The 144,179-nt window shown below is 37.7% G+C and overlaps 2 protein-coding genes and 1 pseudogene across 3 annotated transcripts in view; all 3 read right to left on the bottom strand.

Annotated features, from left to right (window-relative positions):
• The window catches only part of ISOC1 (isochorismatase domain containing 1), a 17,756-nt gene extending 10,538 nt beyond the window's left edge, over window positions 1–7,218 (bottom strand). Inside the window, exon 1 of one of the 2 annotated variants that reach the window (XM_068535804.1) lies at window positions 6,886–7,218. In XM_068535804.1, the coding sequence (XP_068391905.1) occupies window positions 6,886–7,161 (276 nt within the window). In that variant the 5' untranslated portion in view covers window positions 7,162–7,218. Of the gene's footprint in view, window positions 1–6,858 lie in introns of both variants that reach the window. The other variant, XM_068535803.1, reaches the window with a different exon arrangement.
• A 50,907-nt stretch (window positions 7,219–58,125) lies between these two features.
• LOC137757912 (17S U2 SnRNP complex component HTATSF1 pseudogene) lies at window positions 58,126–60,429 on the bottom strand (annotated as a pseudogene).
• A 937-nt stretch (window positions 60,430–61,366) lies between these two features.
• Window positions 61,367–117,950, bottom strand: SLC27A6 (solute carrier family 27 member 6). The gene is made up of 10 exons (XM_068534393.1): window positions 117,242–117,950; window positions 106,993–107,196; window positions 98,798–98,956; window positions 97,375–97,499; window positions 78,729–78,923; window positions 70,871–70,961; window positions 67,594–67,792; window positions 66,438–66,535; window positions 65,138–65,268; window positions 61,367–61,749 (listed from the first exon to the last, which is right to left on the bottom strand). Exons 1-10 carry the CDS (start codon window positions 117,765–117,767, stop codon window positions 61,573–61,575), a joined length of 1,905 nt encoding a protein of 634 aa, XP_068390494.1. The 5' UTR covers window positions 117,768–117,950; the 3' UTR covers window positions 61,367–61,572.
• Window positions 117,951–144,179: the final 26,229 nt, after the last annotated feature.

Genomic DNA, 144,179 nt, shown 5'->3' with positions numbered 1-144,179 from the left:
AGGCATATTTTTATGCAGAGATGACTGGTTATAATTTCATGAAACAAAAATGCCTTAGATATTCTCCTCTCCAGGAGTTGACATCCTCTTGAATATGAGCTGCACTTAGTAATTTGCTTCTTCAGAGTATAGAGGGAGGGTAATGGTGAACAGGGCCTCAGCCAGGTGATCAAGATTGAGGTAATCCATGGTGACAGTATTCAGCTTTGATATGTGATGAGAATGACCTTCATGATCTTCCTCTCAAAATCTCACAACCCTGGTTGAAGCATGAGGAAAACATCAGATAAACCCAAAATGAGGTCATTCTACAAAAATATCTAATCAGTACTCCTTAAAACTGTCAAGGTCATTAAAAACAATGGAACTCTGAGAAACTGCCATAACCCAGAGGAGTCCAAGAAGACATGACAACTAAATGTAATTGGTATCCTGGATTGGATCCTGGGACAGAAAAAGGACATTAGGGAAAAGCTAGTGAAATCTGACTAAAGTGGTGCTCAGCTTATAGTAACGTACCAATGTTGATTCCTTAGCTGTGACAAATATGCCACAGTAATGTAAGATATTAGCAAGAAGGGAAACTAGGTCAGGTATACAGGAGCTCTCTGTACTATCCTTTGCAACTTTGTTGTAAATCAACACTATTCTAAAATTAAAAGTTTATGAAAGAAAAAAAAAAAAGGTCTCCCTATGCCATAGTAGTAGGGGGTAAAGATGCTACTTTATGAATAAACTCCATCTCTTACAAGACAGAAAAAGGAGGATTTGAGGCTACCAAAACAAAAAACAAACAAATAAAAAACTACTGAAAAACTCTAACCAAACCCCCTATCCACCCCAAATCCACATGAATTTCAGTAACTGTTGTTAAATTACACACTGACTCTATAATTCAGGGACTTCGTAACTTGACTCAGAAATTCCTCTTAAACCAAAACCTTGTACATAACTAAAAGTGCTGCTCATTGTCAAACATGTTGCAACTGCAAGATAGCAAATTAAAAGTGACCTTGACCAAGTGCCATCACGAGTAAAAGCGAAGCAATTACAGATCAACACATATTCAAGAGTAAGAAGAAATCACATATAAAAATAAATAATGTGTATATACATACACCTTCATATATTTATATACATAAATCCCTACACATATACATATACATAATAGATATATATTAAAATATACATATTTCAATACAAAAAGTTGATCACAACCAATGGCCTCCTCAAGCAACAGTTTAAGAGATAAATTTCAAGTATAAATTTTTTGTCCACTTTCTTAAGAACTGTCTTCGCTGGCATTCAACCTTAGATTTCATATTCAAAAGACTCCATCCCCAAGTCTCAATATTACCACGATCATAACAGTATTTACCCTCCTTCACTTCCACGTGTGCTCTGACCATTTTCTAACAATGGCTGCTACATCTGCAAGGAATCTGCTCCTCCCTTGCTCGGTTACTCAGGACAGGCACATACACAGTGGCTGGCCTTGCTTAGTGATACATGGTGCCCCACTTCTGTTCTCTCCATAAACGTAATGCACGGTGAGTTTTGTATGTTGAAGCGTGTGCTCCAAAATTCATATGTTGAATTCCTAACCACCAGTACTGTACCTCAGAAAGTGGCCTTATTTGGAAATAGTCACTGAAAACATAGTTAAGATGAAGTCATACTGGAGTAGAGTGGGTGCCTAATCTAACATGAGTGGCATCCTTATTAAAAGGGGAAATCTGGGCACAGAGAAGGCCATGTGAACATGAAGGGAGAGATCAAGGTGACGTGTCTACAAGCCACGCAATGCCAAAGACGCCCAACAAACCACCAAAAGCCAGGAGGGAGGCATGGAACGGCTTCTTCTTCACAGCCCTCAGAAGGAACCAAACCTGATCTAAAGCCTCCAGAATTATGAGAAAATAAATTTCTGTTGTATAAGCCACTCAGTCTGTAGTATTATACTTTGTTACAGCAGCAACCTAGCGAACGACTGCAGTGAGTAAACTGTATATCTTTAGGAATGATTAAAGTTTGGAATTGTAAATGTGATGTTTTCAAAATTTTGGTAGTCTATTACAGTCACAATATAGGCATGATGTGCTTGGGAGAGGGGTCTAGAAGGGGATGTGAGGTATTATTTCACTGAGAAGTGTTTCCAAGGAAACCTGATTACCACAGGTATAGTAAGGCTTTGTTCCAATACTGACTCAAAACAGAGGTCTGTGACATGACTCTCCCAGGTTACAAGAGTGCCTACATAGGACAGCCCAGGGGCATTAGAATCTGAGTCCAAATGTCAACTGCACTAATTTCAATTACATGAAATGCAGCAAATCATTAACATCTCCAAACAGCTGCTTCTTAATCTGTAACAAAGTAATAAAAATAGTATCTACCTCGTAGGGCTATTTCAAGGATTAAATCAGCTTCATGTAAATCAATCAATAAACGTATTAGGTTATTGTGTATCCCTCCTATAGGAAACATATGCTCTGAAGGTCAGCACATGTTAAAAATAGTTCTTCTGTAATGAGATTAAAATACCACCTACTACTAAAATCCCTTATGAAAAAATAAATACTGATATTGCCTAACTTATGTTAACATAGTCTACAGAATTAAGAAATGATTCATAAAGTGGATTTCTAAACGTCACCAAAAGACTGATAATTACATGATCTGCTCCTGGCAAAACGGTTTGGGGCTTTTTAATTCAGACTGCAAGAGAATACTTATTTCACTCTTATTTTACAACCTACTCACCTGCTGTAAACTCTAATGTCACTTACATTGAGGTTACAACTCCAGCGAGCTTTCTAACTGCCTAAGGGAAGCCAGACAACTACATCAATTTCAGTGTTAAGGACGATGGATTTCTTCAGATTGTACCTGAGGTTGGAGTGAAGGTGAGGCTGGCCAGATCCCAGGAACACAGTGATATCTGAATCTACTTTGGATTCCCCTTGGCAAACTAAATGAAAGAAAAAATTTCCAAACACAGTTTGGAAATTGTGTTTAGCTCCCACTCAAACACAGTTTATTTACAGGTAGCCTCTAATGTATCCACAAGAGGCAAAATGTGTACAGTGCTTTGGGCAGTAATCTGCAATGTTAAATTTTTAAAAACTGGGCAGGCAGACAATATCATACCCTCGGGATCCAGCTGTTTTCTCCAGTGCCCCTGACGCTGTGTGCCTCCCAAGATAGTTCCTGCCTGCTTCTCTAACTCAAGAGTTCCGAGCATTAGCTTGTCTACCTGCTCCTCCTACATGCTCCATAGTAAAGGTTCTGAAATCAAAAATCACCACCTTCCAACTAGCAAGCCCAAGGGAGACCCAAGTCCTTTCCCCTTTCTTTCCAAACCCTGCCTTCTCTCCCTTCCCACCATGTACTCTGGGGTCTCTTCTAGCTATAAAATGTCTACACCTCTGTTTAAAATAATCATAGTACTAATAAACTTCCAAGAAGTAAAACCTGGAGCAGAATCCCTTCCCAATTAACTACCTCAGGAAAAAGTCGAAATAACCTTGCCAGGGAACCCCTTATCTTCTGCCCACACAAAGCTGCCAGAGCCTTCCCTCCTACGTACCGTCTCGCTGGTGTCATTCTTACCATGTCCTTTTCTTCCTCTCTTCTACTTGGGCTCTGCCCTCCCCGGTGACAAGCTGGAAAAATACACTGGTAGTGGTAAGATATCAAATTTACATGAGTTTCCAGGGTTGAATTCTCCATTAGTTAAAACTTGGGATATACCTTGTGAAAAACTAACACTTATAAGTCATAAAAATGACCTGAATTCCCACTGTATAATCCTCTCATTTACATTTCTTCCCCTGCGTCTCAAAATTCCTTAGACTTCAAGCATTTTGACAAGGCTGAAGACATATAAACCGTGCTTGAAACATGAGCTGTCTTCAGCTACCTGAGCTGTCAGCAGACACTCGGTCACTTGGACAGAATATTTCAGAAAAGAAGACACTAAGAAGTTACCACAGCCTAACACTGGCAATGGGGGTCTTAAAGATCAATCCCCACAGAACCACTAACCAACCACCAGTGCAGACAGTGTGGCACAAGCAACCACTGTGTTTTACAAGGTCACTAGCAACGTCAGTCAGAACAAGCGTGAAAGCAAACTCGGACCCCTGTGTAAATTAAGAATACATTCTAGAATATATTGTGTTAGCCAGGGCCACAGAGGCTATAAGGCCTATTCTTGGAGAAATAATAAATGGCATTATTTAAGCTGTGGATTACATGTGGCCAAACATGCTCTTCATCTCTGCCTCTGGGAGAAGGGGCCTATCATCCCCAGAGCATGGCCTCACTGACAGGCCACCTTGAGTCTTGCTAAGTGACAGGCATCTGTTCCACAGAAACAATGAATAGCATCAAAACAAATGATGTTACAAGCTCAAGTCTGCGGCTTGTTTTCCATTCTGCTTGATACTTTCATTAAGCATGAAAAGAGAACATAAATGCTATGGCCAGCTGTAGGACCTTCACACACTTTGCCATGGAACCTCAGGCAATTTCCTACATGTTCTGCTCTTTGGTAAAATGGAGTTAGATTACTAGGTACGGAACAAGAATTGGGTCTTACCCATGTTTACATTCACTGGGCCAGGCACTTACAGCTGCCACTCAAATGTGGAGTGAACTCTAAGTTCTCGTCCAGCCATAAAATGTCCATGTCTCTAGGATTACACAGCCAGGTTCCAAAAAAATATAGTAAAATGGTCATGAAAAGAAGTATCTTCCCTTTTTATTCTGAGAATATCCATACACATACACACACACACACACATATATATCTCTCTTCATATAAATAGGTATCAGAATAAGTATATGGATATATATGGTATGTGTGTATATCCCTCCACATTATCTATTTTTAAGCTGGGGGAGGCACCTGGCTGAAGAAGTCAAGCTATTGTGATTACTAAAATGAAAGAATATAAAAATATTTTTAAATACTTTAAAATCTATAAAGTATCCTATAACAGATGCTTAAGAATTACTGGACTATTTAGTGGGAAAAAAAATAACATTTTTAAAAGCATGGGACAGAGTAATGCTATTATAATTATTATTTTAAACATCACCACAAAAAATTAACTATATTTTATCTCCAATACCAAGCAAAAGACTTCAAAAGCCACATGTGACCTGAATTATATAATGCCTTTTGAGAATGTACAAGACATTTCAGGTATATACATATATTTCATTAACTTCTAAACTGATAAGTTAAAAAGAGTTCTCAGATCCAGGCTTTAAATTTTTCAACATAAGAAATCCCATTGTTGGGGAAGGGGGAAGTCTTAAAGACTTGGGGAGGGTGCTAGTTTGGCATAACATCTTATTAGGTAACAGCCCACTCTCCCTCCCAACCACTACAGGAAATGCATCACAAAGAAGTCTGCATCCTCAGTAAAGCTCCAGATCTCTTCAGCTAGTATTTGGATTTTCCCCTTTATTAATGGATTTGTCAGAGGTGCATCCAGCTTCTTCCATATTTTGGCAGCAGTAATCTAAACAGACTGACAAGGAAGGCTGCAGAGAGGTGTCAGCCGTGAAAACTCTTGAAGGCATAAAAATGGGTGGTAGTAAACACCTACCAACCACAACTCTCCCAAGAGCAGGGCAAATTCTAGGGTATCAGACACCAACTGCCTCCCTTTTGGCTCTCCAAGGGTTGACCACAGAATCTCATAGCCTTTGCCCTCTGGTTAAAGTATCTGCTTTGGAAGCTTCTGGCCTTCCTTTGCTATCACTTGCTGGAGTAATAGCAAACAAGACCAATTCCACAGACAACTACAAGTGAAAAACAAACAAACAAACAAACAAACCACCAAAAACTACAGAATAGTCCTCAGAAAATTACACTTGAATATTAAAATGCCTTCTAATCCTGAATCCCACATTTCAGTTTGGTCTTCCAAAGAAATGGCTTACCGGTTTCTCAACCAAAAAAAATGGTGGTGGTGTAGTACCTAAAATACACCTTTTGTTCTTGCTTTTCAACAGGATAAATCTTCCGGTGAATCCTCTGAGCTGAGCATAAAAAGAACACAGGAGGCAGATCTGCGTAGTATTAGCGCACGGCTTTTTAAAAATATTAAAAAGGCATAAAATAATCCTCAGGTATGACAACTTTTTCAGCCAGCACGACCAGGAAAGAATGGTCTAGTTAAAGTTGGGTATTTAAGAAGGTGCTGCAGTGCTGAGTCAAACGACTTTTTCAAGGTAGGCAACGTATATATGTAATCAACAGATTCAGTTGACAGTTACTAGGAAGAGGCTAAACAAGGTTATTTCACTTAAGGTTAGGAAAGACTTAAGATCAAAGGAGCTGAAAACTGGGGAAGAGGATGGGTGAAAGGGTATGACTCCTGAAGTTTGTGTTTCCGCAAGTGGTAAACACAACTCCGGGAACAAACCCTAAGGCCAATACTCCGCACAATCTCTTTTCCCCGGTTCTGCATCACCCCAAATAAAAACACAGCTACTCTGCACAGCCCTTCGGTTACGCAGGAGGCTGGGACTCGCTCCCGGCACACAAAGCGGATGCCGGCGGCTGAGGACCACACACGTGGGGGCGTTCGCGCGCGCCGCCAATAGCCGGGAGGCCCACGCCCCGTCCTCGGCCGAGGACAGCCGCTGACCGTCACCTTCGGACAGGCGCCTTCGCTGGGCCATCCCGGAGGCTTCCGACAGCGGCACGGCCCTTCCCAGCGGGTGAGGCGCGCAGGGCCCGCCGCCGCGGGGCACCTGAGGAGCGCCGCGGGGACGGGGACGGGGACGCACGGGGACCGGGAGCTGCGGCTCGGCGCGCGGCCCTCCCGCGGGACCCACCTGGATCTGCAGCGGCACGAGGCGCACCTTGCAGCGCTCGCTCACCGCGAAGCCCTTGGGCAGGTCCACATACTGGCCCCACTCCTCCGCGAAGAGCTGCACCACGAATTTGCGGTGCATGTCGATCTGGTCGCCGTACAGACTGAGGAACTTCTGGATGAGCAGCTCGTAGCCCGCACCGTGCGGCACGGCTGCGGGCCGCGCGAAGACCGAGAAGCAGAAGAGCACGGGGACCGTGCCCGACGGCGCCCCCGCGCCACCGCCGCTGGGGAGCGCCGGGACCGCGGGCTCCGCCGCCGCCATGTTCCCCGAGCGTCTGCTAGCTCCGAAACCGCGAGGCGCAGACACCGCCGGCAACCGCGGCCCCGCCTCCCCGCGCCGCCTGTCGCCTGCTCTGGAAGGCGAGGGGGCGGGTCCTGGCGGCCGCGGCTCCCGCGCCCTCCTCCCTGCCCGGCGGAGGGCGGACCCTGCGGAGGGCCGACCCTGCGGAGGGCCGGGCTGTGGGGCCGGCGCTCCGGCGAGCGCCCCCTCCAACTTCCGGCGGCGCGCGGCCCCTCCGGCGGGCCGCGAGGGGCCGGTCGCCTCGCAGACCCTCGACCTGCCTAGGCTGCCCGGTGCTCTAGTCCTCAGAGGAGATCTGTGGCCCGCCTTCCACCCCGCTCCGCCCACCGTCGAGCGGTGTGCTCCGGAAGTTTGGGCCTGTGCTTGGGGACACGGGGCTGCCCGGCTAAAACTGCTGGGACGCGTTACCTGTCGGTCTTGTCCAGAGGCAAGCAGTCCTTGAGGACGGCGGCAGTAATCTTAAAACCAGTCGGGCAGGCTGGTCGATGCCCTAAGAAGAGCGGTGGGAGTCGATGCTTCCTTAGGAGGGCCATCCGAGACTCAGAATTCCATGTTTTTCCACCCCGTGAAACACAGTATCTCTCTAGTCGTGGATTTGAGGTCTTGCCCTCCCTTTATCTCAACCCAATTTCCAGGAGAACTTGGATTGGGAATTGCAAAAAATCTAAAGGGGTTTAAGAGTAAAAATCAGGACTTTATATTCAAACTGAGGATTCTGTTTTTGAGCGAGTAAAAGCAATCACCCTCAAATAACTTTTGACTTAATGAACACTGTAAGGCACTATAATTAGCTGGAATTAGAAAAGTATACATTATGAACAAAGTTTCCTTAAACAGAAGGTCCTGGGAAGATAGGCTTATGACTCTAAACATACAGTTAGATTTTAGATATGAGGGGTTTCTTCTTTTAAAAAGAAAGAAATGCCAGGGTTTCTCAATTGGCATTGCTGACATTTAGAATGGATACTATTTCATTCTAAATGAAGGGGGTGGCTATCTTGTGTACTTGTAGGATGTTTAGCAGTATCCCTGGCCTCTACCCACTAGATGCCAGTATCACCATGCACCTCCCTAATTTTGACAATCAAAAATATTTCCAGACATTGCCAAATATCCCCCAGGGGGCAAATTTGCCCCCAGTTGAGAACCACTGCTTTAAAATAATGCCAATACCATCCTTTGGCCTTTACTGCTCACTTGTACCCAACCTACTGAAAATAGTCTGTTTTCTGTCTTCTCATCAAACTTTGAGATTCCATTTAAAACTGTTGTCTGAACCCATCAAACCAAAATGATATTTTTGCAGATATCATTCCACTGAAAGTCTTCTGTATGCAGATGTGCAAATTTGTGCTAAGAGAAAGATACTTTCTCTAGACTAATTACAAAAAGGTGCCTATTCTAGGCGGACTAATTATAAAAGTGTTCCTTCTACTCACTAATGCCTTCTGGGACAGAGCAGATTGGAGATTGGAAATTGGTCTGGACCTCAGTCCCCCTCAACAAGCACCTCTGCATCTGCACGGTCTCTTCTGATGGCCCCGAGTCAACATACTTATTCCACTCTCAGATTTTTTAAATGGTTTCTTTACTGAAAGTCAGAAACCTAATTTCCATATCCATTGTACTACCTGAGATTGGCCTTTGGCCATTTAATAGTGCAGTCTCTGTGGTAATAACACATCAAATAACATTAATAAAACAGGTATTTGATGGACATATTCACATTTATTGAGTACCAACTGTGTCAAGCAGTGCATCACTATGCTAGAAAGGCACCATGAGTGCACCTTTCACTGATAATTTACTATTCTCAGGAATATAATTATTAGAGTATTAAGTTTTATAAATGTTATTGGTAAGAGTCAATGAATAAGAATCCATAAACAGATATTCTAATGACAAGAAGAAAATAACTATCCTAATTGACAAAATCATTACAGGTAAAATGCCCAAAATGATCTCATATAGGACTCTAAGGACATTTATTAGTTGAATTTAAGCACTTACTTTCAGAATTTAAATTCCAAGCAATTCAAGGAGTTAGTTTATACAGTATTGATTAATATGTTAATGCACTGCAGAAACAAACTTCAAAATCTCAGTGGTTTAATACAACAAAGGCTTATTTCTTACTCCCCCTAATTAGCAGTAACATTTGACAAGCTGATTACGCCTTCCATTTTGAATCATATTCTTTACTTCATCTCCTGGATACCATTCTCTTTTATTTCTCCTTCTACTTCATTTTTAAGTTTTTTCCCCAGGTTCTCCTCATTTCCCAGACCTCTAAACATCTGAGTACACCAGGGCTTAGTCCTCACACCCCTTCTTTAAGACCCATGGCTTTAAATACCACTCATAGACCTTTGACTGCCAAATTTATGTCATGCAAGACCTCATTCCTGAATGCCAGACTCATATACAAGTGCCTATTTGATATGCCCACTTGGATCTCTAACAGATTTCTCACATCTAATTTGGTTTTGCACCCTCTCCAAACATTCTCCTGCCTGTGTTAGCATGTAAGCAAATGTCAACCTCATTTTAGTCACTAAGTACAATAACCATGAGCTTATCCTTTATTCCTCTTTCTCTCTCCCTCTAATCTATCAACAAGACCTGATCATCAAAATCCAAAACTTCTCATCCATACCAGTGCTACCACCCAAGGCCAAACCACCATCATCCCTCATCTGACTAAAACACTATCCTCTTGAACTGTGCCTATTTGTTGATTTTTATACCCCAAAAGGCCACTTACCACATGGCAATCAGAGTAGTACTTTAAAATCGTGATTTCACAGTACATCACTCCTCTGTTCAAAATTCTCCAGTACTTGGAAACAGACCTCAAGAAAATCCAGATGTTGGAATTAAGAGAAAAGCTTTAAGGTAGTTATTATATAACTATATTTAAGAATGTAAAGGATGTTTATAAGAATGAACAGAGAATATCAGCAGATATTGCTGCATATCAGCAGAGAAATGAAAATGACAAAAAATAAACAAATGTACGTTTTAACACTGAAAAGTACAATATTTGGGAAAAAAATTCACTGGATAGTCTAAACATCGGATTATAAGTTACAGAAGAAATGATTAGTGAAATTGCAAAAAAGATTTATAGAATTTATCCAAGATGAAGAACACAAGGAGATTTTAAAAATATGAAGATAGCCTTAGAGATCTGTAGGACACTATCAAGTGGTCTAATATATGTGTAATTGGAGTCCAAGAAGGAGAATCAAGACATAGTGGGACAGAAAGAATATCTGATGAAATATTGGCCCCGAATAGCACTTCTTATTAAGTCCTCAGCATGCTAACATTTATCTCAGAGTTTGGTATCAAGGAAACCCACATGTGACATTTGGTGCGAGGAATGATCCAAGGAAGTCACTGTGAATGGGATTTGAAAGCTGTCAAGCTAGTAATGAATACCTTACCATTTCCAGAGAGTGGAACACAGATAGTTCTTGGCAACTGTTAAAACTTCACCAAGAGTGAACTTGGATCATATTCCAGTGGAAAGAAATGCCTTAGCTTTATCAACCATTTGAAAAATATGGGGGAAATAATAATTATAGAGATAAAGGAATAATAATTATAGAGATAAAGAAAACTTGTGACAATTACAAGTCTTTATTGATGCTCTAGAAAAAGATGATAGAAAGATAATTGCCAATTAAAAGATAAGTGTGAAATCCAGAATGCCTTTTTTGGTAGCATTGAAAGAGGCTCTCAGTTCCTACAGTGAGAAGATAGAGAATGCTGAGGACAAGGACTAGGACTTAATATCAAGAGTAGCAGAGCTCCAAAGAACATTAAACTCTTAAACAATACATATTTTCTATGCCAAGGTCAGGGCCCTGGTTGGGAAATGGAACCATGACACACGGGATGGGATGGATAACACCAAAAATCATGAGTTCTCAGATTCCTTAATGACTAGCATTCCCCAATATTTTGAAGACAGTGCAGAGGCTTTTCCTCAGCAAGACATGAACTCTCCCAGGATTTTCCCTCCACCTTCCCTCCTGGTACCTAGGCCCATATATAGGCTTAAGCAACAGCAAAACCAGGCCATAGATGCACCGGGCCTGATAAGGAAGGAAAGGAATGGTATCTCAAAGGAATTGCAGAATCTAACCAGCAGAAGCTGAGACCATGCATGGCCCTGGATTATGAGGGTGCATGATCAAGGAGGTGGAGCATAAGTTTATCAATCCAGAAACTTCCAGCATACAGAACTTAACACCCTCGTAAAGCTTTCGGGAGATAGACCAGACACAGTGCTTCTAGGGCAGCTCCTACGTGGACCACACATTTACATTTCTCAGTCCAAAACCATGGTAGCTGTCTTTCCCTCTGAAGAGATATAAAGTGGCTGGACATCCTGCAGAACATCACACTCATCCACTATATTGATAACATCACGCTCATTGGAGAAGATAAGGAAAAAGTAATTATTCGTGGAAGGGTTTGGTAAGACCAAAGAGCTCCAGAGGGGAGAGAGAAACTCTCAGAAGTTTCAAGGACCCATCACATTCATAAAATTTTAGGGTCCAGTATCTAGGGCATTCTAAGACACCCCCATCAAAGTACAGGACAAATTACTGCTCCTTGCACCTGCTATTCCCACCGTGAAGAAGGAAGCACACAGCCTAGGAGACCTCTTTAGTATATCATAGAGACAGCATATTCCATAACTGAGCAGAAGCCAAGACTCATGCTGCACAACATGAAATGCTGCCAGCTTTGAGTGGGGCCAAGAGTAGTAGAAATGCCTTTGCAGTAGGTCCCAGCAGTGGTGCAAGCAGCCCTGCCTCTCAGACCATACAACCTGACAAATCCTATGTTACTGGACGTACTAATGGTACAAAAGGATGCTGTTAGATTTATGGTAAACCCCAGTGCAAGAATCACAATGCAGACACCATAAGTTTTGGAACAAAGCCATGCCACCTGCAGCAGAAATTTATATTCTGATAGGACATAAAGTAACCATGCAGATGGAACCGCCCATCCTGAGCTGATTTCTGTCAGATCCATCAAAACCTAAGGTTAAGGAAGCCAAGAGGAAACCCATAGAAAGCTGGAAGTGATTTTTATGGGATCAATAATAAGCAAGAATGGACAGAACAACTGAACTACATGAGCAGCTAGTCTAGACACCCACGTCATCCACCACTGTTTCACCAGTGCCTGTCCCTCAGGTCAGATAGGGAATTCATTATCACTAGCTGATGGGGTATAAAAAGTTTGAGGTTGGTTCACAGATGGATTGGCTTAGTATGTTGGTATAAGCCTTGGAAGTCAGGAATGAGGGGAAGTCCTCCCAGTGGGCAAAACTTTGAGCAGCAAGCTGGTCATCTACTTTGCATGGAAAGAGAAGTTGCCTGAGCTGAGCTTAGAAGAAACAGAGAATCATGGGCAGTGCAAATGGCTTGGCAAGCTAGTCAGGAACCTGGAAGAAGAAAGACTGGAAAATCAGGAACAAAGAGCTCTGGGATAGACACATGAATGTGTTCATATGGGAATAAGCACCAAGTATGACAATTTTCATATTGTATGGTAATGCTCACTAAGAGGAGCCGCTAGAAGAGAGATACTATCCCACCAGGTAGACAACCAGAATATATACAGGATTCCTATTAATCAATGATAAAAAGACAGCCCAATTAAAATGGGAGAAAAAGACTGGAACAGAGGCTTCATAAAAGAAAGATAAATGTCCAAAAAGTACATGAAAAAGTGCTTAATGTCACAAGTTGTAAGGCAAGTAAACATTAAATCAACAACAACAAAAAATACTACTTCACCCCACTAAAATAGCTAAAATTAAAAAGACAATGACAACAATATAGAGCTAAAATTTTTATACACTGTAGTGGGTATGTAAATGGCACAGCCATTTTGGAAAAATTGATAAGGAAGCTTTTTACACAGGTAAATATGTACCTGGCCTTTAACCACAAAATCTCAATCCTCACTATTTATGCAAGAGACATGACAACATATATCCACAAAAGGGCTTATACACCAACATTCATGGAAGCTCCATGCACAATTTTCCCAAACTGGAAATAACCCAGATATCAATGAGATCTGAGAAACAGATGGTGATATATTTATACAATGGAATACTACATAGAAATAAAAAAGAATGAATATCTGATACCCTTAGAATGTGGTTGAATCTAAAAACAAAAACAAAAAACAAAACCAGGAAGCCAGACACCAAAAAGTGTGTATTGTGTGATTCCATTCAAATGAAGTTCAAAAAGAGATAAAATTAATCTCTGGTGATAGAAGTCAGAACAACGATTCCCTGTGGGAAGAAGTGGAATGATTGGAAGGGGTGACAGTATTTTCTGGGATAATGGAAATATTCTGTATTTTATCTGTGTACTTAAGATCTGTGCATTTTACTGTATAGGAATTTTTATCTTAAAATAATTAAAAATAAAAAGTACAATTCAATGTCTTATTTCTCTGATCCTAATTTCTGTCACTCACCCTCTTCTCCAGCCCCATTGACCCCCTGTCGGTCTCAATCTTTGTACTTGCTGCTCTTTCTGCCTGAAAACTATTCTCCCAGACAGCCACACTCGCTGAGCTTTATATGAGTCTATATGAGTTTTTGCTCCCTCATTTAATTTAGATCTGTGTTCAAATAAGGACCTCAAATCAAAGCCATCTACCCTTGCTATCTTATATAAAATAGATCACTTACTGTGATCACAATCTATACCCATTTCCTACTTCATTTTTTTCTTCTCTTTCTTAACACTTATCACCATTTGCATTTGTGAGAGCAGAGACTTGCTTGTGTTGTTCCATGCTGTATCACAACCCAGCACACAGTAGGCTCTCTACAAATATTTGGTGAAGGGTTGTTACACTGAATTTGCCTTCAAGCTTACCATACTTCAAATCCAAGGTATATTTAGTCAGAGGGGATTTGTTTCTAGGTGACTGCTCTGTCTGCATTGTAAATGAATCCTGAGACAACTATTATTGGATTACTGGATTTCTCAGCAGGCTCCAAACAAGATTATCTGACTCCATTTGTGTTTTCTGGAAAGTTTGTGGTAAGGAAAGCAAAGAAAGTAAAGTATCAAAACAGCTTTTATACTCTCCTCTCCGGAGAATTCTGACAATTTTTGCAAAGGAATGGGAAGCGTGTCAAGATGTCATTTTATACATAAATAGATTATGGTACAGTCAAATGATTTGAAGCGCTACCGGATAAATTTTATGACCAGAGGAGACCTTAGAGATCACTTAATAGAGACATCTAGCAGAACATTATTGCTAGGATTTATTATTATTATTTGATTACAACATCACCAAAGATCTTACAGTTAATTGCTGGTGCATCCAGCTGTGAGTGTCACTCATAATCTTATTCAAACTCACATTAATATAAAATTGAATTGTTTGAATTTTTCATCAATTCATCAATTTATTCAATCAGTGAATAAGATTGAAGGGAGTTCGGGCTTCTTGTAGGATCAGAGACAGTTGTTCTATTGAGAATGAAATTTGGTTAAACATACAAGCAGGTTAATAATTTTGGAATAAGAAAATGAGGGAGTTGCCTAATTATATTTTCTTTTGTATTATTTACAACAAGGTCTTAAATGTCTATTATCCTTATTTCTTGGTATAATTTAGATATATATTACTATATTAAAGGCAGTCATAATTTTGGCCTGGTAAGGTATTCCTAACTCTGTCTTTCCTTATTTTCTTTTCAAAGAACATACTTTCAGAGTCACATTTCTATTTTAAAACATTCACCTTACCATGATCATATTTTGAAGACAGAAAGGTGTTTATAATTTATTCTATTTTGTATTTTAGAATTTCCACATATCTCATCAGGAAGTTTCTGTGCATTGCTGAGTCTGGCTCATTTTTCAATAAAGGGGTTCCTAGAGTAGAAAGGAAAAAGCAGAATTATAAACTCTTTCCTAAATCCAGAACTCCTATTGTGTCCAAAATTTATCTTAAGATCTTGAAATCATCAACCTAAGACAGTTTAGCAATATCTCACTAATCCCAATTAATTTTAATCACAATTTGCATGGCTTTAATTTCCTCAAGTTCGGTTATGGCTGGTTTGGAATCCTTAATCACATTGTTGCTTGTCTTCACTGCTCTGCTGCAGATGGCCGTGTCATGCTTGGCAAATGGAATTTTGTGATTTGCCATTCTTTGACAAAAGTTAGTACAGTTGTCCCTTGGTATCCATGGGGGAATAGTTCCAAGACACCCCGCACCTCAGATACCAAAATCTGTGGATGCTGAAGTCCCTTATGTAAGACAGCATAGTAAGCAGAGCTTTTCAGGTCAGCACAGCGTTTACCATCCACATCTTCCCTCCTCACAAGCTGAAGGAAGCACCCTTGCTCCTACCAAGCGCTCCACTTGGGCTCTGGATCTTCCATCTCTCAGAGACTTCTGTTCTGCAATTATCCCCACTGCTGTTCTACATGAAAAATTTCTCCCTCTCTACTGATCTCTCTCATTAGACATGAAGTGAGGTGATAATGAATTAACTCTTTTCCTCTTCTCCTATAAATATGAACCCATTTCTCTGCTCTCCATAGAAAAACTTCTTGGAAGAGGTAATTCCGATTCTCTTTGCATTTACTCCTTAACTCACCCCACTATGGCTTCTGCCTTCCTCAGTCCCCTGCTCTTGTCAAGGTCACCAGCGATCTTTTTGCCAAATCCTGTGACCATGCCTATGGCTAAGGACCGTATCTGTGCCCTGAACTTACCAGACTTTTCAAATATATTCAACACATCTCAGATCACTCTCTGCTTTTTGAAACCTTTTTAGGTTGTAGCTGCCATTACTTTATATTCCCCTATTTTTCCTTCTTACTGACTGCTTTCACCAGCTTTTTTTTTTTTTAATGTTGTTCTTTCATTATCTGACTTTTAAATGTCAGCACACAGCAGGCCTCAGTCCTGGATCCTCTTTTCTTCTCTGCACACTTTCCTCAAATGATTATGATCTATTCCCATCATTTTCATGCCATCCAGATGTTACAAAAACCAAATTTATTTCTCCAGTGCTGACTCCTCCTTGACCTTCAGACTCATGTGTCAAACTGCTGGCTTGACCTCTCCACCCATGTCTCCAGGACTTCTCAAACATACCATGGTCAAAGCAGAACTTTTAATTTTCATTCTGTAAATAGTTTTTTTCAAAGTCTTCCCCATCTTAGAAAGTGGCACTATCTCAGAAAGTGAGACTGCCTCACAGTGATCAAGCTAGAAACATGTGAGTCCGTCTTGACTTATCCCCCTCCAGCAAGACAACATTCATTTCACGAGCAAAGTCCATTGCTTCTACCAACTATTGACTCTCAGGTTGCAACACTCCTAGTTGAAGCACATCAGCTCTTATTGGATTACTGCCAAGTGGTTTCCCTGATTCGACTCTTGCCCCCTAGCCCATGCTCCAGACAAAGTGAACTGTTGAAAACATAAATGAGAACATCTTACTTCTCTCCTTAAAAACCCTCATTAGCTTCCAATTTAAAGTGAGATGAAATCCACTTCCTCACCTTGGTCTGCTATGGCTCACGAAGTCTGACTTAGGCGCTGCCTCTCTGTGCTCACCTCATGTCTGTGCTTATATCACACTGCCCCAGCCACATTGAATTCTCTAGGAATTTTCCTGCTTCAAAGCTTTGCACTTACTCTGCTTGCAAGGTTGTTTCCCAAGATTTTCCCATGCTGGGCTCCTTCTCATCCTTCAATTCTATCTAGAGGAGATTCCGGCAGTGGAACCCCCTCGCTCATCATATTATTATCTTTGTTTTTCTTTTAAGCACTTGCCATCCAGTATTCATCTTTTCCATAAGTCTATTTATGAAGTGTACACACTACACAAAGGCAGATACTTTGTTCACCTCTTTCATCAAATTATTCTCAGTAGCACAGTACCAGTCAAATACAACTCAATAAATACTCGAACAAACCAATGAATAACTAAATTTAACTGATTAGTCTTTCTCCTTAACACTCTTTTCTATTCTCCTTAACATTCTTTTCTATTCTCTGGTTGAGTAATTCAAAGTCATTTCCCATTCTCTCCCCAAAGATGTTGTAACATAGTTACATCATAGTGTGCTCCAACGTCTCTGAACCTAAATTATTGACAATCTAAATTTATTTATATGTATTGTATCCATTAGAAATACTTTTACTTGCAAGAAATAGAATTCCTGGCAAAGAGTTTACATTTTGCATGTAACTAGAAGTCCAGAGGAGGCTTGTGGCTACAGTGATGTCTAGTTTAAGGTTGGCATCTAATTCTCTCACCTTTCCCCTCCTGGTCCCATGGTAGGCGCTGCAGTTCCAAGCATCACACAATTATATTCAGTGCCTGGAAGCAAGCGCAACTCAAGGGAGAGACAGTTTTCTGTCACTCCCTTGCCACTACTGAAAGAAAAAATCTTTTCCAGAAACCCCTGAGCAAACTTCTGCTGGCATGCCATTGGTCAGAAGTGGGGCACATACCCACCTGTAGAAATAAAAGTAGGTATTTTGGTACTAAGGAGGAAGGAGGGAATGGCTTCTGGCAGACAATAAAGAATAAGGGCTATAAACTATCACAACTTTAGCCAAATTTCAGCCTTCCCTTTTTGGCTTTGCTTAGCAAAGGCGGCAGATGGCAATTGCCCCAGGTTCCACTCCATTACTCTACTCGCAAACCTGCAATGTTTTCAACGCATGAGCACTGTGACTGAAGCAGACAGGGAGGCCTTGTGCTTTCTCCACTGTGGTAATACATGTGGGCTCTGTGGCCACTTTAAATTGTCGATTCTGTCATCTCCTTAAATTTTAAAATCAAGCTATGAAGAGTTAAAGTGATTTCTCATAACTTCCTTTCTGGAGCTAAAACTTAGCAAAAATAGAATTTCCATAATTAATATTGCTTTGAAGCCAGCATCTACTTTCATAGGCAGGATTTTCCCCAAATTTTTAAAAAAATTTATTTATTTATTTATTTATATTTTAGCTGCATTGTGTCTTCGTTGCTGCGCGTGGGTTTTCTCTAGTTGCTGCGGGCAGGGGCTACTCTTCGTTGTGGTGCGTGGGCTTCTCATTGTTGTGGCTTCTCTTGTTGCAGAGCATGGGCTCTAGGCACACCGGCTCAGTAGCTGTGGTGCACGGGCTTAGTTGCCCCATGGCACGTGGGCTCTTCTTCCCGGACCAGGGCTCCAACCTGTGTCCCCTGCATTGGCAGGTGGATTCTTAACCACTGCGCCACCAGGGAAGTCCCTTTCCCCCATTTTAAGCTTACTACAAGATTGGACTATCTCCTATTACTTTCCTTTTCAGGAACAACCTCTCCAATCCTATTCTGAAACCCCCAGATATTGTGCTACTGGATTTGTAACCTTTAGGAGTGAAGAAAACAATACATGGGGCTAGTGTGGAGGACAGGCTCTTGGTGCTCCAGCCAGGCATAATGGCTGTGCCACTGAGGTGGGAGAGCCAAGTTCAGGACACTGGTCCACAAGAGACCTCCCAGCTCCACATAATATCAAACAGCAAAAATCTCCCAGAGATCTCCATCTCAATGCCAAGACCCAGCTCCACTAAACGACCAGCAAGCTACAGTGCAGGGCACCCTATGCCAAACAACTAGCAAGACAGGAACACAACCCCACCCATTAGCACAGAGGCTGCCTAAAATCATAATAAGGCCACAGACACCCCAAAACACACCACCAGAAATGGACCTGCCCACAAGAAAGACAAGATCCAGCCTCATCAACCAGAACACAGGCACTAGCCCCCTCCACCAGGAAGCCTGCACAACTCACTGAACCAACCTTAGTCACTGGGGATAGACACCAAAAACAACGGAAACTATGAACCTGCAGCCTGTGAAAAGGAGACCCCAAACACAGTAAGTTAAGCAAAATGAGAAGACAGAGAAACACCCACAGATGAAGGAGCAAGGCGAAAACCCACCAGACCTAACAAATGAAGAGGAAATAGGCAGTCTACCTGAAAAAGATTTCAGAATAATGATAGGAAAGATGATCCAAAATTTTGGAAATAGAATGGAGAAAATACAAGAAACATTTAACAAGGACCTAGAAGAACTAAAGAGCAAACAAAGAGTAATGAACAACACAATAAATGAAATTAAAAATTCTCTAGAAGGGATCAATAGCAGAATAACTGAGGCAGAGGAACGGATAAGTGACCTGGAAGATAAAATAGTGGAAATAACTACTGCAGAGCAGAATAAAGAAAAAAGAATGAAAAGAATTGAGGACAGTCTCAGAGACCTCTGGGACAACATTAAATGCACCAACATTCAAATTATAGGGGTCCCAGAAGAAGAAGAGAAAAAGAAAGGGACTGAGAAAATATTTGAAGAGATTATAGTTGAAAACTTCCCTAATATGGGAAAGGAAATAGTTAATCAAGTCCAGGAAGCACAGAAAGTCCCATACAGGATAAATCCAAGGGGAAACATGCCAAGACACATATTAATCAAATTATCAAAAATTAAATACAAAGAACAAATATTAAAAGCAGCAAGGGAAAAACAACAAGTAACACATAAGGGAATCCCCATAAGGTTAACAGCTGAAACCTGCAATCCAGAAGGGAGTGGCAGGACATATTTAAAGTGATGAAAGAGAAAAACCTACAACCAAGATTACTCTACCAAGCAAGGATCTCATTCAGATTTGATGGAGAACTTAAAAGCTTTACAGACAAGCAAAAGCTAAAAGAATTCAGCACCTCCAAACCAGCTTTACAACAAATGCTAAAGGAACTTCTCTAGGCAGGAAACACAAGAGAAGGAAAAGACCTACAAAAAGAAACCCAAAACAATTAAGAAAATGGTAATAGGAACATACATATTGTTAATTACCTTAAATGTAAATGGATTAAATGCTCCAACCAAAAGACATAGACTGGCTGAATGGATACAAAAACAAGACCAGTATATATGCTGTCTACAAGAGACCCACTTCAGACCTAGGGACACATACAGACTGAAAGTGAGGGGATGGAAAAAGATATTCCATGCAAATAGAAATCAAAAGAAAGCTGGAGTAGCAATTCTCCTATCAGACAAAATAGACTTTAAAACAAAGACTATTACAAGAGACAAAGAAGGACACTAAATAATGATCAAGGGATCAATCCAAAAAGAAGATATAACAATTGTAAATATTTATGCACCCAACATAGGAGCACCTCAATACATAGGGCAAATACTAACAGCCATAAAAGGGGAAATCGACAGTAACACAATCATAGTAGGGGACTTTAACACCCCACTTTCACCAATGGACAGATCATCCAAAATGAAAATAAGTAAGGAAACACAAGCTGTAAATGATACATTAAACAAGATGCACTTAATTGATATTTATAGGACATTTCATCCAAAAACAACAAAATACACATTCTTCTCAAGTGCTCATGGAGCATTCTCCAGGATAGATCATATCTTGGGTCACAATCAAGCCTTGGTAAATGTAAGAAAATTGAAATAGTATCAAGTATCTTTTCCAACCGCAACGCTATAAGAATAGATATCAATTACAGGAAAAAATCTGTAAGAAATATAAACACATGGAGGCTAAACAACACACTACTTAATAACCAAGAGATAACTGAAGAAATCAAAGAGGAAATCAAAAATAGCTAGAAACAAATGACAATGAAAACACAATGACCCAAAACCTATGGGATGCAGCAAAATCAGTTCTAAGAGGGAAGTTTATAGCTATACAAGCCTACCTTAAGAAACAAGAAACATCTCAAATAAACAACCTAACCTTACACCTAAAGCAATTAGAGAAAGAAGAACCAAAAAAACCCAAAGTTAGCAGAAGGAAAGAAATCATAAAGATCAGATCATGAATAAAAGAAAAAGAAATGAAGGAAACGATAGCAAAGATCAATAAAACTAAAAGCTGGTTCTTTGAGAAGATAAACAAAATTGATAAACCATTAGCCAGACTTATCAAGAAAAAAAGGAAGAAGACTCAAATCAATAGAATTAGAAATGAAAAAGGAGAAGTAACCACTGACACGGCAGAAATACAAAGGATCATGAGAGATTACTACAAGCAACTCTATGCCAATAAAATGGACAACCTGGAAGAAATGGACAAATTCTTAGAAATGCACAACCTGCCGAGACTGAACCAGGAGGAAACAGAAAATATGAACAGACCAATCACAAGCACTGAAATTGAAACTGTGACTAAAAATCTTCCAAGAAACAAAAGCCCAGGACCAGATGGCTTCACAGGTGAATTCTATCAAACATTTAGAGAAGAGCTAACACCTATCCTTCTCAAACTCTTCCAAAATATAGCAGAGGGAGGAACACTCCCAAATTCATTCTACGAGGCCACCATCACTCTGATACCAAAACCAGACAAAGATGTCACAAAGAAAGAAAACTACAGGCCAATGTCACCGATGAATATAGATGCAAAAATTCTCAACAAAATACTAGCAAACAGAATCCAACAGCACATTAAAAGGATCATACATTATGATCAAGTGGGGTTTATCCCAGGAAGGCAAGGATTCATCAATATACGCAAATCAATCAACGTGATACACCATATTAACAAACTGAAGGAGAAAAACCATATGATCATCTCAATAGATGCAGAGAAAGCTTTTGACAAAATTCAGCACCCATTTTTGATAAAAAACCTCCAGGAAGTAAGCACTGAGGGAACTTTCCTCAACATAATAAAGGCCATATATGACAAACCCACAGCCAACATCGTCCTCAATGGTGAAAAACTGAAACCAGTTCCACTAAGATCAGGAACAAGACAAGGATGTCCACTCTTGCCACTATTATTCAACACAGTTTTAGAAGTCCTAGCCCTGGCAATCAGAGAAGAACAGAAATAAAAGGAATCCAAATTGGAAAAGAAGTAAAGCTGTCACTGTTTGCAGATGACATGATACTATACATAGAGGATCCTAAAGATGCTACCAGAAAACTACTAGAGCTAATCAATGAATTTGGTAAAGTAGCAGGATACAAAATTAATGCACAGAAATCTCTCGCATTCCTATACACTAATGATGAAAAATCTGAAAGTGAAATTAAGAAAACACTCCCATTTACCATTGCAACAAAAAGAATAAACTATCTAGGAATAAAGCTACCTAAGGAGACAAAAGACCTGTATGCAGAAAACTATAAGACACTGATGAAAGAAATTAAAGATGATACAAATAGATGTAAAAAAAAGATGATACAATCCATGTTCCTGGATTGGAAGAATCAACATTGTGAAAATGACTCTACTACCCAAAGCAATCTACAGATTCAATGCAATCCCTATCAAACTACCACTGGCATTTTTCACAGAACTAAAACAAAAAATTTCACAATTTGTATGGAAACACAAAAGACCCCGAATAGCCAAAGCAATCTTGAGAAAGAAAAATGGAGCTGGAGGAATCAGGCTCCCTGACTTCAGACTATACTACAAAGCTACAGTAATCAAGACAGTATGGTACTGGCACAAAAACAGAAACACAGATCAATGGAACAGGATAGAAAGCCCAGAGATAAACCCACGCACATATGGTCACCTTATCTTTGATAAGGGAGGCAAGAATATACAGTGGAGAAAAGACAGCCTCTTCAGTAATTGGTGCTGGGAAAACTGGACAGCTATATGTAAAAGAATGAAATTAGAACACTCCCTAACACCACACACAAAAATAAACTCAAAATGGATTAAAGACCTAAATGTAAGGCCAGACACTATCAAACTCTCGGAGGAAAACATAGGCAGAACACTCTATGACGTACATCACAGCAAGATTCTTTTTGACCCACCTCCTAGAGAAATGGAAATAAAAACAAAAATAAACAAATGGGACCTAATGAAACTTAAAAGCTTTTGCACAGCAAAGGAAACCATAAACAAGACAAAAAGACAACCCTCAGAATGGGAGAAAATATTTACAAATGAAGCAACTTACAAAGGATTAATCTCCAAAACATACAAGCAACTCATGCAGCTGAATATCAAAAAAACAAACAACCCAATCCAAAAATGGGCAGAAGACCTAAATAGACATTTCTCCAAAGAAGATATACAGATTGCCAACAAACACATGAAAGAATGTTCAACATCATTAATCATTAGAGAAATGCAAATCAAAACTCCAATGAGGTATCACCTCACACCGGTCAGAATGGCCATCATTAAAAAATCTACAAACAGTAAATGCTGGAGAGGGTGTGGAGAAAAGGGAACCCTCTTGCACTGTTGGTGGGAATGTAAATTGATACAACCACTATGGAGAACAGAATGGAGGTTCCTTAAAAAACTAAAAATAGAACTACCACATGACCCAGCAATCCCACTATTGGGCGTATACCCTGAGAAAACCATAATTCAAAAAGAGTCATGTACCACAATGTTCATTGCAGCTCTATTTACAATAGCCAGACATGGAAGTAACCTAAGTGTCCATCAACAGATGAATGGATAAAGAAGATGTGGCACATATATACAATGGAATATTACTCAGCCATAAAAGGGAACGAAACTGAGTTATTTGTAGTGAGGTGGATGGACCTAGAGTCTGTCATACAGAGTGAAAAAAGTCAGAAAGAGAAAAACAAATACCGTATGCTAATACATATATATGGAATCTAAAAAAAAAAAAGAAAATGGTCAGAAGAACCTAAGGGAAAGACAGGAATAAAGATGCAGACCTACTAGAGAATGGACTTGAGGATACGGGGAGGGGGAAGGGTAAGCTGGGACAAAGTGAGAGAGTGACATGGACATATATACACTACCAAACATGAAATAGATAGCTAGTGGGAAGCAGCTGCATAGCACAGGGAGATCAGCTCGGTGCTTTGTGACCACCTAGAGGGGTGGGATAGGGAGGGTGGGAGGGAGGGAAATGCAAGAGGGAAGAGATATGGGGACATATGTATATGTATAACTGATTCACTTTGTTATAAAGCAGAAACTGACACACCATTGTAAAGCAATTATACTCTGATAAACATGTTAAAAGGATAAAACAATATATGGGGCTAAAACAAATAAAGAAAAAACTATTGGGACTATTTGTGCACAGATTTTTTTACGATCCCTTAGCCTTATTGAACTTAGTTGTCTACTTAATCCTCCATGTTTCTGAATGAATTACTGCTTTGGCCTCACCTTTTCTGGAGACTGTTTATTGAATATTTACTGCTTACCAGTCCAAGACTAAGCACTTTGCATGCAGCATTTAATTTGATTCCTATAATAATCCAATGAGGCAATGTTGTCTTCCTCCCCCTTAGTTCCCCACCCCAACCCCAAGTTTACAGAGAAAATGGAGGTCCAGAGAGGAGAGCCAGCTGTATGGGGTCATGTAATTTGTAAGTACAGATTAGGGGTTCAGTAAGAGGTCAGTTTCACTCTAAAGGCTCTTAATCACTGCAGTAGACCACCTTCTCTTGAATGGGTTTCTCACTGTTATTTGGGAAGCAAATTTTAGCTCAAGGTACTATTCAGGGCCACTGTTTTCAAGGCTTTGAAAAATACTTCACATACCTCCCAGGTGAGTTTGCTGCCTGGAATACAAATGGGATATCTTCTTGGTTGAGCAGAAGGAGAGGGCATTGCAGTATGGAGACTGTCTCCCTCTCAGGCTCCACAGCTGCACCTGATTGAAAGGTCTTCTGGTGGAAGGAGCCACATGGAATGTTCTATTCACTTCCCACATCAGAATTTGCTTCTTTCTTGAATTCACTTCTGTACCCAAACAGACACAAATACAACTTACTTATTACAAATAAGTTCCTTGAAAATACTCAGTTAATGATCTTTGAGCTGTCCAGTTCTGTACTTCAGAGTGTGACCTTATGGCCATTTTCTTAGACTACTAATAGCATATACTTTTATAATGCTTAGTATGTTACAAGCATGGGTCTAAGCATTCATGTTAGTTTCCTGTGGCCTTTATCAAATTACCATAAACTAGGTGACTTAAAACAACAGAAATATATTGTGTCACAGTCCTAGAGGCCAGATGTCCAAACTCAGTATCATTGGGCTGAAATTAAAATGTCACCAAGGCCATGCTCTCTCTGGAGACTCTGGAGGAGGATCTACTTCTTTTCTCTTCCAGATTCTGGTGGGTACTGGCATCCCTTGGCTTGTGGTCACATCATTCCAATCTCCACCTCCATCTTCACATCACCTTCTTCTATGTCTGTCTGTGGTCAAATCTTCCTCCCTCTTATATATACCTGTGATCACTTCTAGTGTCCACCTGGATAATCTCGGCATCTCAAGATCCTTTACTTAATCACATCTACAAAGTCACTTTTTACCATATAAAGAGACATTTACAGGTTCCAGGGATTAGGACCAGATATCTTTGGCAGCCATGATTCAGACCGCTACAGCACATTACACATATAATTCACTTAATCACACAGCCATTGAGAGAAATATAGTTATTATCTCCATTTACTGGTGAGGAAATTGAGACAGAGAGAGATTATACAACTCATCCAAGATCAAATATTCATTAAATGGCAGTATCTGGATTTGAACCCAGGTTCCATCATTCCTATAGAAGAATTCTCCAGACTGATGTGCCAAGATAGAAATCAAATGAAAAAAAGTTTCTCCTTTAAAGGCAGTACTCCTAGGTTATGGAATTTCCCCACTTTCTCATCTTTGGCAGGACTCTTTGTTCTATTGTGTACTTTATCATCTTATACACACAAAATCACTTTAAGTGCAGGGTTTTTAGAATAATGTGAGAAAAGTATGCTATATAAACTGTATCCAGTTGAAGTATTTGCTGAATGAATGGACTTTCAACCAATCCATCAAAGGAACACCATTGTTGGCAATAAGCAGTAAACAAGCTAGATACTCCTTATCATTTTTAATTTTTAAGACAGACCCTTCTGGAAAAGCTTTCTAGACCCCTGTACTCCCAATATTTCAGCCCTAAATCTTATTCAGTAACCCACAGATCCCAGGAAAGGGTTAAGGCTAAACATCCCATGGCATCAAATCTGTCACTCTTCTAGTAGACAATCCTGTAACCTTTGGGCTATGGAGACCTATAGGCTTTGCCCTTTGAAGTCTTTGACCCACCTATCGCTGCTTTTCTTGCTCAGGTGAGGCTATTTTAACCAATCAGCTTTTCTCTTCCAGGAAGCTCTGTATTTATATCCTTTCCCAAGTCTACATTCTTTATAGCACCATTCAAACCAAATCATTTTCTATTTCTCTCCCCCATACACCCAGTTTCACCAAAGCAAATTTCATAGTTCTTCACATCACCACACTCTTAGGGTCAGGTCACTTGGCCCAAAGGCCACATCTTCCTTCCACAGAATCTCATTCTCCTTTGACCAAACTAGCACAAGAGCTCACATGCACTTCAGTGTATAGCCTTAAGCTGTCCCACCAGTTCTGAGACACCACAGGTATTGCTATTCTACAAAATACTGGAAAGATGTATTCAAAGAATAATACCACATCATATAAAAATATTTTTTAAAATATTATATGTTGGTAGGTGGAATAAGACAATCCTTCATATATTTCCGGTCAGCATGTAAATTAATATAATCCTTTAAAAAAACAACTTGACTTCATGTATCAAAAACCTTGAACATATTAATGATCTTTGATCTAAGAATTCTATTGTGTAAATTGCTGTAGGTTAAGGTGCTGTAACTGCTTCCAAACATGTAAACTGGTTTAAACACAAAAGAGGTTTATTTCTCACTCATGTGACAGCCCTGGTAGGGTGGCTTTCCTAGACATCCTGATTTAAAGATGAGGAGGCTTCTTGCTAAAGCATTGCCATCCGCTATTCATCATCTGCACCTGGAAAACAGAAGAGACAAGAGAGCACGGGGAAGCTATATTCACTTAAAGCCTTAATCCAGAAGTGACAGACATCACTTTCCCCCACCTTCCACTGGTAAAAGTGATGCATAGTCTATACAATACAATATGAAAACATATTTAAAATATAAAAATTTAAAAGCAAGAGACATTTGTAAAGAGTATAACTTTAATTAGGTTAAAATACTCTTATCTATAGAAAAATTTTTAATGCAACAAAATTTTAACTGATACTATCTATGATATTTCACTTTGTTTTGACTTTTTATATTTTAAATTTTTAGTGATTATTTTACTGCTTTTCCCTTGTTTTTTTTGTTTGCTTATCATAAAAGTTCCTTTAAGTAATAAAATATGACAGATGTAGTTGAAATCCCTTTACAATGTCTCCTGAGAACCCTCTCCTCACCCCAGAGAAAACCTTTTCTGGAGTTGGTGCATATTCTTCCTGATCAAGTATTTTACTCTGGGTATGAAAGTATGTTTGAATAAAAATCTACGATTACTGGAATTTTTAAAATTACTTGAATGGTATCCATTTTTTATTTATTTTCCATGTAACATTATCTATTCAATATGTATCCACATTTATTCTACGGCTCTAGTTCATTTATTGTAACACTTCCATAGTGTTTCATTGAATGAATATAATACAATCCCTTCATTCATTCACTATATATGGATATTTAGGGGTCTTCAGTTTTTTGCTATTCCAAAGAAATATTGCAGTGAATATTCTTTTATATGCTCCTTGTGAACTCGTGATAGATTCCCTAGAATATATTATCAGAAATGAAATTTGTCAGTCACAGGTTAGGATCATATGGAGGTTTATTAAATATGGCCAAATTGGTTTCTTACTGAGTTCATATTCTACTAAGAAAATATGAGGTTCAATTTTCCATACCTTTTGGCCAATTCTTTGACTCTTTCTCTATTTTTGCCAGTCTTACAGCATTTAACGATATTTCTGTGGTTTTAATTTTCCTTTCATTGATTAATTATAAGGTTAAACATTCTTATATTTTTGTTAGACATTTAGATTTCATCTAATAACTGCCTATTTTAATTCTTTGCCATTTGTGTTTATTTTTTACTAATTGATTTCCAGCATTCTATATGTATATATATATATATATATATATATATATATTCTCAAAACTCAACTCATTTTAAAATATAAGCATCCCAAATGTCATTGCTGATTTTGTGGTCTGATATATTGCTTGACAAATTAACCTAAAAGTCAAACTGATATTTACTAACTCTAGTGGGAAATTATAATTATTTTCAAGTTGTTTTTATTGTCATTAATACATGTAGTTCACTAAAGGGATTTCTTGGGACAAACATAGATTCCACACAGATCAAAGAAAGACAAGCACTGAACTTCTTATAGTTCACCTTCCCTGTAGCTAAACACAACAGAATCTAAACATGCTGCCAACTGTCGAGGATTTTTGTACTGCTCATCCAGGCTTAAATATCTGCTAATTGAGATAATGGCTACAGTCCATCAGTTAATAGTATTTACAACAAAAACATATGGCCAGTACTTGGAAGGCCAGACATTAGCTAATGTGAGTCATTTCCAGATGATAAAGAGATCATTTATATTGTCCCTATGAATTCCGCTTGAGTACTGTGGCATCTCCCAGGCTTGACCTTAAAAGTAGATATTGGTGGCTTCTTATGTGTTGACTATTGGGAGACTCTGAAAAAGCCTACTCGTTCATCACAGATTATGAGGTACAGACTGAAAGAAACTCTAGAGTTTGAGAGAGGTAGGGGAGAGATGAGAGAAAGAAGAGTCAGAAAAGATTAGAACAGAGATTGAGCAAATTGAAGTCTACTTTAGTCAGAATAGGTGGTAATTTATGCTCCAGTAACAGACAAACCCTAATATAATGACTTAACCCAATAAATAATTTTTCCTTAAGTACATTACATATTCAGCATGGGTTAGAGAAGGCTCTGACCAATGTAATTATCTGGAAGGTAAAAGCTTCTGTGATCATCAGAGCTTTCTCTCCAAATTGATATATATCGTTTCTGACCACACTTGGTTGTCCCTAGCAAATCTCATGGCCACCTGTAACTTCAACGGGAACTGATAGATTTTCCATGATATGCCTGGAAAGAAATTGGAAATAGTTGATAAACAGCATAGTGACTATATAAAACCATCATTCTGTTTATCAAATGTGGTTCAACTGGTTCACTCTCTGTCCCACAAAGAGAATACATCTACCCGTACTCCAAGAAAGACAGTCCAAAAATCCCACTCATGGGACTTCCCTGGCAGTCCAGTGGTTAAGACTGTGAGCTTTCACTGCAGGGGGCATGGGTTTGATCCCTGGTCAGGTACTAAAGATTCCCCATGCCACATGGCACAGCCAAAAAAAAAAAAAAAAAAAATCCCACTCTGTCATGGCATTAAGCTCAATACCTTGGCTCTCTGCATTACATTCATCAGTCTCTACCTCAAATTTGGATGTGGCTACTCTAGAAATGGAGACTGCCAACTAAAACAACAAGTTAAATTCCAACACACACACACACACACACACATACATTAGGGTATACATAGGCTAATGCTGGAAGCAATAGGAGGCCAGTTCAGGAAGTTAAAAACTGCTGAAAAATACTAGTTTAGTGATTTCTCTGTGACTTTTATCAATGAGCAGGATCAGGAAGCAGTCTGGCATTTTATTCATGCTAAACTAGGCCTAGGGTGATACCTGGAAAAGACAGACACAAGGAGCTTCCAATGCTTTGCCAAATTAATATGATGAAGTTAAAACACTATGTAGCCTGTATAAAGATAGACAGGCAGCAGGATATGACACAATTTACTTTTATCCCAGGGATGTCTGTCAGTTTCTAGGTCTGCAAAATTAAATTCCCTTGTGGGCTAACTAAATTTAAACTCCAGGACTCCTTTAGCAAATGCGTTTCTCATCTATTTCCACCTCATTTTCTTCCCGTCTGTCCTGCCTGTGCCGTCTACAGCCCCTGAGCTCATTTGGACTGAAGTCTCGTATCTGTGCTTCTGGCATCTAGTTTGTTTGGTCCCAACTGAGTTTTCCCCTACAGAATATAGATCTATAAAAAGAAAGGGAATATTTTTCACAAGGACAGGGAACTTTCACAGAGCAACTGTTTTCATTATCTGATGGCACAGTTGGCTGAAAAATAAATGATACATGAGAAAGTATGGGGTATCTTTTAATATGTAGATTATACTTCAAGAGGAGTAACACCAGGAAGTAAGGAAATAACCTTGTAACAAGTACAGAATGCCAAACACCAAGGGTAATAAACAATTGAAAAGAAAAAAACCTGGGGAACTTTTAAACAGAAGTCAGTGAAGGAGGCTCGCCCTTGCTGTCAAAGCATGACCTTTGCACTAGCAACATGGGGATCATCTGGGAATTTGTTAGAAATGCAGAATCTTGGGTCCTGAAACTTACAGAATCAGAGTTTTCATTTTAACCTCATCATCTGGTGATTCATGTGTGTGTCAATGTTGGCACTCATCTAGATTACAATTATTAAAAGTTATTAAAATGAAAAAATATAATTGTTCATATGTTCTTGCCTTCAGAAAGCAGCATCAAACACAATGCCTGACAACTAGTTGGTTATCAGTGACTATTTACTATTAAGATCAAACTATCCCTTTTGGACTAGAAGTATTTCTTTTCCTGTGTAGAATATAATTGCTGAGATAAAGTATATGTGGATGGCTAAGCAATAACATAAAATCTGAAAAACAATTTTAAGTAGAGGAATTTCTTACCATTTGTATATTTACATATTCCTGTAATGTACACATACATAAATCATGTATACAAATATGTAAAATTGTTATATAAATTTAAAAGTATATCCGGGGGGGTGGGGGTGGTGGTGTAATGAATCAGGCGATTGGGATTGACGTGTATACACTGATGTGTATAAAATGGATGACTAATAAGAACCTGCTGTATAAAAAAATAAATAAAATAAAATTCAAAAATTAAAAAAATAATAATAAAATAAAAGTATAACCTTTGTCACTAAGTATTTTTATATAATAAAGGATACTTGGGACTTCCCTGGTGGCACAGTGGTTAAGAATCCGCCTGCCAAAGCTGGGGACACGGGTTCGAGCCCTGGTCTGGGAAGATCTCACATGCCGCGGAGCAACTAAGCCCGTGCACCACAACTATTGAGCTTGTGCTCTAGATCCCGCGAGCCACAACTACTGAAGCCTGCGTGCCTAGAGCCCGCGCTCCGCAACAAAAGAAGCCACCGCAATGAGAAGCCCACGCACCGCAACGAAGAGTAGCCCCAGCTCACTGCAACTAGAGAAAACCCGTGCACAGCAACAAACACCCAACGCGGCCAAATAAATAAATAAATATTAAAAAACAATAAAGGATACTTGGACACAGAGATGGATAAGTGTATACATCACATATAAGTGGCAGAATATGGAATAGGATCTAGTTCCCCTGATCATAATCTTACATTATATCTAATAATTTTGAGGCTCGTTAATTACAGTAGTATTCCATGATGAATTTCAAACAAGAATCAAGTTACAGCTTGAATGGTTTGGTTTTATGGTCATGTTCTTCTGGAATTTTAAACTAATAAAAATTTCATCTTCAGTTTAAAAATATTTGTCATTATTTATAATCATATATTTCTAATATTTGTTATTTTATGACTATGGGCTACTCTTCTGCTTTCTAAATAAGATGGGTTAAATTTAATTTGAATGTTAAGGCTTTAGCTCAGGGAAATTTTAATTTTACTAAATGTTATCACAAAGTTTTAAATCTGAAAGCTTTCTTATACTTGATTTATTTTAATCTATTTAATTTTTATAATGAAAACCATAAAACATAAAGTGATAAAACTAATTTATTTAATATTTTCCATGTGTTATCTTATGCCATACTGTTTTTCATGAGTAAAGCTCCTTTGCTTTAAAACGTAAATATACATTAGCACCAGCTTTTATTATGCATAATACCTTATTATTTACATCTATGAAGGCTTTAAAAATAGGGAATATAGAAAATTAAAACATATTTATTCTAAAGTAATCCAAAATTTTATGTAGTCCATGATTACAATATAAGAATATTTGTGCACATAGATGGTAAAATGCAAAATGCAAAAATAAGTTTATTTTAATATAGGATTATAGATTTTTGCTATTCTAGCCATTTACCTAATGTTATATATTCTTTTCAATAAAAAGTGAGTTTTCTCTGTGTGTGTACATGTTCTCTCATAATCTGTGGCTGGAATTTTCATCTTCTTAATGATAGATTTAGAAAAACATAAAGTCTTAATTTCAATTGAATTAGAGATATTAACCTTCTTCATAGCTAGTGTTTTGGTTCTGTTTAAAATTTTTCACCTCCCGAGTTCATATTCTCTCATCATCTAAAATCTTTATTGTTTTTGCTTTCACATTGAGATTTGCAATCAATTTGTATTGATTTTTGCTTGTGGCATGATGCTGAAACAAGTTTCATTATTTTCCCACATGGATATCCAATTTTCACAGCGTAATATTTTGAAATCAATGTAATTTTCCCACCACTCTCTAGTGCTACATTTTTCGTAAGTCAACTGTCTATATGTACACAGGTATGTTAATGGTTTCTGTATTTTCTTTTTTCTTTTATTTTTCTGTTTGTGATGCTATGATAATATATTAAGTATTTTAACTGTATGATAGATCTTTAATTAAAGATTGAATTTACTTAATAGAATATTCAGATTTACTATCTTCTTTTGTATCAGTTTAAGTAAGTTGTATTTTTCTGAATGTCTAACATACTTTTAACTAAAGTTCCAGAAAGAAAAAAGAGAGAAAGAAAGAATGGGACAGAAGGAATATTTGAAGAGATAACAACTAAGAATTTCCTAAAACTAATGGAAGACTTCAATCGTTAGATTCAAGAAACTCAAATTCTAATCCAGATAAAATTTAAGTTAGTGACAGATAAATAGGAAGATGGTTAAAGAAGTCACAAAAGTAGAGAAAGGAAAAGCAAAGAGATAGACTATGTAGAAAGCAAGTAGCAAGATTGTAAATTTTAACTCAAATACTATTGATACCGGTTATAATTTCAAGTACTAGTTACGTTAAATGTAAATTACTAAGTGCTAGGATTGGGATTTTTCAGAACGTCTCAGATGCCTTAAAGCTGTTCTATAGTCTCTGCAAGAGCTGATTCGTTCCCAGTTTACGCTAACTCCTAGAATGCAATTTTTTGAGCCTTAATCTATGGCATTGGGCATTTATAAGGGTCCCCACAATTGGTGGGCTCTGGAGGATAACTTTTGTTCCCATATCCTCTAATTTCTTCAATAGTGTTGCTCAGCTTCTCTACCACCACTTCAGGGTTGACCAAAGACCTCTGGGCCAAAGCAGCCCCAAAGGGATGCTGTATTTCTCTGCATTTCTGTCTTCTCATCCACTAATTTTTTACTGTCTTGTTAGGATAGTGATCACTTCAAGTAAATGTTTTACAACAAATTTTATGCAAGTTGTCTAGTTCTCAGTGAGAAGAGTGGTTTTAATTACCTAGTTTGCTACTATCAGTAAAGATAATTCCCCTTTTGTTTTTTTACATGTCATTTCATCTCCTTCTACTCTAGTTAAAATGGTTTCTTCATTTCTTAAACTTATTAAAAATAAGAGTTTTAATAGAATAGCATAAGATCCATTGAAAGTCAGAATCTCAGAATTCAATCATTAATATTATATTTAATATTTATAAGCCAAGGGTTTAACAGATTCATGGTATGCAATGCCCCATACTCAATTCTATCAATATTAAAATGGGCATAAGTTTCATGCAAGCACATTTAACATCAATTTCCTTTACCTTAGCTAACTCTAAGGAAAAACATAGTGAACATAGATATAATATTAGGGATATGGGGAAAGTAGACTCCAAATATTTATAGCTTAGAAGACACACAAGAGATAGGAATACCATGAAGCTGAAAGAAAGGATAGAAGTAAAGTTAGATATGTGCAGAAGACAAATTCCACTTTCTCTCAGTTTTCCTAGGATCTACTATGGCTCTTTGAAGCTGTTCTAGAATAGCTGACAGTTCTCCTAGTATGCAAATAATGTTGAACTGGGGGCTCATGTGAATCCTTCTCCCATCTCAGTTTCACAGCTTTATGCTTGGTTATTCTGGATAATGAAAACAAGGCCAGATTGTATGACCAGTTAACAGGCTGGATGAGACAGCTACCAGAACTTAAATAAATAGAAGTTAGTCTTAAATAACTCAAAGGCTTTCAGTTGCTTTTCTTAGTGTGAATGAGCAATGTGCAGTCAGTTGGCAAGAGACGGACTTGGTTACTTTAATACTTCAAGTTTTGCTTAATGCAGATTTGTTCAGAAACTGCTTATGGAGTAGGGAAGATTTCCTGGTTAAGACAAAGTCTCTGATGACTGTTGAATAATGAGTATGAATTAGAAAGGTTGAAAAGGGCATGGGGGAAGGGCAATCGATGCGGGGAGACATTTAAGAGATATATTTTAAGATCTCATTATGTGAGAACCAAAGGAGCAATTTCTGACTCTAAAAAGACAGAAGTTTCTGACTTGAGTAATTGGGTGGGTGGATAATGGTGCCGTTTACTGTTATCATAAATGCAGTAGGTTGAAATCCTGAGATGCATCCATATTTAAGAACTGAGTTGAGAAAGAGGAGCAAAGCGCTTTGAGATAACATAGAAAACCCAGAGAAAGTAGTGTATTAGAAGCAAGAGATTCGAGAGTTTCAAGAAGAAATAAGTACTCAAAGATGTCAAATAAACCTTGTATATCTAAAGAAAAAATTTAACAATAAATTTTGTTTACTGTTATCCAATAAATAATAAATAAATATTGGACTTAACAATAAGTTGATGATTAAGTACTTTTATAGAGCAATTTTGGCATCAAAAATAAGATATCACTGAGTTAAGATGCAAAGGAAGTAAGTAACTGGAAATAACAAGGTCAGAGTAGATTTTCAAGACTTTATCTTACTTATAGTGAGATGGGATGGTAGCTGTAAAGAGGTGCAAGATTGACGAAGGGTTTGTTTGTTTTTTTTCTTCCAGAAGGAATAAATTTAGAGACTGAGAAAGACCCAAGGGAGTGATAGGATAAATATAAGAGAAAAAGTTCATAACTGATGGAGAAAATACCAAGTGAGAAAGAGGAGTCTTGACGGGAAGTAAGTAAGTGGTTGGCCATAAAAAGGAGAGGACATTTTTAACAACTGAGGATAGGCGAAACTGCTTAATGAAGATGAAGATGTGAACATGTTTGTAGAAGATTAGTTGTGTAGATGATGCATGATCAGACGCTAAACCAAGCAAGATACATTGATTAAGCTGCACTCTGAAAACTCAGTTGAAGCTGATTTTAATATAAATGTTATAATTATGAGGAATGACAATTTGTAATAGTCATCCACATAATGAACTCTCTAAATAAGATAAATTATACAGTGAACAAATCCAGTAATAGATTTTCATAAAAATCTTGCATGCAAGCCTGAAGTTGAACGACCATTATGGGGTATAAGGGAGTTGCTAATGTTCCACAAAGGTTATATTCTCATCAGTTAGGCTACCCTGAGACTTCAAGGACATCCAGTCCGTCAACTAAAGAAAATGCCAGTTGTCAGGATACAGCGAACATATGAGTCGGCAGAAATCAAGGAAGAGGACATGCCTAAAGATATGATACAACATAAGAGCTCAGAAAAGGGGTTTTGAAGCTTTCACTACAACTCACTGCACCTAGTCATCTTTTATTTATATTAGCCTTTGCTATTTAGATAGAGATCACACATCCTTGTTTGCCTGGTCTACAAGTGTCCCAGCCTCCTTTTCTATTCAGCATTTGTCATATGGAGAGCCTAGATTTAGGCACACCTAGTTGAATGTTAAAACTAAGAAAGGTCACGCTGGAGTTGAATGAATATGCCAAGTTAGGAGAGCCAAGAAATTTAAATCAGATAGCCATGGCTGTTGGAGTTTGTCCTAAGCCACTCCTAGCCAATGCAGTTTGCTTTAATCTAATTTGACCTTGTTATGCTTGGTATTATAAGTTTAGCTGCTCAGACTACAGGAAATTAGCTAAGGCTGAACTATTGACCTGATGATAAAAATCTAATCTCAGGAAAAATGCCTAAGAGGCTCATAAACCCCTGGAAGCTTTCTCAGGGTCTCCTAGGTTAAGAGCCAGTGCCCTAGAAAGAAGTAATTATTTGCCACCACAAGTGACCAGGAAAGGATTGTATTAACGTTTATTTGTTTCTTTTTTTAAGGAGAGAAAAGGGGGGAAAAAAGAAAAGAAAGATCAAATTAACTTCTCCTCTTCTCCTGTTAACTTGCATTGCCTTCCTTCTTTTCCTTCCCCATTTCCCTCCCCATCCTGGAAAACTAACTTATAATTTGAATATTGTTTCTTGAATACAAAAATCAATGCAAAATATTCAATAAGCAGGTAAGGGATTTTATGCTTTGGCTCAATGATTTGCCAACTTTCACACTGCAAACACCTAGAGGGTTGTTAAAACACATTGCTGGGCCTGCCTTCAGAGTTTGATTCAATAGGTTTGGAGAAGAGCCAGATAATTGCATTTCTAGAGTTCCCAGGTGCTGCTGTTGCTGCTGCCCCAGAACCACACCTGAGAACCACTGCCTAGCTCTAGGTAGCTGCACAAAATACCCTCTTCCTTGTGTGGTACTTGAGAAATCCCCATTCATTTTCCCCCTACCACATGGCTTCTTAGAGTCAATGAAAATTCAGGTGTGCATTGAAATCCCAGATCACTCCCGATTAGCCATGTGCTTCAGGAGACTCTTTGTGACCCTCGGGATGCTCTTGTAAGAATTAAATTAGAACATGTTAAGTTCAATGGCTACCAAGCTGCCTGATCACAAATCCAAAAGTCCATTGTTACCAACACAACGCCTGTAGGAGACAAAGAGCGTAAATGAGAGCATCCTGTGTTAAGCGTGCACAGCTCGGACATCTCAGCAGGCCAGAAAGAACCCGTGGGCAGTCACTGAAGCAACAGTTATTTCACATCCTCGTACGACTGCAATTTTAATGATAATTGGCGATTTTAAAGACTACTTAATAAAATTAAACAGTAAACAGCCGTTCTAATTTGGTGCTTCTTAAATTTTGGGGGGGGGTTCTAGACTGACTTTGAGAAACTGAGGAAAGCTATGGCCCCTTTTCCCAGGTCGGTGCATCCAATTCGTTGGTGAAACACTTAGAGATCTCCTGCAGGATCTATGTTTTCCAAATTCAGAACCTCTGGCTCTCAGTGCTTCAGGTTGATCCCTTCCTGATGAACGAGCAGTCTCACAATCCTATGGGCTACATCTGAGAAGATTTCAAAATCAGAAGCCAGGCGCCTACTGACCAGACAGTCTCTGTTTTTAACTCAATCCTCTTTTGTCCTAGAACTCAGCATCTATATTAGTTTCAACTGTTGGGACAAAATACCATGAACTTTGTGGCCTAAAACAACACAGATTTATCTTATACCTCTAGAAGTCCAAAGTCCTAAAATCAGAGTGTTGGCAGGGCTTCCTTCCTTCTGGAGGTTCTCAGAGAACCTGTTTTCTTGCCTTTTCCAGATTCTTGCTAGAGACCACTAGCATTCTTTGGTCTATGGCATGGGCCTCCATCCTCAAAGACAAGAGTTTAGCATCTTCAAATCTCTTTGCTTTCATCTTCCTGCTTCTGGCTTTGATTCTGATTCCTCTGCTTTCCTCTCTTCCTTTATAAGGCCTCCTGTGATTACCCTGGGCCCACCTGGATAAGCTAGGCTACACTTCTCATCTCAATATCTTTAACTCAATTGTATCTGTAAAGTCCCTTTTGTATTTAAGGTAGCATATTCACAGGTTCTGGAAATTAGGACATAGAAATCTTAGGGTGTATGTGGGGGAGACATTATTCTCTCTGCCACAGCATTCATTTCATTTACATCTTTCTAACATGCACTAGCTCTTGTTTGATTACCTTTACTTTCAAGACCAGTCAAATAAAATGAATAATAACTGTGGATTTCAGTTAATATCTTAAACTTACTTCTAACATTTGTTAGAAGTTAGAAGTTCTAACAGTATTTAGTATAAGTTATTACTTCTAACAACAGCCTCTCCAATGAATTGTGAAAAACTTCTAAAATTAGATGCTGGTAGCCACAAGTTAATAATTTTGCTTCCAATTCTCTAATGTAAAACCTGTACACTATGGAAACATGGTCTAATGATCCTATATTTTGAGATCAATTGAGAAAATATAGAAAAAGAACAAAGTAGGGGCTTCCCTGGTGGTGCAGTGGTTAAGAATCTGCCTGCCAATGCAGGAGACATGGGTTCTATCCCTGGTCCGGGAAGATACCACGTGCTGTGGAGCAACTAACCCTGTGCACCACAACTACTGAGCCTGTGCTCTAGAGCCCGTGAGACACAACTGCTGAGCCCATGTGCCACAACTACTGAAGCCCACACACCTAGAGCCTGTGCTCTGCAACAAGAGAAGCCACCACAATGAGAAGTCTGCACACCACAACGAAGAGTAGCCCCCGCTCACCGCAACCAGAGAAAAGCCCGCGTGCAGCAATGAAGACCCAATGCAGCCAAAAACAAAATAAAATAAAATAAATAAATTTATTAAAAAAAAAGAAAAAGAATAAAGTAGTAGGCAGCTTATCTTAAAAGTACAATGTAATCAATCAAAGCTCTTGCACTTAAAGCGTAAAAAACACCATGAACATGCAATGAGAAAGATATGACTTCACAGAAATATTGTCAAAAATAAACTGTTATAGGTTTTTTAGCTGACTCCATGATCAATACGAGTTTTTTAAGATAATGCAATTTTAAGCTGCATTAATAGTACTATATTTAGAAAAGGGGATAACATTCATTCATTCATAAAAGATCGTTTTGAAAGCACCTATGTGCCAAGTACTATGCTAGACAATGGAGATACTCTCCACTTTGTACTGCTACTCTGTCCTCATTAAAAAAAAAGAAAAAGTTAGGTTCATATAACCTGGATAAAAAAATGACATTACTGTTATAGGAAAACGCTTAAACTTTAAACTCAATAAAATCTTTGTGCAACAATTTTTTCTGAATTATTACATCCGATCATGCAGATTTATTAGCAAAAATGCACTTTAAAATGTTTATTATCATCTACATAATGCAATATTATGATTTTAAGCCATCTGTTATTCAAAATGTTCAAACATCATCAACAGTTTGAAAATTTTCTTTTTTGTTTTAATTTTGCTTATATTCCTCCTAAATATCTCTCACCATGAACTGTAATCATTTATAGAATTTTAATTCTATTATTTTAAACTAAACTTTTAATATATTGCCATTTTAAGCTGCAATAAGAGTAGTAAAGGAGATATTTTAAAATAAAAGATAATTTTTAAGCAAATGACTATGTAGGTGACACTCTAAATTGTCTCAACCTTTTCCACAGACTCAAATCCCTGTTTTATTATTATATTTCAGATATACACATATTCTTAAAATTCCAAATTGACATAAGTGAGCAGATGCTATTTGTGTTAAAAGTTTTATGACAAAGAAGTAATTAATTCCTCTCCTTCAGTAAAGCAAACACGGAAGAAGATGGGAAAACATGAGCAGTGACTGGTGAATGTATCAGGTCACAAACTCAGGTGCACAGGAAGTGAAACTAGTTCTGGTTAACTTTTGATCACTTCACTTCACTTCACCTGCTGAGTTGTCCATCATTCCATTAGCCCATCTGGTCTGCAGATCAGACCAGTGGCACATCAGTGGCAGCTGAGTCGTCCTTCTCCCCGACTTCACAGCTTTTTATTCCAATTCTTTCATTACTATTATGCCCCTCTTAAAAGCTTGGGAAAATACTTTGCTGTGCTCCCAAGCCATGCTGGCACAAGAAGAAATTCTCCCATGCTATCTCAGACCATTTTTGCCTAAACATGCAACAGGTAATTCCTACCCACACCACACCAGGTTGGATAAAGGGGATCTTGATGTCTTGCTGCCTCCCGTGGCTTTACTGGAACTGGGGTTCAGATCCCACACCGTTCTAATTAGGGTTTCTATTGTTCTTCACTTCCCTGGTACTTGGCCTCAGACATCAGCCAAGGCACAGAGCCCATTCTCTGGGAATCACACCAATATCCAACCCTTTTGTAACTGCCCATCCCCTTTCCAGTCTAGCAAACTCGAATATTATCTCCAGAGACAAGAAACAGTGGCTCTGACTGACTTTGCAGCTTGCAATTCTGAAGCGCAGAAGCTAAGTACTGACTTCTTTGTTCTGTGTTCTGCTATAATTAATAGGCCCACTTTGATGGAACAGGTGCCTCTTGCCCTAGCTCTTTAAGAGGGTGGTGAGGAGGGAAGGGAGAGGGGTGAAAGGGTGGTTCTTGGATAACGAGGAGGTGGATACACAGTGCAGTCTTAGTCTCAAACTCATATAGCCTAGGAAAAGGACAAACATGAGAGTGAATGTTTGGAGAGGAAGCTCTTAAATTACGTGGAATTACTGATAGTAGAAGAGTTGTGAAGTGTAAATGGCTCTACTTGAAAGGCAATGGGATTAGAGTTAAATCCAGGCTAGGAAAGAATTTTATCTATTCAGGGAAGACAGAGAAAAGTGCTAGTTAATTAGCTAGTTTTTAAATGTGTGTATAATTTTACTAATTGTAATTTTTCTTGAAATAAGTTAAAATTTAAGTTTTTTAAATGCTATGAGAAATGGAATGTGCTGGGGCAGAAAATTCACTAATTTTTATAGCTTGTTCTCTTCTGGTCACATGGTGATAACAAAATTTAACTCAGGAAAAATTGAAAACAAAAATACAGAGATCTCATCCTCAACATCCTTTCCCCTTCTTATTGAAGACGTTCAATCCTAAGTCTCAGATGCTACCAAATATTATGGGATGGAGTTCTCTTTCTCTCTCTTTTTCTTAAATGTATATTTTTGTATTGTTACTAAAATAATACTTGTGTTCTTGCTAGACGATTGTATTTTTCAAATGACAATGTAAATTTTATTTTACACAGTAACGGGAAAAGAATTCAGACACCAGTCCATAAAAGCGTTATAGTCTCCTGGTATAAGTACACAATCTGCTTAGCTCTATGGAGAATGTAAAGCTACAATTCCATAAAGGGAACAGTCTGAAACTGGCAACCTAGGCATGCTTGCCTGGGCCACACAGGCCAACCCCAGCCGTTACTGGGCACTCAGGAACTAGGGTGCCAGCTACTGATACCAGGGAGCAGCAAAGCAGTATATCTTTACTCAGGTAATCTATTTTGGCATTTGAAAGTTTATTTAATCCATCTTTGAAAGTACCATTTATGCAAGGTAGTATGTGGCAAAATATGTTCTTATAAGTGATTTTTGCACAATAATGGCCACTTCTAATTTCATTCTCCTTTTTTCCTTCTGGTTATGGTTTATTACTGCTGCTAATACTGTCAGACTTTGTGCTTGACTTACATGTGAACCTGACTTAGCTGCTCTCCTGAAAGTCCCTGATGTGTTTCCTAGTATTGATAGATAGTGAGCACCTCAGGATACTTTCTTTTTTTAACTTTTTATTTTATACTGGAGTATAGTTGATTAATAATGTGGTGTTAGTTTCAGGTGTACCACAAAGTGATTCAGTTATACATATACATGTATCTATTCTTTTTCAAATTCTTTTCCCCATTGGGTTGTTATAGACTATTGAGCGGAGTTCCCTGTGCTATACAGTAGGTCCTTGTTGGTTATCCATTTTAAACATAGCAGTGTGAACAAGTCAATCCCAAACTCCCTAACCATCCCTCCCCGCACCCCTCCCACCCTGGTAATCATAAGTTTGTTCTCTAAGTCTGTGAGTCTGTTTCTGTTTTGTAAATAAGTATATTTGTATCATGTTTTTAGATTCTGCATACAAGCGATATCATACTGCATACAAGCGATATCATACAATATTTCTGTTTCTCTGTCTGACTTACTTCACTCAGTATGACAATCTCTAGGTCCATCCATGTTGCTGCAAATGGTATTATTTCATTCTTTTTAACGGCTGAGGAATATTGCATTGTATATCTTCTTTATCATACCACATCTTCTTTATCCATTCTTCTGTTGATGGACATTTAGGTTGCTTCCATGTCTTAGCTATTGTAAACAGCCCTGCAATGAACATTGGGGTGCATGTATCCTTTCGGACCATGTTTTTCTCCAGGTACATGCCCAGGAGTGGGATTGCAGGATCATATGGTAGCTCTATTTTTACTTTCTTAAGGAACCTCCATACTGTTCTCCATAGTGGCTACACCAATTTACATTCCCACCAACAGTGTGGAAGGGTCCTCAGGATGCTTTTTTTTTTTTTTAATAAATTTATTTATTTATTTTTGGTTGCATTGGGTCTTCATTGCTGTGTGCAGGCTTTCTCATTGCGGTGGCTTCTCTTGGCGCGGAGCACGGGCTCTAGGCACATGGGCTCAGTAGTTGTGGCACGTAGGCTCTAGAGCACAGACTCAGTAGTTGTGGCGCACGGGCTTAGTTGCTCCGCGGCATGCGGGATCTTCCCAGACCAGGGCTCGAACCCATGTCCCCGGCATTAGCAGGCGGATTCTTAACCACTGCACCACGAGGGAAGCCCCTCTCAGGATATTTTCAATGACAGCTAACTAAAGGGACTTTATTGCCTCCCATAAATAAAACTCCAGATGAAGAACAAATTGTAGAGTGGTCCAATTAGGGCCTTCGCTCCATTTCTCTGCATTTGTCAACTCTGCGCTTCTGTATGTATGTGTCAGGTTTTTTCTTTTGTTTTTTTTGGTTGTTTTTTTTAGCTTGATTCCCCTTATCACTGTAGCAGAACTGCCATCAACAATTACGGCAACCTGCGTCCTCATTCACATCTGGCTGGAAAGTCTGGCTTTCCATTGCTGTCCATTAAAAGTAAGGAAGGACTTTCTCAGAAAACCTGCCCTGGTGTCTCATTAATTAGAATATGAGGCTCATTTCTATTCTTAACAAGTCACTGGTAAAGGCAATAGCAAGACCAACCACTTCTAGCCCATGAAATCATTACACAAATGTTATAAATGGAAGGAGAAAATCATCGTCATCATTATCATCACCATCACTATAATCAGCATTTCAGATAGGTTTAGGAAATTAAACATATTGGTCATTTATGGACTTATTTTTTCTACTAGAGACCCCCCACTCCTGCATCTTGACAGTTACACTCCAGGGACCTATTCCCTAAGCATGGAGCTTCAAGCAGGCTTTTTCTAAATTTCTTATCTCCAACTCTTTCCTTCTCATGCCCCTCCTGCAAGCCTTCCCCATCAAGCACATTCTCTCTCCTTGGGGGTCTGCTAAATAAAAGTAAATAAATATACTATATACTATTCATTCATTTAATTGCTATTTAATTAAACTCCTTGTTTTTACCGACCTTGATAGTTTTAAGGAATACAAGACAGATATTTTATAGAATGTTCTTAACTGGGATTTGTCTGATTTCTTTTTCATGATAAGACTGGGGTTGTCTATAGGTTATTGCCTACATATTGTCTTTTTTTAGTCCAGTGTCAGTAACTAACATCTAAGGAAAGCATATGAGAAATCTGTATTATTGCTTTGCTCTTCTCATATATAGAACTTTCCCACATGTCCTGTAAAAAATTGATTCATTTTACTACAAAACTCCATTTGATCTAAACGTCTTTCATGTTTTCATACAGCACAAAATTAGATCATAATAGCTTCAAATAACGTTCTCTTTTTGGATTTAAGTAGTTTATGAAGGTAATTAAATAGTAAAATCAGGTATTTTGATGCAGATAAAAGACAATTGACCATTCATAGACCTCCTCTTTAAGCTTAATAGTTTGGCTTGCTTACCAATCACCAAAATATTTGACTGACACAGGATTTACAGGCATAGGTTTGATCATTAGCTTTGTTATAAATCAATTAGTTCATATTTCTCCCTTACTGGTTTTCTTGGCACCATCAAAAAAGAATTGCCTTTTTGTTTACTTACCTCAGTCCGACAGAAATTTGTTCATTATGTTATTGCCTTTTTGGCATAAGCTTTCATGTATCATCTTCAATATTTTTAGCTTGTCTTCATGAGAATATAATATCTGGTCTCAATACTGCAGCTCTTAATATACGGAGAATTGCTTTAATTTTCCATTAAGTTATTGACAATTTATAAAACATATATCTATAGAAAATGGTATTTTTTTGTCTCAGATGTCCAGTTAGAGATAATAGTACATTCAAGAAATAGCACAAAGAGCCACAATAAAAAAAGATAGCAAATGCATTACCTATTTCCATTTCCACATTTGGCAGCTCGGGGTCAGCACAAGTTTATCTTTGACCCACCCATTACTGATAACGCATTCCTTGTTCTCATTCATCGTGCACAATGAAGCCATAGTAGTCGCTTGGCTGCTCTTCCTATTCCAGACGTAATTCACAAACAACTAGAAAGAAGTAAAATAGCTGTCAATTGTGAATCATCCTAGAAGACCCCAAGAAGCACAGTCAATGAACAGTCCTCTGGGTATATATCGGTAGAGAGGCTTCTTTGTAATTCTATGTCAAGAATTAAAAGTTAGGGAATTTAAGTTCAAGCCAGAATTAATCTAATTTCCATTTGAAAAGGCAAGATTGCAGCACTTAATTTCAGGCAATTTTGGCTTCTCTTCCATCTATCATTTCTCTTGACATTGGGTCTTAAGTTTTTGAGAGTGTGCTAAGGATACTTGGGGAGGAGGGGGCATTGGGACTGCTTAAATAAAGTATGATATAGGCATCAAAAACTACTATAAAAAGTGAGAAATCTCTTTGTATACTAATTTGGAAAGATCTCCCATATACATTATTAAATGGAAAACTTGAGGTACAGAATAGTATTTTATATGCTTGAAATGGGCACAGAAATAAGAATATGTATTTATACTTATTATATCTTCATAAAGACACACTGCAAGTTTTCACAAGAAATGAATAAAAATGGTTCTCTACTAAGGGCAGGAGACAAGTCAGGATGGAACCAAGACTTATCAATGTATCTTTTCATCTTGCTTTATGTATTGTTTTATTTAAAACCAGATGGTCTATTTAAAAGAAAATACAAATAAAATTTTTAAATTCTCTCTTGACTCCACATACCCTTCAAGCTCTTTATTTCTCTGTCCCCATTTAATGCAAAATTTCATAAAATTATCTCCACTTTCTCACCTACCATTCACTCTTCAACCTATTTGAACCTGTCTTATTGCCTTCCCACCAGTACTCTTGCTGAAGTCATTAATGATACGTATTTTGCCAAACCCATGTAACAGTTTCCTTTCTAGCCCTGTCTTTCTAGATCAATCTGTATCATTCTACACTATTGACTATTACCTTGTTAGGTCTGTGACACTGTAGTGCTCACTTACCTCTTACTTCTCTGATCACTCTGGTGTTTCCACTTCCACCTGAGCTCTAACTGTTGGTTCTCCTTATACGTTGGTCCTAGGCTCTCTGGGCTTGGTCTTGGGTCATCTTTCATTCTGCTACTAGAAGGTGTCCTTGAGTTCCTTAACTCGAAATACATTTATGTGGCAATTCCAAAATTTTATCTGTAACTCAGACCACCCACTGAGCTCTAGACTGGTGGGGACATGCACTCTTGGATTGTTCCCAGTACCGTGTTACTACAGACAATGCCCAAGTCAATGACCTTGTAAATATTTCTTTCTGCATACAGCCAGGTGCATCTGTTTGAATAAATTCCCAGAAATGAGATCACCAGAGCAAAGATACATGTTTTAAAATGTTAATAGATATTGCTAAACTGATTTCTATGGGGTTATATAATTTTACACTTGCATTAGCAATATATGAGGGCCTGTTTCCTTATTCCCTTGCCAACTGTTGTGAAACTTTTGAATTTTGCCAATGTGATAAGTGAAGAATAGAAGCAAAGTGTATTTCCAGTACATGTTTCCCTTATTATGAATAAGGTTGGACATTTTTTACACACTTAATTATTTTCTCTGAACTGCTTATGTTCATAACCTTTTTTGTTGTTGTTGTTTTTTGGGGTTTTTTTTACTGTTACTTATCTTTTCTAAGAGATCTTTATTTAAGAGAATATCTCTTATCTGTGATACAAGTTGCAGATATTCCCCCAGTTTTTCATTTGTCATTTGATTTTGTGGTGTTTTTTTCCCAAGCAGAAATTTCTCATTTTCTTTTCTTTTTTTTTCTTTCTTTCTCCTCCTCCTCCTTCTCCTCCTTCTCCTCTTTCTCCTCCTTCTCTTCTTCTCTCTCTTTCATGTTTCCTCCCCACTCTCTGCCACCCCTTTCAGTCTCCTCTCTTTCCTGTCCTTCCTTTTACATAGTCAAATATTTTTATCTTTCCATTTTGATTTGTAAATTTTGAGTTATATAGTTGGAAAGGCCTTTGCCTCTCCAGTGTTATAAAGGAATTGGTCCATATTTTCTTTCAGTGTTTCACATTTAAATATTTCAAGTGCTTAGAGGTTATCCTCATATACAGTGTGTGGTATGAATTTATCTTTTCCAGATGGCAATCTTGTTGTTTCAAGAAGATTTATTTAAAATTTTATCTTTGTCCTATTGCTGTCATACTGTGTACTAAATTCTTGTCTTTGCTTCAAACTTTTGATCATTTTCCATTGGCCTACCTGTCTATTCATGAACCAGGGACACACTGCTTTAATTGCTGAGAGTTTATAATATGTTTTATTTATTTATTTCTAAAATTATTTCTTTTTGGCTGCATTGGGTCTTTGTTGCTGCTCACGGGCTTCTCATTGTGGTGGCTTCTCTCATTGTGGAGCACGGGCTCTAGGTGTGTGGGCTTCAGTAGTTGTGGCTCACGGGCTCTAGAGCACAGGCTCAGTAATTGTGGCACATGGGCTTAGTTGCTCCACGGCATGTGGGATCTTCCCAGACAAGGGATTGAACCCATGTCCCCTGCATTGGCAGGCGGATTCTTAACCACTGCGCCACCAGGGAAGCCCTTATAATATGTTTTAATATGAGGTATGACTCATTAGCCCTCATGGCTCTTCTTTTTTCAAAATTATCTTAGATATTTTTCCACACATACTTTAAAATCACCTTGTCTAGTTCTAGAAAAGGGAAGTCTTTTTAAATATGGAAAATAACAGAACATACTTATATACTGAGGAAAATAATCAAATAGAGAGGAGAGGTTAAATTCAGAGGAGAAAGGGAGATAATCAGGAAGAATTCTTAAGTGGGGCAGAGAAGATGAGTTCCAGAACATATATAATAAGAATGGCTTTTGATAGTAAAAGGAACATTCATTTCATGGCAAGAAAAATGAAAGTAATTGGCATATAGACTTACATTTTTTGCATGCTATGAAAATGATGGTGTTCCCATATGGTGACATATATTCTCAATTAAGTGTGAGGGGAGCTATCAGCTGAATGGAGTGGGGTGGATGAGGAATGGAAGATTGGGAAAGCATGAGGAAGTATTTTATAGTGAAGAAAACATGAGAAACCAATTGGTTTAATGAAGATTGGGATTGACTGATGACATGAATTAGAGAGAGAAGAAGGCTGTGAGCCCTTTGATGAAGTTTTCAGAGGATGAGGTGGCAGTACCAAGACATGAGGATGTTATAGCAAGACTGCAGGGTCCTCACAGGACCAGGAATCATAATAGTCCAGAAGGGACCATGAGGTACAAAGAGCATAACCTCTGGACCACGATATTTGGGGTATATGAGTATTTACAACCTCCACTTTAGTGGACCAAAGGGAAAATGGTACCCTCCAGGGAGAGCCACATTTCCAATAAGGCAAATAGTTGGAAGGATGGGTTTGATAAGACATTGAGGGTTTATAGGGGATTTGGTATGTGCAGATCTGGGTTCCAAGAGGGCCTAGAGGAAACCCTGGGCAGCAGGGAGAGTTGGAGAATGAGAATAAAGAAATGGGACACAATACATAGCCAGAGCTCAGAATCTTAGGGGAGTTGTTAAAATGCAAGTTCCCAGGACCTATATCCAACAGAGTTTCTGATTCAGTAGAATTGGGTAGCACCTGAGAATCTGCATATTAAAAGATGCAAAAATGATTGTTACTCACTCTGGCCTTGAGAACCATGTCTCTTGTTGGAGGCTGGGGACTGTGGCAATAACGGCTTCCTGCAGTAGTTTGATGAAGAGGAGGAAGCATCACTCTTCACAAGGTCAGGTTGTGTTGACTGAGAAACGCAATCATACTTTCACTGTCTCACCTCACTGTTGAAATGTGACAGAGTACACAGATGGTAATCATACAGCTACGCCCCTGTCTCCAGAAGGAGGTGAGTCAAATAGTTTACATAGACTAAATGTCAGATTAAATCAAGAGACCAAAATTCTGACTAAGGAAAAGACAATGAAAGCACTGCAAGAGGTTAGTAAACTCCATAGACATTTTTAGTACTGCATTTTAACTTTGACTTTTAATTTGGTGAAGACATTGCCCAGAGCTTTCTGGTCCGAAAACCACAGTCTCAATAATAAATCCTTTCACTAGTAAAAAAGCAGATGTAACAAACAATGAAAGATCATCAAGAATGTGGTTCAAACTTGATTTTTGTTACACATTTAAAAATTTACTTACAAATTTACTGATATGTAGGCAGAATTAACAGCCAGAGTGTTCTTCCTCAAGAAGATAACACTCATGTATGAAGTTTATAAAAAATATCAGATGCTTTTTTCTCTTCTCTTGAACTGTCTTAATTCATCTTAAATATGTCAAGAAGTGGTAGAATCTACAGGGAAGTGAATTTTATTGAGTGAGAAAATGACAACCTAAAAATTATTTCTACTGAGAAAGGTTGAGTATCTTAAATTCCCCCCTGTAATAACAGTTAATTCAATTCTCTGCTATCTGTCTTACGCTTTCCTTAAAGATGCCAAGATACTTAACTTTAAAATTGTCTTAAAAGCATACATAAGCAGTGTATGGCAGTTTTTCAATTCAAATGACACAGAGGGTAAAGAGTAAAAAGTAAAAACCCACCCATTCCTCATCCAATTCTATACTTAATTAATTAGACTATCTGAAACTGTCCTTGTAAATATTTATACTTCTCAATGTATTTTTAACGAATGATAAATACCCTTTGTAACCTCCATTCTTACTGATATAACATGGAAATTATTCCATGTCAGCGCATGCTGACTTTTCAGTCACTCTTTGTAATCATTGCAGAGCAACACAAAATATGGATTCTACCAATATTTATTTTACTTTTCTATATTTTAGGTTGTCTTCAATTCTTCAATTAGTAATGTTGCCCTGAACTGAATATAATCTGACATAAATACTGGCTCACTATCAATAACTTTTTATTCCTAGAAGTAGAATTGTTGGGTCAAAGTTACATGCATTTTATATTGTGATAGGTACTATCCTCCAGAAAGCTGCACCCATTTATAGGCCCACCAACAATGCCTATAAGAGTTCTATTTTTAGTATGTTGCCAGCTCTAGACAGATCCAATCTTTTTAATTGTTCAAATCTCATTGGTAAAAAGTATCTCATCCTTATTTTAAGTTACAGTTTCCTAATTTGTAATGAATCTTAAGATTTCTTTCCCCAGTGCTTCATAGACATCTATAATTTTTCCATTGAATTTCACATTCTTTATGCTATAATTATTATTTGCATTACATCTACACAGAGTATAAGCGCCCAAAACAGTATTACAAATTATGCTTTAAACAAAGAAATAATATTTTTTAAACAAAGAAATAACATAATCTTTTATATTTACCCCCATATTAACCATTTTCAATATTCTTCATTCCTTCCTGAAGATAGGAGTTTCTACTTACTCTTATTTTTCCTTGGTCTATAGAAGCTACCGTAGTATTTCTTCTAATACACGATTCCTGGCTATAAATTTTTTTTATCTGAAACTTCTTTTATTTCATTTTCGTCCTTAAAGAATACTTTTCTGGCATATAGAATTCTGGCTTCAGTTATTTATTATTTTTAAAATATTATTCCATTTTCTTCTGTCTTTCATAGTTTCAATGAGAAGTCAGCCATAATTCAAACTGGTGGTTTATTCTATTATTATTATTATTATTATTTAAAATTTTTATTTCTTTATTTTTGGCTGTGTTGAGTCCTCGCTGTTGCACGCGGGCTTTCTCTAGTTGCAGAGAGCGGGAGCTACTCTTCGTTGTGGTGCACGAGCTTCTCATTGTGGTGACTGCTCACCGCAGTGGCTTCTCTTGTTGTGGAGCACGGGCTCTAGGTGCATGGGCTTCAGTAGTTTTGGCATGTGGGCTCAGTAGTTGTGGCATGTGGGCTCAGTAGTTGTGGCTCGCAGGCTCTAGAGTGCAGGCTCAGTAGCTGTGGCACATGGGGTTAGTTGCTCCATGGCATGTGGGATCTTCCCAGACCAGGGATCAAACCCATGTCCCCTGCATTGGCAGGCAAATTCTTAACCACTGTGCCACCAGGGAAGTCCTTTATTATTATTTTTAATGTAACATGCTGTTTTATTCTCTAACTGCTGTCAAGAATTTCTCTTTATCTGTAGTTTCCAGCAGTGTGATCATAATGTGCCTTGGTATGGTTTTCTTTGTATTTTTCCAGTTTGAGGTTTGCTGAGCTTCTGGTATACTGAAAAAATTTTATGTCTATTGCCAAGATTGCTTTCGAAAATAACCCTCAAACCCTCAAACCTGTGCTGTACAGTAGGTCCTTGTTTGTTATCTGTTTTAAACATAGCAGTGTGTACATGTTGTCAACCCAAAACGCCCAATCTCCCCTCCCATAACCATAAATTTGTTGTCTAAATTTGTGAGTCTGTTTCTGTTTTGTAAATAAGTTCAATTTGTATCATTTTTTTTAGATTCTGCATATAAATGATATCATATGGTATTTGTCTTTCTCTGTCTGATATACTTAACTTAGTATGATAATCTCCAGGTCCATCCATGTTGCTGCAAATGGCACTATTTCATTCTTCTTAATGGCTAATATTCTGTTGTATATAAGTACCGCATCTTCTTTACTGATTCATCTTTTGATGGATGTTTAGGTTGCTTCCATGTCTTGGCTATTGTAAACAACACTGCAATGAAAAATGGGGTGCATGTATACTTTTGAACAACGGTTTTCTCTGGATATATACCCAGGAGTGGGATTGCTGGATCATATGGTAGCTCTATTTTAGTTTCTTAAGGAACTCCCATACTGTTCTCCATAGTGGCTGTATCACTTTACATTCCCACCAACAGTGTAGGAGGGGGTCCCTTTCTCCACACCCTCTCCAGTATTTATTGTTTGCAGACTTTTTGATGATGGCCATTCTAACTGGTGTGAGGTGATATCTCATTGTCTTATTTTTTTTTTAACATCTTTATTGGAGTATCTCATTGTCATTTTGGCTTGCATTTCTCTAACAATTACTGATGTTGAGCATCTTTTCATGTGCCTTTTGGCCATCTGTATGTCATCTTTGGAGAAAAGTCTATTTAGATCTTCTGCAAATTTTTTGATTGGGTTGTTGTCTTTTTGTGATATTGAGCCACATGAGTTATTTGTAAATTCTGGAGATTAATTCCTTATCGGTTGGATTGTTTGCAAATATTTCCTCCCATTCTGTGGGTTGTCTTTTCGTTTTCTTTATGGCTTCCTTTGCTGTGCAAAAGCTTTTGAGTTTAATTAGGTACCATTTGTATATTTTTGTTTTTATTTCCATTACTCTAGGAGGTGGGTCAAAAAAGATCTTGCTGTGATTTATGTCAAAGAGTGTTCTTCCTATGTTTTCCTCTAAGAGGTTTATAGTGTTCAGTCTTACATTTAGGTCTTTAATCCATTTTGTGTTTATTTTTTGTGTATGGTGTTAAAGAATGTTCTAATTTTTTAATATGTAGCTGTCCAGTTCTTCCAGCACCATTTATTGAAGAGACTGTCTTTTCTCCATTTTATAGTTTTGCCTCCTTTGTTGTAGATTAATTGACCATAGGTGCGTGGGTTTATTACTGGGCCTTCTATCCTGTTCCATTGATCTATATTTCTGTTTTTGTGCCAGTACCATACTGTTTTGATGATGGTAGCTTTGTAGTATAGTCTGAAGTCAGGGAGCCTGATTCCTCCAGCTCTGTTTTTCTTTCTCAAGATTGCTTCGGCTATTTGGGGTCTTTTGTGTTGCCATACAGGTTTTAAGATTTTTTTGTTGTTGTTCTAGTTCTGTGAAAAATGCCATTGGTAATTTGATAGGGATTGCATTGAATCTGTAGAGTGCTTTGGGTAGTATACTCATTTTGACAATATTGATTCTTCCAATCCAAGAACATAGTATTTCTTTCCATCTGTTTGTGTCATATTCTCTTTCTTTCATCAGCATCTTACAGTTTTCAGAGTACAGGTCTTCTGCCTCCTTAGGTAGGTTTATTCCTAGGTATTTTATTCTTTTTCATTTGATAATAAATGGGATTGTTTCTTTAATTTCTCTTTCTGATCTTTCGTTGTTAGTGTATAGAAATGCAACAGATTTCTGTGTATTTATTTTGTATCCTGCAACTTTACTGAATTCATTGATGAGCTCTATTACTTTTCTGGTAGCATCTTTAGGATTTTCTATGTATAGTATCATGTCATCTGCAAACAGTGAGTTTTACTTCTTCTTTTCTGATTTGGATTCCTTTTATTTCTTTTTCTTCTCTGATTGCCGTGGCTAGGACTTCCAAAACTATGTTGAATAAGAGTGGCGAGAGTGGACATCCTTGTCTTCTTCCTGATCTTAGTGGAAATGCTTTCCAGTTTTTCACCATCGAGTATGATGTTTCCTGTGGGTTTGTCATATACGGCCTTTATTATGTTGCGGTAGGTCCCCTCTATGCCCACTTTCAGGAGAGTTTTTATCATAAATGGGTGTTGAATTTTGTCAAAAGCTTTTTCTGCATCTATTGAGATGATCATATGGTTTTTATTCTTCAGTTTGTTAATATGGTGAATCACATTGATTGATTTGCATATATTAAAGAATCCTTGCATTCCTGGGATACATCCCACTTGATCATGGTGTATGATCCTTTCAGTATGTTGTTGGATTCTGTATGCTAGTATTTTTTTCAGAGTTTTTGTATCTATGTTCATCAGTGATATTGGTCTATAATTTTCTTTTTTTGTGATATCTTTTTCCGGTTTTGGTATCAGGGTTATGGTGGCCTCATAGAACGAGTTTGAGAGTGCTCCTCCGCAATTTTTTGGAATAGTTTCAGAAGTCTATGTGTTAACTCTTCTCTGATTGTTTGATAGAATTTGCCTGTGAAGCCATCTGGTCCTGGACTTTTTTTTGTTGCAAGTTTTTAAATCTCAGTTTCAATTTCAGTACTTGTGATTGGTCTGTTCACATTTTCTATTTCTACATGGTTCAATCTTGGAAGATTGTACCTTTCTAAGAATTTGTCCATTTCTTCTAGGTTGTCCATTTTATTGGCATATAGTTGCTTGTAGTAGTCTCTTACAATCCTCTTGATGAGTCTGGCTAAATGTTTATCAATTTTGTTTATCTTTTCAAAGAACCAGTTTTTAGTTTCATTTATCTTTTCTATTGTTTTCTTCATCTTGATTTCATTTATTTCTGCTCTGAGCTTTATGATTTCTTTCCTTCTACTAACTATGGGTTTTGTTTGTTCTTCTTTCTCTATTTGCTTTAGGTGTAAGTTTAGGTTGTTTATTTGAGATTTTTTCTGGTCTCCTGAGGTAAGACTATATTGCTATAAACTTCCCTCTTAGAACTGATTTGCTGCATCCAACAGGCTTTGGATCATTGTGCTTTCATTTTCATCTGTCTCTAGGTATTTTTTGATTTCCTCTTTGATTTCTTCAGGGATCCATTGGTTGTTTAGTAGCATATTGTTTAGCCTCCACGTGTTTGTGTTTTTTACAGTTTTTTTTTTTTTTTCTTGTAGTTGATTTCTAATCTCAGTGTTATGGTAGGAAAAGATGCTTGACATGATTTCAATTTTCTTAAATTTACCAAGGCTTGCTTTGTGGCCCAGCATTTGATCAATCCTGGAGAATGTTTCATATGCACTTGAGCAGAATACGTATTCTGCTTTTGGATGGAATGCTCTTCAAATATCAATTAATTCCATTTGGTCTAAAGTGTCATTTAAGGCCTGTGTTTCCTTATTGATTTTCTGTCTGGATGAGATGTCCACTGATTTAACTGAGGTGTTAAAAATTCCCCCACTATTATTGTGTTACTGTCACTTTGTCCTTTTATGGCTGTTAGTATCTGCCTTATGTATTGAGGCACTCATGTTGGGTGCCTATATATTAACAATTGTTATATCTTCTTCTTGGATTGATCCCTTGATCATTATGTAATTTCCTTCTTTGTCTCTTGTAACAGTCTTTATTTTAAAATCCATTTTGTCTGATATAAGTATTGCTATTCCAGCTCTCTTTTGGTTTCCATTTGCATGGAAGACCTTTCTCCATCCCTTCACTTTCAGTTTGTATGTGTCCCTAGATCTAAAGTGGGTCTCTTGTAGACAGAGTACAAAATAAGACAGGTCTTATTTTTGTATCCATTCAGCCAGCCTACGTCTCTTGGTTGGAGCATTTAATATGTGTATATTTAAGGTAATTATCGATATGTATGTTCTTATTGCCATTTTGTTAATTGTTTTGGATGTGTTTTTGTAGGCCTTTTTTCTTCCCTTCCTCTTTTGTTCTCTTCTCTTGTGATTTGATGACTAACTTTAGTGTTGTGTTTGGATTCCCTTTTACTTTTTGTGTGTGCATCTATTATAGATTTTTGGTTTGCAGTTACCATGAGGTTTTGATATGGCCATCTATATATAAACAAGATTGTTTTCAGTTGCTGGTCTTTTAATTTCAAATGCATTTCCAATATCCTGCGTTGTGCTTTCCTCGTCTCACAATTGCTTGTTTTGATATCATATTTGTGTGTGAATGATTTCCTACCTTTACTGTATGGTTGGCTTTACCAGTGAGCTTGTCCATTCATAATTTTCTTGTTTCTAGTTGTGGCCTTTTCTTTTTCACCTAGAGAAGTTCCTTTAGTATTTGTTGCAAAACTGGTCTGGTGGTGCTGAATTCTGTTAGCTTTTGCTTGTCTGTAAAGCTTTTGATTTCTCCGTCAAATCTGAATGACAGCCTTGCTGGGTAGAGTAGTCTTGGTTGTAGATTCTACCCTTTCATCACTTTATATTGTGCCATTCCCTTCTGGCCTGCAGAGTTTCTGCTGAGAAATTAGCCAATAACCTTATGCGAGTTCCCTTGTATGTTATTTTTGCTTTTCCCTTGTTGCTTTTAATATTTTTTCTTTGTCTTTATTTTTTGTCAGTTCAATTACTATGTGTCTCAGTGTGTTCCTCCTTGGGTTTATCCTGCCTGGGACTCTCTCTGGACTTGGGTGACTGTTTCCTTTCCCATGTTAGGGAAGTTTTCAGCTATTATCTCTTCAAATATTTTCTCAGGTCCTTTCTCCCACTCTTCTCCTTCTGGGACCCCTATCATGCAATTGTTGGTGTGTTTAATTTTGTCCCAGATATCTCTTAGACTGTCTCCATTTCTTTTCATTCTTTTTGCTTTATTCTGTTCCATGGCAGTCAATTCCACCATTCTGTCTTCCAGCTTACTTATCCGTTCTTCTGCCTCAGTTACTCTGCTTTTGATTCCTTCTAGTGCATTTTTCATTTCAGTTATTGTATTGTTCATCTGTTTGTTTGTTCTTTAGTTGTTTTAGGTCTTTGTTAAACATTTCTTATATTTTCTCTATCTGTGCCTCCATCTTTTTATGAGATCTTGGATCATCTTCAGTATCATTACTTTGTATTCTTTTTCCAGTAGATTGCCTATCTCCATTGCACTTAGTTGTTCTTCTGGAGTTTTATCTTGTTCCTTCATCTGGGACATATTCCTCTGCTGTCTCATTTTGTCTGGCTTTCTGTGATTGTGGTTTCCGTTCTGCAGGCTGCAAGGTTGTAGTTTGTCTTACTTCTGCTGTCTGCCCCTGGTGGATGAGGCTGTCTAAGAGGCTTGTGCAGGCTTCCAGTTGGGAGGGACTGGTTCCTGCCCACTGGTAGGTGGAGTTGGGTCTTATCCCTCTGGTGGGCAGGGCCGAGTCATGGAGTGTGTTTATCAGGCAGCTGTGTGCTCAGGAACACTTTAAGCAGCCTGTCTGCTGATGGGTGGGGCTGTGTTCCTGCCCTGTTGGTTGTTTGGCCTGAGGTGCCCCAACACTGGAGCCTACAGGCTATTGTGTGGGGCTAGGTCTTGTTGAGAAAATGGTGGCCTCTGAGAGTGTTCACACCAATGAGTATTCCCCAGAATTACTGCTGCCAGTGTCCTTGTCCCTGCAGCTAACCACAGCCACCCCCCCACCTCCACAGGAGACCCTCCAGTACTACCAGGTAGGTATGGCCCTGTCTCTTATGAGTTCACTGTTTTCCCTGGGTTTTGGTGCATAAGAGATCCTGTGTGCACCCTCCAAGAGTAGAGTTTCTGTTTCCCCCAGTCCTGTGGAATTCCTGTGATCTAACCCTGCTGGACTTCAAAGCCAGATTCTCTGGGGGCACCTCCTCCAATTGCCAGACCCCCAGGCTGGGGAGCCTGACATGTGGCTCAGAACTTTTACTCCTGTGGGAGAACTTCTGTGGTATAATTATTTTCCAGTTTGTGGGTCACCCACCTGGCATGTATGGAATTTGATTTTATCGCGATTGCACCCCTCTTACAGTCTCATTGTGGCTTCTTCTTTGTCTTTGGATGTAGGGTATCTTTTTTTGGTAGGTTCCAGTGTTTTTTGTTGATGGTTTTCAGCGGTTAATTGGATTTTGGTGTTTCTGCAAGAAGAGGTGAGCTCATGTCCTTCTACTCCACCATCTTGTCTCCCAATCTAGTCTCCAAAGATTTTAAAGAGCTATGAATTAGTAAAAAAAGTTCATTCAGATTTATAGCATTTTAATCTAAATTAAAAATATAAAGGCAAAACAGTTTTTTAATGGGAAAGGTAAAGAACAGCCAGATCATCAATATAAAAATTAAATGCCAATTTCTTCATTTACTTAATACTTTTTAAATAAAGACAGTTAATCCATTCTCATTTATATAGTGGGAACATGGCTATCCTTAGATTTATTTAACTTTTTCTATTTCTATTCATTTAAACAATTTCTTTCTCTTAAAATTATGGATTTTTGCAAAACTGATATTATTTTCTCTTTCATTTTTTTTTTCATTTGAAAGTGTGACCTTTTATTTCTATGCTACTTATGGTTAACCTTTACATTTAAAAAATGTTTTAACTTTATAACACATGTTTTCCTAACAATGACAAAAAGGAACTATCTGCAACTTCTCTTCCAACCAAAATAAACTTTTTAGCATATGGAGGCAACACGAGGCAAAGTCAACTTTCCTTCTGGTTGTACAGAGAATTAGGTTTATGGACAAAGGAGTTTGCTCCTGGGTCCTACTCTACTTCTTCCTTTTTTTTTTTTTTTTCATATTAACAACTTATTTTTTATTTTTGAATATCACAAACTTCAGCCAGAATACTTTAAAAAATATTATTCTGCATGCGCTTAACAAACTTGACAAAGGGCAAGGATTCAGTTGACTTGTATTATGCTATGAAGTTTGAACTGAAAAGCCAATTCACATGTATTTAAAATTGTTAAGTACAGGTAACCATGAACACTTCACTGCATTAATCTGATGGCATCCTACCTCTATGCACACATTCATGTAACACTACTAGTAATTACCCTGGAGCAGAAGCAAAATGGAGATGGAGGAATTGCCCTACAAAGCAAGTTTAAGGGATTAAACAGTGTCGTCATCATCGTCATCACTACTGAGGACAAAGCTGCTGCCTGTAGACAGGGGCCCTTCCTCCTTAACATTCCCTAAACCACCTGCAGTCCCTCTCTCATTGGAATCTTCAAACAACTTGTCACTGGAATTGTCATCAAACAACTTCTCATTGGAATCGTCATCTTTGAACATCTTTTCATCTATGACTTCATCTTCTTTTACATCTACATCTTCCTCATCTTCTTTTCCGTCTGAATCTTCAAACATCTTTTCATCTGCATCGTCTTCTTCATCCTTTTCATTTGCATCTCCCAGCCCCTTTTCTTCTGCTTCTTTGTCCTCTTTTTCATCCGACTCATCGCCAAATACTTTTTCATATGTTTCTTCCTTCTCATCTGACTCTTCATCAAATTCCTTCTCAGAGCCTTCTTCATCAAACACTTTCCTGGAGCTGTCATCTTTGAATTCTGATTTTTTAGAGTCATTTTCTTCTAACTCTTCTTCAGAAACGTTTTCATTAAATTCCTTTTCAGAGCCCTCTTCCTCAAAACCTTTCTCAAGGCCGTCTTCTTTTAACTCTTTTTTCAGAGTCATCTCCAAACTGCTTTTCTGAGCACTCTTCAGACTGTCTTCTGAGCTGCTGTCTTCAGCTGCCTTTTGGGGGCTGGCCTCCTCCTCAGACTCCTGCTCAAGGCCATTCTCATCCGCATCCGTTTTGGGTCTCTTCTTTTTGGACTCTCATTCAGGGCCATTCTCTTTCGACCCTTTTTTAGGACTACCCTCTTCATGCTACGTCTCGGGGCTGCCTTCTCTGGACTCTCCATTGGAGAAGTCTTCTTCACGCTCTCTTTTGGGACAGCCTTCCTCAAACTCTCTTTCGAGGCAGCTCTCTTCAGATTCTTTTTGGGGACAGCCTTCTTCAGCCTCTTTTTCAGGGCCACTTCCTTTAGCATCTTTTTCAGAAGCAGCTTCTTCATCTTCTCCCCTATCTTCTGTTTTTTCAAACTTCTTTTCATCTATAAGTTCTTCAAATGACATTTCAGTTGCGGCTTCTTGAACATTTGTTTGAGATGTGCCAGGGTGCTCTGAAAAATGCCTAACTCTAGAAGGACCCACCCTTCTGGAGCACAGATGGAATTTGAACGCTGAAGGCCTCTGTTGGCCTCAGGAGTGTTGAGGAAAGCCTCCCATCCTCTCAGCCTTTCCTCCCTTTCTCTCGTGGTCTCCTCCACCTGATAACCTGTAGTCCCATCCCACACTTGGGCAGTGATTTGATGGCCACCAAACCACATTCCATTGAGGGTTTGAATACAATAACCAGCTTCCTCGGGATCCCTAAAGGACACAGAGGCCACACCATCAGGGTGCCTATCAAAGAGAGGGAGCTTCCTAATTTGTCCAAACTTTGAACACTCTACTTGAAGGTTTTCTCTGATCTCGTTCGGCACGAACGATCATCCTCAAAATCCATGTGGATCATCCTCAAAATCCATATGATGAAACATATTTTTGATGATGACAACTTGCTCGTGGCGTATTCGGGATGGGCCAACTCTTCTCTCAGGTCTCCAATCCAACTGCTTTTGTTGCATAGACAACTTTTTCTTGTAGTCCTTGCACTTCTTCTTCTTCTTTGAGGTGTCATATTCCCCTTTCAGTTGAAACTTTGCCACCTCCACATGTAATTTGTAGCCTCTCATTTCATCTTCCTCCAAAAGTTTTAATGCGAGATCCGCAGATTCTCTCTTCAAATAACAGCAAAGTCCATCTCCTTTAAGATTTCCTTGATTATCTTTGTAAAGCTTGACCTTAAATTCTTGTTTGAAGATCTCTCATAATAATGCAAAACTTGGACATGAGCTGTATAAATTCATCCACTGTAGTGTCTGGAGGCAAATCAGACACATATACATTTGTATTTCTGTCTTCTTCAACATGAAACCATCCTGATTCAGCCTTTCTCTTTTCTCCCCTCTTTTTGGGATAACTGGGTTCAGGAGTTTTTCTCTGCGGAGGTTCCTCTGCAGTCCTAGCACTGACATCTTGGACACTCGCAGTAGAACTAGATGCACCATCATTAGAAAAGCCATAACTGGCCTGATATGTAGCAATAAAATCTTCAGTGATCTTGGGGAACCACGCCTTCCTGTCCAGGTCCCATTCATACAGGGTGTCAGTCGGCTGCTGCCCGAAAGAATCGGTTTCTCCACTGGGATCTTTCTGGGTGTCACAGTCCTTGGTGTCTCTGTACAATTCTTACATTCGCAACTGCTCATCAAACTCGTCGTTTGCATCCAAGTTGTTGCCGCTCATGTTGCCGACTTAGCCCAGGGGCAGGGTCCAAGCAAGCGAAGAGGCCAAGCTGATGCTGGTTCACCCTGTCAGGTCTTGCTGCTGCCGCTCGATCCAGAACACGGCAGAAGCGCACACACGAGCTGCCGCTGCCAATCAAGTCTGAGACAACTGCGGCTCCCGCGGCAATGTCCAGAAACCACTTGAAAATGGAGGCCCACTTAGGCTGACGCAGTCGCCATTGTCCCCTACTCTGCTTCTTAGTCTAGCTCCACCACCCCCTCCCATGGAAGTTAGCTCACTTTGGTAAGAGAGTCTCTCATATGTTTTTGGCTTGAGGCAAACACTGGAGCCTGGTGCTTCCAGATGGAGATAAGTACCATTGTGCTTATTACACTACCCTTATGATACATTTCCCAGTTAACTACTCAAAAACCTGTTCACACTCAAAGCCTTTATGCCTCTGATCTTAGTGTTAACACATGGGCCCTAGTCTAGTCTATTCTTTCCCTGTATTATTAATGGTTTCTACAGCTCTGTTGGATTTTAGCATCAATTTGATCCCATTTATATATCTTCCCAAAATTCCTAAATGCTTTGGGCTTACCAGTTTTCATGCTTTGTTGTTTCATATTTTTACATTTCTTCTAGCATCTTAATGTGAGTTTAGGATAAGGGAGACAGGAGTGCATACATTTAGTTAGTTACCTTCCTTTGAATGAATATTTACAATTAAAAACATCAAAACAAAACTTCAAAACCCATATTAATAAAGATGGTTTTATTCAGTTATAGGACAGGGCACATAAAAATCAAATATTTGATTAAAATTTAACCCTTTACTCAAAACTAGAAATTTTAAATATTAATAAGTAAATTTTTAGCAGATGTCTAAATTGTTAACCACTTATTATTTAAAAACTTTAAGGCAGATATTTACTTATGCACTGAATCCCAAATAGGTAAAAAGAATAATCACCCGAAGTTTGTTATCAATTAAAACAAATTAAAGTTAGTACTTAATTAAAGAAAAATTGTTGCATGTTAAGGAAGTATAGCACATGCTTAATGTCAGTTCCCTCTCCCCATTTCATATTAAAGAATCACATACTCTCCTTTCACTTCTCCTAAGCAGCATAGGAAAATCCCATATATAATAAAAGCTTAAAGTTTAATCTTCCCTAATATTATCTGATCATAAATTTCTTTGGTCAATGGAACGTATGATTTTTTCAACTTATCCATGAAGTAAAGTGGATCAGAAATTTTCAATGGACTAAATCCTTCTTCCACCAACCGAAACTTCTGTAGTTTGAATGTTCCTGTTGTTTCCATCTTTTCCTATAAAACAGTGACCAGGATTAGTGGAGTCAGTCAATGTTATGTATAATATACAAATAAAATATTCAACAATATAGACTGTAATATATAATTATAACATTTTTATATCCAGTGACCATCTTTATTTTCTAATAAAGAAAATAAATAATTTTTTAAACTAATAATTTAATATTAGAAATTTAAAAATGCTCTTTAGAACACTTAAATCTTTACCTTGATTTTCCTGTGAACTTCATTCAACATAGAGTTATGAATATAGCTAATAACTGATTACAAATATGTCTAAAACATATAGGTTTATCTCTTCAATCCAATGTCAAGGCAATATTATTTACAAAGAATGCTACTAGACGGCAAGAAGGTAAAAGCTATAAAAGACAGCAATCTATTCCATAAGGCAGAATACTGCAAGAACCAGAGCGGGTAAGGAATGATCTAAAACTTGGGTTCCCAAACTATGCACTGAGGTGCCTCTTAGTACCTCAGTGAATTGCCAGAGTCCCCATAGGATATTTAAAATTTTCAAGGTAAACCCAGTGACATCTGTTGTCACACTACCAACTACTTGGTCAAGGTAGTTCACAGTTTCAATATTAGTTTATGATACATTCTTTTCAATGACAGCATATCTTTGAGAAACAGGGTTTTTGGTGGTTGCTATGATAAAAAGCAAGTATAACCAAAAATCAAGGTGGAATATGGAATTAGTCTGGCCCTGTTCAGCACAATCTAATTCCAAAATTTGAGGAGCTGTGCAACGTCCAAGTTACATCTCCTTAATACATGTGGTTATTTAAATATGAAATAAAAGCATTTTTCTTTCCATTTATATGCATTATTTTTTCAAACAGCAACTAATTTATTAGACCTAAATAGTTATATTGCTTTGCCCTAAGTACTGAATAAATGAATGTTTAGGTATTTGTTTTGGCCCAAGAGTGCCATGAAATAATTACTAAGACACTAAAGATGTTATGAATTGAGAAAGTTTAACAATCTTTGTTTTAAGGAATTTAAAGGAGACAAGGATATTATCTCTGTGGTAGTTTCAGGCATAGGGAAGCAAACTTGTTTTAAGTCAGATGACATGTAGGGTCCATACAAGGTTCTATGAGTAGTTTGGCCATTTTTATGCATCCTTCTGAACGAATGCAACTAAGTCAACTTTTCTTTGAACCTTCTTCTCTGATCTCATCCCCTATCCAACACTGTCATCACAGAATGAGATGTAACTGTGTAGAAACACATATTCTTTTCTCTTTTTAAAAAAATTAGTTCACATTATACAATTTGATAGTCTGCCTTCTTTAAAAAAATATATTATTCCTGGTATGTTTCTCCAGGTTAGGTAATTTTCATCAAAATGGCACTTTTTAATGGTTTCATAAGATCTCATATAATTATAATATGTTAATTAACCTTACTCTTATTCTTGAACTTATATAGAGAATATTAAAAAATTTTACTACATAAATAATAACATTTTATATATAACATTTGTGCATCTTTACTTATGTCCTAAGGGTAAATTTCTGGAAATGAAATTACTAAATCAAAATATATGCAAATTCTAAGAGTGTGATCACATATTTACCAAATTATTTTCAAGAGAGATCATAACAATTTGCGTTCCCACAAGCAGAATGAAAGGACCAGTTTAATTTCATCTCAGCCATACTGAGTAATAGCACATTTAAAAATTTTTTGTAAATTTATTGCCGAAAAGAATCCTTTATAAATTTGTGCTAAACATATTTTTAATAAGATAGTTGTCTTATTCATTTTGTCAGAAGTAACTTATATGTTTGCATTGCTTATATCAGATCATTTATTATAATTTATTTATTAAATAATTTTAGTGCCAACTAAGTGTCATGCATTGTGCTAACTATAGCAAATACTGTAATAAACGTAACACTCATGGGCCAAGTTCTTTTAGGTGTTTCATGATCCTAAAATATTTTCTAAATTTGTACAAGACTGATTTAATCTTATAGAGGAGTCCTATGACAAAATATTTCTTCTGCTTAATGACAGTGACTTTTAAGTTGCCCTTGGAGGAAAATGTTTAAAATATTATTTGATCCATCAACTTTCTACTCTACTAAGCATTAAAATCCATTCTTTCTGGGGTGAGATGGGAGGGGCAGGAGGGAGCTGGGTGTGGTTATAAAAGGGTAACGTGAGGGAGCCTTGTGGTGGTGGAATTGTCCATATCTTGACTATGGTCATTGATACATGAAGCTACACAGGTAATAAAAATGTATAGAGCTTAATACACACATACACACAAATGAGTACAAGTAAAACACAGGAAATTTTAATAAGATGAGTGGATTATTATATCAATGTCAATATCCTGGTTGTAATCATTTACACAGGATCTTCCTGTATTGTTTCTTACAAATGCATGTGAATCTACAATTATTTCAAAAATTTCAATTAAAACCGTGTTACTTCTTTTTCATATTTAGCTACCTTTATTATTTCAGAGGACTGCTATGAAAATAATCTGAGACAATATATGTAAAAGCTCTTAAAATATTATGTAAATGGATATGTATTTATGACAGTTTAGATGATGTGTCTCATTGGCCAAGCAGTGACTTGGCCACAAGGATTACCCAGCAAATGCTTTAAAAAAGAATATTAAGTCAGCTATTGCTCTATCAGGGATGTAACAGTGATATGACAAACATATCCAGAAAAATTCTATGTGATGGGATGTTAAGAGATGATGAAGACTAGCTTTGTGAAATTCTATTTGAGGCACAATATTAAATGAATAAATGGCTGGATAAATGAGCAGGCAAAGTTACCCAGGAGCTGAGAAAATTCGTTTCCTTTTTACTGGACTTTACTCCAGCAGCCTAACAAGAGAAAGCCCACCTCTCAAAACCAATGAGTTCAGAATTCCCCTAAAATATAAGGTCCCCGAAGGAGACTGGACAGAATGAAGATAAAACATTAAAGGCAAAATTGCTTAAAGCCAGTTGCCTTGAGGGTCTACACACATCCTGCAGACACTTTGATGTCAGCTTGGTGGAACCTAATTTTAGGTACACAGCACCAAATGTCTTCACAAAGCATGAAGGCATGTGTAAGATTTGGGTTTGGCTTGCCACCATCACTGGGCCCCTCATTTATCTCATTGAAGAGGAGAAGAGCAACAAATAGGACGACGACAAAGACTTCCTAGCATTTTATTGTCCTCCCTTCTATAATTAGGCTTCAAGTATGGCATAAATTAGCATCCCAATGCTTTTCATTGTTCTTGAAATTTTCTAATAAAAATAAAATGCACCTATTATCTAAGCGGTAAATATTATTTTATAACTAAACCATCTCCAGATTCCTGGTCTTAAATTTTATGGGTAGGTAAAATTACCTGAATTCTTAAAAATTGTGGGCAGGCATAAGCCGGTAAAAATGTTACAATTTGTTCATAAACTTTTTCCAAGTCTAAAGACGTATTTGGTTTTAAAGTTATAGAAGCCATTCCTGCTTTTCCTTCATAATCTGAAAAAAAAAAGTTTGTAATAGCATCAGTTTTACAAGTGGTAGGTGAACTTTTTAAAAAATCCAGTTAATTACACAGTAATTGTTACAAATGTAGACATTACATCTATTGCAGCAATAACAATGCAACAGTAAGCATAAATGAGAGGGTCTTTCCCTGAGCATATGATTTACTCCCTAGAAATGATTTAGGAGGAAGGAAGTGCAGAGTCTATGTTTAATTGTTTACACTACAAAAACGAAATAGATGGAATAGAAAACACCATAAGTGACCCATAATATGCATCCTGCCACTATTATTATAAAATATTAAGAGGAAACATTTTTTTAAAGGCAAATATATTTTAGAGAAATGTCCATGTTAAGCATCAATGCAAAAAATAAAGGGTATTATTCAATATGTTCAAGTTAAGAAACTAGAGGCAGGTATTTCCACAATTAATTCCACAGATCGCTTACTGCTTATCATGCCACCTTTTTTCCAGGGCTTTGGAATCTCTTGTAGCATTTTCCCAGCACCCAGTGCCTGTCTATTAGAGTTAATATCCTCTTTCTTTGCCCCCTATCCAAACATTCCCACACTCAGTGTCCCCTGCACCTACAAACATTAATTGGAAAATACTGTCATTTATTTAAAAAAAAAAAAAAGGCAGTAAAGGGGAATAGCTGTCCTGTGATTTCAAGTTGGTCACTTTTCTTTGCCATTTTCACCAACGTGAGACAATCCTCATAGGCATATTTATAACAATAAATGAGGCCAACCAGATTTTAAAATAATTTCTGAAAAAGATTCAACTTAACTACAAGTCAGTGTTATTAAACATTTAAATTAGAACACATTCCTATTTAGTGGTATGTATAAACTCTAGTCATCAAGAGAAAAATAACAGACCACTGAAAAGCTGTAAATATTCTAGCAGTGAGTCATTGATCAGAGTTTTCAAGATCTGCTTAGAAATACACACATACATTAAAATGCAGTTGGTACCTTTCCCCTGGTGTGACCATGAAGTTTGCTAGCTTGGTCTAGGGCATTACTTGCCAAGCCAAAACTAAGATATTTATTTTAATATGTGAAAAATGAAATGCTGAATTAATAAAATTGTTGCAAAGTGAAAGGAAAGTGGCACATTCTGAGAACCCTTTCCAAACCTGAAACATATTCATACCTGGTACAGCCACACCATAGACATTTGTGTCCTGTATGAAATCCAACATTCCAATAATATCGGCAACCTCTGTGGTTGCAATATTTTCCCCTTTCCATCTAAACAAAAAACAAGTTCCAGTTAGTTACCTATACTTGAATAATGAGGTGCCCAGCTTTAAGTTTTAGTGCCTTGCATTTGGCTCTGTGCAAGCACCTAATAATAAAAAATAATGGCAGTTTTCAAAATGAAAAACATTTCTAAGGAAGAACTTTTTTGAGAAGTCAACAAAGTCAGTATCTGTTTTTTATTTAAAATTACATCAGTATCTGTTTTTTATTTAAAATTACATTATCTGTGTCTCACTGGTATGAACTGCTACTGTAAAAGGGTTTTTTTAATATGTCATTAAAAAAAAAATAACAACAAATCCCTCTTTGTTTTGTAATATAATAACAATGAAGTACAAAGCATTCTCTATCTCTAATGATAGAAAAAATGGAAAGGAAAGCTATAGTTGTCTTTCGGTGTACTGACCCCCTTTAATTTCTAGGAATTAACCCCTTTGGCTCTTTTAATGCACATGAATGTTTTAACTAAAATGATTTTACATAAGATGACCTCCTAACATGACACAAAGAAGGTGAGGAAATAGGAAGTATAATTCATTTATTCATTCAAACGTTTTTGGACTGTCTACTGTCTGTCCTCTACTGTTCTATAGTCATTGATTAGTAAAGCAAAATAAATTCATAAGCCTAAAATAACCCTAAGGAATTAAAAAAGCAAATATAAGAAAGGGAAATTTTGCTGTTTCACTATTTTTGCCATTAGGTCAAGAATTAGACCATATTTGACTAAATTGGTTCTCTGTTTTAACCTTACCATTTAGACTTCACATCAGCCTGCCTGTATCATATGCTAAAAAAAAAGGAGCTCACTGATTTGGACCCAAATGATTCATTAAGATAATTACAAAAATGACATCGAAATGTAACTTATGTTTCAATCTAGAAACAGATGGGCAGTGAATTTTTAAACTGGGAGACATTATTGAGATAAAAGCTCTCCGTTCCCTGAAGGTAGACAGCAGGTGGTGTATAATGTTTCCACAGAGCCTCACTCAGAGCAGGGTTCACAATCACGAGCAAGCTTTGCAACCGACGCTATTTCATACCTGAAAGTGTCTCCAGTACGGTCCCAAAAATAAAGGAAATTCTCCTGGTCTTGGACCATTAAATCTCCGGTGTTAAAGTAAACATCTCCCTTCTTAAAAACATCACAAAGCAATTTCTTTTCTGTGTGCTTCCTATTTCCAGCATAGCCAAAGAAGGGATTCTTTGCATTCACTGGAGAAATGAGAAGTCCAGGTTCCCCTGGGAGAGAGGTATTTTCAGTGATTTGATTAAAACTATTATTACACACCATGCATGTACCTAAGTTACATATGACCAACACATCCAGTGTAGCTTATCTTACTTTCCTCTGAACTTATTTTTATTATATTTGACATCAATTACTCTGGGTGCCTAAATCTAACACCATTTCACAGACTGCCAAAGCACAAATCACTTTGGAAAAACTAACAAAAAGGAAATTGAATATAAAGAAAGGAATATTAAATTTATTTTACATCCTGGGTGGATACAGCAATGGCTACTTTTTTTGATTATGTAGATTCTAACCCTGATAATAATGACAATTATATAAATAACAACTACAATAATAATTTAAATAAGATTATGATGGTAGCAATATTTATTTATTGGGCACTTACTATGGAGCAAGCCCCATGAGAAATGCAACTGTCACCTTATTAATTTTTCAAAGAAATCCTTTGAAATTGATCATTATAATCCCTATTTCACAGGGAAGGCACTAGGGTCCAGAAGAAGGAAGTATGTTAGCAAAGTCCAACAGATAAAAAGGAATGGACCTAGAACTCAAATTCAAGTCCCTATGATTTTTCTGTACAATATTATCTCTGATTTAATAAATATGTTATTAGCAGCTTAAGACTATGTTTTATTCCTCTGGAATGTTACTCTGGAAATCCTCAATGGACAGGAGATAAGCCACGAAATTTATTAGTTTTACTTACATTTAGACACATTATTTAAAATAATTTTTAATCGGACTTATTCAAGTTAATCAAGATACTGCCCAGCAATCAACAAGGTAAGAAACTACTTCTAAGAGTAGAAGACAAAGGGGAGCAGCAATCACTTCCCCAGAAGATTTCAAGGCCATTGTTGACTTGTTTTGGCCGCTGTGAAGACAGCTAACATCTATGTGATGGGTTAGATGAGGCTGTATTCCAGCAAACTCTAAAGCGATTTATGTCATTTTAACACTCTCTTTTCAATTCTTATTGCTCCCACTCCTCTAGGCTTTATGGGTTCCAAGGGCACACATGCCACTGGCCAAAACTAGGCTGCCCTGACTCAGCAGGGACCCGTCACTGTCACTGTCATCACCGACACCATCATTATCATCATTATCATAATCACTGCCATTGTTACACTTATTGAGCACTTTCTGGGTACCGGTCACTATTCTGAGCACTTTACATATGTATCCTATCTCATCCTCATCACAAACCTGTAAGACAGGGTCTCATATTGTCTTCATTTTACAAGTGAAATTGAGGAAGAAAAAGTAATTTGCCCAATATTACACAGCTGCCAAATGTTGAAGTTGGAATGTTTTTAACCAGGTCCATCTGACTCCAAAGGCTCTCCTCCCTCGCGTATCCCATCCATCTACATCCCCTATATACATTTCAGAATTTTCTAAGCCTCTTATACTTTCCTTAAAATTTATGTTCTTTATTTTCCTTCTTCAGGACACAGGTGATAGTTTCTTCACTGACAAATTAATTATTGCAAATGCTTAAAAAGGTCAGAGTGTATACTTATCTTTCCCTCCCAGGCATACGTTATGAAAGACACAATGCTTTAATGTAAAATAAAATTGAGCAATCCATAATGAGAATTACAAAATTGTAAAGCAGATATTGGGGGACAATCTGTTTTTGAAAAACCCTGAGGTTGCATAAGCAGTTCTGGGATTCAAGTTCCAATATCAGATATTATTGTAATTGTAATAAATAAAACACACTAGAAAAGAGTGCTTTAATAAAGTTCTTTGTTGGGCTTCCCTGGTGGCGCAGTGGTTGAGGGTCTGCCTGCCAATGCAGGGGACACGGGTTCGAGCCCTGGTCTGGGAAGATCCCACATGCCGCGGAGCAACTAGGCCCGTGAGCCACAACTACTGAGCCTGCACGTCTGGAGCCTGTGCCCTGCAACAAGAGAGGCCGCGATAGTGAGAGGCCTGCGCACCGCGATGAAGAGTGGCCCCCGCTTGCCGCAACTAGAGAAAGCCCTCGCACAGAAACTAAGACCCAACACAGCCAAAGAAAAATATAAAAAATGAAAAAAAATTAAAAAATAAAGTTCTTTGCAATCTCCTTAGGAGTGACTTTTTTCTTAGATGCTGTCTATAGAGTTGAATTAGAGAAAGATATTTGATAAATCCTCTTGAAATTCAGAGGATTGGGAAATCTGTTTTTTAAAAGACAAGGCTTATATTTTTGTCCAATCTTTCAGCTACCAGGAAAACAACCAAACACCAAAAACCAAAACAAAGAAACCCGGGTCTGTGACCTTTATCTCCATATTTGAAGTCATCTCTGAAATGTAGTTTAAACATATTCTGAGGCAGTAAAAAGTAACTTTGGCCTGATTCTTTCAGACTGGATCTCAAACCAATTCTAAGGGCACATCTCTACATTTAATTTTCTAGATTGATTATATGCAGCCGCATGTTAACTAGGGCACTTGTTTTCATTAAAATTTCTAACCCAAAACTATGAGAAAGACTAGCCTGGCGGAGGAGGAGGAGTGGGAGGAAGAAGAGAAAGGGAGGGAGGTAACTGGCCACATGACAGGCCCTCCACAGGGCTCTGCGTACATCATCTCATTAAACTATCAACAATCACCTCCCGAAAGAAATACTGCCACCTCTACTCTGCATATGAAGAAAATGAGACTGAGACAGGTTAAGTGACCTACCCAAAGTTGGACAGTTTCTAAGTGTGACAGCCCAGATTTAAATCCAAGTCTGTCTCACTTTCCACTATACATAGAATCATAAATTGCCATTCATTTTTATATTATATCTTGGTGGTACAGGACATTAGACATATGGCACTGTAGGAGTGGTGGATTAAGAAAACTATAAGCCCACAGTAATCACTTTTAAATTTTCGTAATTACCATCTGAGTGACCCATGTGGGGCCTCTTACTTCTAATAATTAAACCATTCTACCTGCATTAAAATTCCAAATAAGTCACATATTAGAAATAACCATTCCTTCTCTTCTAAATTCAGTAATTAAAGAGAAATTCAGGAACTTTGCCTGAGGAGACATCTTCAAATACAAGAATCTTACCTTTTTTCACAAGACTACACCAGCCGTGTTCATTTCTAATGGGTTCATCTTTCTGAAAATCATACTTTATCAAGTCAAAAGTGAAAAAAAGCTGCAAAAACAAAATCAAACGAAAAACAAGATTTAGTTATTTATTTGTGCAATGACATCTCCTGGTAGTAGATTTAAATTTCAGTCAATTGAAATACACAATTAGAATGTGGATTTATTAAAACAAGCTTTCCTGGTAAAAAGTTAAATAAATATTTAAAAATCAAAACTGAAGGTGTTAGTAACCAGCGCTCATGTACTGGCATTTATTTTCACTTCTTTTATGTTGCACCTTACCTTAGAAAAGTCTTACTAATTTTAATCCTTTTTTTTAAGTTTTTTTTTTTTTTTGATGTGGACCATTTTTAAAGTCTTTATTGAATCTGTTACAATATTGCTTCTGTTTTATGTTTTGGTTTTTTGGCCCCGAGGCATGTGGGATCTTAGCTCCCCAACCAGGGATCGAAATCTTAACCACTGGACAGCCAGGGAACTCCCCTAATTTGAGTACCAGGAAGCAATCCCTGCACGAAATCACATACTCTGCTAACTATAGTTAAGAGGACACTTTCTTGCCTTCTCTTTTTTGCAATCTTTCAAACATCCCTTGAAATGGAAAGTTTTAATAGAACTAAAATGTCAACTATGTGAATGCAAGGATTTTGTTGTGTATTTTAACTTACCATCCCTAAAAGGGATTAGATGCCTCAAAAGTCCTTGTTTTTGTCACTTACTTAGACCTTTTCCCCAGGCCTTTCAACTTAATGTCCTTAAACTAACCCTCCGTACCTCTGTACACAGTTGTGGTGTAAGATGGAAATTTGTTGGAACATCCCCATCACATCAGGAAACAAGCTAACTGGACATCTCTCCTTGACCCCCAATATTTCCAGCTCCTCTGCTCTTGTAACATTCATATTACCATGTCATGCAGATTCACAGATCCACAAAATCTGACCCTGGGAGAGAACTGCAGATTGCTTCAATCCAACTCCCTCATTTCATGCATAAGAAAATTGAGGTTTTCCCAATCAATTAAACAAGCGATCTTATTAAGCTGAACCAGCACGTAGTAAACTAAAATGGAGGTGATAAAATGAAGTGAGAAAAAAGAATTAGGAAGGACAAACAAAAGAGAGCAAGAGAGAAGAAGGAGGAGCATGAGGAGAGGGAGAGAAACGAACAAATAAAGAACAAATGGGAAAATATGAATAAAATTAATGAGATAGATGTAATAGTATTATTTATTATCGAAGAGTAAACACAAACATCTCAGGAAAGTCAGCATGTAACTACGATCACAATTCATTGTTGGAATTAAAATACAAATGAGAGCAACTAATACATATATTTTTTATAAATTTATTTATTTATTTACTTATTTATTTATTATTTTTGGCTATGTTGGGTCTTCGTTGCTGCGTGTAGGCTTTCTCTAGTTGGGGCAACGGGGGCTACTCTTCGTTGCGGTGCACGGGCTTCTCATTGAGATGGCTTCTCTTGTTGTGGAGCACAGGCTCTAGGCGCTCAGGCTTCAGTAGTTGTGGCTCGTGGGCTCTAGAGCACAGGCTCAGTAGTTGTGGCACATGGGCTTAGTTGCTCCGCGGCATGTGGGATCTTCCCGGATCAGGGATTGAACCCGTGTCCCCTGCATTCACAGGCGGATTCTTAACCACTGTGCCACCAGGGAAGTCTGAGAGCAACTAATATTGATTGAGTACTTACTGTGTCTCAGTCACTGTGCTAAGAGCTTTTAATTTAATCATCAAAAACCCTATAAGGTAGAAATTAATATTATCCTATTTTAAGATGAGGGCCAATGAAAGAGACAGCAAAGCAAAAAAACTGTTACTCTAGACATAAAGATTCTTATTAAAATGCAAGCTTGCATCTTGTTGGTCTTTGTCTGTAATTGGGCTAATAGGATATTGGCTACTTGCCTAATGACTCGTCAAAAGAAAGATTCCAGAGGTTCCAGAACTGCATTTATCATTTTGGCCAAACTAGAACAGAGTCCTGTTTATTACTCTCTCCTGTTTTAACATGCTTTATATTTTGAAAAAGTTGCCCAGCAACTGGTAATATCTTTAACATTATTTCTTTTAGATTAATTTGGCAACCACACGCATGGGTAAGATTCATTCCACACCAAATCACTGTTCAGTGCACTTGTTATCAGATACAGGGGACCTGATGGTCAGAAATTGAGTAATTTTATAATACAAATGAAATTTAAATATATCACAGCACCTTCTAGAAGTAGCCTGGATCAGAGCATTAAGTCTCAGCTAGAAGGATTTCTATTTTTTTTCCTGCCTTCAAGAGGACCCATGAGGTTACAAAAATGGTTATGTTATAATAACACAAATAAAGAAATAGATGCCACACTTCAGTATCTCCTAAATGTATAGTATACATACATGTACAGTTATAGGTACAGGAAGAGGTATACATGGCCAGAACACAGCTGCAGGGGGTCTCATTTGTAACAGTCTAGACAAATGGGTCCCCAGGACTGTACAGCATACACCTATGTGACTGTGCACACTGGCCCTTGGAGTTCCCACACATACCTGTATGCTTTTGCATATTCAGATTTGTAAATTTAGAAGTTAGAAAGGGAACACAAAAATTATTTCCTCTATAAATAAATGAGTAGACTTTGAATCCAGAAGAAAGTGACTTGTCAAAGTCAAAAAGTCAAGTAGTGGCAGAGCTGGAACTAGAGCCCTAGGTACAGTGATTCCAATTCAGGATTTTTTGCCTCAGCATTATACTACATTGCTTTGACCTATACAGTACAGGCTCATTTATCCTACACCATAGGTAAAGGGTGGTTTCTCTGTTTCCTTAAACAGAAGACCCTTAAAAGATACAAACACACACACACACACACACACACACACACACACACACTCATAAACTTATCATCTATCTCTCTATCATAAATATACATTTATATACCTATAGTAACATGTAATATTATATAGAGTTGGGACATTATGAATACTCATTTCTAGGATGCACTGTTATGCAACAGCATAGTTTTCTGAATGGTTCGCAGACTTGTATTTAAAAAATAATCATTTAAAAAAAAATCAAGTAAAACAGAAAAATAAGAAGAAAAAGATAAATTTCCCCAAATTTTAACCAAAAGTAAACCATTCTTACCATGGTGTAATATATTCTCAATACAAAGTGATCCCTGGCCATTCTACCTAAAATTTCAAAAACACCTCCCAATACACATGCACACACACACAGTCTCCTTTCCCTGTTTAATTTTCCTCTTTTGCACTTATGAGTATGTGCTATAGACTGTATTTTATTTATTGATCTTGTCTGTTTTCTTTCCTCCTCTATAGAACAGGACCTGCACATGGGCAGGAATTTATGTGTGTTATGTTCACTGTGCTCACTTGTGTCCGGCATACTTGTGTCAGGAAACTTATTATAAATATATATAAAGAAAGGCATTTGATGAACATCATTACAAATGCATTTAAATCAATAGAGGGAAAGGTATGAAACTGATTAGTAAAATAATTTATGAAAAATGAAACCACACCATTCTAGTAAATGCAATCAATTTAAATTTTCTTGAATTTAACAAAAGAAAATGGAACCAAAGTTAAACTAAAATGTGTCTTTAGCATAAGAGATACCAGTCCCTATGGGGTCAAAGAATTTAACTTTAACCACAAATTTAATTAGAGGCCTGGCCTTTGCTCTCAGCTTCTGGGAGATAATCTCAAAGCCCTCACAATGTCATGAGGGACAGGACTTTTTATTTGTCTAAGGACCTTGGGCAACCAGATAGTAACTCTATGATTGACAGTGGGTCTCTGAGTCATGCCAATAATGTTATGTAGGGTTGGGGCTTTGGGTCACCCAGCTTGACCTCCTGAGGGACTGGAGGTGGAGGTTGGCCACAGAGGCAGCCAACTAGATTTAAAAGATTGAGCCCCCGCAAAAGACTCTGGACATCAAGGCTGGGTTAGCTTCCTGAGTTGGCAATACTCCATGTATTGTCACACATCAATTCCAGGAGAGTAATACCCTCCTGACTTTGCAGGAGAGGACAACTGGAAGCCTTGCATTTGGTACCCTCCTGGATTCTACCCTACTGTTCCTTCCCTTGACTGATGTTAATCTATATCCTTTAGGTGTAATAAACTGTAACCATTATACGGCTTTTGGTGAGCTTTGTGTTCCTTCCAGTGAATGATCAAACTTAAAGGTGGTCTTAGGGACTCCCAAACTGCAACTGATGTTAGATGTGAAGGTGGTCCCACATGAACTGTTTCTAACTTCACAGTTGGCTAAATTTCTTAGTCTCTAAAAGATGCCTACTTTAAGACAATAAAAAAAAGTTTATACAAATGTGAACAAAAGGAGCCTTTTTATTAAGTCTCATACTTTATCTTTACTTTGTATCTATGGATTTAACCACCATAAAAGATGAGATAATCAATACTTACACCTTCTTCTCTCCTCCCACACAATTCCCATTTTTGTTAGTTACAAGTATTTTTATATTGTCAGGATTTATACTTCCATTAGATCTAAAAACATAATTCAGAGCTTTTCAATCCTCTATATTTAAGTGGATTCAATCAAACCTTTCAACTGAAGGTGGTTCCTTCAATTTCTAAACTGCTTTATCTTCAGGTTCACTAGAATTTTTCATTCAGTGAATATAAGGAAGTAGTATATTCCTGTAAGTACATGGGAATTATATTCTCTGATTTCTTAAAAGTCTGAGAACACTACTTTGTTGCCTTTGGACTTGTAGGACAAGTTTGTTAGAACTAAAATTCTTAGGTGAAAACATTACTTTCTTTTTTGGGGGGCACTGAGTGTAACGTTTTTGTTTTGAAAGATGCCTGAGACATTTCCCATCTTCACCGTATACTTTGTACATCTTGCTTTTTCTGCCTTAGCATCTTCTTATGGTTCTTCAATTTATGTTCAGTAATTTCACCAGAATATATATATTTTCTTATGATCATTCTGTACCATATTTTTTCCCCCTGGAACGTAATGTGCTCTTTTGCTAAAGATTCAAATCTTTATTTTCAGCAAGTTTTCTTCTATTAGGTTTCAAATAGTTGTTTTCACTTTGATTTGTTTTCTTCTGCCAGAACATGAATGAAGCACATGTCAGATCATTGTCTATGCTTTCAAAATTTACCTTTTTAATTTACTTTATATTATTATTTGCTTATTCTTTACGTCTGTGTAACTCCTTAATCCCATCCATCTTGCTAACAATGTTTTCAGTCTTGTTTATTTTTAAGTCCTTCAGTGTGGTGTTCAGCTCTGTAATATTTTCATTTTTCCCTTTTATTCTTTGTCCTTTGGGTTGAGCATGCCTACTTTCCAACTCCATTTGTTGATCTATGATTTCCTTGCATTTTCCTTTGAGCTCTTATGTTTAAAGAGAATATTATCACAATTTTTTTTAACCTATGGGAAACTGTTTTTCTAAACATTTTCTGGCCATTTGGGGGGACTTATTATTTTGATGTTCATCCATATATTCTTAGCTGTTTTTTATTTAGATTCATTTTCTCCCTTTCTTTCAAGTTTTATTTCCTCTATGGATTTCATGTTTGTTCCTTCCCAATTATTATTACTGGGCACAGAAAAGGAGAAGGCGGTCCCCAATTTTTACTTGGATTTGTCTCTCAAATGCACTGTCACCAAATTTTTTATATTATTTGCTTTGGGGGCGTATATGGGACACCCTTTCCTTCAGTTTCATGCATTTAAATAGTAAGCATAGCACAGAAGAAGGACATTTGGGTCAGAGGAACTCTGTTGCTGCTTCATCTTTTTCTTTCACTTTTAACATCCTATCTCCATTTAGAGGCTGATTCCTCTCTGAGATGGTAAGTGTAAGCCTCCAATAAGTTTAAATTTTTGAGAGACACACTTAAATCTCCTCACATAGTTATGAAACAGTTATTGGTCCAATTTTTTTCTGATTACCTGCTATGTAACGAAACAACATGCAAATGAAATGATAAAAGACTAGAATTCATATGACATTGGGTACTTTTTTTTCATTTTCAAACTGAAAAAAAAAAAAAAAAAAAAAACAGAAAAAAAAATCAGAAGTTGCCCAAATAAATTGGAGACAATCATAACTTCCTGCATTATGGACATTATAACAGTCTGACAGGGACTTTAAGATATTAGAAAATTATAATGAAGTCAAGCCAGTAATACAAAATACAAATCTTCATTGTATTCCTATTACATGATTACTTAGGAATGACTCAGCTTCACCAAAAAGCTTTAATTATGAATACCAAATTTTTAACGGAAGCAGTGCAATCCATTCAGAAAATTAACTGTAAAGAATGTAATAATACTCGGTAATATCAGCACTTACTTGCTTTCCCCCAATTATTTTTGTTCGCAATGCACATGTATTTCTGAAATGTCAACAAGACCCTCACAGTTCCATAAAACGCATTATAAAAATAGTTTGTACCTTCTTTAAGTTTCAAACATTAGGGCAATTTATACCAGCTTTGAATCTATTTCTTTACTCTTTAAAAATTATACTTTTATCTCTTTTGATAATCCTCACTAAATGTTTTTTTTTACTTTTTTAAATTATGCTTTTTATTACTTCCTTCCTTTTATACTCTTTGAGTTTATTTTAGTTGTTTTTTAAAATTAACTTACAGAAATGGATATTTAGCTCACTAATTTTCAGCTATTCTTATCTGAGTTTTGAAATGTAACATTTTCATTATGATTCAGCTTAAATTATTTTCTATTTCTATTTCTATTTTTCTATTATGATTTTTTTCTTTGACTCATAGAAATTTAGAGATGTTTCATTTGCAAATATATAGGAGATGATCTAGCTGTTATTTTAAACATTTCCATCTTAATTAAACTGTGGTCAGAGAACATAATCCATATATACTCAAGCCTATGTAATTTGCTGGAATTCCCTATGTGGTCCTGTAATCTTTGTGAATGTGTGATAAACGCTTAAAAATAATGGATATTCTGCAGTTTTTAAATGCAGTGTCCTATATATGTTCATTAGTTCAAATAGTTTAGTTATTGTATTATTCTAATACACTACATCATTGAAAAAACTTTTTGCATGTTCTATCAAATAGTAAAGAGCTAAAATAAAATAGTCTACTATGATTCTGGATTTGTTTATTTCCCCTTGAGGTTATATAAATTTTGATACTTTTTAAAAATTTTCATTTTTATTATTTAAAAATATTATTGTTGAATATAAATTCTATTTTGATAATTATTTCCTCCAAACAAGTTGAAGATATCTGTCCACTATATTTTGTCTTCCATGGTTGCTATTGAGAAATTAGCTGTCTTTTACTCCTAAGAAGGTAATTTTTTGGCTACTTTAAAAATTTTAGTGATATCTTGACATAGTTTTTAAGGAAACCATATATTAGAAGCCTACATATAATTTTTGAGTGATATAAAAATGAATGGAAAGTAGAAATAGTGGATTGAAAACACAGAAAATGGAGTCAAATTAATACATATCGGGACCTATGCTTGTTTATACATTATATCATTAAATTTGAAAACTGAACAAAAGAACTAACTATCATTATCCCCATACTACAGGGGGAAAAGATGGGAGATAATTGAGGTTTTTACAATCTATGGCACCACAGTTCATCTAGAGGCCACTATGTTATTTATAGAAGTTCTCAAATTTAAAAAAAAGGTGATAATATTTAGCATAATTTACAAGCAAAGTCTAGAGGAGAGGTTAGCAGATCTCAATATATTTCTTTTGTGAAGAAAATATTGTACTTACTTTGTGAAGGAAATTCGCTCTCCCAACTGATCCAATTTTCCCAGTGTGATTCATGAAACAAATGTTTCCTTCAGTAGCTCCATAAAGCTCACACATCTTAATATTTCCAAATCTGTCTAAAAATTCTCTCCATACGTCACTCCGTATGCCATTTCCAACTGCCAAACGTACCCGATGATCCATTTCTCCTTCTCTCTGTTAGAAGAAAAGATTTTACTAGTAATTTACTATTTCCAGTTCCCAATTTTTTCTTTCGTTGCTATTACTTAAATAGCAACCATCCAGAAGTAAGTTGCATGTGTGCAATAATGCAAAGGAGTAAAAAAAATATCATGTAAGTCCACGGCAGAACTAAGTCCAATAGCTAATGAAACTAACACTGGCCCAGAGTAATACAGCTTTATTTCCCTATATCTGGCAAAATCGCTTCCTAAATTTGAGATGCTGAAGTCTTATTTTTCCTGAAATATGCTTTCTTCCTTACCAGAATGGAAGTTCCTCAAAAAATTAAAAGTAGAACTACTATACGATCCAACAACTCCACTCCTGGGTATTTATCTGAAGAAAACAAAAACTCTAATTCAAAAAGATACTGCACCCCATGTTCATTGCAGCATTATTTACAATAGCCAAGACATGGAAGCAACCTAAATGCCCATCAATAGATGAATGAAGAAAATGTGGTATATATACACAATGGAATATTATTCAGTCATAAAGAAGAATGAAATCTTACCATTTGTGACAACATGGATGGACCTTGAGGGCATTATGCTAAGTGAAATAAGTCAGACAAAGAAAGACAAATTCTGTATGATCTCACATATATGTGTCATCTAAAAAAAACAAACAACAGCAAAAACAAAAACCCAAAACCCTGAGCAGAGAACAGACTGGTGGTTGCCAGGGGCAGGGTGAGGAGCGGGCAAAAATGGGTAAAGGGGGTCAAAAGGTACAAATTTCTAGTTATAAAATAAATAAGTCTTGGGGATGTACTGTACAGCGTGGTGACTATAATTAACAATACTGAATTGCACATCTGAAAGTTGCTAAGAGAGTAGAGTTGACCCTTGAACAACCAGGGATTAGGGACAAGGACCCTCCATGCAGTAGAAAATCCAAATGTAATTTCTAGTCGGTTCTCAGTGTCACCGGTTCCACATCCACAGATTCAACCAACTGCAGATCATGTAGTACTGTGATATTTACTACTGAAAAAAATCTGCATATAAGTGGACATGCACAGCTCAAACCCATGCTATTCAAGGGTCAACTGTAAATCTTAAAGTTCTCATCACAAGAAAAAGAAAATCTGCAACTATGTATGGTGTTGAATGTTAATTAGACTTATATTGGTGATCAATTTGCAATATATACAATATATTGAATCATTACATTGTACACCTGAAACTATATGCTTTATGTCAGTTATACCTCAATTAAAAAATTAGAGTAAGAATATAATATCAGCTTAGTCATGGTACGTCCATGATTCCTTCTGAAGTACCTCCAACCTTACAAAAGTAATACAAAATAACAAGAAATAACAATAAAGAGACAACAATAATAGAGAAACCAATGTCCCTGACACAATTAAAAATGATCCAATGAACACATTCTTTACCTTAGTTCCTTCTCCGTCTTAAAGGAGATTTTAATCTATTAACTCTCAAGAACAAAGAGAATGTGAAAGAAAGGTAATTTCACAAACTGAAAGGTGAATAGATAAAAGGCATGTGACTAAGCAGAGTAGTTAATTCTGAAATCTAAGCCCACAGTTGGGAACGCAACACATGCTCCTAAGAGTGTCAAGGAAACAACAAAAAAATGAGGAAGGCAGAAGACTTGGTTGGAAATTTGTTTAAGAAGCATCTGCACCCCTAGACACCCTGATTCAGATAATACATCTGGGAGTCTGACCTCTGCACACTGGTCAAACACTGGAGACACTCTGGAGAAGCCCAACCAGATACCATTTCAGGTGCAGGAATCTACTGAAAACAGTAAGTTCAATGCAAGCCTGAATACTAAATGGTGAGATCTCAGAGCCAAACTAATCTACAGAGGTAGAAATCAGAATATTGTTCGAACAACATTTGGTAGGACAATGACTGATTTTTTTTCGCCCCCCACCCTGCCCCCAGCCCATTCTCTCAGGTTTTCAATGACTGATTTTTTGATGACAACCAGGGGGAATATCTTCAAGAAGAAAATAAATAAAATTGATTAAAAATACTTGAAGTGTTGTTAAATCATATTCAGAAGTTTGGGCTATTATGGAGAGATGAATTAGTAACAGGCATTTAGAAAGCAAAATTTAAAAAGTCAATTATTTTCAGTAATCAAAAGTTAAAAATTGTTATTATATTTTAAATACACTATGTGTCAGCTATGAATAAAATATATATAATTTTTATAATGAAAAAACTTATTATCAAAGTATTTTAAAATGATCATAATTAGACCGGTGCCATAGAGGGAGAAGAAACATATGTGTGTGAATATGTGAGTAGGAAGCCAGGTAGATGATAGTTAAGACTGAAAAATCAAGAAATAGTAACATATATGTTTTATTAAGAAATATAGAAGTAAATAAAAACCAAAATATCTTAAAATAATTAAATATGTTTACCTCTAGAGGACAAGTATTGATAGGAGGGGGTATTGTTTTCTTGAGAGTACTATTTGATTTTTCAGAATTGTAAAAGTACTAATTTAATAAAATAAAAATTAAATTAAAAAAATAAAATAAGAGCCGAGGTTGTGGATACATCAGAATCTGACTTGCTGATTTCCTTAGGCCTTTAAACCCTTAAGGGTTTAAGGTTAATATTCCACTGATAGAAAAAAACAAAAAAACAAACAAACAAAACAAACAAGCAAAAAACCTCACTCAATCAAAGTAGCTACTTCCAAGACAGAGGATTCTTTTCTACCACTAAATACTACCAGGAGCAATTCTGTCCTGGTTCCACCTCCCACGCGCATGTCCAGTATTGCCCACCTGGCACGGAACTAGCTCTTGGATTTTTCACTACCATTTTCATATACAAAACAGTAGTGTTGCAAATCTTAGGATTTATTCTGCTTTAACAGAGAACAATCTTTTATTTTTATTTATTTATTATTTTTTAAATTAATTAATTAATTTTTTTTGGCTGCGTTGGGTTTTCAGTGCTGCGCACGGGCTTTCTCTAGTTGTGGCAAGTGGGGGCTACTCTTTGCTGCAGCTTCTCATTTCTCATTGCAGTGGCTTCTCTTGTTGCTGAGCACGGGCTCTAGGCGCGTGGGCTTCAGTAGTTGCGGCACATGGGCTCAGTAGTTGTGGCTCGCGGGCTCTAGAGCACAGGCTCAGTAGTTGTGGCGCACGGGCTTAGTTGCTCCGCAGCATGTGGGATCTTCCCGGACCAGGGATCAAACCCGTGTCCCCTGCATTGGCAGGCAGATTCTTAACCACTGCACCACCAGGGAAGTCCAGAGAACAATCTTTTAAATGGCATGATTCTTGGATGCTTTTCAGGTTAGAGATGAGTTTTAGCAAGTATTATTTATAAAATGAATTGGCACACTCTTGAAAACCAATAAGAAGGTGGTTTACAAACCAAATTCCATAGACTTTAACCTGTGTCAGCTATATAGCTATTCAAGCTTCCTAAATAATAATATTCATCCAAAGTCATTCAACTGATATAGAAAATAAAATCATCAAAACTAGGATAAGGCTTTTGTCTAGAAATATCAAAGTCATGTATTTAACTCTCAAGATATGTATTTATTTAAAGTATTTAAATATTTATTCTATTTTCCTTTCATTTAAAAGAAAGCCCAGAAGATCATGCTTTGAGGAGTATGAAGAAAGATCAAAGATTCATTATTTAGTGTTGTGAGAAAAAAGAGAATGCATATTTCTTCTGTTGTTGATATGCATGCACTCCTAAAACAGTAAAATACAAATGACAATTGATATAAGGGATATAAATTAGCTATTTTCAGTTTATTGAGATACAATCTAGTTTCAGTGACATTATTCAGATTTTTGTTCACCTGATTAAAATCATGAGCATGGAAATATATATATGAAAATAATATGATTCCTTTATCTATAATAATGATATAAAAATTACATGAAGCTCTGTAGCAAGATCAAAATATATAGATATATAGTTATTTTTGGCACACACACAATCACATGTATACATACATAATGGAGAGAGAGAGAGAGATAAACAGAAGTTTTAAAAAAACTAGTTTGCCCAGGAATGGAAACTTTACCTAAAAGATATATAATACACAATAAGGTGTTATCATAAATGTTATCAAGATGTTATCAAGGGTTTAGCAGGGGCTAAATCCAGCCTACTTCCTGTTTTTGTAAATAAAGTTTTATTAGGACACAGTCACACGCATTTATATGGATTGTCTACCCTGCTTTTGCAGTACAGAGGTAGAATTAAGTAGTTGTGACAGAGAGAGCATGATCCACAAAACTTAAAATATTTACTAATCTGGTGCTTTACAGAAAAAGCTTGCTGACCTCTGCCCTAAATTATAAAAAAAAAAAAGTAAAAAAAAATCAACTTAATATTTACACACGTTAAGCATCACCAGGTAAACTGGACAACACACTGGTGCTACAAATTGGTGAAGCTTCCTCATCCAGATTCCCATTTAAGTTCATTCTATGTCTTCTTCTTGAGAAACGCTTTATCTCATTGGAAATAACTGGGAGTTGGTTTTATTTGTAAAGCAGGTGTAGAGTTTCTTATACACACTGAGCATATTGGTAGGTGGGCAAAACATTGTTCAGATGAGCCTTTAAAAAAATCCTACCCAGGTAGTGATGTTGTGAAGCTCTCTTGGTAACCCTGGAAGATGACTGGAAGCCAAGGGAAGGGATCAAGCAGAGCCTGAAGTAATAGCAACATTAACCCAGCATCAACTGGCACGATGCACTAGGAGGTTGGCAGGAGTCAGAGATAGCAGCTAAAGTGGTCCAGATAAAAGATGATTAGAGGAGGAACCCAGATTATGGTCAGGGAAATGGAAAAGGAGGGTCAGCAGAAAGACAAACGTGTGGAAGAAAAAATCATCAAGATTGGCAAAGGGAGCCTTCAAACGTCGCCCTGGAGTATATGGAAATTGAGAGGAGGGTCTGAGGTTGCTAATTATATTTGGTCTTGCGTCCATTTTGGTAATGCGTCCATTTTGAAGGTGATTTGTGAAATTAGTGGTAAATCATCTAAAATACAACCAAATCTTCCTAATGCCCATCTATAATTTAAAGAATCTCCTCTCTGTCCATAAGTCTCCTGAAGGCTTCTTTAATTTTATTTTTTATTTTTTTATAAATTTATTTATTTATTTATTTTTGGCTGTGTTGGGTCTTCGTTACTGCATGAGGGCTTTCTCTAGTTGTGGCAACTGGGGGCTATCCTTTGTTGCAGTGTGTGGGTTTCTCACTGCGGTGTCTCCTCTTGTTGCGGAGCACGGGCTCTAGGCATACAGGCTTCAACAGTTGTGGTGCGTGGGCTCAGTAGTTGTGGTGCATGGGCTTAGTTACTCCACGGCATGTGGGATCTTCCCGGACCAGGGCTCGAACCCATGTCCCCTGCATTGGCAGGTGGATTCTTAACCACTGCGCCACCAGGAAAGTCCCTGAAGGCTTCTTTAGAACAAATTCCTATTCCTTTCACTTCTTCCTGAGTTATGAAGTTACCACCTAACTGTCACTGGATATCTAAGCTGTGTTGGGGACAGAATGAGAAGAGCATGCATAAATACAAGTACAATTAAATGAACTAATGAACACATAGCACCTTCATATGTACATACACAAGAGAAAGACACAGAGTGGCAGAGACTAAGAGACAGAGAGACAGAGATGGAGAGAGTCTGAGAGAGTGCATGAGAGACAAAAAGACAGATAGAAAGCAGGAAAGGCAGAGAGTGAAAGTGAAAGACAGAGAGAGTGAGAGAGGGAGAGAATATGATCAAAACAGAGAAAGGGACAGAGTGAAATAGAGAAACATAGAAACAGAGTGACATATGCAGAGGCAGAGAGAGACCCACCACATGTGAGAGAAACACAGAGACACTCAGAGAGCTGGACACACACACACACACAGAGATGCAAAGTGAGACACATTCACACAGCACAGAGATCCACAACACACACAGAGTGAAAGACAGTGACAAAGAAGCATGCACACAGAGGGATATTCTGTCACTCTCTCACACACACACAAACACACACACACACACACAGCCAAAAAAAAAAATGATATAAACTAGACACATATATCGGAAGACAGAGAGGCACACACATAGAGACACATAGCTGCTCACAGAGACATCAGTATTGAGACACATGGAAAGAGATACATGCAAATAAAAAGACTTAACAAACAGAAATCAAGGCAAAGAGAGTCCAAGAAAGGGGCAAAAGCAGAAATCCAGAGAGAGTGGGACGGGAACAAAAGACACGTCTGCAGCTGTATCAGAAGCAAGGGAGTGAAATATGTCTGTGCCTCCATGACCAGGTTATTATATTATCTCATTTTAATCACCATGACAACCCCATGAAATAAGAAGCATTATCCCCATTTTGCACATGGGGATAATGAAGTTCAGGTCCAAAGTCATACACCAAATAAACAGAGATAGAATTTGAACTCATCAAAGTTTAAGTGTTCTGTGGGCAGAGAGGGAGGGAAGGAACGAGGGATGAGAGGAAAGAAGGAAAGAAGGTGCGGAGGGAGAAAACCAGCTCAAAAACCCTTAACAGCCCCTGCTCTATTTTTCCAAGCCTTTCCCCATGATTTCAGTAATAGGAAGCAATTGAAACCTGGGTTTCTAATTCAGCAGTAAGTGCTTAAATGTTTATACACTGGCACACACACAGAGTAAGCCATTTTACAGTACACAGAAAGGACTCATTTTATTGTCAGCCCTTTAAAATCCCATTTGAAATTTAAGAATTTGCTGAATGGGTCAGAGCTTTTAATGTAGAGACCCCAGGGTTATGGATTTCAGTAGACAGTCCCTCTGGCTTTCAGTACCACACATCACAATGATGTGCGGATAGCAGCGAAGGAGTCACGTTAATTTGTACCAAGGCTCTTGTTTCTTCAAAACATCCTTTGAGAGCTGTTTTCCAGGAGTGTCTGTTGAGCTGCTATATTTGAGGCAGTGGTTGAACTACAGTTACCTCCTACCCAGTCACGGATTTATTCACTTGCCAAAATACGCAGGTCTCTAACAACACCTCTTAGAAACAAACCCTCTTTCTTCCAGACCATGGGCTTTAATCCTACACAGTGAATCTACAACACACCCGGGCTGAAGAGCCTCTTTGTATGCCTGTGAAAAGTGAAACTCTGGAGGCTCTGTTTCAATACAGGTAATTTTGTGTATCAACCCTGATTTCTCAGGAAACAAAGACGGTTGATAGATGGAGAGACAGAAGAGAAACATAAACTCTAAGTGGAAACAAAGGGACAAATCATTTCTGCCTTCAGCCCTGGATAACTAGCGGCTTAATGCACAAAACAAAAGTATGGTCTAATTCCTAAAGGATCATCGAAAACATATTAACAACATATGTTAGGGATTATGATTCTTCCATCATGATTCTATTTAACAGAAGACCTCTTTTCCCTAAAACCCACTGATAATCACATACGCACATGTATCACACCCACACATCCCTGTAATAAGAAGAATAACTATACATTCCAACAGTTTGCTTCTTTCACGGACACTCTACTACTACACACTGGAAAAATATAGGCAGCAAGCCCAGTGGGTATCACAGAACAGGGACAAAGAAACCTTAAATGCAAACAGGATATGAGAGAATCCTGTTAACAAGAAAATGGGCACAAAACAGCGGTTTCTTACACTGAAGCAGGAAAGGCATGGTGGAGGGGAGAGGGCAGGGGACTCTTCTGAGAAAGGACATAAGAGGATTTAAAAGGAGAGGCCCTCAAGGCTAAGATAGCGTGGGCTCAGCTGCCCGAGTCTTGGTGTAGCTGCCTTTCCAGTCTGGTTACGGGCAGGCCACGGTTTCAGAGATGACAGTCATCAGTTCAACAAACCATTTGGAGTCATAAATAACAGCTAGAAAAGACCTCTGTGATTGCAAATGTTACAGCAGAAAGATGTAACACATAGTGGGCTTATTTCCAATTCATTTTCTAGAAATAATAAGTAATTGAGATTACCATTTGCAGACCACTCACTCTGCACAGGTGCTTTCTATCCTGGCAGCACTGGTGAGAACTGAAAATGGGAGGAAAGCAATGCTTCAGACCAGAGGCATTGCACAGTTGCCTTGTAGAGAAAGACCAGCTCCAGGAGTCTGCAGGACTCACCTCTGACCCAAATGACTGTTTTCACTCACCTAGAAAAAGGCTGTGCAGATGTAATGGGAGGATGATCTTCCCTGGAGACCCAGAAAGAGGTCACCTGAGCCACAACTACCACAAGTCACTAATGAATGTTCTGAGAGGTTCAGGGGCCCATTAAAAGTGCAGGATAATTTCTGCTGTGAGCTGGACGCAGCAATGGCCTGACACCCTTCACGCAATGATGCTGACTTTGATTTTTCCAAAGTCTCTCACTGGACTCTGTCCTCCCCAGGAACTCTGACTTTCTCATTACAATTGAGCTTTCCTTTCAGGTCTGGGCTAGGCAAAGATTGTGCCGATCGTGAACACACAGGTGTCCCAGCAACTGGTCTCATTACATTTGTTACTTTATTTTTAAAAATAATTCAACAAATTTTTACTGAGCACTACTATGGCAGGCACCATTCTGAGTACTGAGGATGTAACTAGAGATAAAAATGATAAACTCCCTGCTGTCCTGGAACTTATATAATAGGGTGGGGAGATGAAGTGACAACACATAAAAATTACCTATAAAATATGTAATGGGGAAATAAGTTCTATGAGGAAAATAGAGCAGGGAAAGAGGACTCCGAGACAAACACTGTAATAAAGAGCTGACTCCATTCTTGATGTTTGACTGCTGAGAGCTTTCAAACCACCCCCAATCCCCTTTCCTCTTCTGCCCTATATCTGGGCAAGCTCTTGAGAAAGCCCAGGGTTCCTTCCTTTGGCAGCAACAGGAAATTCAAAGCGCATGAGCGATCCTGCATGCACAAGGCCCCTCACCTTAGTGCTAGCCCCTTATCACAGTAAGTGCTGAACCTGTCTCTTTCCCCTGCCTTCTCAAGCCAGTTTTTGACCTGCTTGGGCCCCTGCCCTCCTCTCCCCAGAAAGCCCCATTATAGGAGCGATAAACCTGTTCATATTCTCTTACTGCACGTGTGGCATCGTCAGTCTCAACATTTGAACCAGACTTTGGGTATGGGGTCCACTGGAGTTGGGAAGGTGACCATACCAGATGTTTATAGGGGTTGTCGCCAGGAGGAGGAGGAGGGGATATCAATGGATCAGGGAGTGAGGCATGCAAACATATGGGGGAACACTCAGTGGGAGGAAACTGAGAGCCCTGGTGCATTGAAGAAAGAGCGAGGAGGCCAGTGAGGCTGGGGTGGAGTAAACAAGTAGTCGGGTGGGGTGAGGGAGCGCATAGGGGAGGAGGTCCCAGCAGGGGAAGCAGATCACATAGGGCTATGTGGCCCATGCCAAGGGAACCTGGATTTTCCTCCAAGTAAACTATCAGAAGGATTTGAGTAGTGAAGTAACATAATCTGACTTACATTTTAACAGAATCATTCCAATTGCTACGTAAGAATTGAAGTTAGGGGGGCAAAATGGAGCTAAGAAGAGGCCATTGCTGGAATTTCAGGGGAGAAGTAGTGCTCATGGAGATGACAGCGGCAGGTCGGGTGGTAAGAGGAGGTTTGAGTCTGGATATATTTAAAGGTTGAAACTGCAGGATGTGCTCACGGACCGGACAGGAGGTGTGAGAAAAAGAGAAGCTGCAAGGGACATTCTAGAGTGTTTGTGACTGAGTACCTGGAAGAATGGAGTTGTCATTAACTGAGACAGTCAAGATGGAAGCAAGGGGTACATGCGGATGCGGGAGGTGCTGGCAAAGTTAGTCACTTTTGAGATGAGATGTCAATCAGATTTCTAAGTGGAGATGCCAAGTAGGAATCTAGACACATAAAAGCTGACATCAAGGGAGAAGACAGGGCTACAGATATAAATTTGAGAGTTAAGTTGTAGATGGTATTTGCAGCTGGGAACATGTCCAGAGAGAAAAGGGAAAAGCTTGACTGAGAGTCCTGGACACACTAACAATTAGAAGTCAGGAAGACTGAGGAAGATCCAGCAATGGAGACAATTTAAAGCTATAAACTGGCATTTCCGAACCTGGTTTGTATGAGTCTAATCCAAAAACAGGTACTGATAAATGCGGTTCTGAACCTGTCAGGCTGGAGGCTAGAACAATTTTGGCACACCTGCTATGACAACAAAAATGTCTTGCGAGGCCTCTTGGGAGAAGGCTGTCTCCTCTTCCAGAGAGCCCCCAGCATTACGGTCAATCTGTTTTCATTTGTATTTCAGTACTTAGCTCATTAATCCTTATGTCAGCTCTGGATGTAATTGTTATTACACTCATTTTATAGATGAGAAAACTGGGGTGGAGACTGCTCAGGAAAGCAAAAATTTGTCCAAGATCACAGAGCTTGTAAGACAGGGAAGATAGGCTTGAACTTCAAGCTCCCCAACTCCAGGGGGCAAAGAAATTAAATGCTTTGCCTGATGCCACATGATGAATTAATGGAAAAGATGGAATTAAAACCCTCATCTTTAAATTCATTGTTACTTTTTTCCATTGGGAATAAAATCATCTATTGGAAAACTCTAGTTGGTAATAATTTGCTAAAGATTCTTGTATTTGCTGGTAAGCCTTACTGGAAGGGCAAAGATCGACCATTTCTGACCTTGACTTCCTATGTCCGTAGCATGAGTATCAGGAACACACAATTAAAGGAATAGGCAATATGAAAAACAGCAAATAAATAGTAAAATAAATAATCTTGAAGGTAAATTTTAAACTGTTAAGTCAGTCTGGAATGTAGGGAAACCTTACTAACATACCACATTTACAGTAACAGCAGGATATACCCCATGAGGAAACACGTATAATGTTTTCAGGGTTTCTTATTTTATTTTTATTTCTAATGTTTTTGTGTGACAAGTGTAATATAAAATTGTTAATATTTTAACATTATTAAAAAGTTTTATTTTAAAATAATCATGATCTAAATTGACTTTTGCAATCAATGTTGTATGATTTTTGTTAGTCAAAGGCCAATTATTTTTTAACACCACAAAAATGACTCTAATTTTATAATGACATTCATGGAAAACATTACCATGTTCTGCATAAAAATAAAATCCTTCCATTTGTATTGGCTTCCCAGTTTACATTTTTTCACATGTATCTCATAACCAGATGGTGAGAATCAAAGGCCAAATTAGGAGAGCTAGATATTTTATATAAAGACAGGAACTATGGCTCAAAGAGAAGAGACCAGCAGAGAGTCATACAACACGGGCTTGAAACTGAGCCTGTCTTTTGATTCCACAGCCAACACACTATCTGATGGCTTTCCACATAAAGCTAAATTTGTAGGGAAATTTAATAAATAAAGGATATATGTATTCTTAATGGAAATGACAGCAGGAAAGGTATAAGCAGATAGACACAAAAAGATATGTATACTTTATATGTACCACTACCCATGAACTACGAGTCATTAAGTATTAAAATTAGCACTTATAAAAAGTCTTTTATACGCAGTTCTAAAACTTTCCAAAATATTAATTCCCTCCTAATGCTACTAACATTTAGGTTGCTAATAGCTATTTTTTTTTATCTTACTCCCTCATATTTCTTTTTGTTTCTTCCTTCTGCCTTTATTTATTTATTTATTTATTTATTTATTTATTTATTTATTTATTTATTTATCTGGCTGTGTTGGGTCTTTGCTGCTGCGCGCAGGCTTTCTCTAGCTGCAGCGAGTGGGGGCTACTCTTTGTTGCGGTGCACTGGCTTCTCGTTGCAGTGGATTCTCTTGTGGCGGAACATGGGCTCTAGGCGCGCAGGCTTCAGTAGTTGCGGCACGCAGGCTCAGCAGTTGCGGCACGCAGGCCGTAGAGTTCACGGGCTTCAGGAGTTGTGGTGCACAGGCTCAGTAGTTGTGGCACACAGGCTTAGCTGTTCCATGGCATGTGGGATCTTACTGGACCAGGGAACGAACCTGTGTCTCCTGCATTGGCAGGCGGATTCTTAACCACTGCACCACCAGGGAAGTCCAGGAAGGCGGATTCTTAACCACTGCACCACCAGGGAAGTCCCCTTCTTCATTTATTTGTTGGAATTCTTCTGGTTCCTGTCCCGGGCATTTGTGTACCTGATCTTCTGAATGAAGCAGAATATAAGCCATGCTGAAGAAATAATCATCAAAATAATAAAGGATATTGACATGAAGACTAGAGAGCCACAGCTGAAGTTCTTTGGCAGCATTCGAGTTCCAACTGCTATTGTCATTTGTACAGAGATGTTTTTCTCCAGGTAACTCAAAATATCCTTACCTCTCAATTCTGTAATCATGACTGCAATAAAATGTCAAGTGCCTGGATAAGTCATGGTGACTGGCTCCTCTTTGGATTTATTATTGTAGATGACCGCAGCAACTGCATTGTGGAAAGCAGCCTGTGATATTTTCTCTTTAATGGTGCAATTTCCCCTCTGCAGCAAGGCAATCCACTGTTTGATGTTAGGAGGGACAAAGAACTGTGTTTGAGGATCACAGCTCAGATGATCAGCAAAGTCCTGAAGGCCAGAAGTCTTAAATCAAGGTTGTTGGCAGGGCCATCTTCTCTCTGAAGGTCCTAGTGGAGAATCCTTGCTTGCCTCTTCCAGCTTCTGGTAGCTCCAGGTGACCCTGGCTTGTGGCTGCATCACTCCAACCTCTGCCTCTGTCTTCACATGGCCTTCTCCTCTGTCATCCCTCATATTTCTATATTTGTAGTTTCTAAGCAGAAAAGAAAGTTCTGGTTCCTTGCCGACTTTTCTAAATGCTTTCATATTTAGTATGAGAATAGTAAACACATCTTTGATTTATTTCAGAAAAACTGGGTTTTAAAAGAGAGCTGATTTTCTCAACCACGTAATAATATGCTTCAAATATTTGGGGAAAAGAAAAAATTTAAAAAGTAAAAATATCTTTAAACTACTAGGTCTTGGAGGTAAAATCAGTTGTTGTGAGTGTTGTCGAGAAGACAATGGTAATGAAACTAAATCAGAACATCTTAATAACAGCTAAAATTCACGTTAATTTTAAAACGGCATTCCTTAGAGGTTACTATGTGTGATGAAAAAGTTTCCAAAGCTTAATGCTTTGAGAAACTACATCTTTCACAACATGTGAAATGAGGAAAACATAATGGTAAAACACTTGAAGTTATATAGAAACTAAGAAAATGAAAACACGATAAAAAGAACAAATGCTTTAAAAATATCCATTTTCAATTAGAAAAGAAAAGAATAAATGGTAATGCCCTGAATCAGGGACAAGGTAATGCCAATGCACTTAGCCTGTAACCGTCTTCAGACCCATTCAAAACATAACTGGTAAAACAAATAAACAAACAAGTTCAAGAGATTTAGGTTAAGTCAGCATCATTTAGTCTCCCCTATTGGAATTTTATTCTCTGGTACTGTTGCATTGTCTTTATCCTTACATCTTATCTAAATATAACAAGGAAACCTCTTAAAGCTTGAAAGAAATGATAGACTTTCTTTGGAGAAAATAAAGTCGGTGTCCTTTCATGTTGAAGTCTTAAAAAATCTCACGTCATCAATTTCAACATTTTCATTTTTTTACCCTCAAAAAACACTTAGGGGTTCACTGCAGGACTGTCTGAACATTACTAGTGACAAATTTAGTACAATCCATATGGAATTTAATGAACAATATTTAATATTTAATGAAAATATTTAATAAATATTTATCAAATATTCAGGTGTTTAAAAATGTCTCTCTTTTCATGATGGGAGTCGAGCATAATCCGTTTTGTCGAAGTTTTAATATACTTTCACTACAGTAACCAGAATCGTAAGTACACTTTCTGGCTCCCAATAAATATCTTAGATTTTAAGAAAATAGAATAAAGAAACAGGATATAATTAATAGAAAACATATATACAAATATATACTAAAGAATATAAGCTATGCCTTGAGAATGTCAAAACGTGGGTGTTCCACATTGAGAGCTATAGACAAACTATACAGTGTAAATGATAAACCATAATGTTAACTTGAAAAATAGGCATCATACTTATGCATTATAACATAGGTCTTTGCTAACTAGGTCCCATCCCTTGCACTCTTTGGGCTCCAGATTCTTGCATCCAACTGCCTATTTTACTTCTTACCCTGGATGTCTAATTAACACACCAAACTTAACAGGTCCAAAAGAAATTTAATTTTCATTCCCCAAATCTCAGTTTTCCTTATCTCAGCAAATGGTTTGCAATTTGCCTAGACATTTGAACCAGAAACCTGGGACTCATCCTTGATTCTATCCATTTCTTCACTCTTCACTCCCTATTCTTGAACTAACAAGTCTTGTTATCTTTCCTTCAACACAGATCCCAAATTGGTATAGTATTTTCCAGTTTGCCTTCATCTTTTTCCAAGTACTCTGATGGGAACAAAATCAAATTTCTCCTCCAGGGTCTACTGAGCCCCAGAAGATCTGGTCTATGGATGACCCAGCTCCTTCACTTTAAACACTCAGGCTATGTCCTCTGTGGGCTGCTTTGTTTTCAGTTTATTCCATCCAGACTGCAGTCCCCCAGCTTTTCCATGGCTGGATCCCACCTGCCGTAACAATTCCTCAGCTCACAGGTCACCATGTCAATGAAGTCCTCCCTGACCATTCAATCTATTATAATTAGCAATGCCCCACTCTCACCACTCATTGGTCTCCATCACCTCAACCGGTTTTGTTTCTTCATAATATTTATCATTATCTGTAATCACTTTTCTTCATGTGTTTGCTGGCTTATTTTCTATCTCCTCAAACCAGACTGTAAGTTATGTGAGAAAAGGGGTCTTGTTTGTCTTCTGTGCCCCTGTCGACTCAAACCTACAACATTACTTGCATGAAGGAGTGAGTGACATGATCCTATTCCTAGGTAAATCCCTAGGTATTGGCAGAGTTATTTAAATAAGATAAACTGTGCAGCAAGAGTCCCCCAGAGGATCACTGATGTCTAGAGTTCCACCACATTCCTCACCTCTCAATATTAAATGCAGCATTAATATTAAGAAAATATAGAGCTATACCCAATCATAAAATGTATGATGGTCTTCAGTAATGTAGAAAATATGGAAGATTGGAAAGTGGGGAAAGAGCTGCCTTCCTAGTCTCAGGGGAAGAGGATAATTACCCCAACACTCCATGACTAAGAGGAGCCAAGTACCTCAGCTTTATTTTTTAAGGACAGTGCCGCTGCCAGCAGTTTGAGGCACATCCAGTGTTTATGTGGAAGGAAATTTTGTAACCGGAGTTTTTAAAAAGAGAAAAAAGATGGGGTTGGGTGGGGGGTGGTAAGTGCTTCCAGCCAGGGAAAACCAACCCTAGGATGTTTTTATACAACTATATACAAACACTCAACTCAGACTGTGGCTTCTGCCTGCAGGTAAATGTCCTTTGGAATATATTACTTACCTGAGATTGACAACAACTCTGGATATACTTAGGGAATATGTGGTTTTGCTTTCTTTTAAAGATTTATATTAAATATCTATGGGGCTTCAAACCACGACTCATGAGACATGCAATTTAATTTCTTTGAGGGTGTTGACCATGTCACTTGTTCACCCTGTGGCCCTACTTGAACCCACTGCTATGTTGGCTGCATAGCAGACACTTGCCACTTCCTTTCAGGGGAAGTTCACTGAAAGGAATGAACACTGCACAGCAAGAAAGCAAGATCTCCTTGAAGGGATAAGATGTCATAACAAAATGACTTTCTCCTTTTCCCAATCTTTAATGCCAAGAACTGTTTGTACTCTTTCTGTGAGAAATCAACAAAGAGGATTAGGTAATACAACGCATCTCTGCTCAAAAAAATCATTCAGTTTTCCTTTGGCAAATCTATATTTATTTCCCTCTCTCCTCCTCAACTTGTCTTCAGGTAAGTGGTTAGAGATTATTACACAAACACTAGTCTTTCCTCAAAGAACTTTAATTAAGAATTAGAATACTTAATAACTAAAAGCAACCAGGAGTTCTGCTTTCAGTTCTCAGTTCTCTCAAATTCTCTGCAGCTACAGTATTTCCCCCAAATCACTGCATTACAAATTCAGAGAGGTGAAAAGACTATTTCATTTCATTTAAAAAAGTCAAAGGAAAACACCTTGAAAAAAGACTTGTAGCAAATATGACAAACTGTTAATTCCTTTATTATATGAAACGAGAGCTCAAATGAATAAGATAAAACATTATGTGCCAAAGAGATAAATGAGTAAAAGACTCAGAAGAGGTATTTTAAAAGGGAAATACAGCTAGAAAAGTATCCCACCTTGCCAGTAATCTTAACAAAGAAATGAAAAATATGTTTGTTTCTAGTCTATAAAATTATAAATAAAATTAGAAATCTTTTCCTCATTTTTTAAAAAAACAGGACGTTCTTTGTTCAAACAGAATATCACTACGAAACCCAAGCAAGTTGGGTTTCATCTACCATATTTGACAGGGTGGGCCATGGAAACTGGCCTATTCTCTCTGTTCTCCATCCTACAGGGACTTCTGAGGAAGCTTAAAAAGCATAACGTGTTTTAGGTGTTACCCACGTAAGTAAAATGTAAGTGTTATTGACTGACAACAACAACAACAAAAACAACTAGTGTCTAGTTTTCCATGAAGGACACTGGAAGACCACCATTTTTAATACCACTCAGTATCGATAAGAGACTGTGCAGTGGGCATACTCCCACATTGTCGATGAGATTCTAAATCACATCCACCACTCTGAACAGCAGTCTGGAAATATGCCATAAAAAAATCACCAAAATACCCATGCCCTTTGGCTACCTTCACTTCTGAGGCCCTACACTGACTACATTCCATGAAGATACGAAGTACAGCATCGTTTAAGGTGGTAAAACTTTAGAAAAAAATTAATGCATGAATCCAACTATTCAATAAATACTTACAGAGCAAATGATCTTGCAAAAGTTAATGTTGCTAATAAAAGATGAGAGGAAATAAGAATGGCTGGGGGCATGGTCTAGAAAAGCCATGAAGAAGCTCATTAGGTAGTGCTTACTATGTCCTATACTGAAGGAGGCTTTCATTTTACTGGAGGGCATTAATTCCTTAAATTACATAGTCCAGATATCATATCATCAAAGAATACAATGAAAACTATAAGAGAAAATTTGTAGCTTGTGGCATTATAATTACTCTACTGGGAATCCTCAGGTAAGACCACAACTCTGATATTGGCAAAATCTCCTGGAGGAAAATAAGGGTGAAAAAGCTAAAACACTTTTCTGGGACTCCTTGTCTTAGCTATGGATGTGGGGAATCTGTAGCTATTTGAAGTACTCCTGACCAAAAAAAGAGGAAGGATGGCTTCTCCCACAAGGAGGCAGGTCAGGAGTTAGATGGAAGGTCTCTCCATGGCAAACTCCAAGCTTCAATTTACAGGCATTTTGTAAATAAGATTATTCAGCTTCAGATTCTTCTCTGTGTTATCTCTCCTGTGTAATTCCGTATCTTTTATAAAGTCTTATTTAAATGCCTCCAGCCTCGTCTCAGTTGTGCTGTGGGTAAAGGAAGGCAACCTCTGTCACCATCCTTCAAGGGGGCTGGTTTTGATTTGATTACAGGCAGAGTCCCTTCCTTGTAGCCTCAAGAATGCTTAGACAATCAGACAGTGAAAAAATAAGCATCTCAAAATACAAATGAGACCAGGAAAAGGACAACAACTTCTGAGGGCAAAAAAGCAAACGAACTAATAAAGACAAGCTTTAGGCTAATGTAACTGTCTCTGCCGGTCTATTTTCAGAAGGGGGCAATTTATCATAATTTCATGGAAATGATTGCTTGAGGTGGTGGGGAGACAAGTGCAAATCAAAGCAAAGTTTCTTTTTAAGTTTACAGCAAAACCAAGCAAAAAGATATTCTAATGTAATCACTTATTCAAAAGAAAACAAATAGAAAAACAAGTATAATCATTGTTATTAGTTTTTGTGTGTTATTTAAAGACCAGCATTTTAAAAGATGATCTAATTCAACCCTTGGAATAACTGCTTTCTGTAGACAGAAAATAATTTCATAATCAGATGCATGCTATGTTTACAGAAATTTTAATCCGTCTAAACATGAAGGGGACTGGATTACGAGTCTGTCTTCTCCTGCCTCAATATAAAACACATTAGTACATTCCTGATATCCTCCTTTTATTTTCTCTGACTTGTTTTATACTCATTTTATCTTGGGGTTTTGCATACATCTTTGTAAGTCAGTTAAACTATGCTCTGGAAGAAAATGGAGTATAAGCAAACAAAAATTATTTTCTCTCAATTATTTTCTTTTTCTTTCTGAAATTACTTTTTCTCTCTGACAATGATTACTCTTACCTTAGGTTGTTTGCAAAGGTAGCGACAAAGTTCTCCAATGTACTGAAACACAGTCACATTATACTTTCTGCAGTCGTTCCAAAATTGGCTTGCTGAAAATTTCTTCTTTAACACACAAGTAGCACCTACAAGAAAAGGTATAAAAAGGCAAAAGGGAAAAAAAATTCAAGGGCAGAATTAACATAAAACGCAAATGATGTTGCTCTGTCTAGAACACTTTTGCTCACTTTCAAGGCTTTTATAATCCATCAGTGGCCATTTATATCAAGCTCATTTGAAAACATTAATCTTACAGTCCAATAAGTCTTTTAAAAATATTCATGTTGTAATTCTATATTTTGACTGTAGATATACTCTTTGGAATACATGGGATGAAAGAAGCAGCCAAAATAAGTAGGAGAATTACAAGTATTAGAGCATGAATATAGATAAGGTCATCCTTCTTCACAGAAACCAAGAATATTCACTTACTTTCGACATTGAATATATACATAGTATTCATTTTTAAAAACTTTTAAGCAGTCTCAAAATAGTTTGAGATTGAGAGTTAGTAAGGTAGAGTTAGTATGAAAGCACCAACAAAAAGGTTCAATAATGACTGCTAACTTTAACAACCTAATTTTAATAACAATGTAAGTCATATGAATATGTTCCAAGGAAAATGCTAATGTCTTGACCCTCATCTTCATTTACTGTGGGCATTGATCATATTTTAAATATACTATTCTATAAGATTACTTTATAGTATTTTAGACATATATAAATAATGGTGAATTATCTCCGTATATTATTTCTGGGCTAACTAGTAACAGACACATAATCTCAGCATGGTTATGAATGGAATCTACTGAGTCACCAGCTCTACCAACTGACTTCTTGGGTATCTGGGATACACTGTTTGCAAAGATAGCCTCAACAATTTCTCCTACGCCCTTACCTTTGCAATGTGAATTTGCCACCCTTCCCTTCAAGAAGTGGGGTCTCTTTCCCCACTCCTCAAATCTTGAATTTAAACTGGCCTGTGACTTGCTTTGATCAACAAAATGCAGGTGAAATGATCCATGTTACTTCCGACGAGGCTAAGACTTAAGAGCTACACAGCTTCTGAGTTCACCCTCTGGGAAGGCTCCTACCACCATTTAAGGACAGGGGCGGCAACCACTCAAGGGTGAGCGACCACATGGAGAGGGAAGCCCTGTCAACAGCCAGATCCAACCACAAGGCCAAATTACTGCTCTTTCCACTTCAGGCATACACTGAAGTATGTGATGAAATTGTGTCCTTTTAATAAATATTTTTTTATAATTGTATAACATGCACACGATCACTCTGAATTCTACTGATAGAGTTTTGAACTTTAATGAAGGCAAGTTCCAATTATTAGGCATTTTGAGAACTTATGAAACAGGAAATAAAAGCTTACCTAACTCAATACATCCACCAATTCCCAGGAGAGATCCTGAACTATGATACAGAGGAAGGGTTATATAAATGATGTCATCGGAAGTACAACCAAAAGCCCATAATCCAGCAGAACCCTTCATAGCCTGCAGCTGACAAATCACAGCTGCTTTTGGGAGACCTAGAAGAAAAGAAAAAAATAAATAAATAATAGAATAGATACTATGCTGGTATCAACTACAACAGCAGTTGAGACAAAAATACATCAAAATAGTCTATATCCTTGGTAAAAGGGGCCATGCAAATGTCAGCTACAACTGTAATTAATCTCTAGAATCTTAGATCTACACAGAGCTTGAGATCTTGTAAGGTTCAAAGAGCCGTATCTGCTACAAAGATGCCAAAAATATATCATTCTTTCTCTGGTTCAACATATTTACCAAATAAAGCCCAAGTTGTCATGGGTTTTTGGTGACAGCAGCACATGTAGCTGTGAACTCCAGTTTACAGTGACTTCCAGACACTCACCAGGGTTAACCTCAAGTCCGCCTTGCTGCTGCACCTGCTTTGACATTTTCTGACAGGCTTTGTGCTCCATTTCCATTAACTGGAAGATCTCATACACAAAATTGGCATGATCTTGCTTACCATCCTAACCAAAATTCATTTATTATTCAAAATAATTCATTTTTTCAAAAGAAGTTTCTGTGGCTTTTCCTGATAGGTTGGCATCTCACACCCCAAAAGAGTTTATTGTCATCCACATGCACAGGGAATCCCTCCAAAATTTCTTGTCAAAGCCATGTATAAAGATTTTGAGTGAGACTAGCATCCTTGATTCTTGATAATGCAATGCCTTTCTTTTCTTCATTGAGAGAATCAAATATTTATGCATTTTCTGCTTCCGAGAAGTTCCCACCTACTGTTCTTCAGTCACCATATTCCCTACTTTCCATATTGCTCCTGATCTCATGGCAACCCAGCCTTAAAAATAACTTTTCAGTTGGAGGTATGTCGAAAAAAGAAGGATGCTTTATCTAGTTATTTTCCACCTGTGTGCTTATGTCACTCCTGTAAAGCACTTTAGTGAGCGAATTAGTCATGTTTTCGTTCCTAATTTGGCTAGCTTTAAGTGAACAATGATCTCATTAATTTATTATTAAACCATTCAAGGTACTCAGACTTTTTGATAAAGGAGACAACAGATAGGAGCTTATCCAACAAATGAAAGTGATCAAAGGCTCATGGAGTTTAAAGTTTTAAAGAAGGAAAGAAGAACCAACAGAATAAATGAAGCTTGTTAAAACTGCAATTTAGAGTCCCTTCTTGGAAGAGTTAGAAAGCACATTAACATATTAAAGCTTTCGACAAGCCCAACAGTACAGAAATGTTACTATTTTTTCAATGATGTTTCTCAAGCTCATGTGGTCATAAAGCCCCTTTTCAACTTTTATTTCCCTTCTTTGTAGGCATGAAGGGACATGCTGTGCCACATGCTTGGAGAAATGCTACCTTAGCTGGTCTCCTGAGTCCTTTGTTCTTCTAACCTTCTATGAATCCCTAGCATTGAAACTCTCCACATGTCCGCAGATGTGAGGAGGCCACTGGGATAAGGTCCAGGCATAAAGGTGGGAGTGAGGCTGTGTCCAGTGAATTGGGGATTAGCAGGAAGAAGGAGGAACAGATGATATCAAGAGAAAACCAGTTCAGGGGCAGGCATGAAAAAATCTGGGGAATTCAGGGATAATTTTGGAAAAAGGAAAGAATCCATAAGATTAAGGAGAAGGAGAGACAAAAGTAAATAGAGACTTAGATGGTGATAGCAACTGGCCCCAGGCGCAGCGCGGAAGGCAGTTCTGTCTTTTTCCTCCTCCCTCTACTTACCGGAGTGGCTGAAGGCAAGGCTGCTCTGTCCAGGTTTAAATAGCCTTTCCTAGAGATCTTCAGGCACCTAACCAATTTCAGTGAGCAACAACAGAACTAGAAGTTGGCAGACTGAACACATACATAGGCCAAAAGAATGGAACTGGAGGTGACAGCAACACAATTTTAGAAAGGCAGATGGGGACTTCCCTGGTGGTCCAGTGGGTAAGACTCTGCACTCCCAACGCAGAGGGCCCAGGTTCGTCGGGGAGCTAGATCCCATATGCGTACCGCAACTAAGAATTCACATGCCACAACTAAGACCCGGTGCAGGGAGGGAGGGAGGGAAGGAAGGAAGGAAGAAAAAAAAAAGAAAGGCAGATGGACAACTGGTGACTGACACAGCAGACCCAAGAAGATGAAACCTAAGCTGAAGCCTTGAAGAAAGTTGGTTTGCTCCCACAGAACCCCAGCGAGGCTCAGAAACTTGATGACCAGGTACCCCCCAGAGTGGAATATCAATATGGAACTATAAAGAGGGAGCTAAATGGGAGTTCTGTTTAAGAAGCAATTCCGTCAGAGTCATAGATAAGGGAATCACCCCTTGTTCATCAAGATCTCACAGAATCTCCCAGGTCAAAGACACGTGAATGGTATAAAAACTGACCTCAATCCTTTCCTTACTCAGAGACATTCTAAGTCTGTTCCTGGGTCCATGGATATAATATTTTGGTGAGCTTGGGCAAACAGGGTTTCATAGTAGTAAAATGATTAGGAAAGATTCAACATAATCCAAAATGCTCCCTTATAACCTGCCTGAAAGGGTCTATGAGCAAACTCTAATGCCATCATTTAACTTTTCCAAGTCTCATTTCTTTACATCACTTCGTAACTTGCACCAACACCTTCATCGTTATCAACATTATAAGATTTTTATGTGAGAATCAGTGATTTTTATGATAATAGGTGACATACTAATATAAATTTTCATGTTCATTACAATTATCATCACTTAATTCAGCTCTGGGTTTTGAGTTGCAAAACATCAGCTTATATTCGAGAGAGAGAACAAGAGAGATGCTTTTAATAAAAAATGTCAATTAAGTCTCTAACAAGGCTCAACGTGCGACAGGCTGGGAGCTGGCGCCTGGGATCCTTTACTGGAGTTGCTTCACCTTGAGCAACAGAATACAAAGAAACTATAAGGGACTAAAAATAACTGCATGCATGCACAGTTGAGGCAATTATGAACAATAAAATACAAAAAGGCCACAAATCAACTGCCATTTCTGAGGTGCCCGGAGCAAAAGCAGGGTCCTGCACATGATCCCTGCACACAGTACCACCAAGGGGGTGGGCAGACCACCTAGCCACCCTCCAGCCCAACCCACCAATCCACCCCTACCCTCACCCTATTTAAGGAACCAGTCCCTCCCTCAGGGAGTGAGTAAGGGCACCTGTTACTTGTTTTCACTTCCTCATGCTGCAGCATGAGTCCCAATAAAGCCTAGCATGAATTCCTCATCTGACCTCTTATCAATTTCTATTGAGTAGAACTTAATTTCTATTGAGTAGAACTTAATCAATTTCTATTGATTAAAGAGTCCAAGGGCCCTAGTCAGTAAAAAATGTGATTTTGTTACATTCTTTGATAGCTTTGTATTTATAAAGCATGACATCTACTATATGCCTAATTCTGTATGTTGCTCTGCTCTGATCTCTACAAGACCCCATGTTGCTCAGAACTTTAAGCTAACAAGAGATGATTTTTGTATAACTTTCCCTGTATAAGATCATTCACAATCCAAATTTGGAAGAATGTCAGTAAAGGCTTTTGAAATTTTAAAATGCAAAACATAAAATAAAATAAAATTACAGCCCCAGATTGCTTCCTCCACACTGGTGTAAGATCTGATATGTATTCTCTGGGAAAAGATAAGCCTCTGGAAACACCAGGAAGAAGAGAGGTTGAACAAGTAGGGAGAATAAGAGAAGTCTGCATCCTTCTCCAGCTCCCTTTTTACACTTGACTAGTTTTCCCTTCAAGATTCTTATCTGAGGAATCTAAAGCGCCCAGAAGTAAAAACTGACAGTCACAAATCTCCCAACAAAATGTCGTGAACAATGAAACTAACCAGCCCACAATCCCACTCAATCACACAGAGCTTCTAGTTAGGATTTGGTTTGTTTTTGTGTGTGTGTGTGTGTGTTTTTTTTTTTTAAAGTATTTATTTATTTATTTATGGCTGTGTTGGGTCCTCGCCTCTGTGCAAGGGCTTTCTCCAGTTGCGGCAAGCGGGGGCCACTCTTCATCGCGGTGCGCGGGCCTCTCACCGTCGCGGCCTCTCTTGCTGCAGAGCACAGGCTCCAGACGCGCAGGCTCAGCAGTTGTGGCCCACGGGCCCAGCTGCTCCGCGGCATGTGGGATCCTCCCAGACCAGGGCTCGAACCCGTGTCCCCTGCACTGGCAGGCAGACTCTCAACCACTGCGCCACCAGGGAAGCCCTGTGTGTGTGTTTTGGTGGCTGCATTTTAAATATGCACAGCCAAAGGTCACCAGATACTTGAGGAAATCCTCTAGGGTAAAGAACAGAGACCAACATCAAACAAAAGATAAAAGGATGTCAGAGAAAATAGAGACAAGGTAGAGAGGAGAAATTTTCAAAAAATATTAATATTCTGAGAGGTATGAGACAATGAAGTATCAATAATACAAAAATAACATGCTACAAAATGAGAAATATTAAGAGAACACAAGGGCTAAAAGATAAATCCCTCAAAAAGTAAGTCAAGGGGTCCCATCAGTGAAAAACAGATTTTGTTTTTGGCTGACTGCTAAAAGCTAAATTTTAGAAAGTAATCTATTGTCAAAAGGTTTACACCTTCCCATCTTGATTTTAAAAGCATGTCAAACAATCCACATCAGATGCCATAAACGTGAACTGCAAGAGGAAATGGTATAATCTCAGTGAATGGGAATTGGATTCAAAAGGGTTTGCTTTTGCTTTTTAGAGCATTCCTAGAATGCTCTAAAATGTCAAGGCAGTTGCTTGTGTTTAACTGTGAACAAATAAAAATTTATTGTTTTGCACTTAAAAAAAGTAAATCAAAAGGTAAGAGAAGGAAAATAGGATATAAAAGATTAGAAAATTAATAACTCAGTGCAAGGAGGCCAATCTTTAAAAAGTTAGAGTTCCAAAGATAAAAGAACGAACAAGCAAACAAATATAATAGAAGGAGGGAATGGGCAGAAAGAATAGAAATAAAGAAGGAAAAAGAAGAATATGTAGACACCTTTAAAACAAAATTTTCAAGTACCTAGACTTGCAAGACATGAGTTTCTAGATTTAAAAGGCTTACAAATTTACCAGCAAAATGGATAAGACTGGTTCCAGTACAAATAATAATGATATCATAGACTACTGAAGGCTAATAAAAGATTCTAAAAATCCCAAAAAAGAAAGAAAGAAAAACAATACCAGGTTGCAAGTAAAGGATTAGAAATCAGAAAGAAAAAGACTTCTCAGTATGTGTACTGGAAGACAGAAGATAAAAAAGCAATGCCTTCAAACCCCTGCATCAATATCATTTCTAATCTAGAATTCTATACAAACAAGTGTAAGGGTAGAAAAAGACACTTTCAGGCATATAAGGACTTAAAACGTACCTGCTAAATACTCTTTATCAAGCAGCTAATGAAAGAAGTGCAGTGATAAAATGAAAAGCAAACTAAGGAAATGAATTTAGAATCTAAGAATCAGGGGATCAGAAAAAAAGAAAAGAGTTGAAGGGAATTCTCAGGGCGATGGTGAGGAATGAACCCAGGACAGTAAGAGAGCAACATGTCAAGACTGGAATCGTAGGGAGGAAAGCTCTGGGAAAGATGCAGCCAAGAACATGGGCTTGACAAAATACAGACTAGCTTTTCAATATCTAAAGGTGAGTTACTTTTTGATAAAGGGATGGGTACGAACCATTTATAGGTGTATAGAAAACTAAGCAAGCAAACAAACAAAAACAAATGATTAATTCAAGGTTGGGGAGAGTTTTACATGAAAGGAAATAAATATAATTTTGTTATACTATAGAGCTCAGCAAGAAATAGTATTTACTAAGTTAATTGATACTGATACCAATCAAATAAAAATTTATGATGAAACAATATTAGGGTGATGTTGGGGAGAGAAAGTATCTGCACCAGAGAGAAAGAAATGAGTGGAGGGAGAGAGTGGTAAAGAAAGAAGATAAAATCCTCATTTCCATTGTGGAAAAGCAGTACATACTTTTTAGTAGGTACCTATTAAGTATCCAGTAAAATACTATTAATAAATCTATTTAGATAAATGGAGGTGATTACAGAAAGAAAGATCTAAAAATACTGAATGTAATTGGTTTCGGGATGGAGAAATAGAGGGGTAAGCAGGGTATTTTTCTCTAAAATTTTTAAAACTATTAGAATTTTTCATCTCTGTGCTGTATAACTTTGATACAAATAAATATCAAACAGAAAAAATTAATAGCACTTTTGCTTTCAGCCTGTTGTGCAAATGTACCAAACACTCTGGTTTTAAGAGATCTTCAAGAAAAAAGGATGTTAATAGTCTGCTCCACACTATTCTCTTTTGGGGCGGGGAGGGGGGTTGGAGGGAGGGGGGGAGTGGTAAAGATTGTTTTGAAGACCAGAGTCACTTTCTATTTTTACAAGAAAACACCATAAAGACAAATTGGTCAAGTACCTTCCCTTGGAAGTTTTCAAAGCATATAATTTCCAGAATTTTATTGTCTCTTTCAAAGTCCAAAGTCAGTCTGAATTTATGCTGGTGACTTGATACATATTAGCATTTCCTAGTTCACTCATCAAAGCTGTTGCAAACAAAGTTAAAAAGAAAACCATAGTCTACTCTCCAGTATAGAGGAGATCATTGTTAGCCTCCAAATAGGAAAAAGAAAAAGAAAAAAGTAAGAAAACTTTACCAATGCAACAGTAGTTTTGCCTACAATACTACCTGTGCAAGAGAAATTAGTACCAATATTTTTAATATGCCTCTAATTCAAACTCCCAGTCAACTTCAAACTAGTTACAAAAGCTTACTTAGACTACCAAAAATATCATTAAATTTTTCTTAAGAATCAATTAAGTTTAACATTTCTTTTGAATTCTCAAGTAGTTTCATATTCTTTGTGTGTGTGTGTTGTTGTTTACCTAAAAAAAGGAAAGTTTAGTTACTTGATTCTATTTTGTATCCTTCCTCAAACCTGCAATGCCTTCAAGATTTCCTGCTTCTCACATGTTCCAATCAACTTATGGAAAACGAGGAGAGCCAGCTACAGGTGCTTCAATTGCAGCCATACTTGGATTGTGCTTAGGATTTAACATTTTATACAAGAATATAGAAAATTGTTTTAAAGTAGACTAATGGATTTTTTAATCCAGCAGGATAATTACAAACTATTTAAACTAATCTTTTCATTTTATACATTAGGCATCTAAGGGAAGCTAGCAAAGATCCTGCCGAAGAGGCCGGCCAAATTCCACACTCTGAGCAACTGGGTTGGCTCAAGTCTTCACACATTCCTGTGCCATTTGTACTACCAAACTTGAAGAAAATCTTTCCACACGAGACAATGGCCAAGTGAACATGGTGACTTGTCAAGTTAAAGTTAAAGCAATTACCTTTTTCATCCAAGTTTGGGAGTTCAAAGATCTAAGAACCCCAGGCCTTCTTGGATGCATGCTTTCTGAGATGTCCGGTGACTATGAAACCAAGCCCCCCTAAAACCAAGTTCTCTTACCAACTTTATGATTAATCTCTCTATATCCAAAGCTTTGTTCCCTTTCTTGTCCCCTCTGACCTCAATTCTGGGCTAACAGAACAATAATCAACCAGAGTCAGATGACTAAAATTGCTCTTGCGGATAACATAGTTAATGTACTCAAGTAGCTATTATAGATATCATTAACGTGTAAACTCAGGTTGTTTCTCCAGGGCGAGATGAGCTCACAGACCCTCAAGCCATGGACCACCTGGTCAGAGAGTTGTAAACCAGAGACAGCCTGACTCCCCGAAACTGTCACAGAAATGTCACAAGCTGATGATTAACCCTAGCTTCTTTGTTCTTCTGCTTTAAGAAACTCCTAACTCAAAGATCAAGTTGGAGTGGATCTGAGGCTGGGCGCCCTGCAATAAATCCTTACTGAGCTGCAGACTCCCACTGTCAGAGTGTGGCTTTCTGTGTCAAGGGCACATGAGTTCTTTGCTCAGTTACAACTACACGTGGCAGAGATTTGCCTGAAACTGCTGCTTTGCAAATATGCTGCATTCTTCTTAAGTTTCAAGAACAAATGGATCTTACCTGTTGTTCCAGAAGTGAAAATATAAAGATAAGGAGCCTTGAGGTTTGAGGCAACATGGTGGCTGTGTGGCACCTGGCTGTCAGATGCTGTGCTCAGTTTTTCTTTGAGTGAAATTATGCCTTCTGGAACAGACTCTTTCATTGCCCAAACACTGATATCTCCTGGGAGGCTCGGAAGGATCTCCTCTATAGTTCCAAGCAAATCTGAAAGCCAAAGGATTAGGAATAAGTAAATAAGACATAAATCTCAAAGCACTCACCTTGTGTGTTCTTTTGCATGTTGGAACAGGGATGATACGTAAATACAACGCTTACTTCCTTTTCACGTTGGATAAGTAACATCCCAGCCATTTTATGAGTATGTTTCAACATGACCAAAGGAAAGGAAAATCTAGTTATTACCTGATGTAATCAATGCAAATAGCCCAATTCAAATTGAACTTTGGAGATTCCATTATCCAGATTGTGTTTTTTCCCCCAATTTTTAAATAAAACTCTATTTTCGTACTTTGCTTTAAATCTAAATTCAGGACACTGCACTAAACATTCTCCTTGAAATACGACTCAGTAGCTCATTATTCCAAAAAGCCATCTGTCTGTCACTGTTTAGTTCTACTATAATGTAATGATCCAGGAGAAACACCTGACTGGATTCACAAGATTCACAAGATTATGGCTTAGAGACCATTTCAGAGTGAAAAGTTAAATGAGGAGATTCAGAGATGCTCTTTCCTCTGGATTAGAATAATTAAAGGTAAAAGGTCTTTGAAAGCAAAAGGAGAAAAAGAACGCCTTCCAGAAAACGCAGTAGGATCCATGGTGCACAGCAGGCTATGACCATGGCAGGTGAGAGCCGGCTGGTGAAAGCAGAGCCTGTGTCAGCAGCAGTGGGATCCAAGGCCTGGCTAGAACCAACGTCAAGCAAAAAAGAAGGCAGAGGAGTAGAAAAGCTAGAAACACGGGTGTCTTCAGGCCTGAAGAGCTTAGGGGTCCTCACAAGATCAAGGGTCTGGGTTGAAATTCCGACTGGAGAAAGGAAAAGGGATACTTCTCTCAGGAAGCATCTACTGTACACGTTAACGAACGAGCAACTGTGGAAGGGAGACTGTTGAGTCACTCTGGGAGACTGCATCAGACCTTCTTAATTTGATCTTTAATGTAGGAGAAACTGTCGTCTGTCCAGGAGGAGGGTAGTGGTAGAGAAGGAGGGAGATGGAAGGTGGGTGCAGGTCCTGGAGAAGGAAATATTCAGCGTGAAGGTATCTAGCACTCTATGGGGTACGAAAGAAGCAGAGCATTGGCATTCCTTGGATGAGGTGGAAGCGAGCGAGGCCTCATTTTTTTTCCAGAGTAGAGAGACAAACAGTTATTTATATTCTTTAAATTCTTGTAAAATGTAACACTCCTTTCCTTTAACATGGATCTTTAACAGTAAAGATCCACTTTCATGTTCTACATGGGTGCTCCAGTTTTATTTTCGTATTATAATACATCATACTTTTCTAAGATAAAAGCGATTTCTGAGTGCTATATCATTTATCTTAAAATCTACATTAACATCCACGGGGATGTTAAGCAGTTTTAGAGTTAATGCAAGGAACGCCAAAGATTACCAGCAACCACCAGAAGCTAGGAAGAGGCGAGGAAAGATTCTTTCTTAGATCCTTCAGTGGGAGCATGGCCCTGCAGACACTTTGATTTTGTACTTTTAGCCCCCAAATCTGTGAGGGGATGAATTTCTGTCATTTTAAGCTACCCAGTTTGTGTTATTTTATTACACCAGCCCTAGGAAACTAATTCAACCAAGGTCACAAGTTGGCAGACAGAACTGTCAGTCTAACCTAACTCTAAAACCTATACATTACCTCATTAAAGAAATCAATGATAAAAAATATTATTAAATGTAAAATATACCCTGGTCAGAATGATAAGGTCCATGTAAATATAAACCTGTCCATCTAAATAATTACATTTTTAAATAATTTTTAAACAAAAAATAAAAAATAATCACCAGATATATTCTCATTTGAAGCTGAATTCAGGGTGCTGCATTAAACATCTTCCCGGAAATGTAAATCACTGTCTTGTTATTTCAAAAAGCCAACTGTCAGCCCTGACTTAGTTCTACTATAATACAAAACATTTGAAAAAAACTCATGATTTACCGCCTCAAAATCCATAACCCAAATTGTTCACAAAGAAGCAGCAAGAGAAATACATCAAATAGGACTAGGAAATTCACAATAAAACCCGCAAGAAAACTGCAAAAACACAGAAAAATGACAAGGAGTTGAAATATCAGGGTTGGGGAGGCAAACTGGGGCTTGAAATTTTTTGAGTTAATTTTTATTTCTTTAACAAATCCAAATAAAATGACCTGTAAGATTCCAGAGAAAAATCTATTTGTACTGAGCATACACAGCATGCTGCTGTATACAGATTGCTTTGGTGAGAAGAAGAAGTGAAAAATCACAAGGAATGCCAGGGGAAGGACGAGTCATAAATAAATGAAAAACCAGGACAAGCAAATGATCTGCACTTGGTATCTTCTTTTAATTTTTAGCACTAGATTTTGTTTAAATGATTCTCCCGGGCATTCTGAACGTATAAGGATAAGTCTCTGACTTGACCCATTTCATTACCTTAATTTCAAATTTCTCACCTGGAATTGTAAATTCACAGCACAAACTTTGTGTTCTTAATAATATGTGTGTCTAAATTGGCAAAATAACTACAAAGAAAGTTACAATATGATTAACTGTGGCCCCAAATCTTTGTTAGAATTGTAGAGTCTAAAAAAATCCGAGTACTTACAAAGAGTGATGACTCCTACAAGAAAAAGGAAGTGAGTGGATTTCCTAGGAATCAGAGGAGATACAAGTTAATCTCCTTCATACATTAAAATGAAATTGACTTAGCTGAGACAGTTAGAATTATCAAATAGAATTTTATCTAACCAAATGATTTCTTCAATAGTGGTAGGAAGTGTGGATGAGGATAGTGAAAATTGAAATAAAAATTTGAAAAGTCTTGTAGGGGATAAAGAATCATTATTTACGTATCACTGTCAATCTTTCTTAATCAGATGGAAAGTTTTAGTGTCATTTTACAAGTAAATTTTAAATATCAAGTCCCACCAAAAAATAGCATGTGTTTAAATACTTCACAGTAACTTGTTTGTGTTTCATGAAGATTTACTCTTTAGGGAAGTGTCCTACCACTGAAACCCATAGAACTGTAAGCACCTCAAAATGATGCCTGTCCTACTTCATTCTTTCACTGACTGTGCCTGGCACACACACCGTAGGTGCTGGATATGGAATGGAGCTCTGTCCATGGGATCCACTGTAGGTGGTCTTACCAGTAAATTACCTTAAGAAAACGAGACAGATGACAATTCTATGAGATTTAACGAAGTCTGCACTACAGGAGAAGACTGAATCTCTCTTTTCAAAGCAATAGATTCTTCCAGGAAATACACACTGTTCCTCGCATATACAAGGCACTGTGTTAGGAGGGGTTGCAAGCATAAAAAGAGGTAAATTATGATCTCTGCTTACAATCCTTTACTACTGTTTGTACAAATTAATTTCTTGTTTCTACATCATTATTATGCCTCTTATTCACATTTCTAAGACTATGAAATCAATGAGTAAAAATGCAATATATTCCTCTAATATGCCATTAGTGTGAATTATGTTATTCATTCTGCATTAAAAACTTTTTTTAAAAATTGAGGTATATTGATTTACAATGTTGTGTTAGTTTCTGGTGTACAGAGAAGCGATTCAGTTATACATACCTATATATTCTTTTTCATTATAGGTTATTATAAGACACTGAATGCAGTTTCCTGTGCTATACAGTAGGACCTTGTTGTTTAGCTATTTTATATATAGTAGTGTGTATCTGCTAATCCGAAACTCCTAATATATCCCGCCCCCCTTTCCCCTTTGGTAACCATAAGTTTGTTTTCTATGTCTGTGAGTCTGTTTCTGTTTTGTAAATAAGTCCATTTGTATCATTTTTTTAGATTCCACATATAAGTAATATCATATGATGTTTGTGTTTCTCTGACTTACAAAAATTATTTTTAAATTATCTTATTCTACATAAAACAAACTAATAGGTATTTCAAAGGTATTGCTTGTAGCTCTTAAAACGCTGGCAAACATTTAACTTTAAACTTTTATGTGTTAATACAACTAATATGAAATTCAGCTGCACAGGGTTAACTTGAGCTTTCCATAATGCAAAGCCATATTCACACAGAAACCAAAGTGAAGTTGTAGGTCTCATCACATGCTCATAACTACCATCCTACTGCTTAACAGCAGCTCAACAGGTTTCTCAAAGAACACATGGGTAGGCTATGGTGTCTAAGAAAACTGATTTAAGTAAGCAATGTCCTAAAGCAACGTATATCAGGATGTAGATAACAATACTTCTTATCAGGCCAGAAACTAATTTCATCATCAATAATGTGCCAGCTATTTTTACAAATATTATTTTATTGATAATCATAACCCTAGGAAGTACACAGGAGCATAAGCCTTTCATCAACATATTCTTCCCTGAAGCACCTTTATTAACTGCCCTGAATACGAGCACACAAGTTTGTAAATGGGTTTATGGATTTTCACTTTCAGCTGTCCCCACATCTTTTGGGGAGTAGACAGTGTATTTATTATTGGCAAAATTGTGCAAGAAAATAAAAAGTAGAATACTTCACTTGACATTATTTCCAACACATCTCCTATTGCCAGTAAATAATTATTACTCAGATGTGTGTTTCTCCCATTCAGCCTTGCCACTTCTCTGAGGAGGCACAATCCCTCTTTAAATTGTTTTTGCTTCTGTCAGTATTCAAGCACCATTCCCTTACAGTAAACACATGTTCAACATATACTGTACATAAGAATCCCAGGGTTGGTATCCTCATAATCAGTGAAGGAAATAACACATGCTTAGAACACTACCTTTTCCAACTAGTAAACCAGGAAGCCACTTAAACTTCCAATCAAAAGCAGTTATTTTCTTTTGGAATGGAGGTAATCCTTGACAGAGCTGAGTCTAAAACGGGAAAAAAAAAATGCGAAACAGCCATTCATTCTACTACACATAAAAATTAAAATAGATATGTGAGGCTATCATAGTACGTGGATAAAATACTACAGGTTCACATGAGCCATGTCTTATCTATCTGAATATGTATTACTTTCTATAGAACTTTCTACAGAATTTAAAGGGCCTTATTTTTCCTCTACCTCTTCCTTTTGGTCTTTGAAAAGAAGATGCCTTTATGGTTGAAAGTCGTTTGGAGAATTACAATGGCTTGATTGTTAACTGGAATATTTGCCCTGCACAGTCTGAATGCAACAGATCATAAAAACGAACAGGGCAATGCTGCATGCATTACTGTAAGTCTAGAGAGCTGTCATAGGATTGTACTTCTTGTGAATAGAAACACAAAACCCAAGAATGCGGAGACACAAAATACTACTGAACATAAAGTAAAAACGTTCTGGATAATATCAATATATAATTTTTAGTTATCCGCTTATAATTATAATGATTTAATATGTGATATATTGAGAAAGGAGAGAGTGCAAAATACACACATGCAAGAAAATCTGAAATTCTGTGGATGTTTAGTCTAAACACTAAAGACTACAAAGTCTAAAATGCTTTGACTTTTGGGGAGTCATGACTCTAACATTTAGCAACACTGATATAAAATAACACAACCAGAAATTCGATTGATATATCTACTGCCAAAATCAGCTACCAAAAGAACAGCAGAGGGACAATTCATGGGCAAAAATAGGCAAGTAAGTAAACAGTTAGTGAATGCCCATATGTACCTTACAGTTTTTCATTAGGTCATTCAATCACCTATTCATTCATCCAGGCAATAAATATTTATTGAGCATCTCCTTTACACTAAGTTCTGAGAATTTAGCAGCAAACAAAACAAACTTCCTTCTCTAAGAGCTTACATCTGAGTTATTGGCCATTCCTCAGAGCTACACAAATATCTATACGTGAATTGGCAAACAGATCTTTACCATTCCATTGAGTCACTGGGATAGCCAGCATACAGTGACTGAGGCAAGAGGATTGGTGGGAAAAGTGCTGAAACAAAGTAGACGAATGGATGGAAGAGATGACAGAGAGAGAAGGAAAAGGAGCAGGGCAGAGGGAGGGGTGGAAAGTGAAGGGAAGAGGAAAGGAAAAGATGGAGATGAGGGAAGGAGCAGGAGCAGAAATGAGGACAAAGACCCAAAACCTGTGTACCCAACAGGTTTTGTGATTTAGCATCAGAAAATCCAGGCTCCAGTTCCCACACTGCCTCTCCTAGAAGTAGGAGCTTGACAAGATTACTTGCCCGCTCCCAACCATGCTTCCCTCATCTTTAAAACCAGGCTATGGCTGTGGTGAGCATGACATAAGATAATGTGTCTAAAAACAGCTTGTTATTTACACAGTACTTTAAAAATGGAAGAGATTATTATTTATTATTATCATTATTCTTATTATTGCTAAATATGTCAAAGGATATAATTACAAAAACTTTTAAAAGCTACATACAAACATCTCAACATTTTTCTGTTTGTTCCAAGTAAAGAGAAGAGGATATCTAGGTGGATGATTATCTCGGCAGCAGGCACTATTTGCAATATCAGAGTTGAAATACTGGGGGGAAAGAAGTAGGTTTAATACAAGACTATTTAATAATTTTCAGTAAGTGCTGAAATTTTCCAAGGAAAGTTGGGATGCCACCTGACACATCTTCTAAACGAAACTATACAGATATAAGCTTTTTTGCGACTATTTTTGAATCTTCAGAATGAGAACTAGGAATAATAGTTTTATAAACATTTAAATTTTTTCTAGTTATCTGTGCATGAAAAACCTGATGCCTTAATATTGGCAACTTTAATTTTACTATTTTTATATGACTGGAATGCATTTTTTTTCATGGTTATATCAAAAGGGGATTAACAGTCCCAGAAACCATTGGGCTATAGTGTATAATACAGCAGAGTCTTACATCAGATACCGGGTTTTGAGTCTGCTCTGTACCTACTAAGCTGTGTCATCCTAGACACCCTAGATGAATTTCTTTCCCTTTCAGTTTCCAAAATATAGCTCTGTACCTGCCTCTCAGAATCACTGGGAGTACCTTTTACACAGTCAGCCTTGAGTAAATGGCAACATTCATATTTCTGTTAATGACAATTAGAGCAAGAATAACATTTATTTCCCTGGTGGCTTAGTTGATACAGACAGAACTATCAGACACCTGCCATGATTAAAAAGTCACCTATCACCATGGACCACCATGGACAATAACTGGCCTGCCTATAAAACCTGTTTGACACTGTTTTTATATAATTTATGAAAAATAACATTTTGCTAAAACATAGCAAAGTGAAACGTTAAAGGTCCTATCCCAAACAGATAGTCCGACTTACTAGTCTTTCTTACAGCTAACACCAAATTAGAATGTAGCAGCAAAATCCAAATGAGATCCCTTAGTAAAAGCCTCCGATGACTCTATAATGATAACAGCAATTATGTTAATTCACCAAGGATTTACTTTGTACATACTAGGCACTCAGTTAGTCACTTTACAAAAGCTGTCATTTAATCCTCCGAATAACACTGTGAAGGAGATGGTATTATCACCATTTTACAGCTGAGTAAAGTGAGACTCAGAGCAGCTGATAATCTTATCCTCAATCACACAGCTAAGAAGTGGCAGATCATAAGTGAAACCTGGGACTGTCTGGCTTATCTTGATCTAAACCACTTGACTGGTCTTTCCACCACCATACACTCTCCCTGGGGATATAATGATTTCATAGTACATCTCCATTAGAAACATCCAATGAGAATTTAAGACCTCTGAAATGGAAAGTTCTAAAAGCTATATGTATAAATTGTTCATGGATTAGACTCAAGATACCAAGAATACAGTTTTCAGGGTAAGAGCTTCAAATACAAAAAAGTGACCGTGATCTAAGCCATGCTGTCTTACAACACAAAACAAAACTAGTAATTAATAAAAATAGAACTGTCCTATCTTTGAAAAACATAAGCAATTTATGTATTTTGGAGGTATGCTAAAAAGAACTGTTACTAGGATTTAAGGTTGATTTCTCCAGGTACCTACTTACTGAGCAAAGCAATTAAATGTTTTTGGCTTAAAATTCCAACAAAACCTGACTGGTAGTGGTAAAAACAAAAACAAGGAAACTATGCAATTAGTTATTGGGAAGCAAAGCAAAAACTGGCACAAGTAAAACTGCAAAATTAATTGGTCCTAATTAGGCAAGAACTTGGTCAAGAGCAAAGTTTGAAAACTCTGTTTTGAGAGGTAACCAGCCCTATGTACTTCAAGAGGAGTCCCTCAGGAGACAGGATATGGGATGTTTCTCAGGATGGCCTCAACATCACGGCCATAGAAATCTTTTCAGAGATATCATGGCCCTTCTAGTTTGCTCTTCTAAAGGGACTTTACGGCTTTACTAATTTTATGCACAATTTAAGGTTTAGATTTGCTCCAGAAACTGCAATCTAAATTAGAATGAGCAACTAAAATGTCAGAATATATCCAGAGATGAACTGTGATAGTTTTCCCTGCTGCATTCATATTATCACTGCCCCTGCACTAGAGGTAAATATTGTTTCACCATGTTATCAAAATTCTGTGTGACTCCTTTATCCTACATATTGCTACAGTTCAGAGAAATTTTATCATACTAGTTAACTTCTTTCCAAGGTGAAGAGGAGCTGAATTTCAATCTTGGAGGATATTACTGTTGAATGGAAAAAAAAAAAAAGAACCAAAATACACAATAGAGGCCTTCTGGCTTCTCCACTCCTATAACGTAAGATAAAATCAGTGCTTAAGAGTAGTAAGGGATAGATTGGGAGTTTGGGATTGATATGTACACACTGCTATATTTAAAATAAAATGCCTTTCTGTGAAAAACATATCATAAAATAAAAAGAGTAAACATTTTTGCTATTTTATCAGGTCACAAACTGAGCTGGAAGGACAGCTGTTAACAAGCAAAAGCGAAAGCCTTGAGTAACGAACCTTTCTACTATATACCGCCTAATTCATTTTCGTGTGATGTGCAATTATTATATAATCAAGGTTACATGGAAAGTACTGTACTTTAGACATCACTGGTGTATAAATGTAGATTTTTTTCCCCCATACTTCTCTGTAAATCTAAAAATTCTATATGAGGTGTCAGTATATATCTATTAACCTAAAATACTTAAATATTTTCACTAAGGTCCTTGCCACCATCCTCCTCGTCCTCCACCTTCCTACCGCCATGCAAGAAGCATAAGCATAAACCACTTAGATTATACCAAAGCATCAGATTTCATACTGCACTTCCACTGTGTTATGCAACCCATCTTACTAGGTTCTTCATTTGTTAGGCACTCAACCAAAGACTTTTCTTTGTAGTTCACTGACAGTATATGTATGCAAAGCCTAAATCAAAGGGGAGGGGGAAGAAGGTTAGCACTTACTGAAATAAAGAAAATGATGCACAGGTTTGGATGGGAGAAGGAAGAGAAAGAGGCTGAGAGTCTAGCAAGAGCCCGCCACTGGCTGGGAGGTGGGAGCCCAACCTTGCCAGGTAAATCCTAGCTTGCAGGCAGTGCAGCATAAGAGCAGACATGAAGACTGGCATTCATGCACTTGGCGATTAAACATGTTTCTTCTGCAAAGGCAGTCAACCCTGATAATGTTACTATTCGAGGCAGTAGGTATTCCACAATGAAATCAGGATCCCTTTCCTCCTCGTCAAATAATCTTGTCAGATCTGACAAAATTTAGAACTTACCAAGCTCTATATCTCTGTGTTCTTGCACTCACGGAAGGTATCAAGAAAGGTAAAATGCGCGGCCCTCCTCCCTCCCCCTCCCTCCCCCTCCCCCCGCCCTCCCTTCGCTAAAATAATAAGAAGCAGAGATTTCAGAAGTCTTCAAAAGCTGTCCTAATAATTAGTAATTTACAACAGAGTACGTTATTGAAGTGGGAGAGGGGGAATTAAACCACTAGCCATAGAATTATAAAACTATTTTGTACCCTCAACATGCACACTTCATCACACACCCAGAATATTAGTTGTGAATTGGTTCTAACAAAAAAATGAGGGGGCAGGCGTAGGAGGCAGGGTTGCCATTCTGCACAAGCGGACCACACCCCATACTCTACCTGCACCCACCACGAGGGCCCTGGGCTCACAGCTGCGGATGCAATGCAGGAGGGAGACGGAGCGAATGTTGGAGTTGAGGAAGGCCACCACGCAGCCCAGCTTGGCCAGGCCGAACCACACGTGAATGAAATCGGGCTCATTGCTCATCAGCAGAGCCACGGTATCGCCCCTTTTCAGCGTGGAATGGTTCAGGAAGACATGGGCCACTCTACTACTCCTCTTGTCCACATCCTGATAGGTGTAGATGTCTCCCTCATAGATGATGAAAGGTTTCTGAGGCTGCTTCTTGGCATGCATCAGGAATTTATCCAGGACAGTGACGAGCTCCCCTTTCAGTCTGTACATCTCCATCCGAAATCCACAGCGTACCACCTTCAGCAGGTACCAGAAGTCGTCCCAGAAGTAAGGGTACAGGAGTTTCTGCATGAAGCTCAGGAAGACCATTCCAGCCCCTAGTCCTGTTAGCCATGACAGGAGCATGGGGGCCACAGGGCCAGAAGGCAGCTCTGATCCCGGCCCTGCCATTGTCCTCTTCTAGGTGCACCTCTCCTCGGAGACAACTGGTCCGCGATGTGCAAGGCTAGCACCTGCAGCTCGTCCCAACCTTTCCGGAAAGAAGAAGGGAATCTTGCGAAACAGAATCAGAAGTTTGCACAGAAGTCGCCCCAAGGGGTGCCGGGGATCAGGCGTGGGACACCTGGTGGATGAGCAGACAGCCCATGAGATAAGCTCAGGGCCTCGGGATCTACGAATCGAGCACAGCCCCCTCGCCTCCGAACCCCGACGGCGGCCCGCGCCCTGCGGCTTTCTCAGGCGCCTGCAAGTCCTCCCCGGGCTGGTTGGGTCAGTCCCCGGTGCCTTCTAAGCCCCTGAGCAAACCCCACCACAGTCAGGAGCAGATGCCCTCCTCGCCGAGGTAGTCTTTCCGGTGCCTGCAACTTGGAGGCTGAATTCGAGCTGAGAGAAGCTGGGGTGGCGACTGCTTAGAAACGCACCGGCTTCCCGCCTTGGTCCACCAGAAACCGCGCAGGGTGACGGGGCCACGCCTCCGTCCCGGGTGTCCCAGGTCTCGTGGGATCCGGGCCCCGCAGCGCCGCCCCGCGCCGCAGCCGCAGCCCAGCGCCCGGGAGCTCCCCTCGGGCACGTCGGGTCCCCGCGGGGCTCCCAGGTGACCGCCGCGCCCCCTGGAAGAGTTGCCTTCTACGCCGTCCGCGGCTCCCCTCCGAGGGTTCTTGAGCTGGTGCAGCTCTCCTCCGAGCCACGGCGGAGCTGTTGCCCGCCTCCCGCCCGCCTCCAGGCTCCCAGCCAACCCCTGCTCAGACCGCGGCCGCTGGAGCGGCTCTGGCCCCCACGCCGGCTCCTCCCTCGGCGCACGTCACGTTCAGCCCCCCGGCGAGTGTGCGGCGACCGGAGCCCCAGGAGGGAAAGCCGCATGGCGTGGGGTCGAGGGGAACCAGGCTGCGGGAACCGGGTCGGGGAGTTCATTCATTCAATAAATAGTCAATACAGGAAACTAAACTAGAGGCTAGAGAGGCGAGGGGAAGAATTAAAGAACAAACCCCAAAACTGCCGTAGGGGGCAGGGGGGAGGCAGGGAACAGGGAGACAGGCAACAACAAAAAAGATATTTATGAATTGGAGAGACCAAGGAATATTTGAACTCTTTGTTCATGAAACATCACAAAGTTGGTTTGCCGTTCTACAAAAAGTATTTGTGAAAACTTATATTAGTAGGTTGGTATTGACATTTATACTAGAATTCTATCCTTAGAGTGCCTTGATAGTGCTTTTTATAAAATTTTCCAGTACTGATTGATGTGGGAGCTTAAGTCCATACCCACATCCATATTTTTTTTAAAAGCATAAAATAATTGTTTTCCATTGAGATAATTTAAAGAATGAACAGAACTTCAAAACTAAGGATTCCAAGAGGGGGAGAGGGCAAAGAGGAGCCAAAACAGGTAATTGCAAATAACAATAAATTTTATACAATGGTGAAATTTTACTGAAGATAAACTGAGGGGTACTTAATTACACATTTTTTTCTTTCACATACCACCATCCCAGCTCTCTGCTTTTAAGAAGAGTGTATAAATGGTTAATTGCACATATTGAAATGATTAAGCATTGCCTCACTTTGTCAGCTTCTCCTCCTTCAGTCTTATGTTCTGCAACTGGGTTCTAGCTAACCTCAGATTTCCTCATAAAGAAAAAACTGATAACTCCAAGGCAGACTGGTTTAATAATCTGAAAATGATTACTTTGAAGTCACAGTGAAGAGCCCAAAAGAAAGACAAGCCCTTAAAACCCTTTTGTGTAGATCAAGAAAATGCTTTCTAAATTTATTTGGAAACTCTGGTCTTTTCAATTCAGAAACACCTTTCCATTTAAAGAAAAGTATTAGTACCCAGTAGTTTACAACTGAGAAGCTAGTTTACAACTTGAAAAGCATCTTTGACATTCTACGCTTTTATCTCCTAGATCTAGTCTGAATCAGTCACCTCCAAGAAAACTATATTTGAAGCAGAGAATAGAATATGGAGCAGTTGGTCTCAGACTTTTGAATTACAATACAAGTAAAATCTGTCCACCTCTACTGGAAAACGAGTAAAGAAACATAGGTTTGCCATCTTTTTAATGTGTAAAATTAAAAACAGTAAGCACACATTAAAACAATTACCATCTACTGTCACCACTGTTTCATAAAGGGAAGAATTTATTTCAGCATTAAAGAAGGAAGGGAATACCATTATAATAAAAGACAGTCTTTGAGAATAAATAAAATTAACTTCATGAAAAACTCATGTGTTACACTGATTTTTCATATCACGGACCTCCTAACATCATCCCAGGTCATGGAACAAAATTTTTAGCAACTATTGATATAAGTGAGCTGAGAAAATATTTGGCACCATAAATGTGAGACAGTTTGATTTATTAGAACTAAAAACATATGTTGCCAAAATTTATATTGGCTAAGGCCAATTCCATGCCTGAAATCTCACCACAAAGAAGGAATCAATGATCATCTTGGGACAGCTAGAAGTATTGTGTGTATTCCTACATTAGCCCCATGTAAAAGAAAAATCTTGCTTTATTTTCAGTCCAAATATGCTCTACTCTACCCCTTTCCCATTTCCGATTTGACTTTCCTCTCTAACCCACTCCCACCCCCCTCTTTACCCTCAGTTACGTTGAGGATGAATTGTTTAGTGAGTAGATCAAAGTAAAACTGAACAAAGCATCATATGATGAGCCATGACTTATGCCCATAGGATTTTAGCACTCTAAGTTGAGAATTTTGACTTTGTGAAGATCAGTTACTTGTGTCCGTATGTTTTCTGATGAAATCCTACAGCAGTCACATTTTGGATTATGGGAAGTTTGGGGAAGAAGGTAGAGGTTTAGAAAGGCCCCAGTTGATGCTACATTGGCACCAAAATACCATAACAGGTGTTTGCACTGGGCCAAGAAGCACTGAGTTCCTACACTGCAGCTGGCACTTAGGGAAGGGGTTGAGGTGGAGTGGAATGTATGAGGAAGACAGATGGTGAAATGAGGGTGAGAAATGCTGAGTGTAAGTAAGACTCATCCACTTTAAAATTCTGTCCAAGTACAGGGTTTTGTTGAGGTTTTAATTACTGTTTTACTCTCTGATCGGAGTTCGGTTTTTAATGGGAAGTTTACTCATCCTACAATCTGATTGTTTGTTTTAATGAACAATTATTGCTCACGATATTATTCCTCACAAGGACTCGTGAAGCGAACTCAACATTAAAGATGAGGCTTCCTGTTAGAGGGGTGGGTGATATTAAAATTACCACATGTCTTAGATACACCAAACACTTCCTGAAATATAAAATTTTTATAGCACCAAATAAGTGATTCAGTAATAATGGTCTGGGGAACAATTCCCAAACAAATTAAATTTTTAATTATCATTTTTGCCACAGAATACAAACTATGCCTAGAAAGTCATGCCAGTCAGAATTCTGCCCAGACATTTTACACTCATATTTTATTCATGGTTTTTTAAAACAGTTTGCATACATCTGGATACTTCTGTTTATGATAACTTCCCCTTCCTCAGTGCTGGTGAAATGTACTATTTGGAAAAGATGTTTATATAAAGTTTTATCACTGACTGAGTCCTCAGCATAAGCCTCATTTCTATTTTATAAGCCACCTATGTGGAGGCAGGTCATTTGATCATTAGTGAGATAAACCAAAGAAACTCTTTGGCAGCTTTTATTAGGAATTAACAATGTTCTGAATATTGCAGTGAGTTGTTCCATGGGCCCCTATTTTTGCATACCTGATAAGGTCTAAGATTTAGTCTAGAAGGTATGGGCAGGGAGAGTGGGACTTCTGAGATTCAGAGTGAATATCTTATTTCTTGACACATCCTGCAAATTCCTAACACTTAAAATTAAAAATTTCCGCCAATGGCTTAATTATAATAATCATTTCTCTCTGGGCAGGTAGGTGGTCCAGAGCTGGCATGACTCTGCAGACTTCAACCTGTGCCTTCCACTTAGAAAAGCAAAGCAGCTGCTACAGCGCTTGCCTGCTCCCAGTCATCGACCAAGAGAGGAGGGGACCAGGGGGCACCTCAGTTGGTGTTTCTTTGTTTAGGTTTCATTTTTTAGCTTTTAAGTGAAAAGTTTCAAACATACATAAAGATAGAAATAATACAAATATTGCTTCCAAACCAAACTCGGGTCCACTTGCCCAAATGCAGCAAAGCCAATCTACTGACACCTGGTTGAGGTGAAAGAAATTTCAGTATTTATTGCAGGACGCCAAGCAAGGAGAACATGCTCAAAAGACCCAAACTCCCTGATGACTTTCAGGGAAGGGTTTTTAATGTCGACCTTAGGGGTGAGGGTTGTAGGGTACCTGATCAGCTCATGGACTTTCTTTTGATGGGCTGGTGGTGAGGTAACAGGGTGACGTTTTGCAAATCTTAATTATCAGCCTTCTGATTCCGATCAGTCTGGCGTCTGCTGCCCGTGGTGAGCGTGTAGTCCCCATCCTCTACCTGGGTGAGGGTCTTAGGTTCTACAGAACAACTCAAAGATATGTATCAGTTTATTATACATATCCCTTCAGGAGGAACTAGGACTCTTTCATTGCTGAACTATTTTTTAAGCTATCATACTTTTCTTGCTTAACTGCTTTTCCTTTGTTTCTGCATTCCCCCACTTCTCTAATTAGTAACTGCTTGAGTCTGCTCTTTGGAACTTGGGGAAGGCCTAGGAGACCAAAGCCTTTTTTCTACAAATATGGAGGGGACATGGAGGGGCTTTTTTACCCAGGAAGGCCCTGCAGGGTTCTACTTGGTTTCAATCCTCAATCCTGCTACTCCTCAATCCTGAGAGGAACAAGGGCAGGGCAAGAAAGAAAATTAAGTTTTTGATTGAGAGGTTCATCACAAACTTGGCAAGGGAACTTGGTTTTAGGGGACTTGGTTTCACAATGTCCTCCCCAATATACTCATCATCTAGGTTTCATGATTGTTAACATCCTGCCCAATTTTTTCAACTATTTTTTTCCTGAAGTATTTAAATTACAGACAACATAGAGTATCTCTACCCTAAATACCTCTGGGTGCCTCTGCAAAAAGGATGTTTCCCTACCTCCTCACCATACAGTAATTACATCAAATAAAATTAATAATAATTCTTTAGTACTATCTAATACTTAGTCCATATTTAATTCCTTCCAAAACGTCTTTTAGAGTTGGTTGGTCTAAACCAGAATCAACTCAAGCTCTTTCTCTTTTAATCTGAATAGACCTTATCACAACCTCTGTATCTTTTCCCAAGACATTTCCTAGTTAAAGACAACAGGCCAGTGGTCTTGCAGAGTGTCCCAGCTTCTGCACTGGTCTGATGCTTCCCCATGTCTCCTTTAACATGTTCCTTTGTCCCCTGTATTCCAAATAAACTGGGAATTAGACTTAAGGACTTGATGAGACCCAGGTTAAACATTTTGGGGGCAACTATAGGTGATTCTATGTACTTTAGGTTGTAGTACATCAAGATAAACATAATATCTAGTTGCCCTGAAATATCACATCACTATTGATGATGAAATGTAGCTTACTGTATACACTGATCTACACCTTGCTTCCTTCACCTAATGTGTCCCTGTGATTACAATCTGTCATCATGCAGAAATCCTCATTTTTTGTGTGTGTGGTTGCATATACTCCATTGTGTGCTATTATCACAACCTACTCAACTCACTCTCTGCTGATGGGCTTGTTTTCAATCTTTTGCCATTACAAATATTGTTACAGTTAATGAGCATGTGCACATAGTATATACTTTCGCCAGTGTAACTTTGGGATAGCTTCCTAGAAATGAGATTGCTGAGTGAAAGAGTAAACATATCTGTGATTTTTCCAGATATTGCCAATTTACCCTCCATATCAGCTGTATCATTGGCATGTTCACCATCAGTGTATGAAATTATCTGGGAAGTGCAAAAGCAGTTACTAACGACTTTCATTAAATTGGAAATATCAGGGACGACGTATAATATTTACACAAATATGTACAAGTTAGTTCATGTTATATATTGTAAAGGTTTTTGTTCTGTTTTCTAACGCTATTATTGAAGTGTTTCATGCCTATCAAATGTAAATTTTTCTTTTACTTTACATGAAACTATTTAATTCAAAATTCATATCTGTTTTATGATTTTGATGATACTGAATTTCCAGCCTATATCATATAGTAAATTAGAAAAACATATTTAAAACAAAAGCTAAATTAAATTAACAGACCTTTGCAGAGTTGAGAAATATGGCAGCAACGTGGCCTCTAAATGCAGGCCACACACTTCAAAGAGATACTGTTCCCCAAATTATTACAAGAATGTGTGTTCTGATTTGCTACAGGAGGTACATACAAATTTTGCCTCGTTTAATAGTTGATATCCATGAACTGCATAATATAATATCAAGTGAAAACCTAAAGATTACGGACAAGGAATTTCTGATGCATGCCAACAGGAAAAACCTGTCGACTTTTTAAAATCAGCTTTTGAACCCTTAGAAAGATTACAAAAGGCCTAATATGGACCTTTCTCAATGTGGAAATTTCATGAATAGAATACAGATTTGATGATGTATTTTACTGTTAATGAAAGACACCCAGTAACAGATGTAGAAAGCCTGCTACTCTGTCACAGCTGTGAGTTTCCAACAGTCAATGTCAGTTTCTGTGTCTCTGTTTCAACAAAATGAGAACCAGAATAAACACAGTGACTGACACCCTTGTTTAAAGATCAGAATACAAGAGACACGACTTCTAGCAATGACACGCTGACAGAACCTCTGGCTAGAGGATTTACCCAGGGGAGGGCAGAAGCACGGTTAGCTCTCGCTGCTGCCATCTGACCACATAATTTGTCAAAGCTTAGGCACAGGAGTGCCTCATGCAACTCAGGACCATCTTTGACAAGGCTCTAGAGGGAATGTTAATTAAGTCATTTCTCACCAGGGAAGCTTATGAATGGCGCTCTCCCTGCGCCCTGGCATAATACTGGTAGATCACCAGTGAAATTAAGCGTACAATCTGGGCTTCAGGGTCACCTGGTGATACCCACCTGACCTTGTCATCTAGACCAGATGGACTAAATAGTTTTCTTACCTGCTCTTCAACCCCAAGTACACTGGAATCTGGTCTCAGCAGTCTTACATATAAGTCTTTACACTCATATTAGCAAAGGTTGCCCAATTCAACCCCCTGATATGAATAATCCTCAGATTGTCACACTCAGGTCTTTATGTCCTCTGGCTTCCAAGATCACATGATAAGACTAAAGAATTCTAATTCATATTCTTCCCTTGGTGGGCCCTTTTCAAAAATTCCATGTACTTATACAGTTCTATTTAGTACCCCCTCCTATGCCAATAACAAATGCAGAGAAAATTGTAAACTGAGGGGTACCTCAGTGCTGTATCACCTAGTGTATTATTTACTTCATTGGGACAAAGTTAGCATATTCTAATTCTCTCCAGGCATTTACTAAGTACATATTCTTCATTGTAACATTTTTTTATCCTTTTCACTGTCATTGAGGCTATTCTAATAGCAGGCCAAGATTTAGAGAAGCTGAATGGCAAATAAAAGGGCTCAAAGTAGGTAAATCAGAAATAGATAACCATAGCCAATAAGGCCTACATTCTCCAGGTCCATACACATCAGGGAGTCTCGGTAGGCATAAGCAATAGCTCTCACATCTCCATAACCACCCTACCTGGACCTTCCACTAAATAAAGAAGAGTTTCCTTGGGTGATGCTTAGAGACCAAGCTAATACCCCAGGAAAACTTCTGCCTTCTTTTCCTTTCTCCCAAGACTTGAACCCTGGCCTCCACCATTCCCTCCCATCACTACCCCACAGAGTCCTAACTGGTTGCACCTCTCCTTCACCAGCCTTAATACTAAGACTAAAGGATTAGGATATATGATTTGATAATCCTGTATTCACATAACCACAATGGCCAGTTGTAGTATCAGGTGGAATGGGAGGGATGTAGGCCCACCTCAAGCATATAAGAAACTTAAGTAGTTCCTTTGGCTTCGTTTAATCAGCAGAACACCAAGGGGCCCAGCCTGCCCTCCTTTAGCAGAGAGCACCTACTGGAAGATGAGTGATTCTGCCTGATATCTGAGGGACCCTCAGCCCACATGTGAAAGAAATGTCACTGCTGGGACCCACTCTTGGGCCTCTCCCCTCGAAGTCCTCAGGCTCTAACATCAGCAGGTTGGTAGGTGGGTCTTTCAACTCCTGCAACTGGCCATCCCTCACTGACTCTTACATTTGATGGATCCTTAAACTACCAATGTGCTAAAGGTCAATTTGATAAGTGACACATTCACCAATATTTAATTTACTAAAAGATGATTTGCTGAGCTATTGAGAAGTTCTTTAATGTTTCAGGTTTTTGTTTTTGTTTTGTTTTGTCTTTTGCATCTCCCTGTATTGCTACCAATGCCTCAAGCTTGCCCTTGTACCTTCCAGAGGCTGTCAGACAAATACTAGAATGTGTGTAAGACAATTAATCCAGCAGTATTGCTGCCAGAGGCAGGGAAGGGGCAGACCCAATTGCGGGAGCAGGGCGACATTAAGCTGCAGACAGAATTTAAAGGTCAATCTATCCTTTTAATATAAAACAGGAGCATTAGCACAGGGTCAAGTGGAGCCGGAAAAGGTGTAGGAGGAGGCAGGGACCTCATTTAGCAAAATGGAAACTTTTCCAATAGTCCAACACTTTTCTTCCCAGGCTCAATGCTTGGTATATTTCCTCACACTAGATTAGGAGAAGGGTGGAGTAAATATAGGGATTATTGGAGCTTCGTTATGGAGCCAGAATGAGGAAGGGATTAGTAAATATGAATGAGGATTTTTTTCTTAAAGCATCTTAATTATTTAAAAATGCATTTGAGGGTTAAAAGATTGGTTCAACAGATTTTAGAAGACAGAATAAAAGGACTAGAAAATACAAATTACTTTATTTTCTTGCTAGGGTTTATTTAAACCACCGGTCGAAGGCTAACCCACCCATTCACTACCCTACTTGCTTCAGCAGCTCCTCTTCTGCTTTAAGCAAAGCCAGTAGATTGTTTTCTGATGTGCTTTCATGAACTGTTTGACACCTACTCAGACTTAGTTGCAGAAGATTTTGGAAAAAAAAGGAAAAGCATGCTTATTCACTAGACTAAAAAGAGAGATTCATCCACATGCATATACAGAAGTATCTACAACTGAGGCATTCACAGTAATATATGGGTTCTTTTTGTTTCTTTTAACTTCATGACAAGGTAAATAATTCAGAATTAGCTATGTGTATATATATATATATATATATATATATATACATATATATATATACACACACATATATATGTATGCATGTATGTATATTCTTTCACTGTCTAATATCAATAATAAGAAATATTATTAGTCAAATTTAAATGTTCTTTAGGTGACTCAGAGAGTTTCTTGAGAATATCTTATTTATTAAATAACTTTATTGAAGTATAATATATAATAAGAAACAGCACAAACTCAAAGTGTACAATTTAATGTCTTGACAGATATATATGCCTAAGAAATCATCACCACAGTCAAGATAATGAACACATCCATCAACCCTCAAAGTGTCCTCCTTTGAATCCCTCCTTCCTGCCACTCCCCACCACACCTGCCCCACCCCTGTCCCCAATCAAATCCTGACAGTTCTATCATTATATATTAATTTGCATTTTCTAGAATTCCATGTAAATGAATCATATAATGTACACTTTTGGTTTGGTTTGGTCTGTTTTCTTTCACTCAGCATAATTATTTTTAGATTAACTTATTTTGCTGCAAGTAGAAATGGTTTGGGATTGACATATATACACTAATATGTATAAAATAGATAACTAATGAGAACCTGCTGTTTAGCACATGGAACTCCACTTCGCTGTACAGTAGAAACTAACACAACATTGTAAAAGAACTATACCCCAATTAAAAACAAAAAGAAATGGCTTATTTCTTTATATTGATAAGTAGTATTACATTGAATGGATATACTACAACTTGTTTATTCATCCACCTTTTAATGAAATTTTAGTGTTTTCCCAGTGTTTGGTCATTATAAATAAAGCTGCTATGAACATTATTGTACAAATATTTGCCTGGACATATTCTTTCAATTTTCTTGAATAAATAGCTGGGGGTAGAATAGCTGAGTCATAGGGTAAGGATCTATCTAACTTTCAAAGAAACTCCCAAAATGTTTTCCAAAGTGCTAGGACAACTTTTTATTCTCATTAACAGTGAATGAGAGTTTCAGTTGCTCTACAGCCTGATCAACAGTAAGCTAAAACATTTTCATTTTAGACATTCTAATATCTGTGTAGAAATATCTCACTGTGGTTTTGACTTTATATCCCTAATGAGTAATAATGAGCTACTTTTCAAGTGCTAATTTGCCTTCATACAGCTTAAGTGTCTATCCAAATCATTTGCCTATTTTGCATGGAGTTTTTTGTTTTCTTATAGAGTTTTGAGAGTTCTTTTTATATATATTCTGGATAAAAGGTCCTTATCAATATGTGCTTTGCAAATATTTTCTCCTGAGCCTCAGTTTGTCTGCTTTTCCCCCTCAGATTTCTTAAGAATGTCTTTCAAAGAACAGAAGTTCTTTATTCTGTTTAAGTCTTATTTATCATTTTTTTCTTTTATGGTTCATGCCTTTACACCCCATTTAAAAGTCTTTTGCCTGAGGTTTCACAAAAAAAGTCTCCTCCTATACTTTCTACTTGACAAATACGAGTTTTAGGTTTTATATTTATATTTATGATCCATTTGAGTTAATAATTTATACAGTTTAGGGTATGGATTTAACTTCATTTTTTGGGTATACTGATATCTATTCCAGCACCATTTGTTAAAAAGACTTCTTTCTACACTAAATTTCTTTTGCAACTCTGTTGAAAATCAGTTGTCTATATATGAATGGTTCTATTTTTGTAATCTCTATTATGTTCCATTGATCTATTTGTGTACCTGTTCAGAATTTTTTCAGTATCTTCATTATTCTACCTATAATCTTAAAATACATCATTAATCCTCAAACATTAATTTTCTTTTTCAAAGTTGCTTTGGCTTTTTTATATCGTTTGCATTTCCATTTGAAGTTTAGAATCAGTCTGTCAGTTTCTACAAATAAAGTCTGTGAGATTTTTATTCATATGCACTGGATCTATAGAATAATTTGGGGAGAACAGCCACCTTAACAATACTGATCTTTGAATCCAGTAACACAATATATCTCTCCATTTATTCAGTCTTCTTTAACATCTGTCAATATTATGTTGGTAGTTTTTGTTGCACAGTTACAGCCCAGCTTTTGTCAGATTTATATAAGTATTTGATAATCTTGATATTACTACATACAGTATTTATAAAATTTTTCAATATCTGACTTTTCTTTGCTGGTATAAAGAAATACCATCAATTTCTGTATGTTAATCTAATACCTTGGAACTGTTGCTAAACTCATTTATTAGTTACAATAACTTTTTTGCACATTCCACTGGGTTTTCCATATAGATAATCATGTCATCAATGAATAAACATAGATTTACTTCTTCCTTTCCAGTTTGGATGCCTTTATTATTTCTTTGGTTTTACTTTGCTGTGCTACCAAGAATTTGCAGTACAATATTCAATAGAAGTGGTGAGAGGACATCTCTGTCTTATTCCTGATATCAGGAAGATAACATTCAGTCTTTCACCATTAAGTGTGATGTTAACCGTAGATTTTTGATTGCTATTCCTCATCAAGTTGAGGAAATTCTCATCTATATCTAGTTCAGCACAAGCTTTTATCCGGAGGGATGTTAGATTTTGTCAAGTGCGAGGAGAACCAAGATGGCGGAGTAGAAGGACATGCTCTCACTCCCTCTTGTGAGAACACCAGAATCACAACTAACTGCTGAACAATCATAGACAGGAAGACACTGGAACTCACCAAAAAATATACCCAACATCCAAAGACAAAGGAGAAGCCACAATGAGATGGTAGGAGGGGCGCAATCACAGTAAAATCAAATCCCATAACTGCTGGGTAGGTGACTCACAGACTGGAGAACACTTATACCACAGAAGTCCACCCACTGGAGTGAAGGTTCTGAGCCCCACGTCAGGCTTCCCAACCTGGGGGTCCGGCAACAGGAGGAGGAATTCCTAGAGAATCAGACTTTGAAGCCTAGTGGGATTTGATTGCAGGACTCTGACAGGACTGGGGGAAACAAAGACTCCACTCTTGGAGGGCACACACAAAGTAGTGTGCGCATCAGGACCCAGGGGAAGGAGCGTGACCCGAGGGGAAACTGAAACAGACCTACCTGCTAGTGTTGGAGGGTCTCCTGCAGAGGTGGGGATGGCTGTGGCTCACCCTGAGGACAAAGACACTGGCAGCAGGAGTTCTGGGAAGTACTCCTTGGCATGAGCCCTCCCAGACTCCGCCATTAGCCCCACCAAACAGCCCGGGCAGGCTCCAGTGTTGGGTAGCCTCCGGCAAAACAACCAACAGGGAGGGAACCCAGCCCCAGCCATCCTCAGACAAGCAGATTACAGTTTTACTGAGCTCTGCCCACCAGAGCAACAGTCAGCTCTACCCACCACCAGTCCCTCCTATCTGGAAACTTGCTCAAGCCTCTTAGATAGCCTCATCCACCAGAGGGCAGACAGCAGAAGCAAGAAGAACTACAATCCTGCAGCCTGTGGAACAAAAACCACATTCACAGAAAGATAGACAAGATGAAAAGGCAGAGGGCTATGTACCAGCTGAAGCAACAAGACAAACCCCCAGGAAAACAACTAAATGAAGTGGAGATACGCAACCTTCCAGAAAAAGAATTCCGAATAATGATAGTGAAGATGATTCAGGACCTCAGAAAAAGAATGGAGGCAAAGATTGAGAAGATGCAAGAAATGTTTAACAAAGACCTAAAGAATTAAAGAACAAACAAACAGAGATGAATAATACAATAATTGAAATGAAAACTACACTAGAAGGAATCAATAGCAGAATAACTGAGGCAGAAGAACGGATAAGTGACCTGGAAGACAGAATGGTGGAATTCAGTGCTGTGGAATAGAATAAAGAAAAGAGAATGAAAAGAAATGAAGACAGCCTAAGAGACCTCTGGGACAACATTAAACACAACAACATTGGCATTTTAGGGGTCTCAGAAGGAGAAGAGAGAGAGTAAGGACCAGAGAAAATATTTGAAGAGATTATAGTTGAAAACTTCCCTAACATGGGAAAGGAAATAGCCACCCAAGTCCAGAAAGTGCAGAGAGTCCCATACAGGATAAACTCAAGGAGAAACAGGCTGAGACACATAGTAATTAAATGGCAAAGGAGCAAGGGAAAAATGACAAATAACATACAAGGGAACTCCCATAAGGATAAGCGCTGATTTCTCAGCAGAAACTCTACAAGCCAGAAGGGAGTGGCATGATATACTTACAGTGATGAAAGGGAAGAACCTACAACCAAGATTACTCTACCTGGCAAGGATCTCATTCAGATTTGATGGAGAAATCAAAAGCTTTACAGACAAGCAAAAGCTAAGAGAATTCAGCACCACCAAGCCAGTTGTACAACAAATGCTAAAGGAACTTCTCTAAGTAGGAAACACAAGAGAAGAAAAGGGCCTACTAAAACAAATCCAAAACAATTAAGAAATGGTCATAGGAACATACATATCAATAATTACCTTAAACGTGAATGGATTAAGTGCTCCAACCAAAAGACACAGGCATGCTGAATGGATACAAAAACAAGACCCATATATATGCTGTCTAAAAGAGACCCACTTCAGACCTAGGGACACATACAGACTGAAAGTGAGGGGATGGAAAAAGATATTCCATGCAAGTGGAAATCAAAAGAAAGCTGGAGTAGAAATACTCATATCAGATAAAATAGACTTTAAAATAAAAATGTTATAAGAGACAAGGAAGGACTCTACATAATGATCAAGGGATCAATCCAACAAGAAGATATAACAATTATAAATATATATGCACCCAACGTAGGAGCACCTCAATACATAAGGCAACTGCTAATAGCTCTAAAAGAGGAAATTGACAGTAACACAATAATAGTGGGGGACTTTAACACCTCACTTACACCAATGGACAGATCATCCAAACAGAAAATTAATAAGGAAACACAAGCTTTAAATGACACAATAGACCAGATAGATTTAACTGATATTTAGAGGACATTCCATCCGAAAACAGCAGATTACAATTTCTTCTCAAGTGCACACAGAACATTCTCCAGGATAGATCACATCTTGGGTCACAAATCAAGCCTCAGTAAATTTAAGAAAACTGACATCATACCAAGTATTTTTTCTGACCACAACGCTATGAGATTAGAAATCAATTACAGGGAAAAAAACGTAAAAAACACAAACACATGGAGGCTAAACAATACGTTACTAAATAACCAAGAGATCACTGAAGAAATCAAAGAGGAAATCAAAAAATACCTAGAGACAAATGACAATGAAAACATGATGATCCAAAACCTATAGGTGCAGCAAAAGCAGTTCTAAGAGGGAAGTTTATAGCTATACAAGCCTACCTCAAGAAACAAGGAAAATCTCAAACAAACAATCTAACCTTACACCTAAAGGAACTAGAGAAAGAAAAACAAACAAAACCCAAAGTTAGCAGAAGGAAAGAAATCATAAATATCAGAGCAGAAACAAATGAAATAGAAACAAAGAAAACAATAGCAAAGATCAATAAAACTAAAAGCTGGTTCTCTGAGAAGATAAACAAAATTGATAAACCATTAGCCAGACTCATCAAGAAAAAGAGAGAGAGGACTCAAATCAATAAAATTAGAAATGAAAAAGGAGTTACAACAGACACTGCACAAATACAAAGCATCCTAAGAGACTACTACAAGCAACTCTATGCCAACAAAATGGACAACCTGGAAGAAATGGACAAATTCTTACACAGGTATAACCTTCCAAGACTGAACCAGGAAGAAACAGAAAATATGAACAGACCAATCACAAGTAATGAAATTGAAACTGTGATTAAAAAATCTTCCAACAAACAAAAGTCCAGGACCAGATGGCTTCACAGGTGAATTCTATCAAACATTTAGAGAAGAGCTAACACCCATCCTTCTCAAACTCTTCCAAAAAATTGCAGAGGAAGGAACACTCCAATGTGTTCATAGGAACACATTCTATGAGGCCACCATCACTCTGATACCAAAACCAGACAAAGATACTACAAAAAAAACTACGGACCAATATCACTGATGAATATAGATGCAAAACTCCTCAACAAAATACTAGCAAACAGAATCCAATGACACATTAAAAGGATCATACACCATGATCAAGTGAGATTTATCCCAGGGATGCAAGGATTCTTCAATATACACAAATCAATCAATGTGATACACCATATTAACAAATTGAAGAATAAAAACCATATGATCATCTCAATAGATGCAGAAAAAGCTTTTGACAAAATTCAACACCCATTTATGATAAAAACTCTCCAGAAAGTGGGCATAGAGGGAACCTACCTTAACATAATAAAGGCCATATACGACAAACCCCCAGCAAACATCATTCTCAATGGTGAAAAACTGAAAGCATTTCCTCTAAGGTCAGTGACAAGACAAGGATGTCCACTCTCACCACTATTATTCAACATAGTTTTGGAAGTCCTAGTCACAGCAATCAAAGAAGAAAAAGAGATAAAAGGAATACAAATTGGACAAGAAGAAGTAAAACTGTCACTGTTTGCAGATGACATGATAGTATACATAGAGAATCCTAAAGATGCCACCAGAAAACTACTAGAGATAATCAATGAATTTGGTAAAGTTGCAGGTACAAAATTAATGCACAGAAATCTCTCGCATTCCTATACACTAATGATGAAAAATCTGAAAGAGAAATTAAGGAAACACTCCCATTTACCACTGCAACAAAAAGAATAAAATACCTAGGAATAAACCTACCTAGGGAGACAAAAGACCTGTATGCAGAAAACTATGACACTGATGAAAGAAATTAATGATGATACCAACAGATGGAGAGATATACCATGTTCTTGGATTGGAAGAATCAATATTGTGAAAATGACTATACTACCCAAAGCAATCTACAGATTCAATGCAATCCCTATCAAATTACCAATGGCATTTTTTACAGAACTAGAACAAAAAATCTTAAAATTTGTATGGAGACACAAAAGACCCCAAATAGCCAAAGCAGTCTTGAGCGGAAAAACGGAGCTGGAGGAATCCCTGAGTTCAGACTATACCACAAAGCTACAGTAATCAAGACAATATGGTACTGGCACAAAAACAGAAACATAGATCAATGGAACAAGATAGAAAGCCCAGAGATAAACCCATGCACCTATGGTCAACTAATCTATGACAAAGGAGGCAAGGATATACAATGGAGAAAAGACAGCCTCTTCAATAAGTGGTGCTGGCAAAACTGGACAGCTACATGTAAAAGAATGAAATTAGAACACTCCCTAACACCATACACAAAAATAAACTCAAAATGGATTAGAGACCTAAATGTAAGACCAGACACTATAAAACTCTTAGAGGAAAACATAGGAAGAACACTCTTTGACGTAAATCACAGCAAGATCTTTTTTGATCCACCTCCTAGAATAATGGAAATAAAAACAAAAATAAACAAAGGGGACCTAATGAAACTTCAAAGCTTTTGCACAGCAAAGGAAACCATAAACAAGACAAAAAGACAACCCTCGGAATGGGAGAAAATATTTGCAAATGAATCAATGGACAAGGATTAATCTCCAAAATATATAAACAGCTCATGCAGCTCAATATGAAAAAAACAAACAACCTAATCCAAAAATGGGCAGAAGATGTAAATAGACATTTCTCCAAAGAAGACATACAGATGGCCAAGAAGCACGTGAAAAGCTGCTCAACATCACTAATTATTAGAGAAATGCAAATCAAAACTACAATGAGGTATCACCTCACACCAGTTAGAATGGGCATCATCAGAAAATCTACAAACAACAAATGCTGGAGAGGGTGTGGAGAAAAGGGAACCTTCTTGCACTGTTGGTGGGAATGTAAATTGATGCAGCCACTACAGAGAACAGTATGGAGGTTCCTTAAAAAACGAAAAATAGAATTACCATATGTTCCAGCAATCCCACTACTGGGCATATACCCAGAGAACACCATAATTCAAAAAGACACATGCACCCCAATGTTCATTGCAGCATTATTTACAATAGCCAGGTCATGGAAGCAACCTAAATGCCCATTGACAGACGAATGGATAAAGAAGAAGTGGTACATATATACAATGGAATATTACTCAGCTATAAAAAGGAACAAAATTGGGTCATTTGTTGAGATGTGGATGGATCTAGAGACTGTCATACAGAGTGAAGTAAGTCAGAAAGAGAAAAACAAATATCATATATTAATGCATATATGTGGAACCTAGAATAATGGTACAGATGAACCAGTTTGCAGGGCAGAAATTGAGACACAGGTGTAGAGAACAAACGTATGGACACCAAGGGGGCAAAGCGGTGGGAGGCTGGGGGTGGTGGTGTGATGAATTGGGCGATTGGGATTGACATGTATACACTGATGTGTATAAAATTGATGACTAATAAAAACCTGCTTTATAAAAAAAATTGTTTTGCCAATATGACTGGTATAAAATGGTAATTCACTAAAAAAAAAAGATTATGTCAAGTGCTTTTTTGCATGTATTGGGATGATCTTATGGCATTTGTTTTTAAATCTACTTTCATTGATTTTCTTATATAAAAACCAACACTGCATTCCTAGGATAAGCTTCACTTAGTCATGATATATTTTCCTTTTTATGTATTGCTGAATTTGATTTTCTAATGTTTTGTAAGGAATTTCTTCACCTTTGTCCATGAGCAATAGTGGTCTCTACCTTTCTTTCTTTCCTTATATTTTCTTTATCGGTTTTGGTATCAGGGTAATACCTTCCTCATGGGATGAGTTAGGAAGTATTTTTTTTTTTCAGTTTACTGGTTATTGTTCTTACATGTTTGATAGAATTCTTCAGTAAAGTGACATTGCCCTGGAAGTTTCTTTATGAGAAATTTCATAACTGCAACTACTCAATGTCTTTTGTAGATATAGGTTTACTTAGATTATCTATTTTTATTCATTATGCCTTAGTAGATTGTTCTTTAAATGAATGTGTCCATTTCATCTAAATTGCCTAATTTGTTGGTATAAAGTTGTTCATAGTATTACCTACTGTGGTAGGCACAATTATGGCCCACCAAAGATGTCCAAGTCCCAATACCCAGGACCTGTGACTATGCTACCTTACATGGTAAAGGGATTTTGCAGATGTCATTAAGTTAAGGATCTTGATATGGGGGAGGTTATCCTGGATTATCCAGATGAGCCTATATATGAATTCCTATCTGATGTTTATTATTTTCTTTATTCTGTTTCTTTGAAGTTTGATTTGGTCTTCTTTATTAGTTTCTTAAGGTAGAACTCAGGGCCTTGATTTTCTACTAAGTACTGCTTTAGTGCATCTCACAAACTTTGAAATGTTGTGTTTTTAGTTTCCTTCTATTTAAAACACTTTCTGATCCCTTTTTATTCTTTGACTCATGGGTACTTTATAAAGTTGTTTAGTTTCTAAATATTTGCAGATTTTCCAGATACCTTTCTCTTACTGATTTCAAATTTAATTCCATTGCAGTCAGAGAACACACTTAGTATGATTTTAAATTTACTAAGACTTGATTTATGACCCAGAATATGATCTATGAATGTTCTAAGGACACTTGAAAATAATGTATCCTCTGCTATTGGTAGATGGAGAGTTCTGTAAATGTCAATTAGGTCAAGTTGATTGACAGTGTTGCTCACATCTTCTACGGCATAACGGATCTTCTGACTAATTGTCCCACAATTTATTGAAGAGGGGTGTTGAAATCTTTATATTTGTGCATTTATCTATATCTCCTTGTGATTCTATCAATTTTCACTTCATGTGTTTTAAAACTCTGCTAGTAGACGAATAAACATTGAGCATTGTTATGTCCTCTTGATGCATTGATACTTTTATCATATTAAATGACCTTGATAATATTCTTTCCTCTTAAATCTACTTTGATATTAATATAAACATTAATAATGTTTATATATTCTATGTTTTTACTTAACATACTCAGCCTGTCTTTTAGTTTCTTGAATATATGGAATGCAATTATACTTATTGTTTAACTCATCCTTATTAATTCCATTGCTTATGTAATTTCTGTATCAATTTCAATGGATTGATCTATCTCTTCAAAATCAGTCATATTTTCCTTTTTCTTTGCATACCTGGTAATTTTTGATTGGATGCTAGACATTGTGAGTTTAACTTATTTAGTGCTGAATATTTTTGTATTTCTTTAAGTACTGACCTATTTTCTGGGATGCAGTTAGGAAACACAAAGTTTGATTCTTTGGAAACCTGTTTTTAAGCTTTGTTAGGCAGAACTAGAGCAAAGATTATTGTAGTGCTAAGTTTGCCCCACTACTGAGATAAAACACTTTCTCTACCCAATGCCCTGTGAATAATGAGATTTTCCACTCTGGATGGTCGAAATAGGAAGTATTCCTGGCCCTGAGTAAGCTTTGCATACTGCTCCCTCATATCCTTTTGATTGGCTCATTCCCCAACCTCGATACTTTATTCACATGCATTCACTGATCTGAACTCAGCTGAAATTTTAAGTACTACCCTCTACAGATTCAGAGTTACTCTGGGCTTCTCTCTCCTCCCTGATACTATGCCTTGCAACCTCTAACCATGTTGGTCTCCCAGGATTCTGAGCTCCATCTCTTCAACTCAGAGGGACTGCCAGATTCCACCTTGCTCTCTCTTCTCGTTCTGTGCCCTGGAACTCTTTCCAGTCAATAAGCTGGCACAACTATTGGGCTCATCTCATTTACTCCTTGTAACTCAATGGATTACTGTTCTTCATTGCTGGATGTCCAATGTCTTGAAAACCATTTTTTCATATACTTTGTCCATTTTTAAGTTGTTTCAGATGTGAGATTTAATCCAGTCATATTAGTCTATCTTAACCAGCAGCAGAAGTCTTCTTCACAGGATTTCCTTATCACTAAAAATTATATATACTCTTACTTTTCCCTCTCAAAACCATTTTTATTGCTTTCAAGAAGTACCCACGACTCTGTGTACTAGCTGTTAAAGTTTTGATGTACAGAGAGATTAATATTTATATTATATTGTAATTCCAAAATATTGTCAGTATTCCTTTCTTCCAGAATAAAGAGAATATTATATCAAGGAATTAGCTTTGAATGAATAGGAAATCTATTTAAAAACTATTCCAATGAAAATGTTATTATTGAGTGTTATATAACAAAATTACTTTCATAACTACCTACACTTAGTCCTGCTCCTTTTTGCTATATAATTATTTAGCATCTATGGTAAAATTTATTTTTCTTTTCACTTTCTTTGAAATACTATTTTATGAAAATCCTGCTCTTTACTTTTTTAAAGCTTTTAAGAATATTAACATAATGCTGTATCATATATGCTGACTCCATTATCCAATGGATTTCCTTCTTTTTTTTTTTCCTGTAACTAAGAATAAAACTTCCATAGGAGGCAGTTGTAAAGTTTTAAGGAGTTAATGTATCAGAACCTACTTTGTAAAATGTAAACTATTCAGTGAAGGATCAGAAATGTTATTAATGAAACTAAAGTCCATTAGCTTCTTCATATTGTTGAAATATGACAATATGAAACAATGAAAGCCTTGAGTCAATGAAAGCTGTAGGTTTGCTATTATATTATCTTTTTTTCTTTCCTGTATATTCCAAATATATTAATAAGTAAGATAAATTACCAAGTTAAGCAATTTGTTTCTTATGTATTGTTTAACTTCTCACCTAAATATGATTATTCTTAATATGTATAATTATAAATATATTATCATTATAAAGTAATTTAATTAAACATTATTATTTTATCCACCCTAATGGTAATTCTGTGAGTACAAACAACTTTAGCTGGAGCAGCAACATTGCATGCTTCACTCAAATGCATTTCATCTACTGAGGGAAGATTGGCTCTTCTTGAAGAAGATGCATTTACAAGAAAGTATAAATTCTAAGAGAATTAATATGGGACACTTGACATTGGTGGACCATTTTGCTCAGCAAGTGAAGACATTTCCAAGCAAATCTTTTATCTTGAGAAAGAAGTCCACACCTGTCAGGATGCAGACACAGGAGCACTCAGGTTAGCTCTGTCTTACTCTACTAGGCAGCTCTTAAGGAGAGAAACACATTGCTCTGCTGTTGATTTCACTCACGTATGGTTTGGACTTGCCAAGTTGGACTACGTAGCAGCACTCCTCACGCCAGTGCTCAATCGAACTCCTGTCTGCTCTGCTCATCAAAGCAGAGCCAAGTTATTGGTATTGGATGACTGTCTTATTTTATTTAAATTGATGGTCAGCCTACTACCTTTTATTTCCATAGAAACATGTCAAATATGCCATTCATTTATTTAATGGATATACATTTAGTACCTACTGTGTAGCATATATTGATACAACATGAAATATCTGGGGATACAACATGAAATATCACAGTCCCCTCTCTTAGGAAAGAGAGGTGGACAGGAAACAACTAGTATGATGGTTTATATAATGGATGAATTAATAAAGTGCATTGAGGGGCAAAAGGAAAGAGTTCTTGAGCAGCTTGGGAGAGTCAGAGAAATCTTTTTAAAGGAAGTAATATTTGAAGTGAGCTTTTCTGAACTTTCTCATACCAAAGAGTAGGGGATACAACCTGGGTTTCACCTAGGCTTCGCGTCACATGGCAAAGTTACTTGGCTTCATTGTGTTTTACATTAGACACCTACCACCAAGACTACTATGGACCTTAAATGAGACAACATAAAGAACAACACTGTGCAGCACATCCTAAGTTTCTAGTAAATATGATCCATTCTTTCTTTCTTTGCATTACTAGATGTTTAGTCTTATCAGGTATTAGGGTAACACCAACTGGCTCAGGACTCACAAATAAGCAGACCCAGAGAAGCTGGTCGGCCATAGACACACAGGTAATTAATCTCCTGAAATAACTTCCAAAGTTAATTTATGACTCTTCTAGAATTTACTTCATTTTCATTTTTCTTGACTCTAAACAGGCTTAGATTCTGAGCTTACCATTCCTAAAACAGGTAGCACTCAAAAACCTATGAAGATTTTTAAATGTGATAAATGCTTAATTATTTTTTATCAGTTGGATCAAAGATTAAAACTATTTGTTCTTACTTAAAAAATTTTAAGTATTATCCTTCTCATTTTTGATTATGTGACTATTTGTGAAGATAAGTTTATCTGTCAGTTTCTGGGAGCTACCTTTAGCATTTGGTTCATGAGCAAGAATTATTCTTTACAAACTTTAATACTTTACTGAATAAACTAGATGATGCCCCCAAGGATTCTGTCTCTTCACATCTCAGAACGGCAGCAAATATAGGCAAAACAGCCTTAATTATACTCAAGTCCGAAACGACAGGTGATACTTTTTGATAATTTATTCATACTGTTCAAAATCTCTACTGCATGAAAATCCACATGAACAAAATCTGTGCCTTACATCTATATCTCATTATAACAATGCAGGTGAAGAAAAGTCCTAGGAAAAGAAAAATTTCTAAGAAAATAAGTATTTCTAAGACTGTATTTTTCTTAAATAGAAACTCATGAGATGAATGCCAGTAAATATTACCTTTCCAAATTTTTTAAATATTAAAATTGATATTTAGGTATTAAAACAATATTTATATTAATTGTACCTATATGTCCACTGCCTGAGATAAATTAGTCAAAGTTGAAATGAAATTATTTGTTACAGCATCTTTTTTTCTTTTTGCTTTTTTGTGAATTTAATGATTTTCATGTTTATTTCATTAGATATTTCACAAGCACTTATTTGCTACAAGAACATATTTGTGCTCATTTAGCTTAGAAGCAAGCATAAGGAGTCATCACATTTACACATGTGCGTTAATCCAGTGCAGATTTGGTAGCCCGGTGATATTTGGGGTGTGAATTAAAGTTTTCAACGTATTGCACTAGATTTATACACAAAACATTTAGTCTGAAATCTCTTGTGAAATGAGGACAGTTGAAGTGTCAAAACATAATGTTTCAAAGAAGAAAGCAACAGTGGAAATTAATGAGTGTTTGCCCTAACAAACCTGCATCTTGGTACTTGGGTACTCCTTGTTCCAGTCCTATTGACTAGAAACTGTACAGAAATTGAGTACCATCTCTATGAATCAACCAGGAGAATTTATACTGTTAATCTAGCTCTTGATTGGGAAGCATTAAACTGGATATCACAGTGTGTCGACAAAATACTGTAATAATAATTTTAATTATTTATGTTATTTAATAATAATAATTATTATTAATTATACTCAGATAAATGCTCATGGGTAATAATGTATTTTAGCTTCCTGTATAGTTCTCTACTCATACATACCCAGGACTGCCCTCTTGCACATGAAAGTCTATCTCCAGGAGTGACCATAACAGCTTGCTTTTATTCCCTAATGGGCAACTAGGGTTCCCTTTCCTTTCTTTGCCTATGACTGCCTTTCCTTTCCTCCACTCTGAATCTTGGTATTTTAGTACCCCCAGAGTTTTTGACAATAAGAAGGGAAATAATGAGGAAGCTAGTTGGAAAAGAAAAGTGGAAAATTCCAAGATGGGTTCTTCCTCAACTTAATGTCTCACCAGCCACCCACATTCTCAATCTCCCAATTAAACTTTCACTTCTCAGAATTCCCCAACCTTCTCTTCCCTGGACTTCTAATGCAGATTTTTCAGAGAATTGCCAAGATAAATTTTTTTTTGCATAAAGCAGAGCTAAAATCCCTAATGTTTAATTAAACCTTAGGGAAATGGATTGCAACTGATTGCAAACAAGAGAAATCAACTAACACTATGCAGATTTAAACAGGAGGAGAATTGCTAAAACAGCTGGAGAATAAGACACAGGCAAGGCAAGAATCGAAGGAACCTGGGCACAATGACTGTGGCTAAAATCCCACCACCAAACACCACGTGGGTGCAGACACTGCTGTCCTTGCAGATGACACTGGATGCAGCCTCTGGCACTAGGCAGTGTACACTGTTGTACCATGGTGTCTGCGGTCAAGAGTAAGTTATGCTGCCAGATGAATTCTTGCTCCAGACCAAGGGCCTGTAAGGTTGTACTAAACCCTCACTTCCAGGGGACAGAGAAAGAGGGGGTTTGGATAGTGGAATGGGAGTGTTTTGCAGTTGGAGAAGGGCCCTGCCTCCTCAGGTATCATAAGGTGGAGAATTTTCCAAATGTTTAGGTTTCAACACCTAAAGAGCCAAAACAAACTAAATGTCCAGTAGAGTGACATTTTTAGAAATTTCGTGAATTTTCCCTTATTCGTTAGTTTAAAATTTTTTAAAATTTTATTATTGAAATCTTTTTTAAAAACCTTAAACTGAGTTCTTCAAACAATGCGATGTAGCCTGTAAATCAGTCATGAAATCAATTTAGTGAGCTGTGACTAACATCTTTTAATACACTAGAATGGAACAGAAATTATCGTTGAGCATATCACATAGTATGTTGAGTTTTGTTCCATAAAACTTTTGTTTCAGTTATGTATATATGTACGTATATATTTATTTAATTATGATGTAAAATACTTCTATTACTATGAGTCTTAGTCAAAAAAGAAAATTGAAAACTGTTGCTGCAAAGGACTGTACTTTCCACAGACTTGGAGACTAGAGAGTTAACTCTAGTTTTTCATGTTAGTGGCCTGGGAGAGGAGACAAACTGTGGGCAGAACGGACAGGTCAAGGTAGGAGAACTGGGAACATGTGGGCAACTCTCAGGGCCATATGAGACATGTAATTAGAAGCTGATGTAGCAGAAAGGACCTCAGAGGACTCTGTGCTCTCTCTCCATTGTCCTTCACCCAAGCCTCAGATGGCTGCAACTCTTTATCCAGGTCCTAATAATCATTCTGTTGAGGAGACAGTACTGAAAGGGTTACAGCAGTAGGATATGGTTCCTGTCATCCCAAGTTAGAATCCATTTTGAATGTCCCCTGAGAGGGCTCGCAGTACGATGCTGGAGTCTACAGTGTTTTTACTGCTATATTTGGGCATGAGTTAGGTAGGCTACAAGTATAATATTGTTTTTGTAGGAAATAAGTTCAGTTTCTAAAGAACTGACTCAACTTTCTAATGAAAGTTGGTAACTTCCTCTAATAGTTTTAAATAGAAATGGGGGCTGGTGAAAAATCATTTGGATAGTGGAGGACGTGTCTCTCTGTTTAAACACATGAACAGGTGGTAGAAGCCATGTAGAAATTGCTTTGCTATTTTTTTCATAGTGCAAAAAATCTTTTCAAAAAGCTTAGAAGGTACAAGCTTATAATTTGGCATTTGCGCAAATTACAGTAATACTAGACATTTTTAATGTCATATACTGTCATTACTCATTTTCTGGTCTCCCTAAAACTGAGTTATTAACTTGAACGTATTGAGAGCCAGACTTTTTTTTTCTGGGGGCGGGAGGGGAAATCTCATGATACTATCATGTTGATCTCCCTGTGTACGATACCAGGGCATCTATTCCTGACAATGGAGGATGCACTGAATTGCATAATCTATCTGCTGATTAAACATTGTTCTGTAACTCTCCTTTCTTGGTGTGGTGTGGTCCACAGGACACAGAGATTCATTTCCAAGGAAGCAAACACATTTTCTCTCACAGAGCACTAGACTGTGAACTGCTAGAGAGTTAAGAAATGTAAGAGCTAAAGATAGTGGATTTTTTCTTTCTTTTAAATTGAGACGTAATTGATGTACAACACTGTGTTAGTTTTGGATATAATATATAATGATTTGATATATGTATATATAGCAAAATGATCACCACAATAAGTCCATTCCCACATGTGGGAACAATAATTTTTCTTGTAATGAGAATTTTAAGATCTACTCTCTTAGCAACTTTCACATATACAATACAATATTATTACCTATAGTCACCATGCTGTACATTACATCCCATTACTTATTTATTTTATAACTCTAAGTTTGTACTTTTTGACCACCTTTGCCCATTTCACCCCACCGCCACTCCTCACCTCTGGCAATCAACAAACTGTTCTTTGTATCTCTGAGTCTGTGGTCTTTTTTTTTTTTTTTTTGGATTCATATATAAGTGAGATTATGCAATATTTCTCTTT

Source organism: Eschrichtius robustus, chromosome 2 (assembly GCF_028021215.1).
Source record: "Eschrichtius robustus isolate mEscRob2 chromosome 2, mEscRob2.pri, whole genome shotgun sequence".
Classification (NCBI taxonomy): domain Eukaryota; kingdom Metazoa; phylum Chordata; class Mammalia; order Artiodactyla; family Eschrichtiidae; genus Eschrichtius; species Eschrichtius robustus.
The sequence above is the reverse complement of the archived record's forward strand: the minus strand, read 5'-3'. Positions and strand labels throughout refer to the sequence as shown.

What these genes read in the sequence shown, in the direction of transcription:
- SLC27A6 (XM_068534393.1), bottom strand. Translation starts at nt 117,767, where the DNA reads ATGGCAGGGCCGGGATCAGAGCTGCCTTCTGGCCCTGTGGCCCCCATG. An exon ending in TGGTGGATGTATTGAGTTAG is followed by an intron (nt 97,500 to 98,797) that starts GTAAGCTTTTAT and finishes CTTTTCTTGTAG; the next exon opens with GTGCTACTTGTGTGTTAAAG. An exon ending in ACCTTTGCAAACAACCTAAG is followed by an intron (nt 78,924 to 97,374) that starts GTAAGAGTAATC and finishes TTCTTCTAACAG; the next exon opens with AGAGAAGGAGAAATGGATCA.